The following is a 121,896-nucleotide window of genomic DNA, read 5'->3' on the forward strand; positions in this document are numbered from 1 at the left end:
AGCCATGTTTTAATATACAGTTACATGTATAATTAGCTCACATACAAATTACCTGAACAATTAAATTGTATATGCAATTACAAATGCATTCAGCACACAGTTTGGTTATTGTTTTGCCTTCCAGTGTGCCTTCAGCAAAATTTGTTAATGCCTTAAGCCACAACACGTAAGACCAGAGGAAAGTATGTTTTACACAGGCCCCAATGGATTCTATTGCCCAATCCGTTCCCCATCATCTCCCCAAACCACTTTTATAGCCTAATACAAAATAAGCTTGCCTACATTATCATTCACAGGAATTTAATCAGAATGCCACTAGAAAGGCCATCATCCCAGGAAGTGAATATCCATTAAAAACAACAACAAAAAACTTCCTCCAAATCAGATGCTGCCAACAAGCCCATAGAAAAGACATTGGCAAAGAAAAAAATATTCAAAAGGTAACATATTTCACCCAGTTCCTGGCACATTATAAGTACTCATGCAGAGGAAATACTCCCTGTGTTTAAATGAGAGGACTAACCTGAACTGTCCACATTTTATTATCATCATCAACTATTGCCCAAATAGTTCTCCAAAGAGGGAGGGATCCAAAGAGGGCTTGTGAAAATTTCCAAAACAAAATCTCAAACTAAAATCCATTAAATCATTTAAAAATGTTTAAATATGAAAAGAGGAGGATGAAGAATTGAAAAATCTAATAATAATATCTTATTATTTGGAAAGGTTAGAATAACTGTCAAAACATATTTCACTTCACATTAGAAAGATGCTAGACATTTCCTATATTTGTTCATTATCATCCCACTTGCAGAGAAGTTAGTCATCTTTTGGCATATTTGCCAGATTAGTCTAATCAATGATTATTAACATATGTTTTAATGTCCAAAACCTAAGAACTGATGCTTTGCCAAAGAAATCAGGGTGTAGACAAAAGAAATGTAAGGAATTCAGCCTCACCTTTTAAAGTTTTCACTAGAAATCATTTCATGAGGAAAACACTTGTTGTCTTAACATAGGAAGTTCATTTTAACTTAAGAGTGTGTGAGTAGTAGATGGAGCAATGCAAGGATATGGAAACAACATAAATGCAAAAGGAGTGAGTGAGCAAATGTGAAACCAAAGAATAGACAAGAATTAACCACCTTCTCGATCCTCTTCTTTCTCCACTCACCACATCTATTCTTAAAATACAACTTTCCACCTGCGTGCCTTCCCCTCACAAAAAAAAAGTTCCCTTCAGTTTAAAGTAGTGGCTTAGCAGCGCAGATAATGGTGTTCCCGATGTCTTTTTCTGAGATTGCTTATTTATTTGCACAGATGTTAGCTAGTCTCTTTATTACTTCTTATATCGAGTCTTCCCTCCATGTTTATTCCTCTGGTTTTACACCAGCGGAGCAGTGTTATTTCTCTAAATAAAGGAAATGTACCAAAATGTAATTTTATAGTGGTCTCTGCTAATTTCCTTTTTTGCCCCCTACCATGTCAGGAGGCTCAGTTCTAGGTTTCCCCACAGGCAGTGGGAACTTCTCAAGGATTCTGGATAGTAGCTGACATTTCGTGTGTTATACCTGGTACTATGCTGTGTTTTTTATGTGTTATCTTATTTGGTCCCTAAAATAACTCTGTAAGATATGTACTACTGTTAACCTCATTTTTAAGATGAGGAAACTAAAACTTGGAGAGATTAATTCACTTGCCAAAGTTGAATCACAGAGTTTGGATCTGAGCTCCAAACCAACTCTAAAACCCATACTCTTAATCAGTTCAATACTCCTGTGGTCTTTTAAGAAAATATGAAAATCTGTCCAAATTGCCTTCTGAAAAATGAAAAGAGAAAACCCAATCAAAATAATAAATATAGCCATACCTCCAAAAGTTTTCCTGTATCCTTTTGTTATCATTCCCTCCTGCCCCACCCTTCCCAGGCCAACACTGACCTGCTTCCTGATACTATACATTGGTTTTCATTTCATAGACTTTTATATGAATTAAATCATATATAAGTACTCTTTTTTGTCTGGATTCTTTCACTCAGCATAATTATTTGAGATTCATCCATGCTTTAACATGTATCAATAGTTCCAGTATCGAAAACCATTTTTATTGGTTGTGTAGTATTCCATTGCATTGGATATACTATAGTATGTTTACTCATTACCAGTTGATGACCATTTGAGTTATTTCCAGTTTTTGACTATTACAAGTAAAGCTGCTATCAGTGTCAGTGTGCCAGTTTTTGTATAGATACATGCTATCTTTCATTTGGGTATACCTAGGAGTAGAAAGACTGGATCACATGGTAAGTTTAACTGCCTAAAAAACTGCCAGATAGTTTTCCAAAGTGGTTGTAACATTGTATATTTCCACCAACAGTGTATGAGAGTTGGGTAGAAGAATAACCTTGTTTTTCTAAAATCATAATCATTAAGATCCAATGGGTAGGGGACTTCCCTTGTGGTGCAGTGGTTAAGACTCTGCGCTCCCAATGCAGGGGGCCCAGGTTCGACCCCTGGTCAGGGAACTAGATCCCACATGCATGCCACAACTAAGAGTTTGCATGCCTCAAATAAGGAGCCCACGAGCTGTCACTAAGGAGCCCATGAGCCGCAACTAAGGACCCTGCCTGCCGTGACAAAGACCCAGCGCAACCAAATAAATAAATAAATATTAAAAAAAAAAGAAAGGAAAAAAAAAGATCCAATGGGTATAAATTCTAAAAAATATATTGGAACACAGATAGAGATCTCCTTTTTTTCCCCCTGGTGTTGAATTCTACTAAAACTTACATGCTTATGAAACTTAAACTAGTATTCCATTTCAGACTTATCTTCAGAGCTCCATATCCAAACATATAATTTACAATCCATCCAGTCGCCCACACTAAAAATCTCAGAGTTGTTCTTGAGTCCATATTCTGCCTTAAACCCCACATAAAAATGCCAAGTCCTACTGTTTTAACACCTTAAAAATATCACCGATCTATCCCATTTCTCCATCCTTAGCTTAGTATCTCATTGTCCCTTGTAAGAGCCTTTTAAATGGTTTCCCTGGTTCCAGAATTGGACTTAAAATCCATCCTTTACACATAAAGCTGGGGAAATTTTTAAAATAAAAATATGACCATGTTAGTCCACCTAACTCACAAGATAAGGTTAAAGCTACCTTTTCACATATGGCCCTCCATCTTTCCAGTTTATCATTCATCAGTTCCTGCCTTCCCTTATTCCTTAGAACTGCTTGTAAATCCCTCACATACCATGCTGTCTTGCCTCTATGCACTAACACATGCAGTCTACTGTCTCTAGAATGGCCTCCTGACCACTATTCACCTAATTAACTCAACTCTGTTATCATGTCCAGCAGGAAATCTTCCTCAAGTCCTCAAGTCAGGTGAAGTTCTCCTCATTGGTAGATCCGTATTTCCAAGAGCATACTTCTATGACAGCACCATCAGATTGTTTCTAATTATCTGTTTATGATTCCCCCCACCACCCCCAGAATATGAGCTCTTTGGCACAGAGGTGTATCTAACTCATTGTTGCATCCATGGTGCATAGAGCCATGCTTGGCACTTAGCACACCCTCAATAAATCTAGATTAATGAACAGAAATGTCAAGGTCTGAGAGATTTGGAAAACGAGTACCTGCCATAAAGTTTTGGGATACTAGGATATATTGGATCATAATTATAATACCAATAGAGTAGGGACCTGCAAATCTGCTATTAAATGCATTTTGACATAGTATGTGGGTGTTTTAAATTTAAAGTCTGCCTAGACTATAAAGACTGCCTGCCTGCACTGGATAGGTGTGGTTTTTAGTCATTTACCCCTTTGTGTACGTGATATAATTTCACTGAATAGATCTGATTTTCAAGAGAAGTCAGCACATTGTCACAATTGAGTCAGCACATAGCAAGCTTCTGCAGGATTCTTCCACAATCTTGTTGGTAACATCTGGCCCCTCAGGGAATAGAAAGTTGAGGCCTAGATAATAGTTTTTTAAGGACTTCTGAATTTCATTAGAAAATTATGTGATAAATATATCAAGGGGTCCAAAATGAATCTCATAATACTGTACAAAGACAAAAAATACCTTTTGAATAAATTAAATAATTAGTTCATTGTTTTGGATACCCTTGACCAAAACAGGGAAATGCCTCTTCAGAATGGCTCTCATCTTCTGAGGATGCATCTGCATATGAAGCAGGGCAAGGATGTGTGACTCAGAAATTCCATTCACTGGAAGTCAAAGGCATAATTTTTTTCTATCTGGGCTTAAAGCCAATGATACCATAACCTTAATGGATCCAGTGTAGCTGTGAGTCTTGTGACCTCAGGAGTATAATCATAAAGATAAATTTAGAATAGCATTCCAGGAGATAGCTGACACTCTATTATAAAATGAATAAATATGGATAGGGCATAGAACTGGAAAAATTGCATCACTATGTACATGAAATTGCTACAAAAGAGTCTGAAATTTTCACTAACAATTATCCCCCATCTCTCTCTCTCTCAAACACACACACACACACAAAACAAAAAAACAAAAACAAAAAACTGAAGTTATATGTCCTCCTCCTCAGTCTAGCTCGCTGAAAAAAGAGATCTTGTGATTCGGGTTAAATTAAATTCAATTAAAGAAATAGTTACTGTACTTATTAAGTATAAGGCAATTCTCTAGGATACAATAGTGAACCACGTCCCATGGTGTACCGTAGTGTGTGAAGAATTAATTTAGAACAAGGATAAAATGGAAAGCAATGTTAAATTAATATATTCCTTACATTATATATTACCTGATATTAATATTGCTACATTTTATTTCGATAGCCATTAACTGATACATATTTTGATCCTCAATTTTTTCTTTTTTAAAATCTTTTGTCTATTTCTTGGAACCTCCTGTTCTTATTTTATTGATATGCTATCTCTTGAGTGTCTCTGAAGATAGTCATGATTTTTTTTTAAAGTTTTCTGTTTTCTCCATTAATTCCATTTCTTCAATTTGATTTTTCTCAGTTTTTTGGTGGTTCCTGGTGTGTTTGAGAATGCCTTTTTGCTCTCTGTGGTTACAGGCATTTACTATAGGATTTTGCAATCAGTTATCACAGAGGAAGGATGGTCTGTGCTACCAGGCTGAGGGCAGAGCTAGCAATGTATCTTTTAGGTTTGGGGGGCTTCCTGCTGCTCCAAGAACCTCTCTGTCTCCCTCTGTCTCTGTCTCTCTCTGTCTTATATGCTCACATATGCTCATTATCCTTCACTGTGGGGAAAAACATTGCTTAAAAAACCCCTCACATTTCAGCAGAAACGCTGGAAAGGAAAATAGATAACTGGCTCAGCTGTGCCAAATACAGTTTTATAAATATGCACTTTAAAAATGCCAGGGTTTAATCTGATTCTGACAGCATTCCTGACATGAATTTCACAAGACCCTTGCTTTCCAGAGTCGATTATTCTGTACACACATACATAACCTGCCATCTTGCTCTGCTGATTATCATTCTATATGTGTGTGTGCATTTTTCTGACACAATGGTCCACAAAATTCTCAGTGTTGTAAAAATAACTTTATTTCCACTAACAATTTTATTATCTATCATGAGCTCCCATATCTACATGATATTAAAAAAAAAAATCTCAATTTAGTCAACTTCCATATTTCTCAATCCTATCCAGGGATTCCTTTTAACCAATTCCAATTTTTTAAGGTATATGTGCTCCTGTTTTATCCCTAACCCATATTCCTCGGTCAAGAGGTGGTCATTAGAGAACGGCCACTCTGTCGTGGTGGGGGGAACAGGGAGTCTTTCTCTCAGTCTCCCTTTTTCTCTATCCTGTGTTGAGAACTTTTCTAGTGATGTAACTTGACTCACAGGGAACTGGACAGCGTGTGTGAAGCATATGTTACACTCAGAGGGCAATTGCCCGCGGGTGGATCACCTGGCAGTTTAGCACTGCCAATCCTTCTTATCTGTCGCTGGGAAAGCACTCACATCTCTGCTTATTGCTTTCCCAGTCCCAAGACCTCTTAGGCAACTTGTCCCTTCTCTCAAATGTGGATACATCATTTCACTGCCCCTACTAGAGCGCCCTGGTAGACAGAGTGTACCACATCCATGACGCTGCTGCCTTCCGAGATGTTAGATGAGTAGTGGGGCACGAGACCCTTTATCCTCATATTCCTACTTAAAGTTAATTATATCATTTCCTCTCCACACCACACCCCCCCCACACACACACCAGACTCCTACGTCGGGGAGTGGCAGAACTCATGGCCCCTGCAATACTTCTAACTTAACTTATTTCCTAAACTCTCCACTTCCCGTGAAGTTCCTTTGTCTAGTATGAAGGGCAGAAAGACACACTTATTCTCCCTGCTAGTGGAGCTGCATCAAATCTTCTTGGTCTTAAACTGAGATATCTTTTGACTGTAGAAGCTTAAAATATAGCTTAGAATAGGATGTAGAAGCTCTTTGTTCTCATGTGCGGGCTCTTCCTTCTCTGAGCAGCAGGTGCACCCCTCCCTCATTGCCTAATAGGAAGAAGGTGGCAGTACAACAGGGAAAACAAGAAAGTTGACATTAGTTAGTATTTGAACTGTTATCCCACCAGAGATTAATACTTCCTATGCCATCTTGCCATACATTTCTTGTCTCTGCAATGAGACTGAATGGGATTGTCCCAATGGGCTTTTAGCCTGAGTCTGAATCAGGCTGGAATCATAAACTTCAACCTGCATGGTATACTGTAGTTTGTCTTCATGTCAGTCTTTGAGTAGGCCAAGTGTGGTCAGCTCAGGAGAGGCTGAGATGGTCTTGTGATGAAACTCATTGATATAATGTTAAATTTTTTCCCCGTTTTTTCTGGAAGGATCTTTCCTTTGTCTCAATAACTTTTTTTTTTTCAAATTTTATTTATTTGCATTTTTTCCAGATGTATTAGGGACTAACTGACAAACATAACTGCATATATTTCAAGTGTGCAATGTGATGATTTGATATACATGAACTGTGAAATGATTACCACGATCAAGATAATTAACAAATCTGTCACCTAACATAGTTAACTCTTTTTTTGTGGTGAGATCCTTAGTCCAATTTTTAGAAACACAGGTGCAGTCTAATGCCTGTTAGTGAAAATTGGCAGTGGCAAACTAAAACAATCATGCCTATCGCACTCTGTTTTTCATTGCCTCATGTTCCACTTTGTACTGCAAGACTGCATTCCTCAGGGCTTGGCAGAGAGAGAGAAAGAGAGAGAGAGACCCAAAAGGTCATATCCTAGGTCTCTAACATTCAGGACTAACAAACACAAGGATAAGGATAGCATTTTTTTAATGTTTTGATGGAATATATTCATCCTCTAGGCAAAGAACAAATAATTGTGAAGGGGGAAGAATCAAAACCCTCTTTGTAAGAAAACCATTTACAACAAGGTACTGCTTGAAAATTTGAAAAGAAAGTCCTATCTCACTCCTAAAATTATTAATTAGAAGGAAGATTAATACACTCCATAGTAACTAAAAATGTTTGAACTAATTCTGAAATATCACCTAACAATTTTTTAATGTAATGCTTTTTTTAATTCTTTTTTTTTGATAGGGAAATGACATAAGCTTTCCATACTTTGTGCATGTTTAAAGTAAGAATATTTATAAGCAAAAGTAACATTACTTCATTGATTCAGAATCAGGAATTACGATCTCAAAGTTTGTTCTTCAATGGAATTTTTTAAAAATCGCTTAAGTGTACTACAGTTTTCTTTTGTGAAATACATTTTTCAAATTAATAGGTCAGAAAACTTTGGAGTAATTCAAAAAATCTTCTAGTAAAATTTTATAATCTGAACTACAAGTTAGAGCCTTAATTCCAAACAAATATGCTTTCATTTCTTTTTAACCTGGAATTTTGCAGTCAATAATATGCAGATAGAAATATGAAAAACTTAAATTAAAAGTTTGTTATATTCAACTATCTGAGAGGCATAAGAATTATCTGGGAAGAAAAGAGAGAAACACCAAATATTTTAGTATTGAATTGCCATCATCATAAATAGTATGTTGGAATGATAGCAAATCACTCTTGCCCTGTTAGTACATTTCTATATACAGGGAGAAAAAAAATAACTAGTACACAATCAATTTCTGGCAATGGCAATTCTTGTTTTGATACATCTTGGAAGATCACCAAAGCCAAAATAAACATCCAACTGTCCAAAAAGCACATGGATTATTAAAAATAAAACAAAGTCCCTGTGCCATATTTTGGAGCTAAATAGCAATTCAGTACCTGGCCTAGAAAAAGTAGTCAAAAAATATTTTTAGAAACAATGAAAGAAAATGCTCATTGGTCTACGTATTGGTCAGACTGGTATATCGGTGAATGATAACACTGGGTTCAAAGGTCAACACTAGCTCATTTCACGAGAGAAATATGCAAAAAAATTACAATGCACTGTATTAAATGGAACAATAATGCCACATCAAGTTTCATGGAAATATAATAAAGGATAAGTAATTCTGCCTAGACAGTTTGCCGAAGTAGCCACAGAACGAGTAATATTTGAGCTAGTTTTTGATGCATGAGTAGAATGTAGGTAGATGGAGAAGAGCAAGAAAGAATCTCCCAGAAAGAAGGGTCAGCATGTACAAAGCCTTAGCATTAAAAATATCTCTATTTAAAGCACAGTGAGGAGTTCAGTAGGGCAGGTTTAGGGGTGTATGTGTGAGAAAGCAGCACAAAATGTGGTTTGGGAGTCAGGTCCAGGCTAGCTTGTGAAAACATTTTTAAGACGTTCTAGGATTTTGAACATTTTCCTATAGTTCTCGGGAAACTACTGAAGTTATTTAAGCAGAAACAAAGTATTATTGAATTTGAGTTTTATAAAGTTTGCTCTGCTGGTAGAATGTAAAAAGGCTCAGTTACACAGAGAGGAGCAAATTAGCCTCTCAGGAAAGAAATCCTGAGAATCCACAAAGAATTCAAATACCGCTAACAAGCACTCAACACTCTCTCCCCAAGTGCTTTGCCCTCAATAAATATAGAATTCACTAAATGAAGGAACAGATGAATGCATGTCTATCAGAGTTTGCTTTGATATCAATTTTAAACACGGCAAATACAGTTTTAGTGAAAGAGAACTGAGGTTGCAATGGGCTGATTAACAGATATTCTACAATATATCTTAACCACTTACTTTTCAGAGAGTTTTTTTTATCATTTTTAGTTGTATATGGGCTCACAAAAAAATTAAAATCAAATATAAAGTAGTAAGCTATGCTGCCGATTGTATTGTACTACATAGTAGTATATTATACTGTTTTTATAATTACAAGGTGTTATACAATATAAAATATATTGTATATATAATGTATATAATCTCTAAATATACAATGAGAATTAGATAATATCAGTTTTATTTTCATACTGTTTTCTTTTTCATAATTAACTAAAAATTCTAATTTCTTAGATACCTTGATTATTTCATATTTTATAAAAATTATTTAGAGATAAATGCTATTTCCCCAGAAGAGTTCCAATAAGACATGATTTTAAAAGTTTCCTTGAAGAGGTCGTTAGAATTTAGACGTTTATAGCTCAAAGATAGATGGATCACTAAGCAACTTTGTGATAAGTCACCATATCTCTGAGGGTCTACATCCTCAATATGAGAGATACAGTAAGCACTGGGGTTCCCTACCTACCATCCACTCCCCAGTCTGCTGGTAATAACCACCCTCAGCTTGCTTGTTCACATGTCCCATGAGGAACTTGCATGCTTCAGGGAAAGCTGACTCCATCCTGGATCTAGAAGTGAGGCAGGCAGCTCCGGCATACACCAACCTGGACAAGCCCGTCCACTGGCCATTGGTACTGGAGGCTGTATGACCTAATTTCTCTCTATGAGACTAGAAGAGGTATTTGCAGGGGCTTCTATGGTAGAAACTTTCTCTTCTGGGAAACAACTGGAGACAATGCCTCTTCCTTTTTGGATGATGGCACCTAGAACAACCATAGTCAACTCCCTACCAGTTCCTCCATGTAGCTGATGATGAGGCTGACATCTTGAGAAAGGCAGAACCATGAGAATCACAGGGAACCAAACCTGAGCAAGTTAGGCTGTTCTAGAGTCTGATATATCTCTGGGGATATTGGTTACATGAGCCAATAAATCCTCTACATAGTTTAAGCCATTGTGAAATGGGTTTTCTGTAACCTACAATGAAAGGAACCCCAGGGGTATAAGTTGTTAACATAGAAATGACTATAAAGACATCACAAAGGAGCAGCTAATGTGGAGACACTGCCTGGGCTGACTCTCAGCTCTGTATCCTCTAGCTATGTGACCTTAGGGAATCACGTAGACTTGCTGTGCCTCAGTTTCATCATCTGTAAAATGCGGATAATAATATACACCTCACAATGTTATGAGTTAGTAACCATAAATTAATAAAAATGAGTTAATGTATATGAAGTGTTTAGTATAGTGCCTAATGCATTGTTCATGTCTCAATAAGAGGTAGCCTTTATTAAAGTCATTCTAGTCTTAAAGAATCTGTGGTTCAATTATTTATAATTATGTTATCTAATGTTATCTATGTTATCTACTCCTCAAGCCCTCAGCCACTCCCAAATTTTCATGCCTTATCTCTGTCTCTGACCCTTTACCTTATAACTTACGAAAACCCACTGCACCTACCAGAAACAATAATAGTGATTAAAGGCTCCCTACTCATAAATTCAAATGCCTAGTTGTTTTAATAATACTAGCTTACACTTACATATACCTCCTTCCATAGTGACACTTGTTAAAACCAATATCAGTCTTGCTATATACCTCTCACTACTCATGCAAGGTCAGGTCCCATGGCTGGGAGTTTCACCAGTCTCTGTCCTGCTTACTCCTAGCTTATTCCCTTCCCTTACTACTAGAGTTGTTGAAGGTCTAACATGTTTTACACATACCTGAGCTTTTCTGAAATATTAGAATCAAGGACAAAGGCTTGTGACTATCTTACAGATTTTTTAAATTCTTGTAGTATTTCATTTTAGTTATGATCTGCATTCTTCTTAATTTCTCCTATAACTAATAGTATTATAGCAAAATTCTAGTTCACTTTTGTTAAGTATGGACAAACTTAACAAAACTTAGTTAACAAACCTTCCATCTTATAGACACATCATTTATAGAGAAAATAAACATCCAAAGAACTATCTGTAAATAAATGCAAGTTTGGTAACCACAAATAGTGCTACAATACTCTTATTTTAATTGAAGTATAGTTGATTTAAATATTATATTAGTTTCAGGTGTAAGCATAGTGATTCAATATTTTTATAGATTATATTCCATTTAAAGTTATTACAAAATAATGGCTATATTTCCCTGTGCTGTATAATATATCCTCATTGCTTATCTATATTATACATAGTAGTTTGTATTTCTTAATCCTATATCCCTATCTTACAATACTTTTTAGATGCTTGTGAATGATTTTTGTTTTGGCTCTAAGTCTGAATTGTCCAATATGGAAACCACTAGCAATACATTGCTATATCAATTTTTATTAATTAAAATTAAATAAATTAAAGATTCAATTCCTCAGTCACCATAGCTACATCGTAGGTGCTCAATAGCTACTAGGCACATGTGGCTAGAGTAATAAGCAGCATTATACAGAATGTCTCCATCACCACAGAAAGTTCTACTGGACAACATGGACCTAGATGGTGCTAATAATGGTGAAATATACCTGTAAGAGAGAATAATATGCTAATGACCAGACTAAAGTCTTTTAAGTTGTTAAATCCTGTCTTCCTTGTCTGATGAGTAAATAAGATAGGTAAATGCTTCATTTTCTTGTTCTTTCTTATCACACAAATAACAAATATTGACAAAGTTAAAATACAAAGAAGTAAAAAGAAAAGGAAGTAATTCACAAATCACTCTAAATTGGGTGATGCTTTGATGTAGAAATTCATTTCTAAATAGAGTAATGATTGATTCTTCTACTTTTCTGTTTAAGGCACTTTTTCCCTTGACTTTTTCAGTAGGTAATAAATTGACCAGCAGTGAACCTCACAAAAATCTAGTACAATGTTACATATTAATATGCTCATTTGTTAAGTAATTACAAAAAATTCCTTGAAATTAAAAAAAAAAAAAAAAGAGTTTGCAGAAACACAGGTGCTCCATCCAGAGGGGGAAAATGTAACACTTTAATGAGGAGTAACTAATTTCAACTATTAGGAAATGCAGGGAATCCCATCCTTTAACAAAAATATTTTCACATTCCCTTTGAAGAGCAGAGTGGTAAAATGCTGAGGAAATGAGGCCTTCCTGTTTCTGCCACATGTATATAATTATCCAGCTGCATCTCCAAAATAAGTATGGCTGGGAAGTTCTTTCAAAGAGCTCCTTGCAGCTGAATACCAAAGGAAATTTGCATGTTTCTAAAACTATTGTTCTTGTGGTTCATGATGGAATTATGAGGGCTCTCCTGTTTTTGTCTCTAAATAAAAATAAGTAGAGTTAAGTGATTTGAACCTACAGGATCTCACTGCAGATTTTCCTCTTTTATAAGATGGCTACGGAATAAGCAAAGAACATTTTGATGGGGACAAGTTCACTTCATTTACTTGAGACCAAAGGCCAGGCCACTATAAAAACTTTGCTCTACTTGTATTTCTAACTATAATCAGATTTTTTTAGTGTTTTATAAAAGTTTATTAAGTACTCTTTATTAATATCTTTCTGAATCTTTTAGAGCTTTTTTCTTCTATTCATATCTAAGAAAAAGTATGTCACAATAATTATGTCATGCTTTCCTTTTCTGGGCAAAATATATTTTACAGATGTTACTCTTTTATTACAAATATTAATCTAAATGAGCTTTAAGTGGTCAGTCCTGTCTATTCTGTTTCCAAAGAAGGCTGATGAAGCCTGAGCTGGTGACACCACCAAGACACATTTAATGGTAGCAAGAGGGGCACAGTATTTGAGAGATAAAAAACAGAGCAAGAAAGTGGTTCTATGCTCCAGCTTCAGCACTGTGGTCACCATGCTTCCTCTCTTGGATGGATCGTTTCATTAAAAAAGGGAACTTTTACCCCAACATTAAATTTAAGAGTTCAAAACCACTAGGACATTTTTCATATAATGTTACTGAGAACAAGGAAGGGTAATGGTGGAGGAGCAATCAATAAATAAATAGAATCAATACATGCTAATAAAAAAGATGAAACCTTCTAAATGAAAATAAATTAATTTAGCCAAGAAATTCTTTTATGTAAAAGAAAGAAGTTTAAAACATAGAAATGTGTATTTGGTAGGAGATATTAAAATGTTAATCACCTTTAAATAGAAAATAAAAGACAAACAAAAAATTATACTGTTAAAAGAGTTTAAAATAGGCTGGAGAGTGATATGGGTCAGAATTAGAATGATGCTCTGTGATCTAGAAGCTGGTAATTTGAAAGGAAATTTAGCATCTGAGAGAGGTGAAAAGGGGAAGGGAATATAAATATTTTCCACAAACAGTCCTAGATCAGGAATTTATGTGACTAAGGAACGATATATAACTGAATTTTTTTACATGAGTTTAAAAAGATGTGACTAATTTCTGTGTAATCCTTTTGTACTATATTTCTGTTCATAAAAGTAAAACAATGTCGTCTCCAAGTTTTGATATTCAGAAAGTTTCCCACAGGGAATATAAAATATATATATTCTTCCACTTCCTTTATTCTTCCACAATTAAATCCTGGCTTCACTTCCCACCTATTATGGGACTGTGAGCAAGTTATGTAGCCTCTCTGTCTTGGCTTCCCCACCCGTAAAATGGAGAGACTAACAGCACCTATGACATGAAGTGGCTATAATGATTCAATGAGATAATGCAGCTAAAGTGCTGAGCACAGTGCCTAGACTATAGTTAAGCCATGCAAAGTATCACTGGCTTTAAGTCTACAGAGATATTTCACAGGAACAAGCAGTGATCTACATAGTTGATCAACCCGTGAAAGGAAAAAATAGCAAATGTGACAGAAGAGGGTAAACATCCATGTCCATCGAGGTATGGCTCTAGTTGGCAATGGATTCTACACCTGTGGATTTCAGATGACCAACTGAACAAATATAATTCCTAGTAAGTATACTTGTCTGCTCACAGAGCAGCACTTTGTTGAACAGTGTTAAACAACAGAACTTTCTCTAATAATGGAAATGTTCTATTCTTCTGTGTCCAATAAAGTAGCCTCTAGCCACATGTGGCTATTGAGTAATTGGAATGTGGGTAGTATAAGTGAGGAACTGGACTCTCATTTTACTTTTAAAAAATTTAAGTAGCCACATGTGCTATGGCTACTGTTTTAGATAGCACACCTATAGAACAATATAAATAAACAGCATACTGAAGTCATATATTTAAAACAAACTTCTTTCATCACTCTGCATTACTCCAAAAATAATAATATTTTTTAGAGGTGATTTCAAGTACTTTGCATCACTCTTAAATTACAGCATGCTACAATACCCAGCACAGATATAGGTAAATGTTTAAATCAACTAACCCTAAAATGTGGTATAGCTACACTTCTTAGATCTATAGCAGCAGACCATTTGTGAAGGATTTAGTACTTATAAAAGAGATAAATTGAACACATAGAATTTACTACTTACTTGCTGAGGTACAATGCTAATTACAGAAGCAAATTAACTACTCTAGCTCTATGTATGATAATACAAATTGAGGATTCCCTTTCTGGTAATGGCTGAGGAACTTCTATTGGATCAATCCTACTGCAGATAACAACTATACACTCTGGACAAAACACAGAAAATAACTGCTTGAAAATACTGACAAACAAGCCAAAGCAGGCAGAATCTGGATATGGGGGAGAATCTACACAAAGAAGACATCAGCACTGGGTGGATTTCCCATTTTTTATAGCCTTTTATCTGAGGGGAGGACCCAGTGTGGCTCAGTGTTGGATGTCTAGAACTCTGATAGATTCCGATGGTCTTTCTGGTGTAAAGAATGAGAGCACAGAGTTCAGGTAACCACAGCAGCTGGAAAGTGGTGGTAAGCCCTGAAAAGGAGAGAGTAAGAGAGGGGGAGCTCCAAATCCTGTTCATAAACTCTACCCAAATTTCTGGCTGAACCCTGTACTATATAAACATAGGGCAGACTGCAAGCAGCCCAGTTAGGGCTAAATAGAAAGAACTAAATAGATACTTTAGCTGTTACCCATTATAGGGGAGACAGGGCTGGAAGTATGAATCTAGACAAGTTTATTGCCTGCTAAAACCGAAAAATGAACACTCTTCTGAGGAATATAAGAAAATCTCAGAGTCTCTAGAACACAGCTTCTGTAAAGTCCAGGATGCAATCCCAAACTCCTAGATTTATTTATAACAGAAAAATATGACCCATGCTCAAGAAAAATGGCAATGGGAAGAGAATATGAGATGACTCAGATATTGGAGTCAGCAGACAAGTATTTTAAAGCAAGTATTATAACTATGCTCAATAAAAGAAAATATGCTCATGATGAATAAACAAATGTAACAAATTTCATCTGAGAAACAGAAACTATAAAAATATATCAAATGAAAATTCTAGAAGTGAAAACTACATATCCAAAATAAAACTTCCAGCAGATTAGAGATGACAGATTAACTTTAATATTTATTTAATACTTCTAAATTACAGAAGTCAGTGAACTTTAATATAAAATAACAGAAATTCTCTAATCTGAAGAAAAGGAAAAATATCTTACCAGAGCCTTAAGAATCTGTGGGAGAATAGCAAAGATTTTGTGTGTGTGTGTGTGTGTGTGTGTGTGTGTGTATTTGTAATCCCAGAAGGGAAGGGAGAAAGATAATGGGGCAGAAAAAATATTTAAAGAAATAATGACAAAATATCCCAAATTTTGTCAAAGATATAAATTTAAAGATTTCAGAAATTCAGCAAATATCAAGCAAGATATATACACAAAAAACTAAAAAATGAAAAAAAACTAATAAAATATAGTAAAATAGATTTCATAGTATGTGTATTATGCCACATACATTCACACACATCACGTCATGTATCATTTGGTGATATATGTATTGTCACACTGTGTATGTACTGTCACATATGTTGTATTGCAGGGCTCCCCAACCCCTGGGCCGAGGACCGGTAGCGGTCCGTGGCCTGTTAGGAACCGGGCCGCACAGCAGGAGGTGAGCAGCGGGCAAGCGAGCGAAGCTTCATCTGCCGCTCCCCATCGCTCTCATTACGCCTGAACCATCCCCTCCACCCCACCCCAGTCCGTGAAAAAATTGTCTTCCACGAAACCGGTTCCTGGTGCCAAAATGGCTGGGGACCGATGTTTTACTGTACTAGCTCTGCCTTCCAAACCAAGCTGTGTGTTTCCCAAGGTAAGGGATTTTATTTGTGTCTCTACTTTAGTTCCTGGTACATGGTACAGGATAAACATGCATGAATTGATGAATAAAGTGTCTTGACAAGCTACAAAGAAAGTTAGTGGTAGAACCAGAATTAAATTGAGTTTTTAGTATTTGTCCTGCCTCTACCTCATCTTCTCTCCTTTACCTGGTTAGGGACACACAAACTTCTCTCTTAGAAATTTAGAGATTTGTTTGCTATGTCAAGTGAAGGTTAAACAGGTTTTATGAAACTAATGTACATGTTAATCCACTGAAGTCAGCTTAAAAAAAGCAGGGATTTAGATATAAATAAGCTATATACAAACTTGACCTCCTAAGTGGGGGAAAAGTTAAAGTTGGACTTAATATTTCTGCCTAGTGCAAGTAATTCCCAAAATACAAATCATGTCCATAAAGTGAAACAGGAAAAGTTCCTAATATTGAAAAGCTATCCTTAGAATGTATTTTAGGTCCTCAAAAAACTTAAGGGGTATTTCTGTGTGCTCAGACAGATTAATACTTTCAAATAATTATTGTTACTAAGAATAAAAATAACTAACAATTAATGTGTATTTAATAAGTGTGGGCATTTTGCTATGTTTTACATGTATTATTTTATTTTAGACTCTTGGCGGCTCTCTAAGGTAAATACTGTTATTATTCCCATTTCACAAGCTTCAAGGGAGTAAGTCAAGTGTCTAAGGTCACCCAGTCAGTAAGAGGATGAGCCAGGACTGGCACCCACTGCCTGCTCTCCAAGCCAGGCCCCTTCACCACCAAGCTGCACTGCCTCTTTTCTTGAAGTCAGTTTTCCAAAAGATCACCTTCAGTCCAGGATAAAGCTGGTACATCAAGACATGTCCCGAAGCTCACAAAGTGGTAATGAAAATATCCAAGAAGATTGTACTATTAGAGGTCAGTAAGAAAACAGGGAGACGTAAATTTGACATACTTAAAAAAATGAATCATGCAGACGTTGCCTTTATTGTAGGCAATGTGTTTCAGGCTAGCTGAATTTTGTGAAACAAAATTATTGGGACTTTAAATTGTGTATAGACTGTAGTTACGTTGCTCTCTTGGTTTTAATTTATGAGAATATTTTATTTGGAATCACAATTGTTTTCATAATACAGCAATAACAAATCTGTCACTCTGAATAAACAGGAATATATGTTTATGTTGTATAGTAACTTGTTCCAAGGAGTTATTGAAACTCTAAACCAGACTTCACAAAAGGCAGAGGCAAGAGGAAAGCATTTTAGTATCTTATCCTGCAGTGCAGATAAAGATATCTAAACGGGTAGTTGCCTGCCAGGTGTATTATAAACTGTAGCTGGAGAAGAATAAAGACTCAAAATATCATGCCAATACTTTAAAAGAAAGGATCTTTGTTTTCAATATATTTGAAGAATGTCAAAGTAAATAGACAATTAAAATTGATGGTCAGTTTTTTTAGGCTTCTTTAAATTTTCCAAAGTGTGGATTTGCTTTTCCAATTTGCTTTCTCAGAGTGTTTTGGATTAGAACATTTTTCTTCCAAATTTAAAGGAATAATGAAACATTAGACTGCAGAAGTAAAAAGAAAGTATGGACAAAATGTTCCAAAGTATATTACTGGAAATATGAACATCTAGCTAAATTATTGCTGGTACAACACTTTTGTTGCATATGTATCAGGAAAACAATTCAAGTAAAAAAGTAGCTTCTGGTGCAAAATGGTAGACTGAGCTCATTTGTTTATCCTCTTTCCTTATCTAGATCTTATTAAAAGTAAAGAAATAAAGAAGGCATTAAACAAAAAGAACACAAAAACAGAGAAAACCAGAGACAAACCATCAGCAAATAAGAGTTTTCAATGAATTTTCAGGAGACAAAAAGTAAAATGAAATGGAATAACTAGTAGAGTTGGCCAGAAAAAAAAAAATCACAGCCCAGAATATGCTGATTTTCAAATCAGCCTGAATATACATCAGAAAGGTGTTAATTATGGGTGTGGAACAGAATGCAAATGCTGAAAGGTATAAATAATGTCATTTGGGAGACAGAAATAAGGAGGAGAGTTTAAATCAAGGGTAGGGGCACTAATGTTCTTTTATAAAGTGAGGAGTCTAGAGATACTGTCTGTAATTGGTAGAAAACACAAATAACCAATAGAAGTCATAAACAGTGCTGTAACAAAAAACTGGAAGGTGGTAGTGATGGTGGTGGAGGTGGAGAGGGGATTACCTAGGCTAATCGTCATCTACCAGAAAGTCAATGAATAATGTCTACATGGAAAATTAGTAGATAGTGACATAGTATACACAGTATACACATATATGAAGTTAACTAGTTAAGAAGTTTAAGATGGGAACACTTAAGAGAGAAGAAAAAACTTGCCTCTGGAAAACAGAATTCCGTGTAGGAAAAGATGGGGCAGGGGGCTGATTCTTTTAACTATAAATTCTTCTATATGTTATTTTTAAACATGGACATGTATTATGTTTATAAGATTTTTCAATGTGTGTAAGAAAAAATAAAATGCTGTGAATATCTATATGTTTAGCTTATCAACTTAAGCCTGATATGCAAGGCAGAAAAGCAAGGCAAATGCATCAAAAATTCAGAATCTTCAAATGCTGCATTAAAGAATGTAGAAGCTCCTGTTTAGGACTAAGTGTTAAGACATAATGATGTCTGTTTCTATTCTGGCCAATAAAGCCTGGCAGCTTGTCAACTATTATCCTGTTAAAAGGTCTGGAGTGGAAGAATTAATTAAATGTGTTTTTCATAAAAGACTTGCCAACAAGACCAGAGAGGGGCTCCACTGGCAATTCCATTTCACAGTCTTTCCCTTCTTTGGGCAATATAGATGATGGCAGTGGGCTACCATATGGCCTCTAAAATATTTTCCTTCTCTCCTCTGGGTACAAATCGCTACAGTGTAGGAACACTCTGGATAATTCTGTGATTCAATGATTAGTACTATTCTTAGACATGTTTAGAATTGTAACAGCAAAAATAGCTTGATTTTTCAGAACATGGCAGCTTTACCATATAGCATCTACTAATTTCAGAGAAAATGGTTTTTATAGATCCAAAAAGTTAGAAAAGTTCCAATGATGCATGGAGTTAATTGGTTAATTACTGCCAATTTGAATTAATGAAGAAAATACACACACACACACACACACACCCCACCACCATGACCACCACCACCGCCAAAGCAAATCTCTGTGTTGTTCAATTTTGTTCCCAAGAGAAATGATAATACCTAAGGCAATGGAGATTGCAATAGCCTGTCAGGATCCTAGGTAAGCACTCTGGGCCTGACAGATTGTGTCACTGGGTTGATATATTAGGAGACAACATGTGACTCTCTAGTTCTTCTCTTCCCCTGTTTTATGAACGTGGAAACCATATGTCTCCAATGCAGTTACAATATGGCAGCAATTCCATCAGCTTTAGTCCCTGAGTATATGTCTGAAGCAGAGCCCTTACTACCTATGTTTTAAGTGTACCATGACTGAGAAGTAACCCTTTGATGTGTTAAGCCACTGACATTTTGAGACTTAGCATAATTTAGATTATCCTAAGGTAGATGTTAAAAAGACATCTCAATCTTAATGTAATCAAAACTGAATTCTTTTGATGTTCCTCCTTAAAACTTACTCCTGGGCTTCCCTGGTGGCGCAGTGGTTGAGAATCTGCCTGCCATGCAGGGGACGCGGGTTCGAGCCCTGGTCTGGGAAGATCCCACATGCCGCGGAGCAACTCGGCCCGTGAGCCCCAATTACTGAGCCTGCGCGTCTGGAGCCTGTGCTCGGCAACGAGAGGCCGCGATAGTGAGAGGCCCGCGCACCGCGATGAAGAGTGGCCCCCGCACCGCGATGAAGAGTGGCCTCCGCTTGCCACAACTATAGAAAGCCCTCGCACAGAAACGAAGACCCAACACAGCCATACATACATACATACATACATACATAAAAAGAATGTAAGCAGACAAGAATATCATTTAAAAAATAAATTAATTAATTAATTACTTTAAAAAAAAACTTACTCCACCTGCAGGTTCCCTATGTGAGCTGATGTCAGTTTCATCATTCCTGTCGCTCAGGTCAAATTATTTGAACAACCCTGACCTCTTCACTTACTCTCATATCCTACATCCAGTCTATTAGGAGATGCTGTTGGCTCTGCCTTGAGAACACATCTACAATTCAAGCACTTCACCCCACTTCCTGTCCTAGCATCTTAGGTGGTTTTCTTTTTTTGAAATTTCTACCAAAGTTTAATAAAATACTCGATTCTTCAAAACAGCCACAGGCTTTTCAGCTTTGGACACTCAGGTTACACAAAAACCTTGTGGGACTGATTCAACCAGAACCTTCACTAGCACCCTAGGTTGATGTTGGCCTGTTGGCCAACATCATCTCTCTCAGATCCAGTAGCCTCCTAATAGTCTCCTTTCATCTACTCTTGCCCTATAATATACTCTCAAGACAGTAGTCAGAATAGTCCCTTTAAAATACAATTCAAATCATATCACTCCTCATCAAATCCTCCCAAGTCTTCTCATCTCCCCCTAGAATCAAAGCAAAATCTTTACCATGGCCTACAAGACTTTGTATAATCAACCTGTACCCCAGCCCTCCTTATCTCTCTGATTTCTACTACTCTCCCCCTCACTCCATTTTAGTCACACTGGTCTTCTTGTTCTGCCAACTCACCAAACATGCCTTAGGGCCTTTGCCCTAGTGAGTCTCTTAGCCTGGAATGTTCCCTGATGGTTGCCTCCTTTATGTCTTTTGAGTCTTTTCTCAGATGCCATCTTCTTAATGAAGCTTACCCTGACAATTCTATTTTAAGTTGCAATGAACCCACCCCTCCCACTAGGAACTTCCTGCCTTTACACTCCTCTATTTTTTCTACTGCTTCCCATCTTCTAGCCTGTTATATGATTTATTTATTGTGTTTATTGTGTGTACCCTTACTCATTTGTTTCTCTTCTGTTATGTAACATAAATGCCTGGAACAGTATATGTCCCATAATAAAAGCTAAATAAATATTTACTGGATTAACCTAGGGTGGGTGAGGCAGACATGTTTTTACATTTCATAAGTAAAAATACAAACTCAGAGACAATGTAGCAACTTACCCCAAATCACTCCAGTTAATAAGTGTATCCCCCCACCAAAAAAGACATAAAAGCACAATTTCCCAAAAACACAGAGGTGTCTATGTTCTCTAAATTCACTGGATAGTTTAAACCTTGTAGTTTCATCCCAATACTGAGTATGAACCTACCTAATTTGCTTGTTTATACTCTGGATTAATATGCCAGAATGACATTTGCTAGGGGTACCATTTACTGGCTTTAACAATTAAATATATCAGAGGATTTTATGTAGATAGAAAACAGTTTCAAGACAAAACTAGCATAGTAGATGCATTAAATAAATTTATGTATCTATTTCTTGTACCATAATACAAATTGCTCATTTGGGGGAAAGCTACAATTGGCTCATGATCTAACTTTCTACTCATCCAAGTTTTCACAAGGGATGGAAATCATAAACAAGTTCATATTAGTCATTAGTGATCTGTGCTCATAAACCACATGTGAAGATCATACATCTGTTAAGATTTTGCTTTTATGATGCCTTTCTTATATCCAAGATTAAAGTAAAAAGCAAAAGAAGATTTTAAATATGTTTGCCATATGCAAAATGTTTTTCAAATTGCTCATTAAAATTTTTCTTCACCCATATGAAAAAACACTTGATTTAATTAACTTCATACAGTTTTTGTTAGGCAAAATTAAAAATAAGGAAAAAATATTTTCTCTAACCAAAATTAAGCCAATAATAGAAAACAATAAAAATAAGGACATACCAAAACCAAATATCTGAAGTCTAAGAGGATAGAAAAACCAAAAGCTGCATTGGCTTTTTTGGCAAGACATGAGCATTACCCCCTAAAAGTTAAGTAAAAACTGCATAAATATAAACAAGTACCAAAGTCTAACTATTACACATCTAAGAAGTTGTTTTGTATACCTTTGCATTTGCATTTCTAATAATGACATATATTGGATCCATGAGATTCTGGATTTGGTGGGAAGGGAGGCACAGTATAACCTTCTAGAGGTTCCAAAGCTGGCTTCCTATAATGTTTATGTTCTATAATAGCTCTGTGTCTGTACTCTTACACTTTTAGTCTTGGCATAAACTTGACTCATATTTATTAAGTCACATCTTTGAGCCAAACTCTTCATGAGACATCATTAAGCCTTTGCCTCAAAAATGTCAACCTTTTGTGGAAACATATATAGAAAAAAGAAATTAACTGCAGAGCAAGGCAGTGTGAGCTTAAAGGGGCTTTCAGAGCACAAATGAAGAATGGATTATTTCTGACTTCAGGACCAGGGTAAGGAATTAGGAATGAAAAGACATTTGAGCTAAAACGATTGTTTAATTTCAATCATTACTATTTCATCAAATGCAGCCTAATTTTCAAGGTGAATATAATTAAGAGGAGTTTTCCTTTAGGGTCATGGGGCTTTTTGCCTCAAACAAACTGAAATAGATTTAGAGCCAAATAAATGTGAATACCTTGACAAGTTTTTTTTCAATATGTAATTACTGGCCCATACAATATTGGAAATAAGATGGTTCCCACCATCTTAGCTGTGCTAAACTAGGTGTGAAACTCTCAGTTATGCTACTGTTGGGGAAATGTTGACTAGGGTTATTGCACAGAAGTTGTTTTTCATTTTTCTAAATTACATAGAATTCATTTTCAGCCCAAGCCCATTTTGGACATGTCTTTAACAGGGGACAGATCTTGAAGAATTTGGGGATTGTACCAAAGAGTTCATGTTTTATTCTAAAGGCAAAAAAAGGACATTAAATAATTTTAAGCAGAAAAGTAAATTTGCTTTTCAGGAAGATCAAACTAGTGGCAGTGTGAAGGACAGGTTGGCAGTGGCAAAAGAGGCCAATTAGAGGCTAGTTTCAGTAATCCAGGAGAGAAATGGTGAGTATCTGGAGGCAATGACAGAGAAGATTCAAAAGAGGAGGTGAACTTGAGGGATTTTCAAGATACAGGATTGGCAAGATTTGGTTATGGATCAAAAATAGAGAAATACAGAGGGGGAGAATCACTTTTTTCGGATTTGGGTAATAAAATGTATGGAGCTGCCAATAACAGAAAATACTGAGAACGAGATGATAGGGTCTGATGAAAGGGAGGGAAACATTTAAGTTAAAGTATCTGTGTAACAACCCATGTGAAAATACCTTGTATCAGATATGAAGGTCATTATGTATAATACAACTAAAGAAATCCTAGATCAAGAGCACAGGGAGCAGGGTGAGACACGGAAAGTGAAGACTTAATTCTTAATGTAAATTTTGAGCAAGTACGTTGAAAGAGATTGTGGATTTTCTGCAACTGGCAATAAGGAAAGATAAAATCAATAAGGAAGCAACATCCCAACATTAAACACTTGGGGTGGGAGGTGCGGGAAGCACAGAATCCACAGAAGCTATAAATTGTAATAGAAAATGGCAGAATCTGGGACAGATCAGCAATTGTATTGGGCAAAATAAGATAGCGGATGTCACAATAAACAAACTGTGATATCTCAGTCTCAAAAATTTTCAACAAATATGAGCCAACCAGATGCAGCAAAATAACGATATTACATTAAGACCAAGTTGATTTTGTCCGGAAATGCAACGTTGACTCAAAATTCAAAGATCAATTAATGTAAATAACCACACCAACAGAATAAAGAAAAAAAGTCATATGATTATTCCAATAGATGAAGAAAAAGCATTTGACAAAAATTAAACACCATTCATGATTAAAAACTCTCAGCAAACTATTGGAAAAGAATAAAGCTGAAGGACTTACATAACCTGATCTCAAGACTTAAAGCTACATTACTTGAGACAGTGAAGTGTGAGGATATACTATAGAGCAATGGAACAGGATAGTGTCCAGAGGGAGACCACACATAGATGAGCAATTATTTTTTAATAAAGTCACCAAGATAATTCAATGGGAAAGGAAATTCTTTTCAACAAATGTTGTTAAAACAATTGCATTTGGTGCTTATTTCACATAAACAACAATTAACTTGAGATGGATCACAGACTTAAACATAAAAGCTAAAGCTATAAAACTTCTAGGAGAAAATATATGAGAATATATTCAGAATATATTTGGGGTAAACAAAGGTTTCTTAGGAAGGATACAAAAGACATGAACCATGAAAGTTGATAAACTGGATAAAATTTAAAACTTCTGTTCTCTGAAAGCTATGATTAAGAAAAAGAAATGACAAGCCATAGACTAGAAGAACATATTCACAATACATATATGACAAGGGACTTGTGTCAAGAAACTCAGTTTAAAAAGTGACAAGTGCTGAGCAGATATTTTACCAAAATAGGTTATGAATTGTGAATAAGGACATAAAATGTTCAAAATAATTAGTCATCTCGAAAATACAATTTAAAACCACAATGAGATACCACTACTCACCCACTAGAAAGGCTAAAATTTAAAAGACACAATGCCACGTGTTGGTGAGTGTGTGGAGCAACTGGAACTTTTGTACATTGTTTCTGGAAGTGACGAATGGTACAAATAAACAGTTTGGCATTTTCATATAAAACTAAACATCTATTTATCATACATCCTTACAATTCATTCCTATGTATTTATATTAGAAAAATGAGGGACTTCCCTGGGAGTCCAGTAGTTAAGACTTCACCTTCCAATGCAGGGGGTGTGGGTTCAATCCCTGATCAGGGATCTAAGATCCCACATGCCTCACAGCCAAAAAACCAAAACATAAAACAGAAGCAATGTTGTAACAAATTCAATAAAGACTTTAAAAAAATGTAAACACATTTAAAAAAAAAAAAGAAAAATGAAAACATATATCCCCAAAATAGGATTTGTACATGAGAGCTCATAGAAATTTTATGCATAACAATCAAATACTGGAAATAACCTGTATTTCCATCAATAAGTGAATGGATAAACAAATTGTGGTATATTCATGCAATGGCATACTTCTGGGGTATGATACAGTTTCCAGGAACACCTCTGTAAGTTCAGCCTTATTTATTAAACATCTTTCCCACTAGAGTGGGAACAATAAAATACGCTCTGCTTCAAATGATTTAAAAGGAATTTCCACTTTGGTGCTTACAAATTATTTGACATTTTCCCTATTTACTTAAATTTGACCCCAAAGTTTTGCTCCAATACGATAATCTTCTAAATACTTTGCTAAACAATAAATCAAGGAATCAGATAATGTGGTATATATGACCACACCCTCACGTTGCTACGAATATTTTAAGTATTTTAAATAGCTCTTGATTTTCATTACAGTCATGAACACTGTGGAGATTTCTAGATTTATGCATTATTTTTATTTATGTAACACAGAAGGTTTTCCTCATGTTCTCTTTTTCAATACTTAAGAAAACAACCCTACGTGTCCAAAAACTTTAGAAGCAATGTACATTTTAATGAATATTTCTAAAACAGACACAAATTCACTCAAATATTACTTGTTAACACGTGTCTCTTTTCCCATGCTCTTCAGCTGTCAGCAGCTAGTACTTCTCTCAACCTCAATTCCCCACCCTCCCCAGTCACCTGATCTCCCTTTCTATCCATTCATTTCTCCCACCAGTCACTCCATCTCCATTCTGGTCTCATTTTCTTTGATAATTTTCTCTATCAGCCTCCCTCATACAGAATCATTTTACTCCCAATCACCCTCAATCCTGAACTTGAATATCTCACCCTCTATCTAATACTGCACATTAGCTGGATCTTTCACTGACCAATACCTCTGGATTTGGAATTTTTTCCTACTTATAAAGAAGCCAAAAACATTGTTGCAGTATGGAGCTATCATTTCCTTCCTTCCTCCCTCCCTTCAATAAGTAATATAATATAAAAGAAATAAAAGATGTGCTATGTGCCTTCATAGGAGATGAGACATGCCTATATAAGTCTAAAGAATTCTAAAACAATTTGTTTACAAAGGACATCTAATGGAGAAAAAATGGACTAATTAGAGTCTTGTTTCTGCTGTACTATGAAAAATAACTTGTTATTTAAGACCTTGTGTTTTACTGGAGAATTTTTTTAAGTATTGACTGAGATTGAGCTTTTGATAGGCAAATCAATTGTACAAGTCAAACATAGCTATTTAATTTAAGTGCATTTTTCTTAAAACCATAGAGCAGTGCTTATAATCAGGCTTCATAGACCTTGGGTCAAACCAGCAAATAATTCTAGTTCACAACAGAAATGCCCATAGACACCAAATAATAAATTTTCTAAAAGCACTATTTTATATATGTTTATGATATAATTGCCTATAAAAAACTAAAGCAAACAAAACATAATAAACTACAAAATAGATACTAGGAATAGAGGAGATGCTAACTATAGGTTAGAAATATTTTCTTGGAGTAAATGGAGTCTAAGAAAGTACTCAAAGGGAATTGTATTAGTCTGGTAGGACTGCCATAACAAAATACCAGACTGGGTGGCTTAAACAGAAATTTACTTTCTCATAGTTCTGAGGGCTAAGAAGTTGAAGATCAAGGTCCTGGCAGGGTTGGTTTCTCCTGAAGATTCTCTCCTTGGCTTGCAGATGGCCACCTTCTCATCGTGTCCTCACAGGATCTTTTCTCCATGCATGTGCACTGCTGGTGTGTCTTCCTCTTCTTATAACAACACCAGTCTTATTGGATTAGTGTCCCACCCTTACTACTTCATTTAACCTTAATCACTTCTTTCAAGGTCCTATCTCCAAATACAGTCACCTTGAGAATTAGGGTTTCAACATACACATTTTGGAGGAATACAGTTTAGTTCACAACAAAAATGATGGGCACAAAGATTGAGGTTAAAATGATAGAGTTGAATGTATTTTAAGTATATTAATATATTTTTCTTAGGAAAGACATGCTGTGGTACTCTAACATCATGGTCACTTTTCTTCACCATTTGTATTTGCTGAGAATTAAAAGGACATTCCAGATGACGGAGTAATATAAGCAAAGGCACAGAGATGTGAACAGGAAAAACAAGCATGAGAAAGGCAAGAAGCCCCATCTAGGGAGATACAAGAGCAAAACGGACAGGGACAGAGTAACAAAAAGCAGAGAGAAAGGACTATACTTTAAAATTCAGCATCAATTAAAAACAGCAATTTCAGCTTAAAAATCGAGGCTTTTGCCTCTCACTAGTTTTGTGATTTGGGACAGTAATTTCATCTTCCTTGGCCTTAGCTATTGGGAAAAGTAATTTCTAGGTGTTTACTGCTCTAAGATTTTGTTACTTAATTATTCCACTATGTCTATGCTTATGTTCACACATTATTTTATTGTTTTAATCCAGATGTTGCAATAGACACTTAAGTTAGAACAGAATACAAAACACAGCACCTGTTTCTAAAATGAGCAAGAATGAGAGTGCCAGGTTAATTCAAGGTTGTTTTCACTTCCAACCAGAAACAAGCATTAAAAGGATATAGAAGATAAAGGATACAAATTAGCGAGCAGATGCAATTCCTTTCTTGCTATAGTTACATATTTTTGTACTCTGTTTCTTACAGTAAACAAGCTTAAAGCAGGCCTGGCCAAGTCTACCACAGGACTCTTTAAAATGTTTCCACTCTTCAGCCAAATAGAAGTAAATTAATTACATTTCTGTTTTATTGATGACATATTTTTTTAACATCTTTATTTCACTAGAATTGCTTTACAATGGTGTGTTAGTTTCTGCTTTATAACAAAGTGAATCAGCTATACATATACATATATCCCCATATCACCTCCCTCTTGAGTCTCCCTCCCACCCTCCCTATCCCACCCCTCTAGATGGACACAGAACCGAGCTGATTTCCCTGTGCTATGTGGCTGCTTCCCACTAGCTATCTATTTTACATTTGGTAGTGTATATATGTCCATGCCACTCTCTAACTTTGTCCCAGCTTACTGTTCCCCCTCCCCGTGTCCTCAAGTCCATTCTCTACATCTGCATCTTTATTCCTCTCCTGCCCCTAGGTTCCTCAGAACCTTTTTTAATTAGATTCCATATTTATGTGTTAGCGTACGGTATTTCTTTTTCTCTTTCTGACTTACTTCACTCTGTATGACAGTCTCTAGGTCCATCCACCTCACTGCAAATAACTCAATTTCGTTTCTTTTTATGGCTGAGTAATATTCCATTGTATATATGTACCACATCTTCTTTATCCATTCATCTGTTGATGCACACTTAGGTTGCTTCCATGTCCTGGCTCTTGTAAATAGAGCTGCAATGAACACTGTGCCACTTGACTCTTTTTGAATTATGGTTTTCTAAGGGTATATGCCCAGTAGTGGGATTTCTGGGTGGTATGGTAGTTCTATTTTTAGTTTTTAAAGGAACCTCCATACTGTTCTCCATAGTGGCTATATCAATTTACATTCCCACAAACAGTGCAAGAGGGTTCCCTTTTCTCCACACCCTCTCCAGCATTTATTGTTTGTAGATTTTTTATTATGGCCATTCTGACTGCTCTGAGGTGATACCTCATTGTAGTTCTGATTTGCATTTCTCTAATGATTACTGATGTTGAGCATCCTTTCATGTGTTTGTTAGCAATCTGTATATCTTCTTTGGAGAAATGTCTATTTAGGTCTTCTGCCCATTTTTGGATTGGGTTGTAAATTTTGGAGATCAATCCTTTGTCAGTTGCTTCATTTGCAAATATTTTCTCCCATTCTGAGGGTTGTCTTTTCGTCTTGTTTGCGGTTTCCTTTGCTGTGCAAAAGCTTTTAACTTTCATTAGGTCCCATTTGTTTATTTTTGTTTTTATTTCCATTTCTCTAGGACCTGGGTCAAAAAGGATCTTGCTGTGATTTATGTCATAGAGTGTCCTGCCTATGTTTTCCTCTAAGGGTTTTATGGTGTCTGGCGTTACATTTAGGTCTTTAATCCATTTTGAGTTTATTTTTGTGTATGGTGTTAGGGAGTGTTCTAATTTCATTCTTTTACATGTAGCCGTCCAGTTTTCCCAGCACCACTTATTGAAGAGGCTCTCTTTTCTCCATTGTATATCCTTGCCTCCTTTATCAAAAATAAGGTGACCATGTGTGTGTGGGTTTATCTCTGGGCTTTCTATCCTGTTCCATTGATCAATATTTCTGTTTCTGTGCCAGAACCATACTGTCTTGATTAAAGTAGCTTTGTAGTATAGTCTGAAGTCAGGGAGCCTGATTCCGCCAGCTCCGTTTTTCTTTCTCAAGATTGCTTTGGCTATTCGGGGTCTTTTGTGTTTCCATACAAATTGTGAAATTTTTTGTTCTGGTTCTGTGAAAAATGCCACTGGTAGTTTGATAGGAATTGCACTGAATCTGTACATTGCTTTGGGTAGTATAGTCATTTTCACAATGTTGATTCTTCCAATCCAAGAACATAGTATATCTCTCCATCCGTTTGTATCATTTCTAATTTCTTTCATCAGTGTCTTATAATTTTCTGCATACAGGTCTTTTGTCTCCTTAGGTAGGTTTATTCCTAGGTATTTTATTCTTTTTGTTGCAATGGTAAATGGGAGTGTTTCCTTAATTTCCCTTCCAGATTCTTCATCATTAGTGTATAGGAATGCAAGAGATTTCTGTGCATTAATTTTGTATCCTGCTACTTTACCAAATTCTTCGATTAGCCTTAGTAGTTTTCTGGTGGCATCAATAGGATTCTCTATGTACAGTATCATGTCATCTGCAAACAGTGACAGTTTTACTTCTTCTTTTCTGATTTGGATTCCTTTTATTTCTTTTTCTTTTCTGACTGCTGTGGCTAAAACTTCCAAAACTACGTTGAATAATAGTGGTGAGTGTGGGCAACCTTGTCTTGTTCCTGATCTTAGTGGAAATGTTTTCCATTTTTCACCATTGAGAACGATGTTGGCTGTGGGTTTGCCATATATGACCTTTATTATGTTGAGGTATATTCCCTCTATGCCTACTTTCTGGAGGGTTTTTATTATAAATGGGTGTTCAATTTTGTCAAAAGCTTTTTCTGCATCTATTGAGAGGATCATATGGATTTTCTCCTTCAATTTGTTAATATGGTGTATCACATTGATTGGTTTGCATATATTGAAGAATCCCTGCATTCCTGGGATAAACCCCACTTGATCATGGTGTATGATCCTTTTAATGTGCTGTTGGATTCTGTTTGCTAGTATTTTGTTGAGGATATTTGCATCTATGTTCATCAGTGATATTGGCCTGTAGTTTTCTTTTTTTGTGACATCTTTGTCTGGTTTTGGTGTCATGGTGATGGTGGCCTCATAGAATGAGTTTGGGAGAATTTCTCCCTCTGCTATATTTTGGAAGAGCTTCAGGATAGGCGCTAATTCTTCTCTAAATGTTTGACAAAATTGCCTGTGAAGCCATCTGCTCTTGGGCTTTTGTTTGTTGGAAGATTTTTAATCATGGTTTCAATTTCAGTGCTTGTGATTGGTCTGTTTATATTTTCTATTTCTTCCTAGTTCAGTCTCGGAAGGTTGTGCTTTTCTAAGAATTTGTCCATTTCTTTGAGGTTGTCCATTTTATTGGCATATAGTTGCTTGTAGTAATCTCTCATGATCCTTTGTATTTCTGAACTGTCAGTTGTTACTTCTCTTTTTTCATTTCTAATTCTATTGATCTGAGTCTTCTCCCTTTTTTTCTTGATGAGTTGGCTAATGGTTTATCAATTTTGTTTATCTTTTCAAAGAACCAGCTTTTAGTTTTATTGATCTTTACTATTGTTTCCTTCATTTCTTTTTCATTTATTTCTGATCTGATATTTATGATTTCTTTCCTTCTGCTAACTTTGGGTTTTTTTAATTCTTCTTTCTCTGATTGCTTTAGGTGTAAGGTTAGGTTGTTTATTTGAGATATTTCTTGTTTCTTGAGGTAGGATTGTGTTGCTATAACCTTCCCTCTTAGAACTGCTTTTGCTGCATCCCATAGGGTTTCGGTCGTCGTGTTTTCATTGTCATTTGTTTCTAGGTATTTTTTTATTTCCTCTTTGATTTCTTCAGTGATCTCTTGGTTATTTAGTAGTGTATTGTTTAGTCTCCATATGTTTGGATTTTTTACAGATTTTTTTCCTGTAATTGATATCTAGTCTCATAGCATTGTGGTCGGAAAAGATACTTCATACAATTTCAATTTTCTTAAATTTACCAAGGCCTGATTTGCAACCCAGGATATGGTTTAACCTAGAGACTGTTCCATGAGCACTTGAGAAGAAAGTGTATTCTGTTGTTTTTGGATGGAATGTCCTATAAAGATCAATTAAGTCCATCTTGTGTAATGTATCATTTAAAGCTTGTGTTTCCTTATTTGTTTTCATTTTGGATGATCTGTCCATTGGTGAAAGTGAGACGTTAAAGTCCCCTACTATGACTGTGTTACTGTCGATTTCCCCTTTTATGTCTGTTAGCATTTGCCTTATATATTGAGGCGCTCCTATGTTGGCTGCATAAATATTTACAATTGTTATATCTTCTTCTTGGATTGATCCCTTGATCATTATGTACTGTATTTCTCTGTCTCTTATAAGAGTCTATATTAAATTCTATTTTGTCTGATATGAGAATTGCTACTCCAACACTCTTTTGATTTCCATTTGCATGGAATATCTTTTTCCATCCCCTCGCTTTCAGTCTGTATGTGTCCCTAGGTCTGAAGTGGGTCTCTTGTAGACAGCATATATAAGTGTCTTTTGTTGTATCCATTCAGCCAGTCTCTGTCTTTTGGTTGGAGCATTTAATCCATTAACATTAAGGTAGTTATCGATATGTATGTTCCTATTACCATTTTCTTAATTGTTTGGGGTTTGTTATTGTAGGTCTTTTCCTTCTCTTGTGTTTCCTGCCTAGAGAAGTTCCTTTAGCATTTGTTGTAAAGCTGGTGTGGTGGTGCTGAATTCTCTTAGCTTTTGCTTGTCTGTAAAGGTTTTAATTTCTCCATCGAATCTGAATGATATCCTTGCCGGGTAGAGTAATCTTGCTTGTAGGTTTTTCCCATTCATCACTTTAAACATGTCCTGCCATTCCCTTCTGGCCTGCAGAATTTCTGCTGAAAGATCAGCTGTTAACCATATGAGGATTCCCTTGTATTTTATTTGTTGCTTTTCCCTTGCTGCTTTTAATATTTTTTCTTTGTATTTAATTTTTGATAGTTTGATTAATATGTTTCTTGGCGTTTTCCTCCTTGGATTTATCCTGTATGGGACTCTCTGCACTTCCTGGACTTGATTGACTATTTCCTTTCCCATATTAGGGACGTTTTCAACTATAATAGCTTCAAATATTTTCTCAGTCCCTTTTTTTTTCTCTTCTTCTTCTGGGACCCCTATAATCAAATGTTGGTGCGTTGAATGTTGTCCCTGATGTCTCTGAGACTGTCCTCAATTCTTTTCATTCTTTTTTCTTTATTCGGCTCTGTGGTAGTTATTTCTACTATTCTATCTTCCAGGTCACTTATCTGTTCTTCTGCCTCAGTTATTCTGCTACTGATTCCTTCTAGAGAATTTGTAATTTCATTTATTGTGTTGTTCATCATTGTTTCTTTGCTCTTTAGTTCTTCTAGACCCTTGTTAAACGTTTCTTGTATTTTCTCCATTCTGTTTCCAAGATTTTGGATCATCTTTACTATCATTACTCTGAATTCTTTTTCAGGTAGACTGCCTAGTTCCTCTTCATTTGTTTGGTCTGGTGGGTTTTCACCTTGCTCCTTCATCTGCTGCATATTTCTCTGTCTTCTCATTTTGCTTAACTTACTGTGTTTGGGGTCTCCTTTTTGCAGGCTGCACGTTCGTAGTTCCCGTTGTTTTTGGTGTCTGCCCCCAGCGGCTAAGGTTGGTTCAGTGGCTTGTGTAGGCTTCCTGGTGGAGGGGGCTGGTGCCTGCGTTCTGGTGGATGAGGCTGGATCTTGTCTTTCTGGTGGGGAGGACTGCGTCCAGTGGTGCATTTTTGGGGTGTTTGTGACCTTATTATGATTTTAGACAGCCTCTCTGTTAATGGGTGGTGGTGTGTTCCTGTCTTGCTTGTTCTTTGGCGTAGGGTGTCCAGCACTGTAGCTTGCTGGTCATTGAGTGGAGCTGTTTCTTAGCGTTGAGATGGAGATCTCTGGGACAGCGTTCACCGCTTGATATTACATGTAGCCGGGAGGTCTCTGGTGGTCCAATGTCCTGAACTCGGCTCTCCCACCTCAGATGCTCAGGCCTGACACCCGGCCAGAACACCGAGACCCTGTCAGCCACATGGCTGCACACCTACGTAAGTCCTGTGCAACCAGTGCTTTTGGTTTGTTTTTGGTTTTCTCCCAACAATCACTCTTGGAACACCCTGCCAAGTATGACGCTCTGTGCTCTGCTTATGCTCACTCCAGTATGTGGCCTTGGTCCACCTCCAATTTCGGTCCTCACAACTCTCATTTGGGTGCTGAAATCCTGAAGGGACTGTGCTTTTCTAGCTTGAGATGAGATGCATTCCATGATGTACTGTTCTGGAGACTAGAAGTCCGAGGTCAGGTTGCCAGCAGTGTCAGTGTCTGGTGAGGCTCCCCCTTTGGGTTGCAGAAGGTCTTTCTTTGCAGTACGAGAGTGAGGAGTGAGGGGAGAGAGCTGTTGACATATTTTTAATCAACATTATTGAGTATAATTTACATATATATAAGGTACCCATTTTAAGTATACATTTCAATTATTTTTAATAAATGTATATACTACACAACCACTACAGTCAAAATATGATATATGTCTGTCATCTTTGAAAGTTCCTCTGTAACTTCTAAATCAATGAACCCCCTACCCTCACACCTTGTTTCCAGGTAACCATCGATCTTTATTCTGTCACTCTAAATTAGTGTTCTGTTTTTTCTATAATTTCATATAAATGGAATCATATAGTATGTACTCTTTGGAATCTGGTTCCTTTCACTCAGTGTAGTATTTTTGAGATTCATCTGTGTTTTTGCTTGCACCATTACTCTGTTCCCCTTTACTGATGAGTAACATTCCGTGTTATAAATATACCATCATTTGTTTATCCATCACTTATGGATGGACATCTGGGTTATTTTCATTTTCTGGCTATTATGAATAAAGTTGCTATGAATATTCATGTGCAAGTCTATGTGAACTTCATTTCTCTTGGGTAAAAACCGAGGAGTGGAATTTCTAAATCACACTGTAAGTGTACACTTAACTTTTAAGAAACTGTCAATCTATTTTCCAAAGTGATTGTTTATTTTATTTTTGTTTAATTTATAGTGATTGTTATTGATTTAAGTGATTAATTTAAGTGCCTGTTTAATTTATATTGCCCAAAACAATATATGATACTTTCAATGGTTCTACATCTGGGCCAGCACTTGGTACGGGCAGTCTTCGTAAATGTAGACAATCTAGCAGGTGTGTAGTGGTATTTCATAGTGGGTTTTTTTTTAAATAAATTTATCTATTTATTTATTATTTATTTTTGGCTGCATTGGGTCTTTGTTGCTGCGTGCAGCTTTCTCTAGTTGCGGCAAGCAGGGGCTACTCCTCACTGCAGTGTGCAGGCTTCTCACCGTGGTGGCTTCTCTTGTTGTGGAGCTCAGGCTCTAGGTACACAGGCTTCAGAAGTTGTGGCTCACGGGCTATAGAGCTCAGGCTCAGTAGTTGTGGTGCATGGGCTTAGTGCTCTACAGCATGTGGGATCTTCCCGGACCAGGGCTCGAACAAGTGTCCCCTGCATTGGCAGGTGGATTCCTAATGACTGCGCCACCAGGGAAGCCCTCATAGTGGTTTTAATTTACATTTCCCTAATGACTAATGCTTTTGAGCATATTTTCGTGTATGTCTTGGTCATATGCATATCTTCTTTTGCGTCTCCCTCCTCTCCTTTGTGCTATTGTTATTATACATTTTACTTCTATGTATGTTATACACTCCAAAATACATTGTTTTATTTTTACTTTAAGCAATTAAATACTTTTAAAAATCACTAAAAATTAAGGGGAAAGGTCTTTATATTTAAGCATATATTTAGCATTACCAGTGCTCTCCATTCCTTTTTATTGATCCACATTTCCATTGGTATCATTTCTTCTTCACACGATAAACTTCCTTTAACTTTTATTGTGGTTCAGCTCTGCTGAAAACAATTTTTTTCAGAAAAATGTCCTTATTTGCCCTTATTTGAGGAGCAATGCTGCTGTTTATAGACTTTTAGATTGAAGGCTTTTTTTTTTTTTTTTAGCACTTTAAAAATGTCATTCCAGGACTTCCCTGGTGGCGCAGTGGTTAAGACTCCACACTCCCAATGCAGGGGGCCCGGGTTTGATCCCTGATCAGGGAACTAGATCCCACATGCATGTCGCAAGTAAGAGTTTGCATGCCACAGCTGGAGCCCATGTGCCGCAACTAAGGAGCTGGCGAGCTGCAACTAAGACCCGGCACAACCAAATAAATAAATTAAATTAAATAAATATTCAAAAAATAAAAAAATAAATAAAAATGTCATTCCACTGTCCTCTGGCTTATATAATTACAGATGACAAATCTACTGTAATTTCAATCTTTATTTCTCTTATCTAATGTCTTTTTTCTTTAGTTGCCTTTAAATATTTTTTTCAAGGGTTTCTAGAAATTTGATTATGGTGTACCTTGATGTATCTATGTTAGCATGCGTGTGTTCATCCTGCTTTCGGGCCATTGTGCTTTTAGAACCAGTGGGTTCATAATTTTCATCAAATTTGGGGCCATCATTTCTTTACTTTTATGTATCAAATTTTTATTCCTATAAATTCCATTTGCCTCTTCTTTAATAGTTTACATTTCTCTCCTTACTGTGTTCATGTTTTTAACATCTTTGCTAATTCTAATAACACTTTCATGTCATGCTTTTTCTATTGACTAATTTGTTTCCTGGCTAAGGGTCTCCTTTCCCTTCTTCTTGGCTTGTTTATTAATTTTTTTCCTGGATGCTGGATATTGTGAGTGTTATGTTGTTAAGTGTTTGGATTGCTTTCTTCCTGTACAGAGTTAAGTAACTTGCAGATCAGTTCCATCACCTCTGAGGTCTATTTATACATTTTGCTTGGGTGGGTCAACAACAGCATCCACTCCAATGTTGGTTCATTCTTACTTCTAAGTCAGGAATCCTGGGGTCTGCATTAAATTTCCCAGATGATCATTAAGAACTCTCCATTCTGGATGGCCAGAGCTCAAATGTCTTCTTGCCCTTTGTGAGCTCTGAATATTTCCTCTTACAGACCCATAGTCATTCCTTCTCCGTCTTCGTGGAGCCTTATTCTCTATGTGGGTAGCCTAGTACTCAATGAAAACTAGAGGTGACCCCATGCAGATTTATGGACTTCTTTTCTTATAAGTGCCCCCTTTCCAAAACTCTGACCTGTAACTTCCAGCTGTCTCAGCCTCCCCAGACTCTGATCTTCATCTTCTCAAGTCAGCAAGGCTTCCAGGATCTGTCTGAGTGTCCATCCCTGTGTTCCCTCCCTTGGTTTTGACTCCAGGCAGAGAACCAAGAAGATTGTATGGTTCACAGTTGCTTCCTTTCTTACAAGGATCACAATTCTATGCTGCTTATTCTTCAAACATTAGAAACAGTTGCTTCATTAATTTGTTCAGTTTCTGAATTGTTTACTGTGGGAGGTTAGAGCTGGTCTTTGACACTTTGTTTTTAGCATAGCCCTGGTACAGGATTTATTCCCGGGTGGGACTATATGGGTATAGACTCAGACTAGGTGGAGTTTATATGACAACTTCTTTTATAAATTGCTACCTGAAGCAATGTGTTGTAATTACTACTTGAATGTTTCAACAAAAGCATTTACTGTCATGTTATAACTGGTTATAGATAGTCACCTCTGACTAAACATTAAGCTTGGAGATCCAGAGGAGACCTTCAAGATGGTGGAAGAGTAAGACGTGGAGATCACCTTCCTCCCCACAAATACATCAGAAATACATCTACATGTGGAACAACTCCTATAGAACACCTGCTGAACGCTACCAGAAGACCTCAGACTTCCCAAAAGGCAAGAAACTCCCCACGTACCTGGGTAGGGCAAAAGAAAAAAGAAAAAACAGAGACAAAAGAATAGCGACGGGACCTGCACCACTGGGAGGGAGTTGTGAAGGAGGAAGTTTCCACACACTAGGAAGCCCCTTCACTGGTGGAGACGGCGGGTGGCAGAGGGGAAGCTTCGGAGCCACGGAGGAGAGTGCAGCAACGGGTGCAGAGGGCAAAGTGGAGAGATTCCCGCATAGAGGATTGGTGCTGACCAGCACTCACCAGCCTGAGAGGCTTGTCTGCTCACCCGCTGGGGCGGGTGGGGGCTGGGAGCTGAGGCTTGGGCTTCGGAGGTCAGATCCCAGGGAGAGGACTGGGGTTGGCTGCGTGAACACAGCCTGAAGGGGGCTAGTACGCCACAGCTAGCCGGGAGGGAGTCCAGGAAAAAGTTAGGACCTACCTAAGAAGCAAGAGATCATTGTTTCAGAGTGTGTGAGGAGAGGGGATTCAGAGCACAGCCTAAACAAGTTCCACAGATGGGCATGGGCTATCAGTGTGGACACCAGAGACAGGCATGAAATACTAAGGCTGCTGCTGCAGCCACCAAGAAGCCTGTGTGCAAGCACAGGTCATTATCCACACCTCCCCTCCCAGGAGCCTATGCAGCCCCCCACTGCCAAGGTCCCGTGATCCAGGGACAACTTCCCCGGAAGAACACGTGTTGCGCATCAGGCTGTTGCAATGTCATGCCGGCCTCTGCCGCCACAGGCTCGCCCCGCATTCCGTACCCCTCCCTCCCCCCGGCCTGAGTGAGCCAGAGCCACCTAATCAGCTGCTCCTTTAACCCCGTCCTGTCTGGGCAGGAACAGACGCCCTCAGGCGACCTACACGCAGAGACGGGGCCAAATCCAAAGCTGAACCCCAGGAGCTGTGCGAACAAAGAAGAGAAAGGGAAATGTCTCCCAGCAGCCTCAGGAGCAGCGGATTAAATCTCCACCATCAACTTCTCCACAATAAACTTGATGTACCCTGCATCTGTGGAATACCTGAATAGACAACGAATCATCCCAAAATTGAGGCAGTGGACTTTGGGAGCAATGGTATATATATTTTTTTCCATTTTCTATTTTTGTGAGTGTGTATGTGTATGATTCTTTGTGTGATTTTGTCTGTATAGCTTTGCTTTTACCATTTGTCCTAGGATTCTGTCTGTCCGTCTTTTTGTTTGTTTGTTTGATTTTTAGTATAGTTTTTAGCACTTGTTATCATTGGTCGATTTGATTTTTGGTTTGGTTACTCTCTTCTTTCTCTCTTTTTTCTTTTCTAATTACTTTTTAATTTTTTATTTTTAATAATTATTTTTTATTTTAATAACTTTATTTATTTATTTATTTTTCTTTCTTTCTTTGTTTTTTTCTCCCTTTTCTTCTGAGCTGTGTGGCTGACACGGTCTTAGTGCTCCAGCCGGGTGTCAGGCCTGTGCCTCTGAGGTGGGAGACCCAAGTTCAGGACATTGGTCCACCACAGACCTCCCAGCTCCATTTAATATCAAACAGCAAAAGCTCTCCCAGAAATTTCCATCTCAATGCTAAGACCCAGCTCCAGTCAACGACCAGCAAGCTACAGTGCTGGACACACTATGCCAAACAACTAGCAAGACAGGAACACAACCCCAACCATTAGCAGAGAGGATGCGTAAAATCATAATAAGGTCACAAATACCCCAAAACACACCACCAGACGTGGTCCTGCCCACCAGAAAGACAAGATCCAGCCTCATCCACCAGAACACAGGCCCCTCCACAAGGAACCCTACACAACCCACTGAACCAACCTTAGCCACTGGGGGCAGACACCAAAAATAACGGGAACAATGAAAATGCAGCCTGAGAAAAGGAGACCCCAAACACAGTAACTTAAGCAAAATGAGAAGACAGAGAAACAAAGAGCAGATGAAGGAGCAAGGTAAAAACCCACCAAAACAAACAAATGAAGAGGAAATATGCAGTCTACCTGAAAAAGAATTCAGAGTAATGATAGTAAAGATGATCCAAAATCTTGGAAACAGAATGGAGAAAATACAAGAAACGTTTAACAAGGACCTAGAAAACTAAAGAGCAAGGAAACAATGATGAACAACACAATAAATGAAATTAAAAATTCTCTAGAAGGAATCAATAGCAGAAAAACTGAGGCAAAAGAACAGATAAGTGACCTGGAAGATAAAATAGTGGAAAAAACTACTGCAGAGCAGAATAAAGAAAAAAGAATGAAAAGAACTGAGGACAGTCTCCTGGGACAACATTAAACACACCAACATTCAAATTATAGGGGTCCCAGAAGGAGAGGAGAAAAAGAAAGGGACTGAGAAAATATTTGAAGTGATTATAGTTGAAAACTTCCCTAATATGGTAAAGGAAATAGTTAATCAAGTCCAGGAAACACAGAGAGTCCCATACAGGATAAACCCAAGGAGAAACATGCCAAGACACATATTAATCAAACTATCAAAAATTAAATACAAAGAAAAAATATTAAAAGCAGTAAGAGAAAAACAACAAATAACATACAAGGGAATCCCATAAGGTTAACAGCGGATCTTTCAGCAGAAACTCCACAAGCCAGAAGAGACTGGTGGACATATTTAAAATGATGAAAGGGAAAAACCTACAACCAAGATTACTCTACCCAGCAAGGATCTCATTCAGATTCAATGGAGAAATTAAAAACTTTACAGACAAGCAAAAGCTAAGAGAATTCAGCATCACCAAACCAACTTTACAACAAATGCTAAAGGAACTTCTCTAGGCAGGAAACACAAGACAAGGAAAATACCTACAATAACAAACCCCAAACAATTAAGAAAATGGTAATAGGAACATACATATCAATAACTACCTTAATGTAAGTGGATTAAATGCTCCAACCAAAAGACAGAGACTGGCTGAATGGATACAAAAACAAGACCCATATATATGCTGTCTACAAGAGACCCACTTCAGACCTAGGGACACATACAGACTGAAAGTGAGGGGATGGAAAAAGATATTCCATGCAAATGGAAATCAAAAGAAAGCAGGAGAAGCAAACTCATATCAGACAAAATAGACTTTAAAGTAAAGATTATTACAAGAGACAAAGAAGGACACTACATAATGATCAAGGGATCAATCCAAGAAGAAGATATAACAATTGTAAATATTTATGCACCCAACATAGGAGCACCTGAATACATAAGGCAAATACTAACAGCCATAAAAGGGGAAATCGACAGTAACACAATCATAGTAGGGGACTTTAACACCCCACTTTCACCAATGGACAGATCAGCCAAAATGAAAACAAATAAGGAAACACATGCTTTAAATAATACTTTACACAAGATGGACTTAATTGATATTTATAGCATATTCTATCCAAAAAAACAGAATAAACTTTCTTCTCAAGTGCTCTTGGAACATTCTCCAGGACAGATAATATCTTGGGTCACAAATCAGGCCTTGGTAAATTTAAGAAAATTGAAATTGTATGAAGTATCTTTTCTGACCACAACGCTATGAGACTAGATATCAATTACAGGAAAAAACTTGTAAAAAATACAAACACATGGAGACTAAACAATACACTACTAAATAACCAAGAGATCACTGAAGAAATCAAAGAGGAAATAAAAAAATACCTAGAAACAAATGACAATGAAAACACAATGACCCAAAACCTATGGGATGCAGCAAAAGCAGTTCTAAGAGGGAAGTTTATAGCAATACAATCCTACCTTAAGTAGCAAGAAACATCTCAGATAAACAACCTAACCTTACACCTAAAGCAATTAGAGAAAGAAGAAAAAAAAAAACACCAAAGTTAGCAGAAGGATAGAAACCATAAAGATCAGATCAGAAATAAATGAAACAGAAATGAAGGAAACAATAGCAAAGATCAATAAAACTAAAAGCTGGTTCTTTGAGAAGATAAACAAAATTGATAAGCCATTAGCCAGACTCAAGAAGAAAAAAAGGGGAAAAACTCAAATCAATAGAATTAACAATGAAAAAGGAGAAGTAACAAGTGATACTGCAGAAATACAAAGGATCATGAGAGATTACTACAAGCAACTATATGCCAGTAAAATGGACAACCTGGAAGAAATGGACAAATTCTTAGAAAAGCAAAACCTTCCGAGACTGAACCAGGAACAAATAGAAAATATAAACAGACCAATCATAAGCACTGAAATTGAAACTGGAATTAAAAATCTTCCAACAAACAAAAGCCCAGGACCAGATGGCTTCACAGGCGAATTCTATCAAGCATTTAGGGAAGAGCTAACACCTATCCTTCTCAAACTCTTCCAAAATATAGCAGAGGGAGGAACACTCCCAAACTCATTCTACAAGGCCACTATCACCCTGATACCAAACCAGACAAAGATGTCACAAAGAAAGAAAACTACAGGCCAGTATCACTGATGAACATAGATGGAAATATCCTCAACAAACTACTAGCAAACAGAATCCAACAGCACATTAAAAGGATCATACACCAAGAACAAGTGGGGTTTATGCCAGGAATGCAAGGATTCTTCAATACACGCAAATCAATCAATGTGATACACCATATTAACAAACTGAAGGAGAAAAAACCATGTGATCATCTCAATAGATGTAGAAAAAAGCTTTTGACAAAATTCAACACCCATTTATGATAAAAACCCTCCAGAAATTAGGCATAGAGGGAACTTACCTCAACATAATAAAGGCCATATATGACAAACCCACAACCAACATCGTTCTCAGTGGTGAAAAACTGAAAGCATTTCCACTAAGATCAGGAATAAGACAAGGTTGCCCACTCTCACCACTATTATTCAACATAGTTCTGGAAGTTTTAGCCACAGCAATCAGAAAAGAAAAAGAAATAAAAGGAATTCAAATCAGAAAAGAAGAAGTAAAACTGTCACTGTTTGCAGATGACATGATACTATACATAGAGAATCCTAAAGATGCTACCAGAAAACTACTAGAGCAAATCAAAGAATTTGGTAAAGTAGCAGGATACAAAATGAATGCACAGAAACCTCTTGTATTCCTATACACTAATGATGAAAAATCTGAAACAGAAATTAAGGAAACACTCCCATTTACCATTGCAAGAAAAAGAATAAAAAACCTAGGAATAAACCTACCTAAGGAGACAAAAGACCTGTATGCAGAAAACTGTAAGACACTGGTGGAAAAAATTAAAGATGATGCAAACAGATGGAGAGACATACCATGTTCTTGGATTTGAAGAATCATCATTGTGAAAATGACTCTACTACCCAAAGCAATCGACAGATTCAATGCAATCCCTATCAAACTACCAATGGCATTTTTCAGAGAACTAGAACAACAAATTGCACAATTGGTATGGAAACACAAAAGACTCCGAATAGCCAAAGCAATCTTGAGAAAGAAAAACAGAGCTGGAGGATTCAGAGTCAGTGACTTCAGACTATACTACCAAGCTACCTTAATCAAGACAGTATGGCACTGGCACAGAAACAGAAATATTGATCAATGGAACAGGATAGAAAGCCCAGAGATAAACCCACGCACACATGGTCACCTTATTTTTGATAAAGGAGGCAAGAATATACAATGGAGAAAAGACAGCCCTTCAGTAAGTGGTGCTGGGAAAACTGGACGGCTACATGTAAAAGAATGAAATTAGAACACTCCCTAACACCATACACAAAAATAAACTCAAAATGGATTAAAGACCTAAATGTAATGCCAGACACTATCAAACTCTTAGAGGAAAACATAGGCAGCACACTCTATGACATAAATCACAGCAAGATCCTTTTTGACCCAGCTCCTAGAGAAATGGAAATAAAAACAAAAATAAACAAATGGGACCTAATGAAACTTAAAAGCTTTTGCACAGCAAAGGAAACCATAAACAAGATGAAAAGATAACCCCCAGAATGGGAAGAAATATTTGCAAATAAAGCAACTGACAAAGGATTAATCTCCAAAATTTACAAGCAGCTCATGCAGCTCAATATCAAAAAAACAAACAACCCAATCCAAAAATGGGCAGAAGACCTAAATAGACATTTCTCCAAAGAAGATATACAGATTGCCAACAAACACATGAAAGGATGCTCAACGTCAGTAATCATTAGAGAAATGCAAGTCAAAACTACAATGAGGTATCACCTCACACCAGTCAGAATGGCCATCATAAAAAATCTACAAACAATAAATGCTGGAGAGGGTGTGGAGAAAAGGGAACCCTCTTGCACTCTTGGTGGGAATGTAAATTGATACAGCCACTATGGAGAACAGTGTGGAGGTTCCTTTAAAAACTAAAAATAGAACTACCATACGACCCAGCAATCCCACTACTGGGCATATACCCTGAGAAAACCATAATTCAAAAAGAGTCATGTACCACAATGTTCATTGCAGCTCTATTTACAAGAGCCACGACATGGAAGCAATCTAAGTGTCCATCGACGGATGAATAGATAAAGAAGATGTGGCACATATATACAATGGAATATTACTCAGTAATAAAAAGAAACGAAATTGAGTTATTTGTACTGAGGTACATGGACCTAGAGTCTGTCATACAGAGTGAAGTAAGTCAGAAAGAGAAAAACAAATACCGTATGCTAACACGTATATACGGAATCTAAGAAAAAAAAAATGGTTGTAAGAAACCTAGTGGCAGGACAGGTATAAAGACGCAGACGTAGAGAATGGATTGAGGACACGGGGAGGGGGAAGGGTAAGCTGGGACGAAGTGAGAGAGTGGCATGGACTTATATATACTACCAAATGTAAAATAGATAGCTAGTGGGAAGCAGCTGCATAGCACAGGGAGATCAGCTCGGTGCTTTGTGATGACTTAGAGGGGTGGGATAGGGAGGGTGGGAGGCAGACGCAAGAGGGAGGAGTTATGGGGATATATGTATATGTATAGCTGATTCACTATGTTATAATGCAGAAGCTAACACACCATTGTAAAGCAATTATACTCCAATAAATATGTTAAAAAAATTAAGCTTGAAAATCCCATACATCCTAGACAAAAATATACCATTTAAAATTAATTAATTTGAAAGCCATTTTATAGTAAATTTAGTATTCCAGAGAAATTCATAATTTTAAGGTTATACACACCCATATAAACTTATTATTATAGTACAAACAAATCACCACTTTGTTTCACCAGGGTGTATCTATGCACATATACATACTCAAATTGTGATCGCTCCATTAAAAATGCTAACCTATTTAAAGTGATCTCTGATTATTTCTACCACTCCCAAATGGAAGCCACCAATATTTCCCTTTGACCAATAGCTATTTTCATTAGCTCTAGTCAGCTAATGGCATCCAACATCCTTTCTTCTCCCATTTCATTGAGCCTCACTGAATGCACCCACAGATAACGCCCACTAACCCAAAATCTGTGCCAGGTGCTGAATCTTGAAGCTCTCAAAGCCATCAAACTTTGGGATATCAGAGCAGGACTGGAATCCACAAAGAGCCTGAGAGAATGAGTACCAAAATAGCTCCAATATAGCCAGAATTTTACATCTTTTAAGAAAACAGTTCTTCCCAACTTCTAGCTCTTCCCTTCTAGTTCCATGGTCTCAATTCTAGTCCAAAGAGCCAGGCTGGGAACATATACCATGTCATCCCTTCCATCTTTCTACTCACCCCATTTCCTATGACTCCTTCTTCAACCAGACTCAGAGCTTGGGGAAAAACAAAAAGCTCCATGCATGCCAACAGATCATAGACACACTGATGTGTGTGTGTGTGTGTGTGTGTGTGTTGACTGAGGGCAGGAGAGAGGTTATGGATGTTTTATATTCCATAGATACCTGTATCCCAATCTAGACAGTGAAAAAGACCCTTTTATAATAGGGCATTAAAACTCATCGAGATTTCAGAGGCCGTCAAAATGATGCCTACATATTTTATATTTCATAATGTATATCCTTTTAACATTGTGAAAATCTCAATTACCATTTTAAGACACTTAGAATAAGCAATTTAGATGCTCAATAAGGTGTCATTTTAATACAAGTGATTAAAATGGGTTACATAATGCATGAGTTAGAAGATTTTTAAATGTAGAAAATATGTAAGAGAAAATAACTTTCGTAGAACCACATAATAAATTCTACAATGCCAATAATTAAAGTAGATAAATACCAGAATCTACCATGCCATGTAAAATATGAAGAAGACCGTCTAATATCAATTTTGCAAAGCATTTACACTGTTTACAGAAAATTTACAACTCATAGAATCTTTTAAATAAAACTTCTCCTATCAATGTTAGCCACAATTTGATAAACAGTAACTCCCAAAAAACTATAGTCATTTATTCACCACTGATTTAAGTAAATCAAGAAAATGGAAATTTATGATAATATATTTTCTCCTAAATGTGAGTAAGCTTAGTACAGTGACACTAAAAAACAAAATAATTTAATTGATAAGATCAGGTTATGACAAGATAGGTCATCACACAATTACTCTAAGAACTGGGAGGACAAGAGCGCAACCAGGGAATCCCCTGTTCTTGGGTATGATTAGATAAATTTGCCTTATAAAATCATTTGTCACAACCGGAGTACATAAATGTTACAATCAAAGATATGTGATCAAACTTGCATCTGCAAATAATTTAAAAGGAGGGGATGATAAGTTTCTATGTCAACAAAATATAAAAGATATGTATTAATTTTCTAAGAAATGTAACTAAGTACAAGTGAATGCTAGCAGGAACATTAAAAGATAGAAATAACAAAACACATCCCTTAACTTTTTAGGACTTTCTTCACCAAGCTTCCACTTAATTCTTTTCTCATACTATTGGGATAGATTTGTGATCTTTCCCCTTTTTAATGCTCTTTGATGACCTTTCTCCAGATTCTAATACAGCACATTCCATCAACCATTTTTTAAATGCACAATCATTTTGACACATTGAAAATAATCTGAAGGTTCAAATTCTATATAATTAAGTATATTCTGCATCTCATTGTTCAATTAACTTCACTCAGCATAAAACACTCATGAGTCTCTTCTACTCACTCCCTACTTCACTTATTTCAACCCCAAAAGACTGGCTCTTCCTTAACCTGTGCTTCCAGATTACCATTCTTCCTTACTAATTGTGTTTCTTTACCCACTTCTCAGGATCAGCTGGCTAGATTAAACCAGGTTTGCCTCAGCCTCCAATCAATGTAATTTGGAATACTGCTTCTAATTCCACCCACACAAAAAGCCTGCTGTGGCCCTGAAAAATGCACCACTCAGATCTCTTGCTATGGGGAACATAGTTGATAGATGGCCCTAACTGCTGCTTTCTGAATCCACCACCCTGTTCCTGCTGAGACCACACTTTCCACAGGTTGCCCCCAGCCAATGACTGAGCATGGGGATGCTGAGGCCAGCCCAAGCTTTCTTATAATTCTGCTGCAGTCTGAGACTCTTCTTAAGCAACTCTTCTTCCTTTCCTTTTTCTCTTACACGTGTTCCCCCCAGTAAATCTCTTGCACATCTAGTATATAATGCCATTTTGGCATCCGTTTCTAGAGGACTCAATCTGGTACACCTCCAGCTCCATAGCCAGCCCATCTCTCTCAGCCTCTCCCAGTCCAGCAGGCCCAACATTAACCTAGTATGAACTCTCAGAGTTTCTTATTGCCAAGCAGTTATGAGACTAGGAATTTGCTCACTTGAGATACCTTCATACTAAAAAAGGTATCTAGTAGACACTCAATGAACATTAATTCTATTTGGTTGCCCTCAAAGCTGCACAGATTAACTTGAGGTTCTGAGAAAAAAACTGAAATTTACTCAGGAAACATAAATTAACTACACATTGTATATCTAGCACTGTGCTAGATGTGAAAAATTTGAAGTTCAGTAAGATACGGTTGCTGTCTTCAAGGAATGTAATAAAGGTAACCTTTAGAAAGCACTATAGAGTTTGCAAAGCAATTTAAGATACTTTTCCTCGCTTATGCCTTGCAAATCCCTTTATATGGGGATAAACAAAGATCCCCTCCTATTAGTTTAATTTTTCATGAGCCTGGACCCCAGAGGGAGCAGGGCAAGTGCCAAACCACAAGAAAGGGTCAAAGGCAGGAAAACCCCATTTTGCCACATGGAGGACTGAGTTGTATGGGTAATTAATCCAAGTCAAACTATTAAGAGAGACATATATATGGATACTGTCAGGAGTTTAAAACTGACCATATTTGGCTTGAAAAGATGAAAATCCTACCCTCAGTTAAAGCTTTGCTCCACAGCTGCCAAATCAAACATTGCAATATACTTACCAACTTGCAACACTCTTATGTTTAAATGTAACCACTTTTCTGAAATTTTACCTGCTATAATTTAGACATAACGAGGGTTTTCTTTTAACTTGAAAATATTTTTAAATGCTTTTAATATTTTGACAAAAACCCTAAGAAATTATGAAAATCAGTCTGAGGGGAAAAGATCAAGGGCCTTCTCAGAAGGCCTTGAAAGCAGACTTGGTTCACATCACACTGGAATCATTGAGGAGCATCTTCTGGGATGACTTCCAGCAGCAGAATGTGCTCAGACAGGACAGTTGCTGCTCTGTTTCCTCCCTCACCCTCCCCCAACATCAGATTTTTCAGATAAAAGCAGGACCAAAATTAATATAATGGGGAAAGGAAGTTACAAAAACGAAGCCTGTGCAGTTGGAAAGTACCTTACCTTGAACCATACCAATATTCTTCTCTTTATTCTTTTTTTGCTCAATACCCCATGAAAAAGTTTGGAAAAACTTTGTAAATTTCTAGGTTGACACATAAAATGTCTTTTTCACCACTGTTTAAATAGATGCAAAGAAAGTAATTTCCAGAATATTATAAATACTAACCTTACTGTTTTAAATGTAGCCAATGGGATATAGGTATCATCAATTTGATATCATCATCTATTTTATTAATAAATAAGCAAATACATGACAAGTTTTTCTTTAATTATAAAAAATTTGTCTTTGTCCTTTTTCTTCTTGAGATGATTATTTCATGTGACTTCCCCTTCAGCATCTATAGAATATGATTTTAAAGTAATTTTTTTTATGCTCGAAACTACTTTTGACCACCTTAGCATACTTCTTTGCTACAAAATTATGTCTATAAATTGAAATTGATTTTTATTGCCTGTGATCTTAAACATCTAAGAATTATAAGTTTCCTTCTGGAATGAGGTATTGCTATAATAGTTAGTAGTACATCATAATAATAAATAATAATAATTATTATTAAAGGTATTAGTAGTAAATAATTGATCAAGACAGTATAAATGTTTCACAAATTTTGGTGAGTAATTACTAAACATAAAAAGAAAAATGCATTGGAAGTGTTTATCTTAATAAGATGAATTAGGGGTAGTGCTTATGGCTTCTTGATTGAAGAAGACTGCTAACACCAATACTTTGAATTTGTCCCTTCCCCACTCTCTTCTCCAGAGGCTTTTACAGTACTGAGCACAGCAGCGTGATAAGTTCAAGATGGATGAGAGGTCTGCATTTCTTTGGTATGAAATGGAAAAGGAGCAACTTTGAAAGGGGAAGTGGGAAAGGGAAACAACAGATGAGTTATCAAGCAAATCAATTTTGTTAGAGTACATATGGAAGTTGAACAAATGAAAACTGATACTCTTAAAACCACTTTTACTCACATACCCCTTGTTAAGCTTCCAAATGCCTCCCAGTAGAATCTGTGGATGTGGTTCTATTTGTCTGACTGATAGAGATGAGGAAAACTCCCCACATCACTCTATGAAACAGCAGCACAGGGCCCCTGTGCAACACCCTCACCTCCACAGGGAACCACCCCCAATCCTCTTATCTTAGGGATGCTACTGTACTTAATTATCAAGCTCTGTTAAGCTATGAATTTAAAAAATTAATTTGGTAAAATCCTAATTACCCAACACTTGATGAAGTTTACATTTTGTGAATATTGGTTCATTTACATCTTTTTAGCTTTAAGACTTCATTTAAACTAGCCTAGCAAAAATGAGCGATCAACTGAACTAGTCAATAAACAAATTCTTAGTAGGCGCAAACTACATGCTCAAGTTTGTATTAAATCATGAAACAGTCTCAAAATAAACAAGAAGCATGGACCTTATCCTCTGAGAGTTGCAGTCTTCCTGGAGAAAATTATATATTGCCCCTAGAAAAGGTGTAACTAATAAGACAATACCCTATAACAATACAATATATAAATATAATACGATTTAATGCAATATAATAAACACACTATAACTTAATTGCCACATGACAAGTCCACGGGAAAGACATAACTATGGAATAGGAATTACATGAAATGAACAAAGAACTTTTACAGTGGAGATAATATACAGGGATTTGCAATATTTAGCCAATATTGTCCCTGAAGGGCATATATATTGGCTAACATTCTGGACAAAAATGAAATCTATAATTAGCTATCAGAAAAATGCCAATCAATGAGTGCTGTGGTCTAAATGTTTATGTCCCCTGAAAATTCATATGTTGAAATCCTAATGCCCAATGTAATGGTATTAAGTGAGGCTTTGAGAGGTGCTTAGGTCAGGAGGGTGGAACACTCAAAAATGGGAGTGATTTTATGAAAGACCCCAGAGAGCTCCCTAGCCCCTTCCACCGTGTGAGGACAAAGCAAAATGACAGCTGTCTATGAACCAGGAAGCCCTCAATTAACATTGTCTGCCAGCACCATGATCCTAGACTTCTCAGCCTCCAGAAATATGAGAAACAAATGTTTGTTGTTTATAAGCCATCCAGTCTATGGTATTTTAGTACAGCATCCCAAGAGCAGTGAGATACTACTTACCATCCACTAGGATGACTATATTCAAAAAGATAAATAACAAGTGTTGATAAGAATGTAGAGAAACTGGAACACTCATACACTGCTGGTGGGAATGTAAAATGGTGCAGCCACTTTGGAAAAGTTTGGCAGCTCCTCAAAAGACCAAATATAGGGTTACAATATGACCCAGCAATTCCACCCCTAGGTATAGATGCAAGATAAATGAAAACATGTTTCTACAAAAACTTGTACCCAAATATTCACAGCAGCATTCTTCATTATAACCAAAAAGGGAAAACAATCCAAATGTCCATCAATTAATTAATAGATAATATCAGTAAAAAGGAATATTATTCAGCAATAAAAAGAAATGAAGTACCGATGTTTAATGCAACATGGATAACCTTGGAAATATTATGCTAAATGAAAGAAGCCAGTCGCAAAAGGCCACATATTATATAAATTATTTTATATGAAATGCCCAGAATAAGCAAATATACAGAGACAGAAAGTAGATCATGGTTGCCTAGGGCTGGGGAGATGGAAGGATTGGGGGATAATAGCTAATGTGTAAAGAATATCTTTTGGGGTGATGAAAGTGTTCTAAAATTGATTGTGGTGATGGTTACAAAACGCTGTGTATATACCAAAAACCATTGAATTGTACACTTGAAATTTGTAAATTGTATGGTATGTGAATTATAGCTCAATAAAGCTGTTACTTTTTTTTAAAAAGGAAGTCTAAATTTTTTCCATATGGATTCTATCTTCTTTTTGGACCATTCTCTCAAGTCATACAAAGACATGTACTTATTTCTACTCTTTTAGTCCAGTGTTTTCTGAGGCACTTTAAAACTATTTGGGCTGAACCTGCAGCCATGTGGGTGGCCCCATCCCTCCCTGTGCTCAGGGTCAGCCCACTCCCCTTGAAGAAGCATGAGCCACTACCATTGATTTGGAACATTGTCCACCTGTTTCCCCTTCTTTCTTTTGTTGTCGAATAGCAATATCCTGACTATTAAGCTCCAAAGGTTTTAGGATTAACTCTAGCTTTCTCATACAATCAGCTGAAGAAGGTGGTGGAAAATAATGCTAAAACATAGTCGGGCCCTGATTTATTTTTCATTTGCCTTTGAAATAATTTATGTGCTTTATATCACAGACTGAAATTATTAATTGTATTTTGGATGTAATATCAGCATTCCCAGAGCATAATACTCTCACTGAATAGAGGGTTGATGGAAAAATATCTGAGGTGTTTCTAGTATTCAGGGAAAAGCAACTGCAGAACTGAACATTTGTTTTAGAATAACCATAAAATGTGTGATACATATGCAGATAATAAAAAGTTAGTGATTTTTATCCTTTAGCTGCTTCCAGAACTATGATCAACACCTCACTTGTGTCAAAAAATAAAGCAAAGCATATCATACAAGCAAATATACCTTAAGTATTTTATTAAATGGTTTCTTTCAAATCAGTGTCTTATCTCAAGCCTGGGGACCAGAGTTAATTAATTACCCATCCATGCACCTGAAAAAGGCAGGAAGAGCCAGACATGTTAAAAAAAAAGTCCTAGACCAAGATGCAAGAGACCAGGGTTTACATCCTGGACCTAACATTTAATAACCATGGCAATTTTGTCAAAACTATGAACATCTCTGAGCCTCTGCTTCTTTGTCTCTAATATGGGTATAATAAAAATTGCCCTGCCTTTACCACAGGACAGTTCTTAGAAACAAATATAAAAGTATTTGGAGAAAAATATAAAAAATACATACAATATTAAGAATTATACGTTGGATGAGAGAATTGGACCGTATTCAGTTTGAGGCCACCTCCTCTCCCTTTGATTACCTTCTTATTTGCAAGCATTGACTCTCTTGGAAGAGTAATATGTATTGAGTACCTTTTCTGGTAATGGCAGACTTAAACACTTTCTCTGGCATTTTGGTTCATTCTTACATCATTGCATTTTTCAATGAAGAATCCAAGGATAAAAGAGATTGAGTAACAAAGCTATCACTACAGATAGTGATTTTTAGAACAGGAATTAAAAGTTAACCCTAAATTCATGTTTCTTCTACTACATGATACTTTGGGGTGGGGGGCAGATTCTCCTTTCCTAGATCTCCTGAACAGCCCCCATCCCTTTAAGGCAACCAAATTACAGTGTCCACCATCCATAGCCCAGGAAATGGGAAGGCAAGATGATCTGAAGACTGTTATCAAGCTCGGATGGCAATAGGTCCCAATTTGCCCATGACAATCTCTGTCTTTGCTGGTTGTCCTAATATAATTATCAACAGTGCCCCTCGTTCACTCGCAAAAATGTTTTGGTTTGGACCTGAGATGCTAACACTGTCTTTAGACCATGAAGGTTAATCAGAATCATCAAGGAATTAGATCAGTACTTCTCAACTGTCATTACTAGACATCAAAATTATAGATTTGTAAATGTGCTACAGATTTAGATATTTTTTAAAGTTGTATGAAGTTAAGCTAAAAGGGAATATAGACGTTTGAGGAAGATAAAAACCAGGTGAGCAACTAGACTGAAGAGACAACAAAGACAAGAGAAATAGAGAAGTCATGGAAATGTAAATGAAGAATTGCGGTACTGGATGTGTCAACATATTTGTAGAAAAATAACTCACTTACTCATAATAAGATATTTTAAAAGACTGTTTGTAAAAGCAAGGTACTCCCCTAACACTTGATATTATCCCTTCCCAGGAAGCAAGTACAGTGAATAAGAATTCATTTCCCACTCCCCAAAGGGACATTTTAGCTAGGTTGATTATTTTGGCCCCTGTATGGTTTCCAGTGACCCACCCCTCAGAAAGAGTATCAGTCTCAAACCAGTACTTGGTTTGCTTCTCATCTACCTCCTGATTTTAAAATAACCACAGGGATATGTCACTTTTTACTCTTGATGTTGCCAATCTTAATATTTTCTTCATTCTTGTTGAATTATCTAATTCTTACAATGTTTTTGCTATTTAAATTCAAAGTTGTAGGTACACATGGTGATGATGTGGAGCAACTAGAACTCTCATTTACTGCTGGTGGGAGTATAATTTAGTATAATCACTTTATAAAATTAGATGTATCTACTATAATTGAACATACATTTACCCTTTAACTCAGTGAATCTTCTCCTAGATATAAACCCAGCAGAAACGTGTCCATATCTGCACCAAAAGACATATTCAGAAATGTTCATAGCAGTATTATTCATAGCAGCCCTTAATAGCAAACAACCCAAGTATCCATCAACATTAGAATGGATAAGTAAATTGTGGTTTAGTCATATAATGAAACACTATACAGCAATGAAATGAGACGAAAAGAAAATGAAAAAACTACTACTCCTGTATATAACATAGATGTACTATTTCACAGTCATATTTAATGAAATGAACTGGACTCAAAAAAAGTTTTCTGTATGATTCCTTTTATGTAAAATTTGAAACAGGCAAGTCTAATGCATCATGTTAAAGTTCAGTTACTTTGGGGAGGAAATGAAGTTGGTGAGAGACATGGCAAGAGAGACTTCTGAGGTCTGGTAGTGTTCTATTTCTTGATCTGTGTGGAGGTTATAGGGTATGTTTTCCTTGTGACAACTCATTGAGCGGCATATTTATGATTTGGTATATATATATTGCTGTATATATATTATGCTGTGTATATATTATACTTTGTAACAAGAATATTCATTAAATACTTCAACAAAAATATTCATTAAATTATGCATTTTTTCACAATAAGTCTAATTAACATCCATCATCACATAGTTACACATTTTTTTCTTGTGATGAGAGCTTTTAAGATCTACTCTCTTAGCAACTTTCAAATATACATTATTATTGACTATAGTCACCATGCTGTACATTACATCTCCAGAACTTATTTATTTATTACTGCAAGTTTGTACCTTTTGACCCCCTTTACCCATTTCATCCACTCCCCACCCTCTTTGGCAACCACCAATCTGTTCTCTGTATCTACAAGTTCTATTTCTTCTTTTTAGATTGCACACATAAGTGAGATCATACATTATTTGTCTTTCTCTGTCTAACTTATTTTACTTAACGTAATGTCCTCAAGGTTCATCCATGTTTTGCCAATGGCAGGATTTTCTTCTTTTTATGGTTGAATAATATTCCACTGAATATATTTGCCACATTTTTTTAATCCATTGATCTGTTGATGGGCACTTAGGTTGTTTCCATGTCATGGCTATTGTAAATAATGCTGCAGTGAACATGGGGGTGCTGATATCTTTTTGATTTAGTGTTTTTGTTTCCTTCAGATAAATAACCCGAAATGGAACTGCTGGATCATATAGTAGTTCTACATTAAAAGATCCTTTGGCTGTTGTGTGGAGAAAGCAATTTCTGGGAGAAGAGTGGATGCAGAATCAAACATGGAGCCTGTTGAGATGGTTCAGTTAAGACGTGAACTTAGACCAGGGAAGGGAAGTGAAAATGGAAGAAAGTGAAAGCACTGGTTTTGAAGATTGAACTAACAGACTTGATGGGGAAGGAAGCAGTGAAGAAAATGGAGAAAATAAAGCTGACTCATAATTTTTGAGTTTGACCAACTGTGTGATGAGAATGACCAGAGGGTTGGATATGGGGGTGGACATCAACAGCTAGTTTTTTGGAAATATAAAGTGTGAAATGTCAACTTTGTCAGAAGGATATATGAATTTGAAGGTTGGAAACAGGAACAGCTAGAGCTATAAATTTAGAAATCATCTCTATTTATAGCCATTAAATTGGAATGCTTCATAACTTGGTTCTCAACCCTGCTTTTTTCAACATTTTATCAGTGACTCTGGAAAAAGGTATAAGCAAAATCATGGTTTAACGGTAATTTAAGACACTGAAAACAGTCAAAAATAAGAAAATAACTCAAAGCATGACGCTATTTAATAGGAATAATATAGTCATCCTCTTAGATTCAAATCATTAATTACTTCATACTAGCAGTGTGACCTAACCAAAATACAAATGAGTACGAAAGACTTAGAGATTTTAATATCCAATAGGATTAATTTGAATTGGCACTAGGAGAGAGTAGCCAAAAAAATCAAAACAGTCTAGAGGTCAATTTGAAGAAGGTAATATAGTATTCTTGCTCTACCCTGCACTGCTCAGACCCCAGACCAAGTGTTATACTTTAAGTGTGGATTTTGAGATATGGAGCAGGTCCAGAGAATAAGAAAATTATAAGAAGCATTTGGTAACAGTGACACGTGAAGAACAACTGAAGGAAATAAATCTGTTTACCTAGAAAAGAGATTCAGTAGGGACAGGGGTTGGTGTTCAGAAACTACTTTCAAATACTTCAAGGGCTGACATTTCACACTTCTTTTAGCTGTAGAAGTCAGAAGATGATAGAGAGATAAAGAAAAAGAAAGAGATAGAAAGAAGGAAGAGGAAGGAAGGGAGGGAGGGAGGGAGAATTTTAGGTAGATAGATGACCCTGGCACATATGATGAAGAATGTTATAACAACCATAATTGGGTTGCTTTATAAAGTAATTCCCCATTGCTAACTATTCCAACAGAGCCTGTATGCCACTTACGAAGATTCATTGATGGGTGATCATTAGTCTAGAACCTCTAAAGTTCTTCCCAACCCTGAGATATTGTTAGTAAGACTGTGACTGGGGAAAAATAACACTTTGAAAAGGAAGAGAGCAAGAAAGCAAGAAAGAGAGAGGAAGGAGAGGAAGAAAGGGGAGAAAAAGGAAAACAGTTCTGTCATGGAAGCTCTTTCTCTGGCAGGAAAATACAAACCAACAAGAAAACACTGAAGAAACTTAGGGGAAAATAAGATCCATGGCAGGAATGTAGACTTCTAAAGTAGGTTTTAATAGCCCAAAACATCTCTCTACACCTAAAAGAAATTTAACTGCGTTTTAATCTTTTCCTAAAGGACAGTCCAACTCTTATAGATTATCAGCATCCTATAGCTAAAAATAACTTAAGCCTAAACAGTTGTTTATTTGTCACCTCTTGCTTCTTCTATTATGCTATCTTTTTAATAAAAAAGACTTGCAATACATACATGGTGAAATTGGATAGGCTTTTCCAAGACAGTAAAATAATAACTCTATTTTTTGGCTCAAACATTTAGCTATTTGTGCTCTACTCCTTCAGAAAATACTTTGCTTTCATAGTAAGAGTCTTCAGTACCAAGTAATTTGAGTAGCATGCCCTTTACAGCAACATTCTGCAAATTCTACTATTTCCAAATAAAGTAGTGTGCAGTTTTTCAGGACCACAGTGTTTTACTATCTAAGTTTATTTTCAGTGACTTGTTTATCCAAGAGCTTCCAATGACCATAATATTATTTAAAAAGGAAAAAAAGCATACTTGTTAGTAAAATGTGTAATTACGTGAATATATATAGACTGAGAATAAGTGAGAAGCAAGATTTTTATATTCACTTACTATTATTAAGGGGAAAATAGTCACTCTACCTATCTGGTAAATAATTGTTATCATACCACAAAAGTGAGATGGTGACATAAATACAGATGTTATAGGAAACTGTGTATATTTCAATGAAGTTTGTTGTTTCTCTTGAGGTTAGCATGATGAGAATGTTCTGAATGCTTCAAAGGATTCCTATCTTTTTTTTTTTTAAGAAAATGCAAACATCTACTAAAGTTGCTTTTGAAATAATACATTTATTCATTTAGTAATTATTTAACTAGAGAAGAATTACCTTATTCAGACACACAAGAATGTCAACAGTCCTACTGGTAATGAATTTAATAGAGTAACTTTAATATCTACCTTTGGATCCAATCCCCTCCCTATTCTAACAAGGAACCTGGAAGTTAATAAGCAGTTGGCAGGCAGTGAGGGTCTAACTAGGCTTCAGTGGCCCAGAAAGAATGGATACAGAAACCTGAACTGACTAATTTATTTCATGTCTTTATGTAGTGTAGAAATGTGCCTTACAGTTTCATGTAACCATGGAACAAAAATAGACATTCTTTTAGTAAACTCTCTGGAAACAAAATTCTTCCCAGATATTTATTGATAGGAAAATATAATCTAAAAATTCTTCTGCCCAGCCCCCTCCCCGGCAGCCTCCCAGTCTTCCATCTGCTCCATGCAATTGGATTCCCTTTGCTCTTGACTCCCAGATGACTCTCTCAAGCATTAAAGGTCACCTAACAGACACCAAAGCAGTAACTTACAAGAACCAGGTAGAAGGCATTCTGTGTTTTTGTCTTTATTCTTCTATTGGAAATATGCAATAAGACTAAAATTTATTAAAAACAAAAACTAACAAACAAAACAAGCAGACATAAAACTTCCCATACTTTTTTCTTTTGATTAATGTAAATTAACTGTGTCATTTTTAAAAGTTGGCATTTACTCTAAACGAAAGAATAACATTTGCAAAAACAAGAATTACTAGAATTACTAGAGAATCAAAGGCTTCAAATTGAGCTAAAATATTCTTTTGTCCAAAATAAAACCCCAGATTAAGAAAACAACCTCTTGATCTTTTGTTATGATAACTAGTAATCTTATTGTGCACATTTCAGTTGGTATTTGAAAAACATTTAACTATGCAGCTTTGCAGAAATATGTTCCCATTTGAATGCAGAGGAAGTTGTACTTAATAAGAGTTTTAATTTGAAAGTTAGTGCTCACCAACACTTAGTGCCTATTTCATGTTCTGGAAAGATAAAATACCAAAGTCCTGGGGAGATGTCTTATTTATACATACAGTATTCCAGAAATCAATGGGATACTCAAAAGATTAAACAGGAACATCCTTTATTTATGGAAGACAGGATAAAAAAAATCCAAAATTAATTGTCATGCATTGTTTTGAATGAGAATAGAATGACCTATCCTATCAGCTCTAGTCATGAATATAGACTTTTCAGGAGTGTACCTTCTTCCTCGTCTATTTCTAATAGCTAAGTATTCCCAAACAAAAGTTAATTCTGGAAATTCTTGTGTATGAAAAGAGGTTATGGCCAGAGGTGGTACTATTTGAAACAGCCAGAAGATTAAACTGGCACCAATTACAAACTAGCTACTGTGCATTAATATTAAACTCAGAATTTGCTGGTTCACTGGTAAAGGCTAATTTTACCCAAAATGTGAACAGAGACAAATGATAGGTAAGAAAAAAAATGAAAAAGGTTTTATTAAATGCCATACAACTCTCTGGCACCAGTCCACAAAAGTTAATTATTGAATAACTTTAATAACAGACATTTTTTATCTGTTCCCTTAAACTTTTTTGTGGGAGCCCTGGGGAGGGGATAATTGGAGGGTAGGGGTGAAGGGGGGAGAAGATGAAAAGATACATGAATGAAGATGGAGTACGGGACAGGAAGTTATGGAAGGAAGTTTATGCAAAGCCCACTATCCACAAAGAGAATGGCTCATGCAAGATACTGCAGGTCTTTCCAAATTTCTCAGGCTTTGCCTTGCTGCCAGTAAGCAAGTCTGGGAAGGGATGCTTAAAGGACTTGGTAAGCAACCATCTAGCTGTTCCACCAACAAATCCATGAACTTCTCTGTTAAGGTCACCTAAAGCTTGCAAAAGCTATTCAGTTGCTGAAGAGTGTCAAAAATTACTAAATTTTACAGCCTTAAGATGGAATCAAGAAGTCCCCAATTCTCATTTTTCCAGCTATAATCATTCAAACAGCCCTGGCCTTTGTAAGGAAAATGTAGGAGGCTGCAAGGTAGATAGGGCCTAGCGGTTGTTTCTTTTTGGTCTCTTAATGAGGTATATGTACATCCCTCAAATAATATCAGCATTATATTGAAAATCTGCAATTTAACTGATGATAATAAGTTCTGAAATCAGCATTATATTGAAAATCTGCAATTTAACTGATGATAATAAGTTCTGAAATTTTTACAGGGCAAACAAGTATCCTTAAGGTTAATTTTAAAAATCCCTGGAGCTTCTGACAAATTGGTACTACAATTCTGAGATTTAAGCATGGGTTTGTAAATGGACAGCTGGAGCTTAATTATTCCCATTCACATGAAGAACTGTTTCAGCAGTATCTTATCCAATGGTTCTCACCCCAGGAAAGGAGGGAAAACGTGATTTTGGCCTCCAGGGGACATTTGGCAATGTCTGGAAATATTTTTGGTTGTCACGACTGGTGAGTACTACTGGCGTCTGGAGGGTAGAGGCCAGAGATGCTGCTAAACATCCTGCAATGCACAGGACAGTCCCCACAAAACAGAATCATCTGGTCCAAAATATGAATAGTGCTGAAGCTGAGAAACCCTGCCTAATCCAAATGCTTTAAATATGATTAAACCATAATTGTGAAATCAAGAAGTCATTATTTTCATTAATAACCAGTTTTCACAAAGGTCGTTTGAACAGAACCTGCCTAAAGTTGTATGTAAGCATACAGAGGGAAAATATATATATACATATGTGATCTGGAAAAAATTAAAAAACTGAAGAGAAAAAGATATTTTTATTCATAAAAGTATTCACATACAATTTTCAAGGAACCAGAAATATAACCTTCTTTCTTAGACACTATGCTGAGAAAGGTGAAGAACAAAATGGTTATACACTATCCTACTCACAAATACTAATACATTATCAAGTTGTTATTCTTCAAATATATTAGTAACCATTGGAAAATCAGCCCTCTTGTACCGGTGCAGAAAATAAATGCACCGGTATGGGATTTGTTATGAAATTTTTTAGTTCCTTGGGTTATAGGGCAATTTTAAAAAATTAAAGAGAGCTTACTGGAGAGTTATTCTGTGGTATGGAAGATCCTAGAGAGTGCTCAGCCATTTAGCTCCTGCCCACCTCCTCTCTTCCCCCTTTTCTGGTAGATCTCCCACTTAGAGGAAACAGGATACTACTTGCTGTGGTAATCACTCTGGTTTAAACTCCTTGAGGACAATAGTAGCTAAGATTTTCTAAGCATTTACTAATAGGATAAGCAAAATCATTGTTACAGCCTGTCTCAAAAAATTTTATGTATTAAAATGGTGAAGTGGACAAGAATTTCATCAAAATAAGAACCTTCACTGCAGCACTATTTACAATAGCCAAGATAAGGAAGCAACCTAAATGTCCATAGATAGTTGTATAGATAAAGAAGATGTGGTCTATATATACAATGGAATATTACTTCACCATAAAAAAGAATGAAATAATGCCATTTGCAGCAACATGGATGGACCTAAAGATTAATACTAAGTGAAGTAAGCCAGACAAAGACAAATATCATATGATACACTTACATGTGGAATCTGAAAAAAAAAGATAGAAATGAACTTAAATAAATACAAAACAGAAATAGACCCACAGACATAGAAAACAAACTTATGGTTACCAAAGGGGAAGGGGTGGGGGAGAGAGAAATTTGTAAACAAATGGACAAATGAATTGTTCTCTTTTAAGCTCCACATTAAATACAACAAATCTAGATGGGTCTAGATGAGTTTCTTTTAACTTAGGTTTTAGAGACACTTTTTCATAGATACCTACCATTTTACAAATGAATCTATAAGCTATCCCATTAAAACCATGTTAATTTTACCTTCCTTTTGGCCTCCTCTCCCTGCCGCCTGAAAAAATGAGTCAATTACTTGTGATAACTATTGCAAATGTCTTACTAATCCCACTGGAAACGTAAATGTGGCAAAAGGACAGAGAAGGATAAGGAAAGAAGCCATAATACCAGATTTTCAGCCACTGCTTAAGCCCACTCTAGCACTATGGGAATGACTTTCTTCTTTGGATGAAACATCTGGAAATCTTAAACTTCAAACTTGAATTTTAAGTTTGAGGAAAATAAGTTTGTACAAAATGTTATTTAGCTGTAAACTCTCTCTTCTTTTCCATCTCCTGGTAATTGATATAACGGATTTCCTTAAGGATTAATTTTTCTATTCACTTTGATAAACAGTTGTTGGGCAACAAGTCTAGAAAAGTCCCAACTCTCAGAGTCAAGTGTGCATTGGTGAATGGAGGAAGTAGAGAAATACAGAAAAAGCAATAAGCAGAATGTCTAAGTCATCACTTTGGAATTAATTGAACATAGATAAAATTGGGAAAGAAAATAAGAAATAAGGGAATGGGCAAGCAGAACCACTTCTGGGAGAGAAGGGGCAAAGTTTGCATGAGATTCAACTATGTTAACACTCTACAGCGTTACAACACTGCCATCCATACGCAGTAGTAGCAGTAGGTAAACTTTTTATTTAATTATTAGACTATTGAGTTTTGGTTCCAAAGTATTCTTCCAATTCGGATCCTGCTGTTTTTTCTTATTTTTTCAAAAATAGTCTTTTTCTTTCAGAAGAAGTAATTCTTCAAATCTAGTTCACACAAGGGGATTTGATATGTTCAGTGAGTTCCTGTATTCAGCAATACCTACGGGGTGCCTGGTATGCCTTAGGCTCTGAGCAAGCTGCAGGCACCCCCTCAAGTCTAGGACCCATTATTTTGCTTTCAGCAAATTTTCACTAGGTGCTTTTCCTCCCCCATGTGTAAGTTCGCCAGACCTTAAACCCTTTATGAACATGCAAGCTCCTCCCTTCTGAAAGCGTTTGTGTGAGTAGTTCACAGGCTGGTTCATCTACTGCAGTGTGGCTTTATGATAGGGGTTTGTTTACATGGTTCCTACAAGGTAGTTGCAGATGTGACTGCATCTTAGAGATACCTGAAATCTTTCAACAGGATCTGATCCAAAGGAAAAGTAAGTTATAATTTAGAGAGAGAGTGGAAAAAAAAAAAAAATCAGACCTCCCCTTATGGTCTGAAGATGCAAACCCATAGGGGCAGGAGGCTCATGTACCAAGTTTCATATTCTCATGGTGCCTCCAGCTGACTCACATACTCTATGGGCACTGGGATAGCTGAAGAGCTGATGCGCTTGCGGGGTCCCCTGGCACTTGCAAGGTTGCCTGGCAATCAGGTGTGTTATGGCTCCTTATCTCATAGTGCAGCAGTAACAACGTTGACTGGAAGCGTACTGTGTGTAGGGACCACGTAAGAGGTTTACTTGAATTAATTCATTTAATTCTCACGGGACAACGCTGTGAAGCAGGCACCACTGCTCCCATTTTACAAGGAGGCAGCTCCTTATAAGGAGCGTTCCAAGAGGCTCGGTACCTCGCTCCGGAGCACACAAGGTAAACGGTAGAGCCTGCAGGTGAAGACAGGCCTTCATATTCGATACCCCCAAGCTCTTAACCACGAAGCTGCCTCGCTGCAGTGTGTCCGTTATCCCTGGGTCAACCTGCCGGCTCTTACGCATCCAGTTCTAGGTGTCGTGCAACGTGACCCAAGAAGCCTTCCGGCCCCTCTGTGGGCCGAATTCGGGTCCTCATCCCCGAGACACGCTTCGCCCACCTGGGCAGGACCGGGATCTGCCTGGTTGGACATCCCCCTGATCCCTCTCCTGGCCTGGGCCGGACTGGGACCCGACAAGGGACCCGACCAGGGACGGGCGGCGGGGTGCGCGGGGCGGGAGCCATCTCGCGGGCTGCGTTCGGCCCCCGCCCCCTGGCCGGGCCGCGGGGCGGGACTGCGGCCGCGCGGGCGCCGGAGCAGGAGCCGGCAGCGGGAAGCTACCGCCGTCCGGGCCGCGCGGGGAGAGGCGAGGCGAGGCGAGGCGAGGCGAGGCGGGGCGGGGTCGAGCGCAACGGGAAGGGGAAGCCGCGCGGGTCGGGAGCCGCGCTGCGCCAGCCGGGCTGCAGCTGCCGCGCACCAAGCGCTGAGATGGGGCTGGAGACCGAGAAGGCGGATGTCCAGCTCTTCATGGACGAGGACTCCTACAGCCGCCACAGCGGCGTAGATTACGCCGACCCCGAGAAGTTCGTGGATCCGGGCAGCGACCGAGATCCCCACCGGCTCAACTCGCATCTCAAGGTGAAGCCTGGGGCGGGCCCTACCCTGGGCCTGAGGCAGACCCAAGCCCCCGCCAAAGCCTGGGAGTGGGGGTGCCCCCTCTAACTTGCTCCGACCCCAACTCCCACCCTCGCCACTGGGTCCGCGCCGCAGGGTACGGGATCCGGATTCCCTCTGTGGGGCCGCCTGAGTAGCCAGGAATTCTTAGCCAAATTCCTGTGCGCCCACCGTGACCCTAAGAGAAGGTGGGGCACCGCAGCCAAGTCTTTCTTTCTTGCTTCTCCCACCCCGAGCTCTCCTGGATCCTGGAGAGGCAGATTGGGCGGCATTTCTTGATCCCTGAGTCTTGTCTCCGCAGGTGGGATTCGAGGATGTGATTGCAGAGCCCGTGTCTACGCACTCTTTTGACAAAGTGTGGATCTGCAGCCACGCTCTCTTTGAAATCAGCAAATACGTGATCTACAAGTTCCTGACGGTGTTCCTGGCTATCCCCTTGGCTTTCGCTGCGGGAATTCTCTTTGCCATCCTCAGCTGTCTGCACATCTGGTGAGAAGGGGCACACTGGGGTGGGCCGGCTTTCTGAAACGTAGGAATGTTCTTTGCCACCTGCCCCCTGCCCTCCCCTTCTCCCAGGCCGGCTTGCAGGTTAAAGAAGGCGCATCATCTCTGAACGCAGTAGCAGAACTGGGAGGCCTTGAAGGGTAGTGTGCTTTCTTTAGAATAGGTTGGGTTAGGAGTTTAAACAGAAGAAGGAAGATCCCTCTGTCCACGGGTGTGATCTTCCTTCGAATGCTAAAGCCCAGCTGACTGTGGAGGTGGAGATCTGGAAGCCATGCTTCCAGCCACAGGCTGCTCTCTCATAGGGCCCTGTTTTGACTTGTGCCCGTGGTTCTGGGCAGGGCTCTTATTTCTTTCATCACCTTTTATTCAGTCACCACCTGTGCTTGGGGTAAAACAAAAGAGATCTCTGAGCAGAATGCCAGTGACAGTATCATTGCAGAGGGATGTCAGACCTGGTTAAGCAGTGTTATGGAGAGGCGGCTCCAATCCTGTCACTGGCAAATGGCAAGGATGAGAACAGAGGAGAGGCAAGATGTGTGCAATTAAGATGAAGGGGCCCCCAGCACAAATGAATGAAACTCAAACTGCAGGACAATGAAATGAGAAGGCTTCCAAGTTACTTTTTCACCTATGAGGCACCAACAGGAGTGGCATCTAGTAAAAGGGAAAATAAATATAGAAACTATTGGACATTTTGGGACATTTTGAATAACTTTATTCACACACAAAATGCATCATAAAGCTATAGAGAACATTTTTAAGCGTTAAAAAATTTTAAAGGAAATGTCATATTTTACCAAGAAGTTTTGTTATTGTTGTTTTAAAAAATGTCCACTTTATTCTGAGAGGAAGAACATTCAGATTATCCCCTGTATGGCAACAATTGCCAAGCTTGTCTTTTAGGGCAGTCCTGCAGAAATGTATAACCCCAGATGTCTCCATGTCTTTCTTAATCACTTTATATGGTATTGCCACACCCTAATACATGTTGTGTTCATTGTTAGAAGTTATGAAATTGTTCTCCATTCCCCTCTACCATCTGAATCAATTTCTTTAGTCAGTTAGCTAGCTAGTTAGTTCAACGAAGAAAATTTATTGAGTGCTTAGTTTGTGCTGGGCACTGGGCGCAGAATGAATAAGATGCCAGATCTGCCTTCAGCTTACTCACAGCACATCAGGACAACTGGCTAGGTACAGAGGTGGCTGCTGAGGAAAGCCCAGCTAGATCTGTGGAGGAGGGAAGCACAGGGAAGGCTTTTAAAAAGAAAAGGGTCTACAAAGGCTTTTAAAGGATAAATTGAAGTTCGCCCAATAAGTAAAGGATAAACAACAAACATCAATTTAATTTGATCACTAAAAACTGTAAACAACTAAACTATATTGAAAGTGCCAAAAAACTGCCAGAGGAATGAAAATCTTTGCCTTTTTACATGAGCAGATCCACAAAGGATGTATAGTTAAGCTTATATTTTGACATTAGCACATGAATTTTTTTAAAAGATGCCCAAGTCAGCGCATAAAATTTTGGATTCCTAATTGAATAAAACCAGTCATCTAAACTCTATGTCCATCTTCTCACTTTCCAAAATGTGAAAAACTGAGTGACCACATAACATATTGTGAAATGTTGTCTATGAAGCTATTTGGAAACATAGAGTGCCAGTCAACAAAGCTAGGCTTTCCTAAAGCACTTGTGGAATAACTGACAACAAAAAGGTTTCCATTTACTAAATGGTGGAGAGATATAAGTAAAACTACAATTAGCCAAATGATGCTTCTCTCCACCTGGCTCTCCTGAGAATGGGAGATGTTTTTTGTGTAGTGCTTCCAGCGGTGAATCATCAAACCACTTCTTTTTCAGCCACAGAAAATGTATTATTTAACTTCAGCTTATTTTTCAAATTACATTCATGTGGGACATTAATATTTAACTGTCATACATTTGTCATCAGGCAGCTGTGATTGCAAGTAGAGGAGTAACTTCAAACAAAAATGTTTAAAAGTTAGTTTATACCTTGATAAAATAGATTTATCATTATGGATCACATTCCAGTGACACAATAAGACCAGATCAAGGAGAGGCCTTATAGAAGAGCAAACCCATTTGAGTAAACTTTTTTTCTTGGTAATCAAAGCTATGAAAATATGCAGTAATAAGTTCTTTGAACCACACTGCATGGTCACAGTGGATCTGACTTTAGATTATTTAAACAAACAAACAACAAAAACAAAACACTCAGAACTCAGTCTGGTGATGTTGGATCCTAGGCCAGAAGTGCAGGTCATTAGGGACCGGTGAATTGGTTTGAGTCCATACCATAAACTGAGGTATATGCCATTTGGCAACCACAGGTTATTGGTCATAAGTGGATCATACCAAAGAAATGTGGCTTGGACCCCTCTACCTTTTATTTTTGCTGGGATGCAATTCAAATAAATGGTCCAACTGATGGAAATTCAGTAGTAGCAGTCTCATTTCCCAGAAGACTTTTTAATACAGCAAATTGCTGTGACAAGGCAGTCTTATGACACTATAGTTAATACAAAGCTAAACAAAAGTCCCAGTTCTAATGGATTTATTATCCAATGGATAAATATATAATCTTGCTAATTATAAGATTTATTTAAGCAATATTTGGTTGGTCACATAGAGCCCCAACCAAGTTTTGGGTCGCTCCAAATTGCCTGGAGTTTCAGAAAGGAAACTAACTGGGATGTTGAGAACACAATTTAAGTTTGTTGTCAGAGGATCACTGGATCCTCTGATCCAAAGTGAGAGAACAACAACTTGAAGAAAATAAAATTAAAATGAGTTCACCACATCCTATGAACTGAGTCCTCAAATGTGGGCAATTGCACTTTGCTGCACTTTTGTCCTGTGTTTAATTCCCTCTTAGGACATGGAGATCTAAGGAGTTAGGGGAAAGAAAATTTCTCAGCCTAAGAAAGAATGGAAAGTGCATTATATTCTGAGGGAAGTGAATTTGGTTAGGAAGCTTTCCAAACTAAACTTAAGTCAAATTAAGATGATTTTGTCATAATTGTTTTCATTATATATTCTGACTTCAAAATAGTTCTATTTATTATTCATTATAATGACAGCATCATATGGACCTGTCAGCGATGCATAGTAAGTGTTAATCCTGATAGCCGGTCTATAAGATTTCCTATTCTTACTTTAATTTGTAGTGATTTGCCCAAGGCCACATATCAAGTGAGAAACATAATGGGATAAGAAGTCAAAAGTTGCCATCATTCAGGTTTCTGTTCAACTATTTAGCTCTGAAACACCTAGTAATTAATTTTCTTTAAAAAATTGCTTCAAGTCTTTAGCACTTGGAACAAAACACAAGATAAATATAATCTATGCAGGCAGTCAATATGAATAATTCAGTATTCTAAAAATATCTCAATCACTCAAATGCCTGATCTTCTCTTTACTTTGGGCTAAATACAACAGACCTATATTTAAGTCACATTTTAGTAGTAAACAAAGAAAATCAACCTTACTTCTTTGTGCCCACCCGAGTAATAATAAAAATTCTATTGAAGCCCTCCAGCAATGCCTGAGAGTTCACAAATACTTTTGTGCCCAAAAAGCATTACTATGACAAAGAACATTATTCAGAGGGTTACAGAAAAAATTAACCAGCCTGAGGAATATGAAAATATGTGGTTATCTTAAGAAAAGGCATAAAGAAAAAATAAATTCAGGATACTCTAGTTTTTCTTGTCTAAGAGTTCTGACATAATTGAAGGGCTCTTTTAACTGTACTACACAACCCTTTTCAGTGTGTGTAATTACTATGGAAAATTAATAATATAAAGCATATGAGAATGCTAAATTCACTTCAGCTCAAGTATTTACCAAGGGTAAAGGATGTCCTAACTTAAAAAGCTTACATTTTAATAGGAAAGACAGAAATATAAGCGGTAAGCATCCATTATGATATCTTTTGGTAAATTTGAGGATTAAGAAGTTTGTTTCCGTACTTTAGACGCACAAAAAAGGGGTATCCAACCCAGCCTGGTCCAACGGGGAGGAAGTGGGATGAGACAACAGGAAAAGCTACCAGGAAGTAGAACCTCAGAGACATATGAAGATTTAGGCAGGTTAATGTTTAGGGGCAGAGATCAGGTAAATAAATTTACTATTTTGTTTATGTTTTGCTTTACTATTTTAGATTGCCTGCTACCAATAGAAAGAATATTGGTGTTTATCATGTACATTCTTGTTTATTTTTTTTAAGCAACATATTTTCTGTGCATCTTATCATGATGTGGGTCACTGTTCATTTGTTTCAAATGCTCAATCCGGCTTAGGTGAACTGGGCCATTGTTATATCTTTTCATGCATGTGCAATAGTCAATGGCCTTATTTGGTAACACTAATAATCTTTACACATCTCTCTTCCTCCATTCCAGGATTATAATGCCTTTTGTAAAGACCTGCCTAATGGTCCTGCCTTCAGTGCAGACAATATGGAAGAGCGTAACAGATGTTGTCATTGCCCCATTGTGTAGGAGCGTAGGACGCAGCTTCTCTTCTGTCAGCCTGCAACTGAGCCATGACTGAATATTTGGACCCCAGGTCCAGAGATTTGGATACTGTAATACTTCTTTGTTGTTATAACATAAAGGCACTACTGTTCTGTTAACTCCCCAAATGTTCAAATTAAGAAAGCTATTAAGATGGGCAACCACATATAGAAATGTTTATTTTCAGATCTTTTCAAATAATGCTTTTCTATATTAAAAGCCAAGGATTTCATATCTAACTTTATAACCAGAATTATTAAGTGGGTTGGCAACACTTAATTTTGAAGGCAGACAGTTCTTGCTTTAGTATGTAAGTATACATTTTGTAATGATGAATCTATAATGATCAAGGAACATTTCTCTCAAACACTACAATAGTTTTGTGTACAACTGCTCATAAAAATATGGAATTTCTTATTTTTCTTTTACTTTGGAAGTAATACTTCTTAAATTACCTTTGCAGGTAAAGTCATGGGGATACTTAGAGATAAGATAATACAAAGATTCTAGAAATTACAGTAACAAAAGCATACAGTGATGATAGGGGCTCTCAAATATAATAAAACAAATGTGAAAATATGTTCCTTTAAATAGGGCATAGTTAACCTACAGGCATATTTAACAAGATGTTTTAATTTACTGTATATTTTGTACTTATTGTAAATGTTGCTCTAATCAGATTGCTTTAAAGAACTCATTATATTTGTTATCTTGTTGAGCTAATATATAGGAGTAAATGTATCTTCCACAAGGAACTTCACTGGTGAGATTGCACTGTCTTGATTACATAAGCATATGCATCTTCTTTGGTAATAGAATGGAAAAGAGAGATATACAAGGCTTTTCTTTCTAACTTTTCCAAGCAAAATCCTGAAGTGTTTTATGGCTGATGTTTATCTGGCTGTGATCTTAATACAAACCCAACTGATATTTCATCTAGGAGATGCTTTCTGTCTTGTAATTAGAAATTAAACCTGTATTCTGCATTCCTATTAATGTTTCACTTTACCTTCAAGTAATATTGGTGCTATTTAATAACATTTTAAAATAAAGGCTATTTCTGACACTTAAGTACAATTTCAACTACAGTAATTCACGTAGTAATTTCAGGAGAGTTGTCAATTTACTGGGTCCATGCTACTGAGCTACGTATATATAAATTAAAAACTAACAGCTGCAAACTTTCAAGATGTTATCTAATATGAATCTTGTACACAGTATAAAATTATTCTTATTATTTTTGAACTGTAGAGTCCTATTTCAGTGTTATGAGTCACTGTTGTTTTAAAAATCTCTATTGCAAAATGATAGGCATGTACAAAAGATGTCTGTGATGTGAGTGGTTAACTATAATTTGCGTATCTTAAAAGTGTGTAAATGCTCAAATTTCAGAATTACTATCAGAACTCGGATTAACATTCCTTTGAATATCTTCATAGAGGACAACTCCTCATTCAATGAAGATTAATTTTATTTTCCCAAATTCTAAGGCTGGTGAATATACAGGATGATTGAATTGGAATACTATTGGGGACCAAAGCAAATGAATGATCAGATTATGAAACTCATATCCTTTTGAAGGTAGCTACAAAAGAGATTTTTCAAAGCTGCCTTAGGCCATTGTAGCATCCTTAGAAAACACTCTCATGATCATTAACTTCAAGCATTACTACTCATTTGACTATATAGATGTTACTATATAGTTAGTTAAAAAGGTCAATAAGTCTCATGACTTTATACCTTGTATTTAAGATGTTTTTAAAAAATATTTGGATATGTTGATTGGGCAAATGTATTTGATTAATAAAATATCTATCTAAATAAATCATGAGCTTCTATCTTCTAGCTATTGGCAAGTTTTAAAGCCAAAATATATACACAGTCATATAATAAAACCTATTAACTTGCAAAAAGTAAAATATATGATTTCCTTATTTCTGAATAACATTGATCATTTTCAAAATAACTTTTTATTGAGATTTGCCATTAACTATTTTATTTCAAAGATTGAAATTTTGTACCAAGTGAATCCAGGTTTCATGTGCAAATATGTTGGTTCTTTTATTTGGGGGTGGGGAAGAGGTGGGTGATGATGGGACTTTCCCAGTATCCATAATAAACTTTTAAAAAACTCATAAAATGTGTTTATTGCTTTTACTACGTGTCAAACTCATCAATAAAGAACATTTTAAAACTAATTTTTTCTTATTAAAAAACTCATAATATATAAAAATACATGAGTTATTGCTTATTCAGGAATGTATTTGTGAAAAATTACAAGATTGGTAATTTAACTTTTTTGTTTTCCCAGCATTTAAGAGGTTCCCTATAAACGTTTCTGTCACTTGATGAATATGATAGAATAGCATGTTCTTAAACCAACCATACTTCATATTCTTCATGAAATAAAGTATCTTGCTAATGCTAAATTCATATTTCTGTTTTCAATTTTTTAAATAAGAAAATAAAACAATATAAATCACATGTTCTTCGATACCAGTACCATGAAGCCACACCAGAGTCCAAAATTATTTTTGGAAAGTCAATATGTGAAGAGTAGTTGCTGATATTGGCATAGATTTTCTTGTTGTGAGTTAATCTGGAAAAATGACCAATCTCCAATAATAAAACATGCGTTTAGCTTTTTAAAGTGCTCTTTAAAGTTGTGAAGAACTTAAAAGTCCCTCTTTTCAATAGTTGTCTACATCCCATGAATTTATTTAAATGCCTTTCTTGGGAAGCTGTTGGAGTTTACTGAAAAGAGCCCTGCCCTCCAGGTCAGGCATCTGGATTCCTGTCTCAGCACTGCCATTACTGAGGTGTGTCACTCCTACAAATGGTTTAATCTTAAGGTCTCAGTTTTCTTATCTTTAATGAGAGGATTAGACTCAAGGATCTCTTAGGAGCGTCCCATCTCATTGTTTCCTGTGACTTCTGTAGAATGAAGACTTGGCTATGTATATGCATGTGTATGCAATCTTGCTGTTCAGTCCAGGAATTTTTTAAAGGCATTTTTTAAAATCATAAATTTTCTATCAATTAAAGGACTGGCATGCTATAAACACAGGAATTAATGCATTCACTTTTCACAGTTCTGTTGATTAGGAGACTGTGTATGTGGCTTTGATTCTTCATGACAGGGATTCCTAGATTTAGAACAATTCTAAGTCTTTATTATTGTGACAGTTTCCCCCCAATAATGTTACTCTGTATTTTAAATTAATTACAATTTATTTTATTTATAGATTTTTCTACCCAAATCACTGCTATACCACCATAATCATGGCCATCTTCATCTTTTGCCTGCCTAGTTGCCACAGCCTCTTAACTGGTCTCACTCACAGCTTCAATATGATCTTTTCCAATCCATCTTCCCCTTCAAAAAAGAAGTGATCTCATGAAGACTCCATGTCATTCCCCCACTTAAACTATCAATTATATGTCATTGCCCTTAGAATAAAATCCAAACTCTTGAGCACTGTTCACAAGGCCTTCACTATCAACTGTTGTCTTCAGCAACTCTCTTCTGCAGCCCTCACTGAAGTGCCCAGCCCTCTCCTGTCCATGGCAGCATCACTCTTCCCCTCATGGCCTGTCTAACCCTTCCTGTTTCCAGAACTCCATATTAAGTGCCTCTTCTATGTCTTCATATAAAATCTTGTACAAACCCCTATTATCACTTACCACATGGTAAAACTAACCCTGTTAAATAACCCCACTAGACTGCTGGTTAGGTCTTTGAGAACCAAAAATATGACTTCATCTTTGTTTCCTGGGGTTCTAAAATGGTGCCAAGCACTTAGTGAGGTCAATCAATATTTTCTGAATGAACGACTACATGAATAAATAATTGAAGAAAATTTGGGATGATTGCAGAGCTGGAGTGGGAATCACATTTTGACATCATAATTTTCTTCATTTGCATGAGGGGTTTGAAAAGTACTGATCCTAATAAGATTTTCCTTCTCATCATTTTCTCACTCATGAATCATTAAGTTGGGAAAATGAAAATGTATGTAAAGCATATCAAGTATATTTCATCTTTTGGGGTAATGCCTATCTTTACTCTCAATTTTCTTGCCTGAAATTTATTTTCACGGCTTCAGGGGTAGGAAATGCTAGTACTTAGAAACTGGTTTGGAAACAGTCTCTCTGGCATTTTAGAATGTTGCTATTTCTTTTACTATCCTATTTCCCATTTTGAAATTTATACTAAAACATTGTTTTTATCGAGTTTTACATTTTAGAAAACACAGTCCCATACACTGTCTCATTTGAATCCAGGACAAATTAAATAGCATAGTGGAGAAATCACATAAATAATGGCTCAGTTTCTTTAGCTTGCAATTTCATCATTTTTGAATGTTTACTTAAGATAACAAGAGCTTAAAGAATTTTTACAAGATTACATATTACTTTCAGATAAAAAAAAGTAAGTAGTGTTGCAATGAAAAATTACCACCACTAATGCAACTTATCATAAATCAGGATTTGGTATATTTCCTTCCTTCATGGTATATGTGTATGTAGGGAGGACAAGAGAAGGAATTGAAGGAGGAGGGAGCAGAAGATAAGGATATACAAGATATCTAGGTTATATTTTTTAGGAGTAAAAATAATTTCGGCTTCCATACCTAATCTTCCCAATTTCTTCTCCCTGTTTACCCCCAAATAGCCAAATGAGCAAAAGAAGGCACCCTGTTGTATTTTAAAACCATTTTTGCACCCACTCTTCAGCTTCTTTCTTCGGACTATATCTGAACTGCCACCACTGGAGCCTTACACCTTGATGCTTGTTTAAATGAAAGATACCTTTGGGTGAGATAACACTGCAGTCTATTAGTAGACATCCATTACTTCAATGTGAATGGATGATCTGAGAAGGGGATGCTGAAAACTATGTAAGGGGCCCTAGCACGAGGGCCTTGAGTGGAGCGCCACCTGAGAGCATCTTACACTGATTAAAAGACACACCACCAAAATGAAAGTCAAGACAGAAAAGGGAGAACAGGAGGCTCCAATGACACAATCTTTACCCTTCACAGTTTTGCTTTTGGACACCTCTGTTCAAACCCCTAGTGAGGGGGTCAATAGAAACTGAACGGGGTGGAAGGAGTTGAAGTCAGCTAAGACCATAAAGGAAAGTTCCTTATGTCTTATTAAATGAAAAGGGCCCTGGGAGGGGGCATGAGGGCTCTCCTAGAACCCTGTGCCCTAAAGACAATGGCAGAAGAGCAAAAGTTAAAATGAAAACTGTACTACAACTTGTGACCATCTGTCTCTCTTCCACCTCACCTCTCTGTGCTGTTGACTGTTGCCGTGTATCTGTGGCAAAGAAAGAAGACCATGCAGCAGTCAGAGAAATCAGAGGACACCACTTCAACAATTATCCAAAAATAGGACAGACACCTATCTGCCTGCACTTGGACGTGTCAGGTCATTCAGCTTGGCTGCACAGCTGGAGAAGTTGTTTTGCCATTATAGGAAAAGGTTGGGGTGGAGAATGATGAAAGAAAGGAAGAGACATGACTCAGAGTGGGAAAGAGCACGTAACCAAGGGCAAATATTTCTCCCAGACATAAATGGATCAGGAAGAGATAGGAGCTACAGGTCATCTTTGGAGCATTCTTTTCTCTCCCTGCCTCTGAGTAGCTTGTCATCGAGCACCTGCCAGTAACAAAAGGGGAGAGAAGGGCAGGAGGCAGGACCTGCCTCTCTAACTGAATGGCACACCAGTTCCAGCCAAGTGCTGGCTCAGCTAACTGGGACAGTGAAACAAGGAGTCATTTGGAAAGTTGCAGGGATAAACACAGCATTTCCCAGGGAGGCAGGTGGCAAAGATAACATGTTTCTTTTACTGAGGAGGACACCGGTTGGAATCCTTCATGCATTACAACAGTGGGAGAATTCTGATCTCTGGTACAAATAATAACGTTTCCATTTGTTAAGCATTTATTACTTGCTGGGCATTTATTTAATCTGCACAATAACTCTATGATGTGGGTTCTATTATTGTTTTTCAGATGAGAAAACTGATGTCCTTAAGTTGAAGAATTTTCCCAAGATCACATGGGAGTCAAGATGTGAGCCAAGAGAGTCTGACACCAGAGTTCAGGCTCTTAATCACTACAGAGATTATCAGCTATTTCTAGGATGTGGGTATGGCTGTTCTAATGACTAATTCTGCCTTCCGACCAAAATCTTCTTTTTCATTCATTGTTCAGTCATGTCACCTTTCCTGCTATGAGAAGCACCTTTTTTCTTTCCTTTCTCCCATAAATGGAGTCAGTACAAAGTCCTCAGTGGTGGGAGCTCCCTACAACCTGGTATCTGGGCTCCCTGTACCTTCCTCACTCTGCCCCCTTCTAATCCCTGAGCCGTCCCCTAGTCCTATTCTCTACTTTCCTGAGCACACCATTTCCTTCCCTGTATGATCTGTGCCCTAGGCCCTAACACTCCAGCTAATGTCAGAAAAATATCTTTCAGGGACTTCCCTGGCAGTCCAGTGGTTAAGGCTTCGCCTTCCAATGCAGGGGGTGCGGGTTCTATCCCTGGTCAGGGAGCTAAGATCTCACATGCCCCAGGGCCAAAACAACAAGACATAAAACAGAAGCAATATTGTAACAAATTCAAATAAAGACTTTAAAAATGGTCCACATCAAAAAAAAATCTTTAAAAAAATTTTTTTAAAAAGAAAACTATCTTTCACATGCTATTATTCCCATGTTTTGTAAATTTCATAAAATTGTACTACCTTTAACAAAGACTTTCTTATTATGTATCAAAAACACAATGATGATCTTTCTCCTTAATACTAGACACCTAGACATGTAAAATCTTAATAATTACAGTAATAATTTCTAGTTAGGCTAAGCATATACCTTTCGAGATAGGGGCCGTATTTCATATCTTCATTTGGTTGGAAATTTCTTATCAGTTTGTACAGCTTTTAGTATGTTATCCAATCCTACTGTCAGTTATTTTACACCTTGAAAATTCTAGGGAAAACCATATATAATTTTATTTTCCTCCAATAGGATAATTTGCTCACAAGAAATTTTAAAACAGAAAAACCAGATTGGCATATACAATCATATTAATGGCTTGGTTGTATATTGTCATACTGCTTTTCAATAGGCTTGTACAATTTACAATTGCAATAGCAGTGTATGTGTCTCCACACATTATCGGCATTCATGTGTATATATGTATATCTTTAAAAGTTACACATATATGTAATTTTTACTAAGATATTATGTGGTATTATAGAACAACATTATAGTATTCCATTTTGCATACATAAAAATTTAACAAACATTTTTCTACAGTGATAATTAGTATTGTGATCCCCACACTCATTTTTTCCCCTAATTTTTCATTCACCTTTAATATAGTAATGTTGTCTGTGCTTTGCAATAACGGTTATGCTGAACACCTATCATAGGGCATGGTGTTCATGTTTCCCACTATTGACAATGGCTAGCAGAGGTCCACCCACTCTTCTGCTCTTCCTTCCCTCTTTCTCCTCCTCTCTGCTCTCATCCAGTCCAGTGAACTGAATATTTTAGATGGCTTTGAAGGGTGAAGGCTTACAATGTTTTGCTAGGAGACAAAGAAAAACTCAATGGATCACACAACATGATATTGATTTCTTTAGAACTCTGTCTTAAATGATCTAACAAAGTTTAATATTCTTTCTGATTGAAACTTTGCAAATAGTGCACCAAAATAAAGAAATCACCAAATGAACATGTCTGCAAAAACAAACATTTTTTACATACATATTTTCTCACAAAGCAGTTGTGGTAAACTAGTCAATATCAAAATAGGGAGCCATATGGAAAATGAGAAGTCATGACACTGGAATATATAAAAAGAAGCATAAGATACAAGCAAGCCTTCCTCCCCAGTTTAGATATGACCGTGTTGAGGCAGTCACAGAAATAGCACACATTATTTAGGGTTAGGTATTATAAACTAAATGAAATCTCCACAGAGTATCTAGCATATTCGATCAATTCCATGGTAGCCTCCATGTGCAGGGGCCATGAAGAGGGTGGAAGGGGTGGGGGAGGGCCATGATCAAAGCATTGGAAATAAAACATCAAAAAAACTTTTTTATCATGTAGAAAAAACAAGTGAGCAATCAACTGAATTATTTATGTGCATTTTATTTAGACAAGAGGAAGATCTCATGATAATTATAAATTTGAAAATAGACCCCTGAAAAAGAGCCAGAGTTGTTGATATTATTTATTCTAAATGTGAGTAAGGGGCCACATAAAAGATGAAAAATATTGTACAAAGAACGATTTTATTAAAACTATTTTTTTTCTGAGAGAAAGATTAAGTGGGGTCATCTTAAGTGATAATTTTATTAGAGTAAGCACACGCAAAAAGAATTGTGATCCTAAATATATTGAACAAGAGGAAATGGCAAAAAAGATCATAAACTATTTTTCATGTTAGAACTTTTGGAATGATGAGACAGATCAGATGCAGGCAGTCTCTATGCTGCCTGATGAACTAGGGATTCATGTAAAGATTTCCATGATTTCATGATTCTTAGAGTTGAAGAAATATTCAGAATTGGAAAGGAAAATCCTCCCAGTCTTAAAATCTTCAATGAAGTTGGCCCAGCATGACATACTTCCAGTGCAGGGTAGGTTTGGGCTACTTTGAAGCCCTCCCTAAGGCCAGTGCTGCCTCAGCTCTTGCCATAGCCAACATGTTTTGGGTGTGGCTAATGGGAGAATTTAATACAGCTCAACTCCTTTCGTAGCAAACAAACAAACAAACAAAGCAAAAAAAAAAAAAACCCAACAACAACAACAACAAAAACCCATCCTGGCTGCTGTCCAGTTTGTAATTCTTGATTTCACATTCCAAGAAGACTTCAGTTTATAGAAATGGAAAGAACTGCCAGTTCCCTGCAAGCAACTTGGCCAACTTAGCCTGTAGGGTTTCCCCTTAAATGATGCTTCCTTCAATTTCCTTCAAATACTTCTTTAATAGTATGTTACTTCCTTTTCGGAGTTGGGATTCCCTGTAAGTCATCCAGGCTGCCTTACTACTGCTCTTCCTACGATGATGTACAAGCTCTGTTATGCATGTATTTGTGGAGGTTTTTCTTCATTCGTGGTTCTTATATATGAGGATTTTTTTGGTTTTGTTTTTTAGTTTATTTGCTGACATAACTTCTGCCTTTTTTTTTCATTTTCCCAAGACTGAATGATTATTTAATAAAAAGCATGCCACACTGTATAGAAACCAACACTCTCTCCCATAATTCTGTGTATATGGGACTACAGAAATGTCACTGTCCCTGTCCCACATCTTCAAATTGACATTCTCAGGTCACAACAATAAGTCTTCTTAAAGGGGACCTTCTGGAAAAACAAGCTATTTCCTCAGCTCATATTTCCCTCTTTTTGTAGCAGGCACCAGCCATCTATCCAAGTATATATTGGGGAGTAAGGAGGGCATCCATCAGCAAGCCCACAGCTGTTGACAGCCATAAGATTAGCGACAAGCACAAAGGGATAGGTCAACATACTGGCAAAAAATCCTGTGACAGCTAGGGAATAACTCATTTCATTCATGGGGGAAACCCCACCGTTTGGTGCAAGGACATTGATGAGGTAGGCCACTGAGTTACAGAGCCACAAAGAAATGATGTCACCTAGGAGGCGAGGAATAACACCCACAAAAAATCCTAGTATGCCCTCTTCCTGATAGATAGTTACTATGGAGTCACGAAGTCCATGGTACTTGGATTCTCTGCCAATGAATCAGGGTGCTCACGTGAAAGGGATGAGTGATGAGAGTAGCAGCAGAAGAAGCCATTACCTCTCCAGTTGTCTCCTTGATAACTCGGTCAGAGATGAAACTTCTTTCTGTACATTTCCAAATCATTACTCCTCAACCTTGTCACATTACTGGTAATGTTGTAAAACTTTACCATGGACCACAGTTCCAAGGACCCCTGAACACAGTCTTGGAGTTAAGCCTGTGAACAACCCACGCTTCCCATGGATGCTTGCAATGTGCTAAGCCTAACAAAAAAGACCAGGAAGCTGACATACTTGCCGCCCCAAAATATTTCGTCCAACTGTTGGAGGAAAAGGCTCATATCCCACCTGGATGAGCACCTTCACATACAAGAGCGGCTGGGACAGGATGGTGAGACAAGAGCCCAGGAGCACCTGACTGGCCGCATCCGCCATGATGGCACCCATTGAGGGACATACAGACTGAGCCACCAAGCAACGGAGACGGTCTGGGATCATGTACCAGGGCCACTGGCTTCACTGGCCCGCCCTCGTGCGTGCGCACTCACCCTCGCGCACCTCCCTGCCCAGCTTCTGCCTAACACCTCCCTAACACCTTCAGAGAATAAGCATTTTCAAGTTTCCCCTAGAACGCTGCTTTTCAAAGTTTAATGTGCATACGAATAACCTGGCGATCTTGTTAAAATGCAGAGTCTGATTCAATAAATCTGGGATTGGACCTGAGATTCTGGTTTATAACAAGCTCCCAGCTGATGCTGCTGGTGATGCTGCAGGTCCCTTTGGGTAGCAAGGCCCTAGTAATTAGCTTGAGTAAGACATGGAGAGAGGTGAAGATGAAGTAGCTAAAGACAGAGAAAATAAGAAACTGAAAGAGAGATTATTTGACCCTCTGAAAAGATTCTAGGGCTTACCTGGTGGCGCAGTGGTTAAGAATCCGCCTGCCAATTCAGGGGACGCTGGTTCGAGCCCTCGTCCGGGAAGATCCCACATGCCCCAGAGCCACAACTACTGAAGCCCCCGGGCCTAGAGCCCGTGCTCCTCAGCAAGAGAAGCCACCACAATGAGAAGCCCGTGCACCGTAACGAAGACCCAACACAATCAAAAAAGAAAAAAGAAAAAAAAGATTCTACAGTCTGTCCCATAACTATAATCCCCCATACTAGCTTTAAAACACATTCACATTCCCTCTGAAGTAAGTTAACTGATTGACAACAAAGCCAGCAGTGCCGAATTAAACCCATCCTCCAGTATGTACAAAAGCTGATGTTACAGACCCAAATTTTCCCTGGAATTGGTTAAAAAAAAAAAAACCTTCAATACACTCAATATATAATTATAAGAAAGTAAAGTTCTCTATAAAGATCAGACCACTTAATAAATGGTCAATATGAACTGATACATACTTTTTGAAGAGTGAAATATTTTATGATTAAGCATTGTTGCCTCAAAGGGAGTGGTTGTAGACATAAATTTCCCCCAGGTAAAAGCAACTCCTGGTAAATAGTTTATTTACTAGGGAAAGGGCCAAAAGGAAAGAGAGTTTCCTTTGTTAAATAATGGAGCTCTGACAAAGCCAGATGGGTTGGTTACAAAACAAAGGGCTTTTGTAAAGGACTCCTCCCAAATATTTACATTAACTTAAGAAAAATATGAAAGTTTTACAGTGTATATCTCCTTATAATTTCATGGTAGTGTTCAGGGACTACTACCATTTTTATTCTTTATCACTTCATTAAAATAGAATTTTTAAATTAATTGTTTGTTAAAATAAAATATGTGATGTTCTAAATTTAGATTTACTTGTATGCTGTTTAAACACTCTACTAGTATACTATAAAATGCCATTTATCTCAGATATATATTATATTACATTATATATTATATTACATTTTGTTGTCCTATTAGGTTTTCTGAGCATTAGTCACACTTTGAATAAGATTTGTGGAGTTTCCGTATTTATAAAGGGTGATCAGAATTTTGTTTCACTTGAATTGGAGGAAATGTAGTCATTGTCCACATATCTGAAATTCTACTTCTCTCAACTAGATGTAATGTAGCAATCTGGCTCACCACTGGACACCAATTTTTCTGAAAAATTGCTACGCCCGAGCCTCATATTAAACATTTTCAATCTTGGATTAGCTAGGACTGTAATTAGCATTGCTTTTATTATTGATATAAATCTACCTAGGTAAAAAAAAAAATGAGCCAAATATTGATATTTTTACCTCTCTTTTCACGCTTTCTGAACATATTATTCCTTGATTATATCAGTGTTTGGACTAAGACTTCCTCTCTTTAATAAATGCTGGAACAATTATTTTGGTAGGGCTATTATCCAGTTATTAAAATAGTCAAGGTAGGTAGATCCCCCAATTTCATAGCAGTTAGTTTGATTTCTTATATGGTATCATGATGAAATGATGAATTGAACCTGGAATTTTAGCACAAATAAGAAAGAACTCAATGTGATTTGTGTTTGCTTACATTTAGCATTTTCTCAATATTTAGATTTACTTGTATGCTGACAAATCAGATTGTATTATGATTTTGTTTTTAATGTAATTTATGGGGAAAAAACTCAAGGAAAAATTTACATATAAAAGAAAAAGGAAGTCTGTAAATTTTGAATATCCACTCTTAGAGACAAAATTTCACTGCATTTTCAAAGAAAAATCATAAGTTTCATCATATTGAGTTCTAAATCTGGAACAATAATGACGATGACAATAAGATGGCCTAATTTTTGAAAGTAAGGTAGATTGTCAGCTGCTTTGAAAATCATATTCTGAAATCTTATTTCAATAATACTGAATAACCAGTCAGACTGATTTGGTCTTGAATAACAAAGATTTGATAGGAAAATTATATAGTAAACTGATACAGTAAAAGCTAAAGACTAAAGATATTATTCCACCATCAATATTTTGAGCTAATTAGAAGGATAGAAGCCTTAATATAAGGCTATCAATGAAATATAAATGTTGGCAGAAGTTCTAAAGTTACACATTTGGAATTTGAATTTGAGGGTTTGTTATAATTCAGAAAGACCAGATAGATCTTATATGTCACCAGCAAAATCTTATCAGGATTATGTTTTCTTCCAGTTTATTGAGATATAATCGATACATAGCACTATATAAGTTTAAGGTATATAGCATGATGATACATACATCATGAAATGATTATCCCAATAAGTTCAGTGAACATGCATCATTTACTATAGATATAAAATTAAAGAAATAGGAAAAAAAGGTTTTTCCTTGTGATGAGAACTCAAGATTTACTCTTTTAACAATTTTCATATATAACATACAGCAGCGTTAATTATGTTTATCACTCACACATTACATCTCTATTAGTCTTATAACTGGAAGTTTGTACCTTTTGACTAGCTTCATCTAATTCCCCCTCCAAGGGAAAGAGGAAAACTAGTGAATGATGACACTTTTGAAATGTTTACTGATGTTCTTTTCTGGATGCCCATGGAGCTTTCCCCTACCTCACCTCCCACCATACCTAGGGAAGGATTATTACAACGAAAAAGCAGAGATAAGGCTTCTCTTGATTCCAAAAGCCTTGGTCCTGGGGGAATTCAGGGCATTAAAGAAATTGAGTGATATATGAGCAAGGCTTCCTGCTCAAGGGAGACGAAATTAGGAAAATAAGCAAAGTAATTTTTGACACATGTGCATCCCTAGCATGAACCCAGATAAAGGAGGATCTAAGAGCAGAGGTACTTGTGCCTCCTGCTTCTGAGTAGGGCCTGTAGAGATAGCAACCCTCTAGAGTTCCTCTGCACGGTGGTAGGGCATTTATTCTGTTCTCTACACCACATTTACCATAGGACGCTCCGTGATGCTGCATCAGGCCTGCCCACCCAGATTCATCAGACTTGCACAGAGCCCCAAGAAAAGGACAGAAGTAGCAAAAGGTGTCTCTAGCCCTAAGGGTCATACTGAATCAGCATGAGGACATTATAGCAGCATCCTGAACGGACCAATGACAGACAGGATATGTACCTATCAGGAGATCCAAGATGTACAACTAAGGAAGAGACTATCCTCCACAGACCCACCCTGGGACTCCTTGGCAATAAGCCCCTGGAATTTAGATGCAATACAACCTTAACAAAATGGAAGAAACTAGGACTTGATTGAGGTGAAGGTTCTGCCACCTGAAGGAATGGGGTTTGTAAAAGAAATTAAGTTCAGTTATTAAAAAAAGAGAAAGTTATACCTCACAGGGGAGCTGAATAATATCTATGTTTTCCACTTTAAAAATCTGAAGCAAACCAGGCAAAACAAAATTATTTGATCAGGCTTATGGTGAGTGTTCATTACACTATTTGGTTGAACTATTTTACAATAAAAATACTATAAAAGAAAATACATTTATTCCAATCCTGAATCTGTGGACTGAAATTTGTCTCCTTAACCCTAGCATCTGTTTTGATTTAGGCAGTATCCTCAGTGGTTTAAATGCATCACCTCATTGAATGTTCACAGCACCCCTCTTGGGTAGACGTCAATTATATTTTTCATTTTACAAATAAAGAAAATAAAGCTAATTTAAAGAAACAGTATAAAAAGAATACTTTTCCAGCCATCTTGATCAGATTTTTAAGATGTAGAAATAGTTGTCCTTTTTTTTTTAAGAAAATAAATAGAAAAAAATCATTTAAGAGAGTCAAAATGGAAAGACCAATGAATTCCTCAAACTGAGGAAGATTCCAGTGAGGCCTTCAAACCAGAACAGGGATAGGAAGGGACTGGGTGATGAGGCCAAGTCTTCTTCTAGAAAGCCATTTCTTTCCATGTATAAAATGGAAGGTATGGAAGAAGGTATGGCAGGTATGGGAAGAAGGCCTGAATGGGATCTGGGGTACGGGGGTGAATAGGGGAAGGTATGAGAGGTGGTGATGGTGAAAACAGGGTAAATACTCAGCTGAAACACAGATTGTAAAAATATTGCCATTTATGTACTTGCGTATAAATAGTCACTGCTCTAAAATGTACTCCCTCCCCTCTTGTCCTTCTCCCAAGGGCCCCCAAATCCCAATAAGCCAGCAGCTAGCTGGCAGGACACTACGGCACAACTCCAGAGCTGTGACTCAAGCCTAGAATGACTGCTTGGTGGCTCTGCCATACTAGTTATTAAATTGTTTTTATATCACACCTAGTGGTAATCCTTACTATAATCCAAGCTACACTCCCTTTTTTGAACTCTTCAACAAAGGCACATTTGGGCAGTATCAAGCTTCTGAGTGTTGAGAAATCTTGGAAAGATGACTGCTTTTTTAAACCTTCATATCATTATAAGTGGTCAAACCTTAGACTCCTAATCCTGGAGCGGGAATTAGATGAAGCCAGCTGAGAGTATGAAGAGGACCTAGGGTGGAAGGGATGGGAAGAGGAAGCTGTGCTCAGGGGTTAGGGGGCCTAGAGAAAGAGATGAGAGAACACAAAAGGCAACTTCACAGTATTGCCACAGCCGTCCTCATTACACTACTTAAGAATCCCACGCCCCGTAAGTTGTTAACAGGTGCTATAGTTATTTATGAATTTTAAAATGTTTTATTGCCCCACAGAACTCCTTAAGAACACATCATTTTCATGTATTTGAACTTCAGTTTCCTTATTTCGAAGATGGCTGGTTTGATGATCTGTGTCCTTTCAGCTCTCTATATAGTAACATATAATGCATGAGCTGACCTTTAAGGCTGCTTCCTAAAAAAAAAAAAAGTAGAGGGCAAATGAGTTGCCATTTACCCATTTTTTTTTTTTAGTAAATGATTTGGAGAAGTTATTAACTTGCCTCTAAGCCTAAAATTATCTCTGTGGGTATCAAAGAAAAAATATGTATTTTTTTACATCATCTATTCATTTCAAATCTCTGCTAACAGTGTTCTACTTCATCTTTTCTTTGTATCTCATAAAGCTGGATGGAGCCAATTATCCCAATCCGCTATTATAACGAGAATATGATCTGTTTCTCTTTGGTGCCAGCTTCTTGTTGGGGCAGGTTAATGAAGAGTTTGTGGTTTTTCTTCTCATTAGGAATTCATTTTGGCATTGACAACGCTTCACTGATCATTATGATTCCATGTGCTGTGCTGACTTTGGGGTGGACTTCCCCAGGGAGGCTGCTTTCCCTCCTTTGAGTGCTAGTTAAGCATTCACTCACAGGCCTCCCCACAAAGTCCATTCCTTGCTGGAATGCAGGACATGCTCTCTCCCTGTTCCTGTTGACTTTTTTCACAGTCAAGATTACTCATTGCAGCTGAAGACTGAATAACAAAAGATGGGAAACAGCTTCCACATTTTTCCATAGAACAAAACTCAACTGCTTCGCAGCCAACATTTTTACGAAGGAGGAGTTAGAGGAATAGCAATCTTTTCGCAGTCATTAGAGGTAGACTAGGCACTACACAACACACTGACCCTGACACCTCCCTCTTCTAGAATATCATGTTTGTTAACATATAATCTGTTCAAAGCATTTAGAAATGCAATTTGGCAGAAGTAAAATTAAGAAAACCCAACTTTGGGAAGATCTTTAGTATTCTAATGATGACTAGTCAGCATAATTAAAGTCATGCCAACATTTGTGACACTTTCCCTGCCATCTAGTTGAAATTGATCTTTTCTTCAAAAACTGTATTGCCTTTCTGCTATCAACAATAACAAAAACCTGTGCTTTGTCATTCTCTTTTATATGTTTATGTCTTCTCTCCACCTTGATAATCAAGTCTAGGAGTTCCATCCTCTATTTCCCTTTCTCCTCCTCCTTTTGTGTCCATCCCCATTTTCCCTTTTCTAGACTGCCAGTATTTTTAATGTATCCTGTGCCCTTTCAGGTATAGTCCCAGCTTTTTCATTTCAAGTCATAATTTGACTTTCGATCGCATGTGGAACGTAATGCAAAATGTCTTTTCCATTTTTGGATAGTGAATTTCCTTATTATTGCCCCAAAGTAAAACGACTGATTATTGCTCAATTCATCTTGTGCCACTTTATAATAAGGTAAAGAAAACCCCGATTTAGGAACAGATAAAATATTTTCATTGCTAACAACTTTTTAAAAAATTCTAATCAATTACTAGAAAAACTAAGCCTCTTCTAACTCACAGCCAAGCACTTAAAAAAAAAAAAAAAGAATCTCTGGTAAACTTGAAACTCCAATTAAATATTTGTACAGTTGTAAATATTTTATGTATTTTGTAAATATGGCATCACCTGTTTCCTTTGTTCCAGGGGAAAAAAAGTAATAAATTAATAGAAAAGTTAAACATTTTTATTTCTTATTTCAAAGCATTTGAGAGACATTTCAGAAGCGGTTGGTAAACGTTAAATTCTGCATGCCTGCTTCTCCAAGTTTCCATCCACACAGACTAGACGTAAACCAGTGTCACCAAAAGCACACCACACACGCACCCACACAGATTCCTTCCTTGTGTTTAGATGTGAAATGCACCTAAAGGTTCCGGGTCATTTTTCATCCCTTCCTCTGTGAAACAGGGAGGTAGTTGAGTCTTAAGCAGCGATGGAACGTGGGCGATGAGAAGAAAAGGCTTAGAACAGGGCAGAATTCTTTCTGAAGCTCGGTTGCCCATACTGGGCATCTCTGCAGGCAGTCGACTTCCTCCACTCCCCACCCCTGCTGGGATGATGCACTGCGAAAACATTAGCTCCCCCACCCCCCCCCAGACGCCTCTCAGTGGCTTATAGTTGGAAAAATGTTGCCCCAGGTTTGAAATATCTGCCCAAGCAGCCCAGCCGGTGAAAACGCTTTCTCATTGCTCTTTATTCCCCGCGAGCGCTCCCCGCCCTCTGCTGCCAAAACCTTGGGGATGTGCCTAGACCCGGCGCAGCGCACATCCCGGCCAACCGCGAGCAGAACAAACCCTTGGCGGAGAGCCAGGAGGCTCCCTCCCAGCCACCGCCAGAGCCTCCCCCCCCGCCCCCCCATACAATACAAGATCTTCCTTCCTCAGTTCCCTTAAATCACAGCCCAGGGAAATCTCCTCAGAGCCTTCATCCAGGCACGGGCCAGAATGTCGGGGGGCAAATACGTAGACTCAGAGGTAGGCTCGGGTGGGTGTGCTCCGGGATCGCGGCGCCCAAGAAGTGCTGCTTCTGCTATCTCCCACTCCAAATATTCCGACTGCTTTGCTTGCCCAAGCCCTCTCTCGACGTCGGAGCACTCCTGTCCCCTGGCATTGCTGAGGAATGGGCCTGGGCGGGGAGGTGAAGAGGAGGCAGGAATGTTATGTTTTCCTGTTAGGAAGGGGGCCAAGGCAGCCCCTAAGCTAGAGGATCGCGGAAAAGGGGGTCGTCGGGGTCCTCAAGTTGGGTCTGCCAGACCGAGGGCGCGTTTCTGAATGGCTCAGGGGCACTGCCTTATTGCGGGACCCCCAAGGTCCGGCCCCAGTCTGCTGGGAGGCAGAGAGCCAGAGCAGAGGGTGAGAGCTCATTCACTCGCAGTCTTGGGGACAGTCCCCCCGACTCCCCGCCAGGCGCCTGAACCGGCTGGCCGGGGCGACAGCGCGCGTCTTGTTTGCACTTTCCAAAGCTCTTGGGCCACCTCAAGAACTCTTCCTGCATCTCGGCGCCTGGCAGGGGTGTTTGGAGAGGAGCGGACCTCTCCTCCCCCTAACTACCACTCCCCCCCGCCCCCTTCCAACCACCTCCCGGCGCTCGGTCTCCGCCTGGGTGTGGAGGCCTCGTTTTCCCAAACTCAGCTGCCGTTCAGCGACCGGCCGGCAGCCTGGGAGTGACCTGAGGGTGGATCGGGGGGTTGTGCAGGTTAGATACCGTTCTAGAGAGTTTAGGAGGGTCTGACACTTGGCTCGACCCAAACATGGGGGATGCGGGATTGTGAGCACCAGGGGAGTGGTGGGAGCTGCGCAGGAACAGAGACTGCAAAGGGAGGGTGGGGGACGCGGGCAGGTGCGAAGGATACTCGGCTAGGAAGGAACGAAAATGGGGACACTCCATGGGTCGGGGGGTTCCAGCTGGGTCTTAAGGATGAAGCTAGAAGGGATTATGGAGAGAAGGGAAATGGAGGCCAGGGACGGGAACAGGTGAAGAGCTCGGGTAGAGGGTGGCGTGGCGGAGAGAGGGGCTGGAGAAAAGTCGGAAGTCTGGTCCTCTCCCCTGCGGGGGTCTACGCGGGGTGCCGCGGGCAGGGCGTGCGCAGGGCTGAGGCCGGGGCGGACCGCACGGCGGGGTTTGCCCTGACCCCTGGCGGTGGCGGGCGGGGGAGGCAGGAGCTCCCTGCCTGGTACCGAGGGGTGTGGTGTCCTCTCCTCGATCCTCTTAAAAAGCTTGCGGCGCCAAGGAGTTTACTGTGCGCGGAGCCACCGCTTCCGAAGCGGTTAGTTCGATTTTGAGCCTCGAGGTTTGCCGCGCTACTAGGCTGCCTTTTCTGATCGCCGGTTTTTCTTTTTGAAATTTTCTTCCCACCGCCGGTGCCACCCTCCCCCTCCTGGCCGTCCGCCCTCCGCAGGGACATCTCTACACTGTTCCCATCCGGGAACAGGGCAACATCTACAAGCCCAACAACAAGGCCATGGCAGAAGAGATGAACGAGAAGCAAGTGTACGACGCGCACACCAAGGAGATCGACCTGGTCAACCGCGACCCCAAGCATCTCAACGACGACGTGGTCAAGGTAAGGTGAGGCGGCCAGCAAGGAAGGGATGTGCCCCGAGAAGACGCTGAGAGGGCCGGGACAGCTCTCCTCTGTCTGGCCAGCAGCCTGTGTATCTTTCCCTGTCTTTGCCATACACTCACCATTTTCTGGGCTTGATGTGTGGGAACTCCCGCGGTCGTCAGAAATGTTACACCTCCCCTCCCCGCTCCTGCCGGTTAGTTCAGCTGGAATTTAGCTAACTTGAGTTTTGTAGGAGTTCATTTAACTGCACCCTTCTCCTGGCAAATGAACCTCTGGATCTCAGCAAGAGACAGCCCCGCACTCCTTGAGAGGGTGAGATGTTTGCGCTGCAGGTCACCCTTTTTCCGTTTTCAGGTTGAAAGTCTAAGTGAGGGGTGGCGCTCCACTGTATATAGAATTAAGCAGTGAGATCGTTTGGTAAGGTCTTGTGCCAAAGGTGACAACCGGAATACTAAGTGAGCAGGTTCCCTCAGCTAAAATTAAGATAACCTGAAGTGATTTTCTTAAAAATAACAAAGTAGGTAGAAATGCTTCTGACTAAAGATGAAATATATATATGTGTGTGTGTGTGTGTGTATGTATATATATATACAGAATAGAATCAAATATTTAATATTTATATGAAGGGTATTTAACTGGAAAAACATGGCACTTGTACACAGCTATGCATATTTACACAACCAAAATAATATGTGCCTTTTGATTTCTCCTATAGACCTCTAGTTAGGTGTGGAAAGTTGCTTCTTTAGTGACTGCTTGGGTAAGCCTTCCCTGAGCTAATGGGACGTTCAGGTTGGAGTTCCTTTTTATACTTTAAGGATGTGCTTGGTGAGATTAAAAATAGGTTAACTGAATGGGTATTGGCTAAACTTAGATCTGACTGGGTGGTCAGTTTTTGATTATGATTATGTTACTCAACTTTGACCCTTTGAACAAATCTCATCAGAGGAATTTGTTGCTTAAACCCATCTTGATTGGGAAATCATAGGCCTGAGCCATCCTTGGCAGAGGGTTTTCTTTCAGGAAGGGGGATGACCAAGGAAATTCCTGGCCTGGAAGATTAAAGTGTAAAGACCCCCCAGAGCAGCCAATGGGGTGGGTGAGCAGTTTCCACCCACCCAGCCTCCTATCCAGGATGGGAGGGGCCATAGTTCAGAGACTGTTCACATTTATGAATAATATATTTCAAAAAGGGGAACAATTTAATCTGTAACTGGAAGGAAAATGTAACTGTCAGAATTGACTCTCTTGGCTTGCTGGTGGAGGAAAAAGGAAAATTGGAGCTTTAGCAGGCTTTTCTACTAGCCAGATTATGGAATATTTAAAAGCAGCAGTAATAACAAAAATAGCTTATAACTAGAAATTAGAATTGCTAAAAACTATTTACTAAAAACATTGCCTTAAAGGAGGAAAGGGCATTTTTGCTTGTTTCCCTTCTCACGTAGCTTTGGACAAGAAGGAAAAGTGCCAGGAAAAGATGCAGATTTCAGAAGGGCCTAGCTTCATTAGAGCCTCCCTGGTGTTCCACTGCAGTGTTGAGTGGGATTCCTAAAGCAAGTGAACCTCCCAGGATGAGTCAGAGAAGCCAGCAGTGTAGATGTGGGTCTCCACACATAGCATGACTAAGTTGAGAAAGAAAGGCCCCACTGGGAAAAGAGGCTTCAACACAAATGGAAAAAAGGCATAACAGACTTAGTGGAAATAGTTTACAAAATAGCATTTCAAAGAGCAAGTGTGGGGATCCTCATATTAAAGAAATTAAAAGGAAGAGTTAGAACAAGCTTCTGCTGGCCTAGAGAAAGCAAACCCCACCCACTTGCTCATAGAACTGTGAGCAAAACAAGACAATCAAACAGAAAAATCTACCTCGAGAAGAATTTGGTAGGCCCGCTTACTCAGATGTCTTGCTTAAAGAGGCCTTCAGAGAATGCCCTGCAAAGAGAGACGCAAAGAGTACATCTGCCAGTAGGGCCAGTAAAGGGGGCCTACACCCAATGGAGACTCCTATTTTATAATTTTTTTTCTTTGAATCCAAGCACAAATGTAATGATAGAAACAGTGATGATCCTCTCCATGTTACCGAGACAGTAAATAATAAATTTCTCTAAATTTTACTTTTGATTACATAGACTTCTTAAAATAATAAAGACACCCAAAGCTTCACTCTTAACGCATGGTAGCTTAAAACTTCACATGATAGTAAAGAAACAGTGGCCAACTGAATCTACTGTTAGAGTTACCAAATCAGGTAAGAAAAGGTCTGTTCTAAAAGCAAGCAGCTCTGTAAAAGCTGCCAATTTTGTCCAATTCTATAGTCACTAGCCACTTTTGGCTATTTCCATTTAAATTCCAAGTAATTAACATTAAATACAATTTAAAATACAGTCTTCGGTCACACTAGCTACATTTTGAGTTCTCAACACTTAAGGCTAGTAGCTACCGTATTGGACAGCACAGATTTAGAACACTTCCACCTTCATGGAAATTACTATTGGACAGCATTGGACTAAAGTGTTCATTCTCTATATATTAAAAATGTCCCCATACCAAGTTTAGAAACTTGTAGATGGAGAAGAAATGAAACACTGATTTACAGTGTGAGGAGCAGCATAGTGTATCTGCACAGTATCCTTTCAGTCCCATAAAACAGCTACTTAGGGCAGGGAAGAAAACTCAGAAGATGGATGTGCTGTGAATTTATACTTCAAGAAGGCAGAGTATTATCACCTATTCCACTAGTGATAATGACATAAATTAGACTGAACAATTTAGTTCCAATAAGGTTGGTTTCTTATTTCACTAAAGGTTTGCTACACCATATTATGAGATGTCTGTATAGACATTTATCGAAAAAAAGAGTAAGTTATGAATGCTTTTTAAAATTTCTTCTAATTAAAATGGTCATACCTTCAGACTGTCCATTCTCCCTCTGAGATTTCTATGTTTTCTTATGCTCACATTTCATTCATATGTTTATTATGTACTATTTTGATTTTCTAATAAAGAAAATGGCTTCAAATTTATGATTCTGATATCACATTAGCCATCAATCAATTTGTTAAACTCATCATATGCTAGACAAGACACTGTGCTACGTACTACAAAGTGTAATTCCTAAAATAAGTCCTAGAAATCACAAAGATTAGAGTTAGTGAAGACAAGATGCATACAGATTAAAAATACACACACACATACATACACACACAAACACACACACACACACAATATCACAACAGTAAGTCACTTCCAAATGCTATCTAATTGGTCCTTTTTTTATTTGCCAGGAAACATATAACTAGATTTTTAAGTTTCATTAATCCATGTTACTTATTCTCTCTCACATATGGGTTTGAATTTTCACTTTCTTTTTCAACTGGCATGATTTTTTATGTGGTCTCTATTGTAAGGTTTCTCATGATCATTTTGGAAATATACCAGATATATACTATAATAAATCAAAAGTAAGTAGTATTGAATATTGCATAATAAAAACTTTATTTAAAAGTGAATCATATTAATTATCTTGATCTTGGTAATCATTTACAATATGGATGTGTATCAAGTCATCATGTTGTACACTTTAAATATTATATTTGTCAATTATTCCTCAATAAAGTTTTTTGGAAAGTGAATGGTACTGATATTAAGTGTTAGGGCGACCCTACTTGGATAGGGCATTAGGGTGAGAGAAGGATGCATTATAGATAGTTTAATGGAGAAGGGCATGAAGGAGGTGCAATGTGAGTTGGGTCATAATGGACAGATGGAATGCAAATAGCTGAAAAAAGTACAGGAGGACATTCTAAACGACAAGGCATGGAGATGGGAATGTCACACACAGGGCATAAGTCTGGAAGGTTTAGCAGCCCATTTTGATTGAAATTAGAGTTCATGTGGCATAGTGGTAGGTCATAGAGATGAAACGACTGATCGTGGCCAGATGATAGAATTCTGAATCCAGTACTCCTGATAAGTTTGAACTTTATCATGTCAGCAGTGGGAAGCCAAGAAGACTTCAAGCTTGGAATGACATGATGAAGGTGGGCTCTTTGGAAGATGACTGGTTAAGGTACAGGATGTAATAAAAGGTAGCCAGTCTGGATGAGGAGCAGTTACGATGTAATTGCATCATGGTCTGGACATGAAATGAGAAGAACAGTATGCGGTGGCACTGGGAATAAAACCATATAGGCGCAAAATGACAGAATTTTATAATTGGAAGAGAATGTAGTGGTTACCAGGTTAACCTCCAATTCCTTTTTTTAACATTAAGAGAAACTTAAGGGTTAAAAAAGTTTAAATTTCTATCCACGTTTTCACGTGGTTAGTGTCCAAAACAGATATTTTGAAATATATCATAAGGCATGAATAGATAAGATTATGTGATTTTCATGGATTATTGTCATGAGAGGAGAAATGAGCTGAGATGATTCTGAGCCTAGCTCTGAGACAAATCAGTACATCTGAGAGGAAATCTTTGTTGAAAATAAAAATATGCATTTGTAACTTTCTTTTCTAAAATTTGAATGTAATGATTCTTAAATATACACAGATACAAAATTTTCTTTAGCAGTCAAGAAAAGGGATGCGCATGGTAATCAGTTTGGGTTTCAAAATAACGGCCTAATGCCGCCATGATCCCTTTCAACTATAAAGCATTCTAGAGCAATTAGTAATTAATATCAATATAACAGAGATTTTAAATTTCATGTTTGCTTGATATAATCGAAGCATAAGATTTAAAAGGTCAGACTGGCCCAAAGCACTCAGCACCATGTTAATAGTCTCTTCTGTTGGAATTGGTATTGGTTTTGCTTATTTGTTTGTTTAGGAGATAGCCTCACAAGATGGTGACTGATACTCTGCCACACATGAGATCATGCATGGAATTCAGAATCCCCAGCTTGTAAAAGAGCGCTATGGTCATGTGTGGTGGGAAGTTATTCTCACATCACTGAGCAAATAACAATATTAAAATGGGGGACATTATTCATTCATAACCATCTGAAACACTTTCAAATTCAGTCAACAGTGACATACATTTTAAATGCTTATTAAAAGAAAGCATTTTTTCTTTCTCCACCTCCAAATTGTGGTCAAAAGAAAACTGAAGAATTAGCTCAACTTTGGTTCTAACTGAATAAAATTTCATATTATTTATTAAAATTTAAGATAAGATACACCAAATATTCTTGAATTATGAAAAAGTTCATGATGTGGGTTATTCTTCCAATTGACAGCAGTGCTGGCTACCTTTTAAAGGGGTTTGAAGTAAGAACAGCTGCAATAGTAAGCAGCATCTGGAAAGTCCAATAATTTCAAAAACCACCTGCTTATGCATCCTGCCCACTCAAGTTCATAAAATAACAGATACTTTCATATTCTAAATTAAACTGCTTTTTAGTTTGCCCTACTTTTAACCATAAGTTATTGTTCTCTATGATGAAATATCCAGAGTGAGCTGATCTCTAGAAGAATAGGGCTGTGTGCACTGGGCTATGGGCTCCTGGGCCCTTTCATGATCCTCCTGGCCAGATTTGCAGCGGGCTGCTATTTTCATACAAAGATGGTTTAGGCCAAGAAACACACACTCTTCTTCCACTCTCTGGACCCTATATATATTATCTAAGTTACTATACACTAAGGCCCTGGAGAAAAAGATTTGCATGCTATACTTCTGTTAAAAGAAGTTTTCTAAAAAGGTAGCCCTTAGCCCCTAGAAATATGCTTAACCACAGGTGTTCAGAGGCACCTGGACAGAGTAGAAAGAGTCCTGTGCCAAGAAAAGAAATTTTTGTGACTTTTGTTAACTTTCTTTTTTAAAACTTGAATGTAATGATTCTTAAATGTATAGACACAAAATTCTGTTTCTTTAAAAATCAAGAAAAGGCATGCACATAGTAATCAGATCAGTTTTGGTTTCAACCTAAGGGTCAAACTAGAAAGTGTCTCGTCCCATTAGTGTGGGACACCAAGGAAGGAGGGGGAAGGATGTCAGGGCAACAGATTTCTCTTCCTCAGCAGTCCCTGAGAGTGGAGCTTATAAACAAAGAGCAAACTTGTTTAACTAATCAAAGCTAATAAACACCAGCCTTAAAAATATTTTGAGCAAGATATTTTACGTTTCTATGCTTCAATTTCTCTAACTATAAAGAAAAGAATTAGAGTCATTCTCATATAATAGCATTCCCCTCCCAAACCCATTCACCTTTCAATAAATGATTATTATAAATCTATTATTATGTGCCGTGCACTACAATATGGAACAAAGATAGATATGAGCACTGCCCACTAAGAGTTTATGACTGTCTTCCTTGTCTCTCTTCATTGCAGTTTCCTTTGAAAACTTTTGCTGAAATTCCTTTACCAAACTCTACTGTATGGTAAAATCTTAAAATCTTTAGGGCATAGTTTAAAACATGCCTCATCTATAATGCCTCGAATTGTTCCTGAGCCAGTAAGTAAGGCTAGGGGAAAATAAGGAACATATATTTATAATATATATATAAAATATGTAATATATATATATATTTTTTTAGAGTCCAATGTACCACTTTTATTTAGGAAAACACCAAAGGAACATATATTTTTTAAACAATTTGCCCCTCTTTTGGTCCTATAAAAATTATAATTAACTTATAGAAAATATTTCAGTTCTTCTCTAATATTCTCCCTTCCCATATTGGTGCTTGACTTTTAATCTTCCTATTGAAAATTTAAAATTTTCAACCTTTTTAAAACCTCATATCCTCTTTACAAACCCAAGAGGGCTCTCATATTCACCTGGGCATCAGAATCATCACAGGAATTTTTTAAAATACAGATGCCTGGGCCCACTACATAGTTACTAAACTAGAGTATCTAGGGATGGGGCCTAATCTAGGGCCTCTAAGCTCCCTAGATTGTGAAGTCAGGCTTAGAAATGATTGTACCCAAGGTTGGCTTAAAGATATACACTTGAATGGTTCTACCCTAAGAAAACAGTTCAGTCACACTATGTAATTCTAGATGTTCTTCCTGCCAGAAGAACACTTGAAGGTTAGGCCAGTTTAAACTCTGCCAAGGAGTTCTGAAACACCATAGAGGGTTCCCAAATCAGCCTTGCTCAGTGGTCCTCCATCCCTTGAGGCCACTTGGGCTTACAGCCAACTGCAAGCTTAGAGCCTCGGAGTGACCTAGGGGTGGGGTGGCCATATGTTCTAGGTTGTCCCATGCAGACCAGTTAATAATGGTCAATAGTTATCCTGAATAACTATTAATTATTTTTAATTATTAATTATAATTAATTATTAATAATGCCCCTTTCATTCTCAGAATTGTCCCAGTTTGGAAGAAAAATTATATGGTCATGAATGAATTGGCAATGACCTGTCACTGATTCCTGTACCTGAAATACATTGGAAGTCCCTACTTGCACTATTTTTTTAGCAAAATGGGCAAAATTTCCATTTAAGAATGTCATGCTTTTCTTTCCTCTCCAGTCTCCAGTGTCATCTCTCTCCTATCCTTCATTGGCCACCAAGCTGTACTATAACTTGGAGGAGTTGCTCTTAAGTGCCAATCTACTCTACCCTCAGACCTTAGTTTCTTTCCCTGCAACACAGGGTTAATGAAACTGACATCCTCCCATCACATATTTTGTCAACTACTCAATCAAATATTAAAATGTTTAAAATAGTTTTAATTTTTTTCAGTTAGTCCAGGAAACGTAAAATGGCATGCTTTCACATGAGCCATTGTTTAGAGTGGGGAAGTGCTTTTAATTTTGTCTTAAAGGAAATCTGCATGATCCATGTACTGAGCAACTACCAAGGGAATTTAATTGGTAGAACAGATTTACACCTGCACAGAATACATATTTCCTGCCTCTCCTATGCTGATGCTTTAGATATAAAATACATTTTATTTTCTTTATTAAACCTTGAGAAGATGTCTCTTGTTGGTCATTATTTCATAGCAGGGGAAGTACATATTCCTAAAGACACAACTGAGCTTCCCTTTAGCCACTGTTAGTTGTTTAGGTAATTAAGAGCCAGGCATTTTTAATTTTGAGAAGGCTTAAATAAGTTTTGATGGTGTATGTATGTGCTTAACATATTATTTCATAGCAATTTAAAAGTGAAAAATTTTAAAGGTACATTCAGTATTTAAACCTTTCTTGAGCCCAGCACGGACATTATAATACAAATGGACATTGATAGATTCTATGTAAAAAGATAAATTGCATCTAGAGATTACACCGGGTCATCTCACAGATCTAGGCATCAAACACAATTACGGTTTCTCATTTATAATGAAGAACTGAAAAAGATTCTGATTTCTGAACCCAAGTAGTGAGAAAGTAGGAAACTGGGAGGAAAAGAAGCAAAGACAAAGAAAGGACAACAAGGCCCCTTCTCCCTGCCCTGCCACCCGCTCTGTGCTGGACTGGGCTTTGCACGTGCCAACTCCAGGAGCCCCCCACATCCATTGCTTTGCACGGTGCTGTCATGTCTGATGACACGATCAGGTTCAGGCATTGACTGAGTATTAACTCTCAGCTCCTGCCCCGAAGAGTTTATCAGGAAAGCAAATATATAAACAAATCTGAGTAAGGTCACTGTAACTTAGGGATGCACTATAGTTGGGCACAAAGCAGAGAGTTCTCAACAATCTCCAAAGCTGAGCACCAGGCATGTGTGGCAGGAAAGGGATGCCAGCAGAGGGAGCAGCAGGGGCAAAGGTACAGAGACCTGAGGGCACCTAACACGTTCTGGGCACCAGTGGCAGGTCAGTGTAGCCAGAGCAAGGGACACAAGCAGGAGCCAGATCAGCATGACCTTCTGTGCCCAGCCAAAGCACCTGTCCCTTTGTAGGCCACAGCAACCCACAGAGGTGTTTTTAGGCCAGGAAGTAACCTGATGAGATATGACCTCTGCTAACAGAAAGGGCTAACTTCAGTGCAACGGGGCAAACCAAGGGATGCCAAATGTGCAGGTGGGAGTGAAACAGGACATGGAAGCCTTCCTCCAGCACTTTCTACAGGCTAGCTTGCTGGCACAGATTATTTTACTTACTCCTCCAACGGCCCTTTGAGGAGGTGCTATCATTTTCAGTTATATTCATCTGGCAGATAAGGAAATTCAGACCTGACCATTTGCTCAGGATTTCATAGGTAGGAAATGGTACACTCAGAATTTGAACCCAGACAATTAGACCCCAGGACCAGGGTTCTTAACCACTGTGCTCCAGTGCCTCTCTGTAATAGATCATGATCCAAGCAGACAGTGGTGTCTCCATAGTGAGGAAAGACATGACTGTGTTCTCAGAGTGGCTGAGCAGCATTTGGCAGGGGGATTCCAGACATGGTCTGTTTTGGGAGTGACAGGCCTACAGTTCTAAGGTCAGACTTTAGATCCTGGTAGGTGAGCTGGGAAAGGAGGAGGAAGGACCAACGTAAAGACCAAGATAAAACCCCACGCCTCAAGAAATATGCAAGCTGGGTGAGCTCCCAACAAGGCAGGGAGGGTCAAATCCCAAAGACAGAAGTGGGGTACAAAGTGGGGATGTGTCCCAGTGATTAGAAGTGGAACACACACTCAGGACCAGACAAGCTACAACGCTGGCTTGTGTTGAATTACCTGAGTCTTTAAAGCACCCTGACTGCCCAGGTTGGCCACAGCTCCTGGGCTGCAGCTGATCCTGCCTGGATGTGCAGGGAGGGCTAGGTGTGAGAAAATGAAGCAGGTCCTGACAGGCACTTTGCATCTAATAGCTTCATTTAAGGTTCTCAATTTGCCTGTTCAGTTTCTACAGATATTTGTGCCATTACAGCAATACATTGTAAAAATAGGAAACAATTGAGAAAAATCCTAGTTTTATGCTAGTGGGAGAAATGCCTATTTAATCCTGAAAGTAGTTTCTATGAGACTTCCTCCCTAATAACTACATATTTGTTCTCAAAAACAAATACCAGAAGTAAGAAACAGTGCATTTTTACAACGTACCATTAATCTCTCAGAAGAACAATTAAAATGTTCCATCAATCATGGCTCACTGTTTTTTTTCTATATTAGCAATAATAATATATAGCTGGAAATGGGCATACCAAAACGTGTCAAGGAAATGCAACTGCATTCATTGGATTTCATTGCCAGTTATTTTGGTTAGGTCAACAGAGCCCTCTTTCTCACTTGTTCTTAAATGTCAGGCTTTTTAGTAGGGAGAGAAATTGTTTGTCTAAAATGGTTGATAACCACCAGTTCACCAAAATATTTTGGGTAAGCCTATCATTCTAGTTATAAAGGTAGGAATGAGAGTCATTCTCAGATGGGTGCTCCCTAGAAAGGCCATTCAGCAAATATTTAGGAATCACTTACTCTGCACCATGCATGGAGCCTGCCATGCATCCTTGTGCACCAGAGCCTGCCTGACAGAACCACAGCCATCCACCAAAGCTCACCTCAGATATCTGGGCCTCTGTCAGCCTTCCCTGACTGCCCTCATCAGAACTGGTCATCTCTTTTCTTGGCTCCCACCACATTCTGTTTTTGTTTCTATTTTAGCATGTATCAAAGCCCTCTAAGCATTCTGCTTTTCTAATCCCCATGCCTCTCTCCCCTCTTCTCTTCCCACATCATGTGCAAGTCCTTCAGGACAGAACAGTGGCCCCTGGTGGCCCCAGGACTGTGGCTGCCCAGTGCCCACCCAGGGCCCCACACTGAGTCTGCTGTCAGAAAATGGATGCCAACATCATCAAAAAATCTACAAACAATAAATGCTGGAGAGGGTGTGGAGAAAAGGGAACCCTCTTGCACTGTTGGTGGGAATGTAAATTGATACAGCCACTATGGAGAACAGTGTGGAGGTTCCTTAAAAACTAAATATAGAACTACCATACGACCCAGCAATCCCACTATTGGGCATATACCCAGAGAAAACCATAATTTAAAAAGAGTCATGTACCAGAATGTTCATTGCAGCTCTATTTACAATAGCCAGGACATGGAAGCAACCTAAGTGTCCATTGACAGATGAATTGATAAAGAAGATGTGGCACATATATACAATGGAGTATTGCTCAGCCATAAAAAGAAACGAAATTGAGTTATTTGTAGTGAGGTGGATGGACCTAGAGTCTGTCATACAGAGTGAAGTAAGTCAGAAAGAGAAAAACAAATACAGTATGCTAACACATATATATGGAATCTAAAAAAAAAAAAAAATGGTCATGAAGAACCTAGGGGCAAGACGGGAATAAAGACGCAGACCTACTAGAGAATGGACTTGAGGACACGGGGAGGGGGAAGGGTAAGCTGGGACAAAGTGAGAGAGTGGTAGTGTATATATGGACATATATACACTACCAAATGTAAAATAGCTAGCTAGTGGGAAGCAGTTGCATAGCACAGGGAGATCAGCTCAGTGCTTTGTGACCGGCTAGAAGGGTGGGATAGGGAGGGTGGGAGGGAGGGAGACGCAAGAGGGAAGAGATGTGGGGATATATGTGTATGTATAACTGATTCACTTTGTTATAAAGCAGAAACTAACACACCATTGTAAAGCAATTATACTCCCATAAAAATGTTTAAAAAAAAACAAAACAAAACTTCGTGTCTAGAGGAAAAGTGGACATGCAAAAAGACCAATTAAATAAAAATATGCATGTACTTTAGTAAAAAAACGAAAGAAAATGGATGCCAAATTGAATCTGCTGAAAAGAATCTGAAATTTCTTTTTTAAGTAATTGAATGTCTTCAGTGAGCTAAAAGACAGTAGGATTATGTCATTGAGTGTATTCCTTTGCTCCTTTTCTCTACAGCGGCCACATTTAAAGCCTTATAAGGAAAAACATATCCAAATAATTAAGAAAGAAATCAAAAAACATTCACTCTATTTACTAAGGTAAAGAGAAAACTTGCTCTAATATGTATATAAATTTATTATTTAGAATTTTTTAATCTCCAGTTTGAAGAGGACACAGATACATCTCTCCTGAGCCTTCCAATAAGCAGGCTGAGGCACCTGGATGACTTCCCAGGGCCTGCAGAATAAGGCTAATCTCCTAAGTATCTGGCAGGCAGGGCAGGCAGATTCCTAGAATGCCAAGAGATGCCATTGCTGCTGCTTGGCACTGCCCCCTGGGGCCAGAAGTATGAAGGCTGAGAGCTAGGTCTCAGGCCACATGAGAGCTCCCCTGCCAAGAGAGGGGTAGAAGGACTCCCTGTCAGACTCCCTATATACCTTTGGACAAATGCAAACACCAGAGGAATGACTAGGTCCAGAGACAGTCCTGAAGAAAAATGTAAAACCTTTCTCAAAGCCTAAAGGAGACAACAGCTTTGAGAAACCCAAGCCTCTTCTTCCTTCTCTTTCGCTTTATTACTTCTAGATATTAAGTACACAGAGATCTGAGATTTTACTAGCTGGGATGTGGTATCCACTATTTCAACAGCATAGAAGTTTCTTTGTACCTCATAGGTGGTCTCTCAGAGATCTCAGATCTCTTCTCAGAAGAAAACAAAAAAAACAAAAAACCAGCAAAACACTTAAATGTTTCTAGAAGGGGTCAGACATCATTTGTTTCATTATTGATGTCTGGGCCAAGTGAAATGAATGTTAGCTCCTTTTCCAGATATGCTTCTTTCTATCATTTCCTGTGATAGGAGGTCGATTTACTATAATAAGGATAAGAGTAAGACGTGTCAATTTGACCCCAAATAGTTTTCTCATCAGTAAGCTAAGTATAGGAAATCAGGGTCATTATTCAGTTAAGCATAGATAGGACTAGAAAGTTGCCATTAAAAAAGGGTGATGATGTGTAATGTGACTTTTAGGTGTGACTGATATCTAATATACAGCCAAGACCACAGTCCTAGCACATTTAATACTTTATCAATGACTGGAATGAACAAGTTAAAGAGGACTCTCAACTTACAAATGACACCAATTACAATGACCTTATTAACATATATAATAAAAATAACATCAAAGTGATTTTTGGCAAATTACAAATAGCCCATAAAAATAAGATAAAAACCAATACAAAGTAAGATACTGTTAAAAGACTAGGAATAAAACGTATAGCTATTAAGTGGGAAAAAAATAGGTAAATATATGAAAAATAAGAAAATATCAGGAGAGGGTTGTCATTTCTGTGGGAGCTTGTGATGTGGAAAATCAAGATGCTTGGTAAACACAACAGATATGGAAACCCCTTGTAATAATTCCACAGCCCCTAAGGGACCAAGATCTCCTGGGTGAGAATCACTATTGTAAACACACCCTTAAATGAATCCATCATGCTCCATACCCCTTGAGCAATAGGGGACCAAAACTAAGTCTATCAATTGTTTCTGAACATTAAACATCTCAATAATTTAATAATATTTTAAAGGAAGCACAATGAATGGAATCAAAAGGAGAATGTAATCCAAAAAAAAACAATGTCACAGACAAGATTCTCTACTTTATTTGCTATTGGTCAGACTTATTAAATATAGGATCTGTTTTGATCTTATGAGGGAGGTAGAGATGCTGGAAAGATCCTAGGGAAGAACAAAAGGAAGGAGATAAGAGATGAAGAGAAACACCCAGGTAGGGCTGGGGAGGGACTGTTTTGTCTGGCAGTTTGTTAGAAGAGTTGAAAGTGAACATAAAATGACAACTGCCTTTAGTTACTGCTAGGTTCTTAGGAGACTTACAAGGAAAATACTGCTCAGACACAATCACCATTCAGGACAAGGATAAAGGAGGAAGGGGTTAGTTTAAAAAAAAAGAAAAGTTAGGTTACATGGGAGAAGAAATGCCAAGTAATAAGAGTGGTTAATCCCAGGAATGTGTCACAAGAGGTTGTTTTGTAAGAGTAGTGTGTTAAATTACTTACTTGTCTATGTAGCTTCGCAAATCCTTCTACTTCTACAGTTACAATTTGGTGTATAAGAATACTGACACAGTCTCATAATTACGCACAAGCATATGTATGAACACTTTCCTCTATTCCTGCAGGATACCTGGTTTGTTTGGGGGCAAAGAGGAGTTGATGTGGCATTGTGTTAACAGTGGTTGAGAATGCAAGTGGTAAACATCTGAAAGTAGAATACTGCAAAATGCATGCATTGTATGTACCAAAAGGTCAGTATGAAACATTATCTTTATGGCAAGCCTGCCCATCCAATCCCTCCTACACATTGCACAGTCACACAATTTTGCTGCTTGTATAAATCCCTATTGTGATTTAAACTCATGACAGAGTGTGGCTTCTGCAAAGGGTGGCTGTTTTGTGACTTTAGACCAGTGGTCCTTTACCCTAGCAGCAAATCATCTGGGGAACATTTAAAAATACTGTTGTACACTCTCCATCCCTAGAAATTCTGATTGAATTGGTCTAGGATGGGGCCCAGGCCTATGTATTCTTTTTTCTTTGGAAAGCTCCCCAGGTGATGCTAATGTACAGCTGGAATTGAGTCTGGTTTCGACTCGCAGAATTTCTTAATAATAAAACTGTGTATCATGACAAAACTTTCAGGACTGTAAGGGCTACAGTGGGGAAATTATTACTTCTCTAGGTCCTCATCCTGCAGAGTCCTTAGAATTTTTATTAGAATATGATATTTATCACTCAAATTCCTATTACAAAAAAAAATGCTTCTGGAACTCTGCTATAGCAACTACATAAGATAGACTTTGTATGTGGGATAAATCTCATGTCACTTATGTAATTCAGTCCTGGTGTTTTTCCCTTTCCTTTGCTCTTTCTTTCTGTTCTCCCCAAGGGGAAGATTAGCAGGTTAGAGTGTCAGAACATCATCCCTATCCCTCTTTGTCACTTGGGTTCATGGTTCAGGCATACTAGGAATGGAGCTGACAACATGCACTGGTTTTTCTCCTAATGGTGCAGAGGCCACAGGAAGCTTCACTGGACCTAGGGATGGCAGGTGTCCCACATTTCTCCAGGGCCTGGCACAGAGAAGAGAGAAGTCACTGAGAAGTGCTTTACTGATGCCAATCACTCCTCAGAGCAGATGGGGAAACAGCCTCAGATGAAACCTGAATTCCAGATCTCTCTTGGACACTGACCTCAAGTGTTACCTTGGGCCTTGGAAAAGTCACTTGGACCCTTTGGACAGCAGTTTATTCATCTAACAATCAATAAGCTGAACTAGAAGATCGCTAAGTCACTTTTATTTCTAAAATTCTGTGATTCCAGTTAACCAGTATTCATAAAAGTGTGGAACGCTGTAAACGTGCGTAAAAGTCCATGCAAAGATAACGGTGGAGGACCCCCTCATCAATACTATTTTTATTACCTTCTTCCTAGATTTTACCAATTGTCATTCTTACTCTTAATATTAAGGCTGTGGGACTTAACTAAATCATCTCTGAAATACTGAGCTATCAACAGATGGCATGCTGAATGCAAATATACTGCAAATAAATATTTGGTCCTGAAGAAGATCAAGAGCTGGAGTTCATTTCCCCTTCTCATTTGGGCTCAGAACTCTGCGGTCTTTCCTTTTATTGCCCTTGCCTCCAAACTGGCTGTTTGTGTTCAAAGATGGATCAGAAAATCAGTTCCAAAGTTGGTTACAAACTTTCAGTAATTTTTGTTTTTTTATTATTTTTTTTGTAACCAGCCAATTTCTCTTATTCACATAACAAAGAAGCGCATAATTATGTGCAACTTTAGTTAGAGCAATGGTCTTAAAAAGGTCTAGCTAAATAGAAAATGCTCAGACTTTCTGAGTGCTGACAGTCATCAAATTCACCTAGTTCATATGGCCACATTTCTGAAGCTCTTTTAACAGCCCATCTGTGAGCAATAGGATCAGATGACTAAGAACTACAGGACAGAAGCACTATCACTTTGAATCATATTTTCCCATTACCCAGCTATAAAGAGTCTGTTTCTCTCTGACCCATATAAAGTTCAGAATTTAGGACCCTATGTGATTTTTAATCCCATCATTTAGCACCCCAGCTGTATGAATCTGAAAGTAAAAATGAAGTTGTTTGAATTCCAGCCCCCCTGAACATTCTCAGGGAGCTCATCAGCTCCCTAAGCTAAGCTACAGGTTTAAATCTAAACCTAAATCTGTAGGTATGAACCCAAATTTCATGATAAACAAAAACTGAATAGATCTGTCTTCCCTGTCATAACTCACCTTTTGATCATTCTTTTACCAAAATGACTATGACTGGGTTAGAATAACAGAATGCAATCAATAAATGCAATCACTAGCCCCTGGCCAGATAATAACACATTCAGAACTTTCTTTCCTAAAGGAGATTTTATCATGTTTGTGCTTTTGTAAATAGGAGAAAGAGAGAAATATAACTTAATAAATGGAAGCATTCACTAATTTATTCATTTATTCAACAAATATTAATTTAGTATCTACTACATTCCAGGGAGCTTACAGTCTAGTAGCAGAAATAATCTCACACACATACAAAATCAAACCATTAAATAAGTGTGGGGTGTGGGGTAGGCTGGATGAAAAAAATGGTCTGGTCTAAATTCAAGAGGTTAGTGATTTGGAGAGGGGCAAGAAAGTGACTTCCTCTATTACCTTAAAAGTAAGCTTGAGTAGCCAGAGGCCATGTCTATTTTATTTGCACTGTCCCCTTTTCAGTGACACCCGTAGCCAGCTCATAGACCCTATCCTGGCTCTGTTTGCTCGGTTCATTTATTCCATCCTCAAAAAGTAGGTATTTCATAACTACTGAATGAAGGAATGAATGAACTCACAAGGCCACAGTACTGTAAACCAAAAGTGCCTGCAATAAATATGCATGCATTCTAGGCTATAAATATTTCTAAAGTTCAGGTACTGTCTCATCAAATTGTATTCCGATTTTCTAGAGCACCAGTTTGCAACCAGGGATAATTTTTTGCTCCCCCTCCCAGGGGACACTTGGCAATGTCTGGAGACATTTTTAGTTGTCACAATTTAGGAGGTGCTACTGGCATCTGGTGGGTAGAGGACAGAGATGTTGCGAATCACCCTACAGTTCCCAGGACAGCACCCTCACCCTAACAACAAGGAATTATCTGGCCCAAAATGCCAACAAGTGCCCAGATGGAGTAACCCTGTGGTAGAGCTTGGGAGCTGTGTCTTGGGAACCACATAATGGGCTGTGATTATCCTTGCTTAGACCTTACAAGGACCCTAGTGTAAATCCTTTTCCTCACTAGCCAAGCAATGTTCAAACCTACAGAGATTTATTTCATTAATTTTCTATTTGTTTAATAAACAGACTTAAAGCACTGGAGGGAAAAATATTCAAGCAGTGAGGTAAGACGAAAACTATTCGTAACACTAGTTTGACTTAAGTGAATGGTAGGAAACAACCTCTGCCATCAGGAAGTGAGTTGTAGAAACTGAAAAAAAGTTAAGAGTGTTTAAAAAGCTCTGGTTCAAACAAATGTCTATGTGAACCAATGGGTAGCTTGAAAACAGTGAAGACATTTCCGTCTCTTATGTCTTTGATAGAATGGAAAGAGCTTTTATTTTCTTTAGTGCAGTAATCATTCATATTTTTCCCATGACATGCCCAGAAGTTTAAAGAATAACAAACTCCCAAGTGTAAACACAGAATTTTGTGAGCAAGTGAGACCTCTGGAGAATCCTTATCATTGTATGTTTGGATAAAATAAGATTTCCATGCATTAAACAATACAGGACTTTCTATTTGAGAAGCTTCCAACACTTTGAAGGGCTGCAGTTATTTCTCCTCAAGGATGACAAACATAAGTGCCCCCAAGGTATGGCTCCTCCCTGTTCAAGTTCAATGCTCTAGTCTCAGTGCTCCTATCACTGGCCCTTGCTTGGCCTATTTTTACACTGTTCACTGTTCCATGTCACTTGTTTGGTAACACTCAACATCAACAAGTGCCACCAAATCAATACCAGAAGCCTGAAGGTTAAAAAAAAAGGAATCAAAAGATATGTAGCCTGCTTTGTACCAAGCCACCTGAAACTAGGTGCTTTTTGTAATAATGAAAATGTGAGGCCATGTGGACAGGAGAGATAGTTCCAGATTCCTGAAGAAGGCTCACGGCCAATTGGTCTCAGGTACACCAAGTGTGGTTTTAGGTTCATGACTGGGATCCCCAGAAGAAAGAATGCACAGCATACTCTAGGAGGTATGAAAATGCTCTGGAACCCCCAAATCATCTCATCATCAAGGACAGTTTTTAGCAATTTCAAAAGGATGTATATTCGTTTCCAAGGGATGCCTTAAAAAGTATCACAAACTAGGTGGCTTAAAGCAATAGAAATTTACAGTCTCATGGTTCTGGAGTCTGGATGTCCAAAATCAAAATGTCAGCAGGGCCATGCTCCCTCTGAAACCTGCAGGGGAATCCATCCTTGTCTCTCCCTAGCTTCTGGTTTTCTGGCAATCTTTGGCATTCCTTGGCTTACAGCTGCATAACTCAAATCAATCATATGGCCTTCTCCTTGTGTCTTCACATTACCATCTACTTATAAGGATGCCAGCCATCTCAGATGGGGAGCCCACTCTACACCAGTGTGACCTCATCCTAATTATATCTACAAGACCCGGTCTCCAAATAAGGTCACATTCTGAGGTACTGGGGATTAGGACTTCATCATATCTTTTTGAGAGGAACACAATTCAATGCATAACAGGATGTAAACGAGGAGTGTATATTTTTGTTATCAGAGCAGGGAAATTTAACTTAAATTTTCAAAGTGTAATACAAACCCAAGGATCATTAATACTCCCTCCTAAGAAGAGCAAAAGATGGAGAAACCTGGTGGTTGCCTTCAGGTGAAAGGCAAAAGGAAAGGAAGAATAAGGCAAAAAGGAATTAATCTAAAGCAAAGAGAGTCCTGTCTACTTGGTGTTGCTGCCACTTTCAGACACATCCAGTCACTCAGTCAGCTGGAGCATCTTCTCCCACAGGGCATGTATGCCTCATGTTTATAATAAACTCCAGAAGGCTAACGCACATGCAAGATATGAGCTAATCCTTCTTATTTGCTTAATGGCAGAATGCAAAATAAGCACCCACCTGAACAAAATGATTTCAGGAATGCCAAGAGGTTCTCCTGTTCCAAAATAGCTCCTCCATCCTCCCAACACTGTTACTGAAATCCCTGACACTTTCCCACTTCTCCTGGTTTGGGTGCCTGGGCCAGAAGCTCCTGATGTAGTATTGACCATTGCCCCTGGCACTGTCCCAAATATTTTGTATAAGTTAAGTCATTTAATACACAGAATAATCTTATGAAGTATGTACCATTATACCCACAATTTACAGATAAGAAACTAAGGCACAGGGAGGTTTAGTAGCTTAGCAAAGCTGAGATTCAAAGCAGCCCTCATGCTATCAAGCAGGGTACCATATTGCCTTTCAACAGTAGAGAGCAACACAGTAACTAACTTAATATCATGCCCACTCAGATCTGAGTGTTAGATTTTTCAGATCCTCTCACCTAGCAGAGAGCTAAGACAGCCTAAGACAGTTGTTTTTTTTTTTTTTCTCAAAGTGTCTTACCTATAACCACTTGCATCAAAATGAGGGAGGAGGTACAGACACCAGGACCCTACTCTCAGACACAACCGATTCAGAATCTCAGTGCCCAGAAATCTGCATTTTAACAAAGAAATGAGTGGACTAATGTTTGAGAACCACTGGCCCTACAGGAATGGAACAGGGAAAGGTACAATGTTATGGTAAACCAGGAAAAGCCACAGAGAGGTGACAAGGCAATGGGGACCCTCGTAACCAATGGTCAATGACTCAGGGGGTCCTGACCAGAGAAGAGCTTGGTTGCTGGAGAGTGAGGGTAATGCTGAGCATGGAGGTTTGACAGCAGAAGGAGGCCAGCCACATCCTCTGGCTTGGATTCACATGCCCTGTCCTGGTAGAAATGGTTATGCTGAGTCAGGGCAGCATTTTCTGTTAGTTTGGATGGGAAGCATGGTTGCAGGCAAGGGAGAGCAACCAGAGCATGTGGATTCAGAAATTCCTACGTGACTCTGATTGAGCAGGGCTTCATAAGCAGAATAAGGACTGGTGTGGGGTTAAAGAGAGTTGTGTGATGGAGGATCCAAGAGACCTAAGTCCTGAGTTTGGTTCAGTCACTGATTACAACCTCCCTCAGACTCAGGCTCCTGGTCTGTAAAATGGGGGAAATAACACCTGCCTTGAAGGTCCTCATATACAGGATGTGACGAACCAATTGAGGCATATAGTACTCTATAATGTATGTCATTGCTTTTCCAAAACCTCTGTACAACTCTCCTGCCTCAGAATATATCTGCCACACTCATGCCCTAAGTCCATTAATGACACAATAAAGGACAGTTGGAGATGATGCTCTGCCTTGCTCTGTGCATCCCCCTATACCCCTGCCAGGAAAAAGAACATAGTCACCTAAATTCATTCTAAAGTACAAATTACAATGTAGGCCTCCTGCACTGGGGAAACACACACACACACACACACACACACACAGAGGAAAACATGAGGAAAAGTGGAGACTAGAGACACCAAAGAACAAATTCACTCTCCTCACTCTATCTCTTCCCCACTGGTGTGCTCTACTGATCCCCCGAAGAGCTGGGCTGCTACTTCTGCTTCTACCCCTGCTTCCCCTCCTCAACATACTCCAGTGTGTGCCCCCTGCTTTGGGGCCAGATCTACACAATTGTAGTTATTCAGATCATTGAGGCAAAACCCAACCAAGCAACAACATGCTTTAATCAATATTTTCTAAATCATTCTTCCTTAAAGCTGAAGACATCTGAGTTTGAATTGCCCCCTCCTCTGTAGGCTTTCCATGCCGTTCAAGTAACTTAAATGATAACCAACCCTACACTTCATTTTGATCAGACCGTGGTATTATAGAGCTATGGTGAAAAGAACATCTCTTTTAATAAAATGGGATACCAAAAAAACCGATAAATAAAAGTGCACTTGTAAAATCAGAAAAGAATTCATAGTAGATAATATGATAGTTAATGTATGCCTACATTCTTTCAATGGACATTTATAGCTCCTTTAAAATATTATACATATTGAAGGAATATTTGCTAATTAATGTGTGCATAGTACTACTAGGAATTGTGGAGGATACCAAGATGGGTACAACAGATACAGACCTGCCTTAGGTCCTGGTTTGGTCCACTCATTTATTAATTAAGTGACCTTTCCTTATTGGGGAAATAAAAGACTATTTTCCATTCCTGTTATGAAGATAACCTAGAACTTCACAAGTTTGTGAAGAGAAGCAGATGAGTGAAATAGGACACTATATGTATAAAATATCATTATTCTGAGGTCTCTATAATGTCTGAGAAGCAACAACAGGGAGGTCAATCCAAAGGGAGACACTCAAGGGTCCCAGCTAGAGGCCCAGGCCAGGGACTGCAGGTCCCCTCTGCACCCCTCTTTCTACACCCAGCCCTCTTCTCTTACTCACAGAGGTAGGTATATACCCACCTTTCTGTCCTCTTCCAGCTTGAAACCCTGGTTAGTAATGCAGCCCTCTCCCTTCAGGCAATCCTGTGCTCTCCCACAAGGTGAAGTTGCCTAGCACCTGCCACCCCAAAGCAGCCCAAGAACACTTCAATGTTCCCACCCCAGGTTTACATTTTTCCTAGGACTGTGTGTGGATCCTCTGGAAATCCAAGCAATCACGAGGATTAAGGATACAGTCCAGGCCTCCTCTTTTCAGTCGGGGCTGCAAGAACACTGCAGCTTTTTTCCTGCAGTGGTGCTAGTTCAGCCCAGTAAACAAATGGGTATTTTGCCCTTGCCCCTGAGAAAATACATAGGCATTAGAGCAAAGTTCCTGTGTTCTGGTAACATTTAATTGTGCTAGTTCTCAGCCCTCTCTACACCCACACACTCATGGACAACATTTATTCCACTGACTTCAAAGGCTGTTCAACATGTTGGAAATATGTGAGAGAACACTGAGGGGAGTTTGAAATTAGTCTCAACCCTCCTTCTGTATGTGTGGGTTTGGTTCATGTGTTAGGATTTTAGAAGTACGTAATTGATTTTTAAAACATGCATTTGTTTATACAGGGTTTAGAGTCATGAAAAATAAATCAGGATTTCTATTGCCAGTTTTTGTGTTTTTCATAATAAACAGTAGTCATTCATCCTTGTCCAATAATAAATATTTATAGGTTTAAATTAGGAAAAGCTTTTCAAGAGAATTTCCATTCATTCATTATCCATCAACTTCCAGATGCCAGCCAGCACATGAGGAGTTTACAGAAAGAAGCAGGAAGCAGACTAGGGCTTCCAGGCATGGAGGGGAAAGAGTATCGGCAACAAAAAGAAGTTGTCACTAAATCCAAATGGGTGTGTCATTCGCTAGTTCAGTCTTTTGCATAAGATTCCCCAGGCCCCAACCCAGAGAGTGTGATCTGAGTCTGAAATGGGCCTGAGCATCTGCATTTTAACAAGCATCCTCCCTCCAGCTGATTCTTTTGCCACACTACCCCTGTGCTGGTGCATTCAAGACATTATATTCAGAAGTCAAGATTCAGTGATGCGTCTTCTAGGTGGAGCTGGCTCTTAGTCTTTGGTGCATATCTGGGTAGAAAGCCAAGCACTTTACAGATATGCGCTGATAGCACTATCAATTGCCTAAAACTTTTCTAATATTCAGTTTGATATGAATTGTAGAAAGTTGAAAATGCTGCATTTCCTTCTCATATATTTCTAGACTTTGCTCCAGGACCAAATTCCAAGATATTTATATACATTCATTATATACATTTTTCTATAAGCTTAAAAATTGAATTATCTAACAGAAAAAAGAGCAATGTAATAGAAAATAAAACATGATCATCAAAATAAAGATGGTTTGTTTTAGTCATCTCTAGCTGCATAACCAATGACCCCCAAATTTAGTAGCTTAGAACAACAAATATTTATCATCTAACAGTGTGTCAGAAATCCAAGTGTGACTTAGCTGAGTAGTTCTGGTTCAGGGCCTCTCACAGGCTGCAGTCCAGGTGTCAGGGCTGGAGTCATCTCAAAGCCCGACTAGGAGAAGACCCATTTCCAAGCTCACTCGCAGGGCCAATGGTAGGATTCAGTTCCTCCCAGGCTGCTGGATTGAGGACTCAGTTTTTCAGTGGCTGCTGGCTAGAGTTCTCCCACTTAGATCTCATTGGCCAGAATTGGGTCACATGTCTACTCTAAACTGACCACTCACCAAGGAGACTAAGATTACCCTGGCAAGTCTAAACCAACTATAACTTAACTCTGAGATATAAGAATTATTTCCAAGACCTGAATAAACGAAGATTCACTTGGCAGAGAAGTGGGACTGTGAATTTAGAGCAGGCAACACACGTCTTCTGTAAACATCTTGTTTGTTATTATTTATGTGCTCCATATATCCAATACAATCAAAATTTTGTGATTTTTTCACAATTTTCACAAAAGTCTAAAAAGATATTTTCCCACAGAAACAGACGAGGCAAGCATCATTGCTTATTAAATCTCAAATATACTTAAAGTTTCCTTCTTGAAAATTCCTTATTCATAGGTAAAATGTCCAAATTTTGAGACAAAGAATGACCCCATGGGTTTTTAATCCTGTGTACATATAAAACGTTTTTTAAATATTTCCATTGCATACATTTAACAAGATGAAATCTTCTGAGACTTACTGTATTAGCCAGCTATTATTAAAACACAATGAGACAGATTGCTTTTCTTGACATCTGCTGATAGATTTTTGTTAACTTACGTTTCTGAAATTATAGCATCATAAGTCAATGTTGCACAAAAGTATTTAATGTCATTTATAAAAATCTAGTTATATAAACTGTGGACTCCTTATAAAGCATCTATTAAGACACAGAAATATCACTGAAGCATATTTATGCCTTTGATCTTGCAGTCTGCATAATGATTCGGGCCAGAGGCGCAACTTGTTCCATAGATTACAGAACAGAAAATCAGTTCTTGGAGAAGCTGCTCCACCTCACCTGAGGCATCCCATTCTAAGAAACTAAATGGCACCTGCATGTCTTGGTTTTTGTGTTTGTTTAAAAGCAAATCTCTAACTGCTGTTCTGCACCAAATCTAGGTGAGCAGATAAAGTTCTGCTCTGAGCAAGACCTGCCCTCCTATAGAGGGATAAGAGGAGCATGTCCCTGAGGGAATGGGACGCCAGAGTGACAGCTTTGATAAGGGATAAATCAAACCGATGATGCATGTGAACGATGAGCACACTGGGGATTGTCAGAAACAGGCATCATCATTCATTCAATGATGTTCAAATTCACATACAAGCCTAGCTGCCTTTTACATTGACTACGGAATGTAGCATCCAGATGATTGAGGATGTGTGGTGACAGCAGACAGCTGTGGAAGAGCCTAGGAGAGTTTCTAAGCCTGAATTCCAATCCTGTGCCTGCCATTAAGTGGGAAAGTATTCTTGATCCAGTCATCTGACAGCTTTGCCCATCGATTTCTCTATCTCAAATGGGACTCCTTTTCTTTAAGGATCCCTTCAGCTTTAAATACCTATGAATCTGCTAAAGCAACTATGCTTTGATTGATGGAATTGTGAACTACCTTTAGATGGAATGACTGATTACTAACAGAACTTTGTTGGGTTCAGTGCATTATGAATACATATCAAAATGTACAATGAGGATATTTTTCAAAATATTCCCTCCAGTTTTCTTCACCCTAGATAAATGTACAGAAATGTCTGTATTAGTGTTGAGAAAAGGACATTTCTCCTAACCTCACACAGAGATACATTTCAAGTCTATGTCTTAGAAGACAATGAGAGACTTACAGGAGACCTAGAGATATGAATGGGGTAGGCAGAGAAGGGACCCGGGGAGAGAGATGTAACTTCCTAGGGAAATTGTGTGGAGGGCAGGGCTGGACCTAGGCCTGGGAATCAGGAAATTACAGTTCTAATTTCAGCCTTTCCACTGATTCACTTGGGACCTTGAGAATGTTTGGCCCATTTAAATCGTGCCTCAGTTTCCTTATCTGCCAATTAGAGAGAGTCCTTGGCTAGGTGCCCAGGATTGTGAGAACATAATGTTCAGGGCCATGGAAATTCAATCAGTACCAAAAATGCAAAACATCCTAGTTACTAGATGTCCTAACTTAAAATGGAAACATTAACAAGAGTAATTCCTTTAATAATCAAAATGTGAATGTTTTAGAAAGCATATCTATATGGGTGAAAATTAAGCGAATAAGACTACTGGAAGAGCTTATAGTCCTAGGGATACATAAGCAAAAAAAGGTCAAACTTGGAGTAGGACAAGTTCCAGTTTTGCCACTTATCATCCTTGTGACCTTGGGTAATTTCTTAACCTCCCACAGTAGCCTCATATGTAAAATGAGAATAAGAGCACGCATCTCAGAGGGTTGTGGTAAAGATGATTACAGATGGAAGTTAGTTCTTTTGAAGCATGGATGAGGTTTGAATTCACAGCCACCATATACTTTGCAGCTGATAGTTTCTCTTATTGCAATTAAAAAGCTTAGTCACCCAGAGCAAGTAATTTTTTAATGCCGTTTATTAAGCATTTACTGTATTGCAATGCTCTATCCCCATGCTAAGCACTTTGCATAAATTTTCTCATGATCTCCTCACAAAAACCTATTACTATTACTGCTGCAGAAATGGAGGTGGAGAGAAACTAAACATTATTTCTGGCTTCATTGTGTTTCCTTATCCTGCCTTATTTTTTTTTCTCAGCTGCATCTAATTGGCTCTACTTTTAATATTATTTTAAGCCACTTAAAGTTTTTAAGACTAAAGCAGCAACTAACTGAATATATTTATATAACATGTTAGTTTTGTCATGTTGCTGTCCACCCCTGGAGACCTGCTCTAAATTTACCTGGATATTTGAGGATAAATAAATCATGCTCACTGCAGTTTCTGGAAAGCACTATAAAAGCACTAAACTTGCTTTGAAATAATCAAAGCAAGTTAAAATAAAGCTTAAGAATTTCCAAAATGTTCATTGAAAAAAGCATTTATATTTATGTTTAGAAAAATTAACTTATCATTGATAAATCTTACACACATGCATATGTTCATAGATCTTCACTAAGGACCAATTGTGTATATATGTGTATGACCTCATCGTAACACGGTCCTCAGAGACCACACTGTGGGAATTCTTACAGTTACCAGAGGGTTAAATTCAGTAAACTCTTTTTTGTTAATGTACCTTTTAATTATGAAATACTATAATCGTCTTAGAGAAAATTTGAAAAATATTTTTTTAAGCGATGTGGTATTGAAGAAAGAGTCGGTATCTTTCAAACCAGATTAGAAATTCAAATCCACCTCTTATTTACCTGGACAACTTATTAAACCTTACCTTTTTCTATGAAATGGGAATAATAAATTACAGAGTTGCTGTAAGTTAAATGAGAACAGTGTTTGATCATGATAGCCAATCAACAAATGTTAGTAACTATCCATTCCCTTGGAAAAGAATCTCTAGGCAGACGTGCTTAAATTCTGTTCTGTAAAGAGATAGGAATCCGCTGTTCCCATAAAGTGCTTACCAGCCTTCTTTGGTAATAGACTATTTTCTAATAAAAAGCAATGGACCCTTTTCTATTGTACACTCAAAATGTATGCACCCACTTTAGGGCATTCATGGACCAACACTGCCCATCCTTTGACTCAGATTAAGAACACCTGCTCTAGTGCATTCATTCTGACTTCACCAAATCCTCTTACAAAATAAGGTCATCTTTAAAAAATAAAATTCTTTGGGTACCTTTCAGTTGAATGAAGGAAAACAGCAGGGCTTTATTTTTAATAGCTCTAGGAAAATTCATTATCCAAGCAAAACCCCACAGTAGACAAGTAAACTGCACAGAAACTTCATTAAAGGACTGATCTGACTTGCCGCATATTTAGAACAGCTTTTGAAAACACACAAGTAAATGTTTACTTCTGAGTCTAGATCTAAATGAAGAAAACATTAGAACAACAATAAATTTACTTAACTTCATTTAGATAATTGTGAACATACCATTTTTATATATTACATATTCTTAAGGACATTGGACAACAGATCAAGAAACAGCATGTTCTAGAAAATAAACCTTAACTATTGGTAAGTATTATGTACTTTTTACAAAAGAGGTTTTATTGTGTTGAATCAAAAGTGGCTCCTTGGCACTGAGAGGCTCCATGGAGTCACCCAAGTCCTCATTCCCTAATCCTGAGATTAGCTGGATTGCTGCTAGCAGTCATCAACTTGTTTGGATTTCAAACTACATTAGATCCCTTCATACAGCTGCCACCACCAAGCAGTTAAGCTGGCTCTGTCCTATTCTTTTGGTGGTAATTTTTTTACCCTATGCTTCAGTTTAGTCTATATAATCCTTCCAGAGGGATAAAACCTCCTGGGAATTAATTGCTTAAGTGAACACGTACTATGGGAGAGAATGCTATTTGGGAAAGGGGCCAAGTTTGCATTCTGTCCCCACCATTGCTTTGTGTTTGACTTTAGCAAGTCACCTTCACCTCTCTAAACCTCAGTATCTTCTTTTGTAAAATGACAACCTACCTTCCCAGATTGGTCTGAAACCCCAGATCACATGGAGACAATGCATGTAGAAGCACTTGGTAACTGTTAAGTGCTATGTGACTGCAAACTCATTTGATTACTTCCTAGTGGCCACCAAAAGGGACTAGTACAGGTATGGACCACTGGTGTTTGCATCTGTCCTTATTCAAAACCTTACTGTTTGTTCAATTCAAAAATTAAGTTCTCTCTTAACATTTTCTTAACTGCCTTCCTAATTTTCTTCTTGCTTTTAATGTCACCTCTGCTCTCTCTAGCAGGAAAACCTGAAGCTCAAAGCTCAAAGCTCATCTTAGGCTTTTCTCTCTCCCTATCCTTGAAGTAATTAAGTCCTGTGGATTCTTCCTTTAACATCCTGAAATTCATTATTTATTCTTTTCTTTTTTCTTTTTCATGGCCTATTCCAGTTTTGGCCCTACCATCTCAAACTTAGGATAAAGCAAGAATCTCTCTGCCTTGAGTCTCTTTTCCTTTTTTCTCAGGCTGGACACTGATATCAAATTCATGTTGATAAATGACTGCATTGATTGTGGCTGCATTCCTCTGCTCCAACATCTTCAATAGACCCCCACTGTATATAAAATAAAATTGAATCTGGCCTCAACCCATCTTTCCAGCCGTGGCCACACAGGTCTATTTGCCTGTGACACTCACTGTATCATCCTTCCTTGTTCCTGGGGCCTTGCTCACTGCATTTTCAAGATCCCTTCTTCCTTCCTTTCCAAATCATACCCCATTTTCCAATCCCTGCTCAAGTCCCACCACCCCATGAAGACTTCTTGAATCCTCAGAGCTCACAATGATCTAATTTCCTGAAGATATTCTACCAGTTGAGTGTTTGAAGAGTTGATAATCAGTTATGAACTAACTACCCCTTAACATCGTGTGTGTAGTTGTCTTGGAGTCAATTAACTTAGGTCATGTCATTTACATTTTATTGAGTGCCATGTATACTTATCCATGTTGCTGGGTTTTACTTGAAGGCAGGAATTTTATCATATCCATTTAGTTTCCCTCAGAGCAGCAGTTTTCAACCTTTCACACAGTAAAGAAGCACCTGGAGGACATGTTAGAAAATCTCCTTGATGCCACTCCTAGGGATTTTTGTGGGGCCCAAACCTCTGAATTTCCTACAAATTCCAAGCGAGGCTTATGCTGCTGGGTGCCTTTTAGCATCTTACACAGAACCTGTACATAAAAGCTAATATATATTTATGCATACTCAGAAATGGGTTTTTTTTTTCTTTTTTTCTTCTATTTCATGCTCATGTTCTGTCACTTCTTCCTTTTAGATTGATTTTGAAGATGTGATTGCAGAACCAGAAGGGACACACAGTTTCGATGGCATCTGGAAGGCCAGCTTCACCACCTTCACTGTGACGAAGTACTGGTTTTACCGTTTGCTGTCTGTCCTCTTTGGCATCCCAATGGCACTCATCTGGGGCATTTACTTTGCCATTCTCTCTTTTCTGCACATCTGGGCAGTTGTACCGTGCATTAAGAGTTTCTTGATTGAGATTCAGTGCATCAGCCGTGTCTATTCCATCTACGTCCACGCCTTCTGTGACCCGCTATTTGAGTCTATTGGCAAAATATTCAGCAATATCCACATCAACACGCAGAAAGAAATATAAATGACATTTCAAGGATAGAAGTATATCCGATTCTTTTTTTCCCTTTTAATTTTCTTGGTGCCAATTTCAAGTTTCAAGTTGCTAGCAACAATATATGAATGAATTTTCTTGGTTCAGAGCAAAGAAATCACTCAGTTTTCATAACTATTATTTGTCTCTTCTGAGCTATTTCTTCTATTTTTGGGGTGTTATGAATTTTTAAAACCCATTTAAAATATTTTCCTTACATTTGGATCATTGTTTTATTGGCTGAGATATGAACCTATCATTGAAAGATAATTTGAGAGAAATATGAAGAACTGAGGAGGAAAAAAGAAAAAAAAGAACTAACAACCTCAACTGCCTATTCTAAAATGTTGATCATTTTATGGTAAGGGAAGAATTCAAGGCTATTGCCATTGAGTGTACAGGTATGTGGGCAGTTTTCAACCAACTCTTCCCTCTGAACTGTTAGTGAATTGCTGCCATTCACTTTAATGATCCAGTGGAATCTAGTGATCTTTATCAAGTTAGAAAATATAATCTGCACATGATCCGACTAATGCCTTACTCTCTTGAAATTTTAACCTGTGATACTTTCTATGCCTGAATATTTGTTATATAGATGATGACACCTAAGTGCCTTCCTGTTCTTCAGGTTTTCCTTTTCAAATAGGGTCCACCTCATCAACTTTCATTAGGTCAGCAGCCTCCCTGAAGACGAAAATTAGAAAAATCCATTACCTAGTTCTTCACACTTGTTTCTGACTCTGAAATACAGAATCAGATGAAGTTCATGTCTGCACTTGATGACGCAACATCTTTACCCATATCGAGTATGGTCCACATCAGCCCCATTAAACGAATTAAGGTGGATAAATGGGGCCAAGCCCTCTCTGGGCTAGCAGGAGTAGAAGCCAACTTTCCCTGTCTCTCACCAGCTGAATGAGGTCAGCATGTCTATTCAGCTTCGTTTATTTTCAAGAATAATCACGCTTTCCTGACTCCAAACTAATCCATCACTGGGGTGGTTTAGTGGCTGAACATTGTGTTCCCTTTTCAGCTGATCAGTGGGCCTCCGGGGAAGGGCTCATAAAATGGAGGCCATTGTGTGAGACTGTCAGAGTTGTTGCAAATGTGACCCCTTCAAAGTAAAGCACTTGCAACTGTCTGTAATGCTGTGACACATGGCCCCTCCCCCTGCCAGGAGCTTTGGACCTAATCCAAGCATCACTTTGCTCAGAGAGAAGATGGGGGAGGAGGCAGTAATAAAAGATTGAGGTAATTTTGCTGGAATAAATTCAAATTCTTCTGAACTCAAACTGAGGAATTTTACCTGTAAACCTGAGTCATACAGAAAGCTGCCTGGTACATCCAAAAGCTTTTTATTCCTCCTGCTCATATTAAGATTCTTCCCAGGGGGACTTTATTTTTAACCTTCAGTTATGCTTTTATTTTTATTTCCATACACCTGTTGGAATTCTGCTTGTTTTTGTTTGTTTGTTTGTTTGTTTTTTGGCCTCTTCCAGTTTTCCTGACACTTTAATTGCCAACCTGTTACCTACTTAGGTTTTTTGCATTTAAAACAGACACTGGCATGGACATAGTTTTACTTTTAAACTGTGTACATAACTGAAAATGTACTATACTGAATAATTTTTAAGTGCAAAGATATTTTTTATCTTTATATGAGGAAAATCACTTGGGAAATTGCTTTGTGATTCAGTCTGTAAACTGTGTATCCCAAGACATGTCTGTTCTATATAGATGCTTAGTCCCTTGTACAAATCAAGTGCTGGTCCAAAAGATTGCTGAAATTTTATATGCTTACTGATATTTTACACTTTTTTATCCTGCATGTCCTGTAAAGTTATAAGTCTGCACAATAAAAATGTTTAACAGTTTGTCAGCTTTATTATTTTTCCTCAAAACAGGTCTGTATGTGTTGACTTCTGTGGTGTGTGTGTGTGTGTGTGTGTGTAATGAGCATATTCATGGTGTGTGTACATATTTGTAGTATGTTTTTGGGGGTGGTGGTCTTCCACTTTTCAACTATTACAAAGTCATTTAGTTGGGCTCTTTCTTCTAAGGCCATCAACATTCATGAGTTACTTCAGGTGAAAGTTATAATTAATAAGAAATATTTGTTTAGCAGTTTACTCAATGTTTTGTTTTATGTCATCTAATTTGAGCTCCCAACAACTTTATGTGATAGATATTAACCTTCTCCATTGATAAATGATACATTCAGGGAGGGGGCTTTGCTTTGAATTTTTGCCATTTCTTAACTGGAATTTTTTAAGATGCACATTTCAGAAATAATTTATTTTGGCCTTGGCTAAGTTTACATTAAGAGCTTCTGTATTAGGGTGCTCCACAGAAACAGAACCAATAGGAAATACAAATATGAAATATACATATATGAATATATTAGGAAACTACATATAGAGAAAGAGAGAGAGAGATCAAGGAGTAAGAAACTGGTCCATACAAGTTAAGGAAGCTAAAAAGTCTCAAGGTCTGCAGGGTAAGTCAACAAGCTGGAGACTCAGTAGAACTGATGGTGTAGTTCTAGTCCAAAAGCTGGCAGGCTGAGACCCAGAAAAAGCTGATGTTTCACTTTGAGTTCAAAGGCAGGACAAAACCAATGTTCCAGTTCAAAAGAAGTCAGGCAGGAGGAATTCTCTCTTACTCAGGAAAGGATCAGTCTTTTTGTTCTATTCAGTCCTTCAACTGATTGGATGAGGCCCACCCACATTAGAGAGGGCAATCTGCTTTACTCAGTCTACCAATTTATTTATTTATTTTTTCCTTCTTAGTCATCCATTTTATACACATCAGTGTATACATGTCAATCCCAATCTCCCAATTCATCACACCACAAGCCTCACCTCCTGCCGCTTTCCCCTCTTGGTGTCCATATGTTTTTTCTCTACGTCTGTGTCTCAATTTCTGCTCGGCAAACCAGTTCATCTGTACCATTTTCTAGGTTCCACATATATGCGCTAATATACGATACTTGTTTTTCTCTTTCTGACTTACTTCACTCTGTATGACAGTCTCTAGATCCATCCACGTATCTACAAATGACCCAATTTCGTTCCTTTTTATGGCTGAGTAATATTCCATTGTATATATGTACCACATCTTCTTTATCCATTCGTCTGTCAATGGGCATTGAGGTTGCTTCCATGACCTGGCTATTGTAAATAGTGCTGCAATGAACATTGGGGTGCATGTGTCTTTTGGAATTATGGCTTTCTCTGGGTATATGCCCAGTAGTGGGATAGCTGGGTCATATGGTAATTCTATTTTTAGTTCTTTAAGGAACCTCCATACTGTTCTCCATAGAGGCTGTATCAATTTACATTCCCACCAACAGTGCAAGAGGGTTCCCTTTTCTCCACACCATCTCCAGCATTTGGTGTTTGTAGATTTTCTGATGATGCCCATTCTAACTGGTGTGAGGTGATACCTCATTGTAGTTTTGATTTGCATTTCTCTAATAATTAGTGATGTTGAGCAGCTTTTCATGTGCTTCTTGGCCATCTGGATGTCTTCTTTGGAGAAATGTCTATTTAGGTCTTCTGCCCATTTTTGGATTGGGTTGTTTGTTTTTTATTAATATTGAGCCACATGAGCTGTTTATATATTTTGGAAATTAATCCTTTGTCCGATGATTCACTTGCAAATATTTTCTCCCATTCTGAGGGTTGTCTTTTCATCTGGTTTATGGTTTCCTTTGCTATGCAAAAGCTTTTAAGTTTCATTAGGTCCCATTTGTTTATTTTTGTTTTTATTTCCATGACTCTAGGAGGTGGATCAAAAGATATCCTGCTGTGATTTATGTCAAAGAGTGTTCTTCCTATGTTTTCCTCTAAGAGTTTTATAGCGCTCAGTCTTACATTTAGGTCTCTAATCCATTTGGAGTTTTTTTTGTGTATGGTGTTAAGGAGTGTTCTAATTTCACTCTTTTACATGTAGCTGTCCAGTTTTCCCAGCAACACTTATCGAAGAGACTGTCTTTCCTCCATTGTATATCCTTGCCTCCTTTGTCACAGATTAGTTGCCCATAGGTGCATGGGTTTATCTCTGGGCTTTCTATCCTGTTCCATTGATCTATATTTCTGTTTTTGGGCCAGTACCATATTGTCTTGATTACTGTAGCTTTGTAATATAGTCTGAAGTCAGGGAGTCTGATTCCTCCAGCTCTGTTTTTTCCCTCAAGAAGGCTTTGGCTATTCGGGGTCTTTTGTGTCTCCATACAAATTTTAAGACTTTTTGTTCTAGTTCTGTAAAAAATGACATTGGTAATTTGATAGGGATTGCATTGAATCTGTAGATTGCTTTGGGTAGTATAGTCATTTTCACGATATTGATTCTTCCAGTCCGAGAACATGGTATATCTCTCCATCTGTTGGTATCATCTTTAATTTCTTTCATCAATGTCTTATAATTTTCTGCATACAGGTCTTTTGTCTCCCTAGGTAGGTTTATTCCTAGGTATTTTATTCTTTTTGTTGCAGTGGTAAATGGGAGTGTTTCCTTAATTTCTCTTTCAGATTTTTCATCATTAGTGTATAGGAATGCAAGAGATTTCTGTGCATTAATTTTGTATCCTGCAACTTTACCAAATTCATTGATTAGCTTTAGTAGTTTTCTGGTGGCATCTTTAGGATTCTCTGTGTATAGTATCATGTCATCTGCAAACAGTGACAGTTTTACTTCTTCTTTTCCAATTTGCATTCCTTTTATTTCTTTTTCTTCTCTGATTGCCATGGCTAAAACTTCCAAAACTATGTTGAATAATAGTGGTGAGAGTGGACA

At 38.0% G+C, this 121,896-nt stretch overlaps 2 protein-coding genes and 1 pseudogene across 4 annotated transcripts; 2 read left to right on the top strand and 1 right to left on the bottom strand.

Moving 5' to 3' along the window:
- The first annotated feature begins 63,075 nt into the window (after positions 1–63,075).
- CAV2 (caveolin 2) lies at positions 63,076–75,058 on the top strand. Of its 2 annotated transcripts, none has more exons than XM_061197964.1 (3): positions 63,076–63,332; positions 63,670–63,857; positions 74,435–75,058. In XM_061197964.1, coding segments are annotated over exons 1-3 (339 nt in total). In that variant the 5' UTR covers positions 63,076–63,182; the 3' UTR covers positions 74,436–75,058. The 2 variants fall into 2 exon arrangements, with proteins under 2 accessions (XP_061053947.1, XP_061053946.1); XM_061197963.1 differs by lacking the exon at positions 74,435–75,058 and adding an exon at positions 68,298–70,307.
- A 2,691-nt stretch (positions 75,059–77,749) lies between these two features.
- Positions 77,750–78,637, bottom strand: LOC133096390 (mitochondrial carrier homolog 2-like; annotated as a pseudogene).
- A 7,561-nt stretch (positions 78,638–86,198) lies between these two features.
- Positions 86,199–118,945, top strand: CAV1 (caveolin 1). 2 transcript variants are annotated; one of them, XM_061197965.1, is made up of 3 exons: positions 86,199–86,288; positions 87,713–87,877; positions 116,749–118,945. In XM_061197965.1, the coding sequence occupies exons 1-3, from the start codon at positions 86,259–86,261 to the stop codon at positions 117,088–117,090; spliced, it is 537 nt and encodes a 178-aa protein (XP_061053948.1). In that variant the 5' UTR covers positions 86,199–86,258; the 3' UTR covers positions 117,091–118,945. The 2 variants fall into 2 exon arrangements, with proteins under 2 accessions (XP_061053948.1, XP_061053949.1); XM_061197966.1 differs by lacking the exon at positions 86,199–86,288 and adding an exon at positions 86,927–87,009.
- The last annotated feature ends 2,951 nt before the right edge of the window (positions 118,946–121,896 follow it).

Source organism: Eubalaena glacialis, chromosome 8 (genome assembly GCF_028564815.1).
Source record: "Eubalaena glacialis isolate mEubGla1 chromosome 8, mEubGla1.1.hap2.+ XY, whole genome shotgun sequence".
Lineage (NCBI taxonomy): Eukaryota > Metazoa > Chordata > Mammalia > Artiodactyla > Balaenidae > Eubalaena > Eubalaena glacialis.

What these genes read in the sequence shown, in the direction of transcription:
- CAV1 (XM_061197965.1), top strand. Translation starts at nt 86,259, where the DNA reads ATGTCGGGGGGCAAATACGTAGACTCAGAG. An exon ending in GCAAATACGTAGACTCAGAG is followed by an intron (nt 86,289 to 87,712) that starts GTAGGCTCGGGT and finishes CGCCCTCCGCAG; the next exon opens with GGACATCTCTACACTGTTCC. An exon ending in TCAACGACGACGTGGTCAAG is followed by an intron (nt 87,878 to 116,748) that starts GTAAGGTGAGGC and finishes TCTTCCTTTTAG; the next exon opens with ATTGATTTTGAAGATGTGAT.
- CAV2 (XM_061197963.1), top strand. Translation starts at nt 63,183, where the DNA reads ATGGGGCTGGAGACCGAGAAGGCGGATGTCCAGCTCTTCATGGACGAG. An exon ending in GGCTCAACTCGCATCTCAAG is followed by an intron (nt 63,333 to 63,669) that starts GTGAAGCCTGGG and finishes TTGTCTCCGCAG; the next exon opens with GTGGGATTCGAGGATGTGAT. An exon ending in CTCAGCTGTCTGCACATCTG is followed by an intron (nt 63,858 to 68,297) that starts GTGAGAAGGGGC and finishes CCTCCATTCCAG; the next exon opens with GATTATAATGCCTTTTGTAA.